The 117,761-nt window shown below is 45.7% G+C and overlaps 1 protein-coding gene and 5 long non-coding RNA genes across 17 annotated transcripts; 5 read left to right on the plus strand and 1 right to left on the minus strand.

Moving 5' to 3' along the window:
• Positions 1 to 17,132: 17,132 nt before the first annotated feature.
• LOC311112847 lies at positions 17,133 to 22,499 on the plus strand. Of its 4 annotated transcripts, XR_014610918.1 has the most exons (13): positions 17,133 to 17,211; positions 17,702 to 17,744; positions 17,950 to 18,043; positions 18,311 to 18,358; positions 18,685 to 18,734; positions 19,013 to 19,066; positions 19,429 to 19,477; positions 19,954 to 19,990; positions 20,235 to 20,293; positions 20,483 to 20,546; positions 21,153 to 21,204; positions 21,598 to 21,640; positions 22,360 to 22,499. It is a non-coding gene; the product is annotated as an uncharacterized lncRNA (long non-coding RNA). The 4 variants fall into 4 exon arrangements; XR_014610919.1 differs by lacking the exon at positions 17,133 to 17,211 and having other exon boundaries at positions 17,614 to 17,744; XR_014610920.1 differs by lacking the exons at positions 17,133 to 17,211; positions 20,483 to 20,546 and having other exon boundaries at positions 17,614 to 17,744.
• A 25,164-nt stretch (positions 22,500 to 47,663) lies between these two features.
• Positions 47,664 to 96,669, plus strand: LOC311113203. Of its 3 annotated transcripts, XR_014610977.1 has the most exons (14): positions 47,664 to 47,747; positions 48,238 to 48,280; positions 48,505 to 48,598; positions 48,867 to 48,914; positions 49,241 to 49,290; positions 49,567 to 49,620; positions 49,983 to 50,031; positions 50,505 to 50,541; positions 50,786 to 50,844; positions 51,034 to 51,097; positions 51,681 to 51,712; positions 95,333 to 95,384; positions 95,774 to 95,816; positions 96,530 to 96,669. It is a non-coding gene; the product is annotated as an uncharacterized lncRNA (long non-coding RNA). The 3 variants fall into 3 exon arrangements; XR_014610979.1 differs by lacking the exon at positions 47,664 to 47,747 and having other exon boundaries at positions 48,151 to 48,280; XR_014610978.1 differs by lacking the exons at positions 48,238 to 48,280; positions 48,505 to 48,598 and having other exon boundaries at positions 47,680 to 47,747.
• LOC311113205 lies at positions 58,706 to 64,664 on the plus strand. 3 transcript variants are annotated; one of them, XR_014610984.1, is made up of 14 exons: positions 58,706 to 58,831; positions 59,322 to 59,364; positions 59,741 to 59,834; positions 60,103 to 60,150; positions 60,476 to 60,518; positions 60,868 to 60,917; positions 61,195 to 61,248; positions 61,610 to 61,658; positions 62,134 to 62,170; positions 62,415 to 62,473; positions 62,662 to 62,725; positions 63,332 to 63,384; positions 63,770 to 63,812; positions 64,527 to 64,664. It is a non-coding gene; the product is annotated as an uncharacterized lncRNA (long non-coding RNA). The 3 variants fall into 3 exon arrangements; XR_014610985.1 differs by lacking the exon at positions 58,706 to 58,831 and having other exon boundaries at positions 58,907 to 59,364; XR_014610986.1 differs by lacking the exons at positions 58,706 to 58,831; positions 61,195 to 61,248 and having other exon boundaries at positions 58,907 to 59,364.
• On the plus strand, positions 90,936 to 93,286 carry LOC311113207. The gene is made up of 6 exons (XR_014610987.1): positions 90,936 to 91,030; positions 91,519 to 91,561; positions 92,124 to 92,217; positions 92,483 to 92,530; positions 92,856 to 92,899; positions 93,247 to 93,286. It is a non-coding gene; the product is annotated as an uncharacterized lncRNA (long non-coding RNA).
• A 5,041-nt stretch (positions 96,670 to 101,710) lies between the features above and the next one.
• Positions 101,711 to 107,216, plus strand: LOC311113204. Of its 4 annotated transcripts, XR_014610981.1 has the most exons (13): positions 101,712 to 101,774; positions 102,261 to 102,303; positions 102,509 to 102,602; positions 103,054 to 103,096; positions 103,445 to 103,494; positions 103,772 to 103,825; positions 104,186 to 104,234; positions 104,680 to 104,716; positions 104,961 to 105,019; positions 105,207 to 105,270; positions 105,877 to 105,928; positions 106,313 to 106,355; positions 107,077 to 107,216. It is a non-coding gene; the product is annotated as an uncharacterized lncRNA (long non-coding RNA). The 4 variants fall into 4 exon arrangements; XR_014610980.1 differs by lacking the exon at positions 103,772 to 103,825 and having other exon boundaries at positions 101,711 to 101,774; XR_014610983.1 differs by lacking the exon at positions 103,054 to 103,096 and having other exon boundaries at positions 101,714 to 101,774.
• A 2,559-nt stretch (positions 107,217 to 109,775) lies between these two features.
• Positions 109,776 to 112,643, minus strand: arl2 (ADP-ribosylation factor-like 2). 2 transcript variants are annotated; one of them, XM_084156223.1, is made up of 6 exons: positions 112,418 to 112,643; positions 111,856 to 111,966; positions 111,548 to 111,710; positions 110,936 to 111,016; positions 110,636 to 110,807; positions 109,902 to 110,445 (listed from the first exon to the last, which is right to left on the minus strand). In XM_084156223.1, exons 1-5 carry the CDS (start codon positions 112,480 to 112,482, stop codon positions 110,673 to 110,675), a joined length of 555 nt encoding a protein of 184 aa, XP_084012349.1. In that variant the 5' UTR covers positions 112,483 to 112,643; the 3' UTR covers positions 109,902 to 110,445; positions 110,636 to 110,672. The 2 variants fall into 2 exon arrangements, with proteins under 2 accessions (XP_084012348.1, XP_084012349.1); XM_084156222.1 differs by having other exon boundaries at positions 109,776 to 110,807.
• Positions 112,644 to 117,761: the final 5,118 nt, after the last annotated feature.

Raw genomic sequence — 117,761 nt, forward strand, 5'->3', positions numbered from 1 at the left:
AAATAAACTAGATTTAAGCCTGCGTTTACCACAGACCTTGTTCAGTGTTGATCCGAACACTCAATTTTCCCATAGGATTTGTCCATCGAACCATGGCGGAGTTTGTGCCTACAAAAAGATACCATTACTATTGCTCTCTATAGCAGCTGGGTCTAGTCCAGGGTTCTTCAATTCCGGTCCTGGAGGGCTGAAACACTTGTTTTTTATTTCTACCTGGTAGTTAATTGCACTCACTTGGTGTCCCAGGTCTGAATAAGCCCCTGATTAGAAGGAGAGGATGAAAAACAGAGGTGTCTCGGCCCTCCAGGACCGGAATTGAAGAACCCTGGTCTAGTCTACCGAGTTAATTGAATACAAAAAAAAAAACCCGGCGAGTGGTTTTCCTCTTTAAGGAATACCTGGAATAGTAAAAAAGTAATCATTCTACCCACAGAGGGGGCCCCCATTAAAAAATAAAAAATAGGTGGTTGTCCCACTGGCTATCATAAATTGAATGCACTAATTTGTAAATCGCTCTGGATAAGAGCGTCTGCTAAATGACGTAAACGTAGTCTCGCTTCCTCTTCCGTCACAAACCTCATCAGCGCGCACTTTCTACATCTATCCTCTTCTAATTGCACTTCAGTTCTGTATGCAATAGTAGGATAGAATACCTGTATGTCTCTTGTGGTGAATTGGGCTAGTGCAGCAAAACACCACAATCCTATAATCTGTAACATAGTGGTTCGGCGAAGCTTGATCAGGAATTAAGATTATTAGTGTATGGGACAATATATATATAAAAAAGGAGAAAGTCACATGTCTTGAGAACTTGTTTGCTTACAAGGTTCATGCGAGTGACTGACTGCACAAAGGAGTAAACCCCATACCCTCATAAGCAATGTGGCAGTACACCCAGAACATTGCTCTGGGAACTAGGAGTGATACAATAGCTCCGTTTCAAGGTAGGAAGCCTTGTGTGGTATAAATCAGTCATATACAGGAACCAACCATGCTTATAACTTGTTTGCGTAGCAGTATAGAAGGACTGAAAGGGAACCTCTTTAGAGTTTGTATTGAGTTTGTGAACCTCTCCACGCATTAAAGATTACTTCATTTACTTTTGAGTTTGAGTCCTTAGTGGTGAATTTACACAACAATTCCAACATTGGACTAATTAAGCAAATACCAAAATAGTTGTTGGATGGAGTTTCTTTAACTGGTTTCTAGAACTCCCTGGAAAACTGTATTTTATGGTACTATTCTGCAGTGATGAAATGAAAACCTTTTCAAGACATGAAGTCAAACAGTTACACACTAACCATGGTGGGGTGTGAATTTAATAAATAGTTATACACCAACACTAACCATGGTGGGGTGAGTGAATTGAATAACAGATACATTGAAGTGAGGCACTGGTTGGCAGACAACCAACCAACCACTGTAAACAGTTCTAACTCAGTATGATGGTACTGTCTAGTAGCATCCTAACAGATCTGAGAGGTGTACTACAAAGCAGGATCAATGAGTTAGTTAGCTAATTTTGATAAACAACCCAAAATAACGATTAGTTACCGGAGTGTAACTCCAGTTCTATGAGTGGAGCGGAGCCCCATAGGGGAGCTCTGCTCCTAGTGGTTTACCCTCTGCCCTAAGGCAGCAGCAGCCTGAAACAAATTTATGCACACACCTGCAGCCAATGGGAGCACAGGTGTCCCTATAAGAGGGGATGCCTCCCCTCAATCTGCCTCCCGAGATATTATCTTCAGCGAGACTAGAGAGGGTCGGCAGGGCCTTAAGTCCTATGGGGCTCCGCTCCACTCATAGAACTGGAGTTACACTCCGGTAACTAATCGTTCTATATCGTGGAGCTCCGCCCCATAGGGGAGCTCTGCTCCTAGTGGTTTAAGGCGGAGCGTAGCGCTCCAAAATGTACTCCCTGCCGAGCCTAACACTTCCCATTAAAAAATGAAAAGGTCAAGCCTAGCAATGGCCGCAACCAATTTCCGCAGTACTGCAACTAAAAACCCCTATGGGCGTCACAATATACCGCGTCATCGGTTAAAGACCCGCCCCACCTAGTTCAATGGCAATGCCAATGACTAGTGGGCAGATCACCAGAATAGAAGCTACACTAATCTGTACTAGCAGATAGATGTGCCTCAATATCCTGTGAAAACACCACCGACCACTAATGGAATGACACCAAGTGTCACTCTACATTATGTGCACAGTAGTCCACCTCACTCACTCAATGGAATCCCAGAGATTAGTAGGCAGGAACAAAATTTAAGTCATACTAAACTGAACAATCAGATAGATGACCTCACATTCTGTCAATTCAATACATGCCTCTACTGTACTGAACCTGTCAGTCAAGAGTCATGCCACAAGATATGCTTTCCATCCAAAGCGGACTTGATAGAAACCTGTGTCCATCGTCCTGCTTTTCTCTCTTCTAGCTCAAGATTCCCCTTCAGCTATGCTGAGTACAATCGAGCCAGAGAGATAGAAAGCCTATCTATCAAAAAACATGTTTTCCTAACCAAAGCGGACCTGATGGGAACCTGTCCATAGTCCTGCTTTATCCTCTCTTCCTGGCTCAAAATCTCCTTTCAGCTTTGCTGAGTACAGACCGAGCCAAAGAGTTAGAAAACATATCTGTCAAGAATACGTCTTCCTAACCAAAGCGGACCTGATGGACACCCATGTCCACAGTCCTGCTTTTTCTCTCGTCCTTGCTCAAGATCTCCCTTCAGCCACGCTGAGTACAGATAGAGCCAAAGAGTTAGAAGACATATCTAAGAGATAGAAACGGATAAATGGAGACGGTGTCGACCATGACGCTGCTCTACAGATATCCTCTACCCCTGTTCCTCTGAAGAGGGCAGTAGAAGCTGCTACTCCACGAGTGGAGTGAGCTCTGATACCCTGAGGCAGTTGTCGCCCCGCTGCCTCGTAAGCTGTCACCTTCACAAAGCCAATGAGACAATCGCTGTTTTGAAAGTGGTCTACCTAATGCAGCCGCACCGTGACACACAAACAGCTGAGGCGATGACCTAATCGCTGCTGTGCGCTCAACGTAACACGCCAAAGCGCGCACTGGGCACAGACAATGAAGCTTTTCCTCACTCCTCTCCCCATGAGGAGGGGGAGAAAAAGCCCACAACTCCACGGTCTGTGATCTATATGCACTGCTAATAACCTTCGGCACAAACGCCGGGTTAGGACGTAACACCGCTCTGCTCAGATCGCCATTAATGGCAAGGCAGTCGGGTCTCGTCGACAGGGCACACAAATCACTGACACGCTTAGCGGTAGTCAAGGCGAGCAACAGCGCCGTCTTGATAGACAGCATATTGAGGGGTATTTGATTCAATGGCTCGAACGGCGATTTACATAGCGCTTCGAGTACCAAAGCCAAATCCCACTGGGGCAGCGTGGCTCTAGGCATTGGCCTAAGCCGCCGCGTTCCCAATAAGAAACGTTTCACTAAAGGGTGGCTGAACACGTTCGTTCCACCAAACCCCTCATGACCAGCTGAAATTGCCGCTGCAAACACTCTAATGGTGGAGGGCGATTTCTGCTTATCAAACATAAACTGCAGAAAAGAGAGCACACCCTCAACCTGACAGTTCATGGGGTCCACACCTTGTGTGTCACACCATCGTGAAAAAACGTTCCATCTGCTGGTATACATCTTAGAAGTGGAACCGGCTCGTGCACATTGTATGGTTCTGATCACTGCATCAGACAACCCACGGCGCTTCAACCTGTCCCATTCAGGAACCAAGCCTTCAGTGGTTGGCCGATTATGGGCCACTGCCCTATCGAGCCTCCCGCCTGGGTCAACGCGTCCCGTCGATGTGGAATTGGCCAAGGTGGCGCAATCAACATCTGACTCATCTCCGCAAACCACGGAGCCCCCGGGCGATCGGGCGCTATCAGTATCACTGACAGCCCCTCTGACCTCACCCTGGCTAGCAGTGGGAGAATGCAAGACAGCGGAGGGAATGCATACAGGAGAACCTTCGGCCACGGGTAGTGCGCGAATGCGTCTCTTCCCAGTGGTGGCTCGTCCTGTTCCCTCAGAGAAAACCATAGGGGACATTGCGCGTTCACGGGTGACGCAAATAGATCCACCTCGGCTCTCCCGAACTGTTCCCAAATTTGGAGAACAATGTCTGGATGCAGACACCACTCGTCGTCTTTGAGGACCCCCTCTTGCCATGAGGTCTGCTCCTACGTTCAAGTAGCCCGGAATGTGTGCTGCTCTCAACGAGCGAAGGTGCTTGTGAGCCCACAGCCACAATTCCTCTGCCCCCGGTGGAGAACAGGAGACCTGACTCCTCCCTGGCGATTTATGTGAGCCACTGTGGTCCGGTTGTCTGACCAGACCAGCACATCGCGACCCCGAAGGGTAGGCGCGAAGTGGGTCAGAACCAGTCGAACCGTTTCCAACTCCAAGAGGTTTATGTGACGACCTGATTGAGGCCACACACCTCCTATCGCTTGAGTCTGACATGTCCCTCCCCATCCAGTCAGAGAAGCATCTGTAAATACTGGAATGTAGGATGACACCTTGCCCATCGGGACTCCGTGCGTGAGAACGCTCGGATTCCTCCAATAGTCCAGGTCTGCTCTTAGCGAGAGAGGAACCACCCCCAACCGATGACGTTGACGCACTGGGTCTAGTCTTAGTTGGGCGAACCATCGCTGTATTCTGCGCATGTGCAGGAGTCCCAGCGGAACCACAGAGTGGGCTGACGACATGAGACCCAAAAGTGACATGATCGACAGCGCCGTCACTGTGCGATTCGGACGACACTTCCTCAGGGCTAGCAACAATGCTACCCTTCGAGGGTCCGAAATTCGAGCTCTCATCATTACAGTGTCTAGCTGTAGCCCCAGGTAGACAATCTGATGACTGGGCCAGGGTGCGCTCTTTTTCCAATTCACAGCGAACCCCAGACGCGTGAGATGAATCACTGTCTGTGTTGTGTGAGTGAACGCCAGCTCTGCTGACGGGGCGAGAACCAGCAGGTCGTCTAGGTAGGCTAATAGCCTTATCCCTTGACGACGCAACGGTTCCAATGCCGCCTCCACACATTTGGAAAACGTTCGAGGTGCCAGGGCGTACCCGAATGGCATCCTCGTGAACTCGTACGCCACCCCTTGAAAGGCGAACCGCAGAAACTTCCTGTGACGCGATTGTATCGGCACATGGAAGTACGCGTCCTTTAGGTCTATGCTTGTACAAAAGTCTCCTTTCTGGACACATTCCAGTAGACGTTTTGTCGTCAGCATTCGGAAGGGTCGTTTGGTTATGCTCTCGTTGAGAGTGCGTAAATCCAAAATCGGCCTCACTCCCCCCGTCTTTTTGGGCACTAGGAAATAAGGCGAATATAGCCCTTTGTTCCTTTGCTCCCGGGGAACTACTGTGACCGCCTCCTTCGCCAAAAGTTCCGTAATCTCTGACATCAGAGCGGCCACTTTGTCTGGCGTTTTCATCACCGTCTCCACCACTCCCCTGAACGGGGGTGGGGTTGGATGGAATTGGAGGGCATAACCCTTCTGCAACGTCTGTTCTAGCCAGCGTGAGAGGGTACAGCTTCGTTGCCACTGCCAGCAATGTAGAGAAAGCGGGCGCGCACGAAGCTGTGGTGCATCCAGTAGGAAGGACCTGTATTCCTCTATGGCCCTCGCCGCCGCTATTCCCCAACACTGGGTTGGTGGAATAGCCCAAGGCGGGCCCCCTCGAAAGGGAGAGGAAACATCAGCTCGTTCTGAGAGAATCGGAGGCCTTGATACGTCAGTTACGTCTGTAACTCTAGTATTTCGGCCCTCCGTGAACGTAGCACGGGTTTGAGCTGCACTGACTGAGGTATTAACCTGAGACAGAGCGCCCTCCCCGGATAGCAATTGCGTCATCATGTCATTGTCTGACTGAGACTGCTGCTTGCCATGAGATCCGTCCACTGCAGTACTCAACAGAGTCTGGAAAGTGTGGTCTCTAACTGGTACCACAAGGTGGCGCCACAATAACTATTTTTCACTGGTCTCATGAGGTTGCTCAACTACACACTCTAGGTGTGGTAAGCTGTACTCAGAGTAGTGGGTATTGTTACGTTCTGAATTAACCGGGGGCGCCCATACATCGGTTACACCTGTAACTCTAGTATTTCGGCCCTCCGTGAACGTCGCACAGGTCTGAACTGCGCTTGCTGAGGCGTTAGCCTGAAGCAAGGCGTCATTCCCAGCTAGCGGCTGCGTCTTCATGTCATACTTAGACTGAGACAGCTGCCTGCTATGTGAGACCTTTACTACAGAGCTCCTAGGAGTCTGTAGTAAAATATATTTATTAGGTGAGCTAAGGCTACGCCTTGCTACCTTTTTCTCCTTCCTCTCCTGTGTGTGTTCAACTACGCACCTTCGGTGGGTTGAACTACACTCAGGATGGTGGGAGAGATTCATCGGACATGTAGTACTCTGCAATGTGTCATGGAAAAAGGGCTCTTTTGTGACAATGTCAGTGGGAGCCAACTCTTTATTCACATAACAACAATAAACATTTCCCTCCATGCCCTGAACAATAGGGTGGGGGGGAACAGTGGGCTCTGTCGCGTCCAGCGCCGAGCCGTCATCCGTCCTCTCCCCCTCGTCCCGTCATTGACGCCGTCGTTTCTGGCTGACCTTCTGGTGTTGCCAGGACGGTTTTGTGACGACCTCTCTCGCCGGCGGAATCGTCGCCACCACTGTCGTCGCTGGGGGGGCCGAGCCCGCTCGCCTGCTGTCGGTGGTAGGCGCCTGTCGCCTGGCCCGTCGCCTCCCTGTAGTTCTACTGGGGGCGTTAGAGGTTGACGGGTTAGTTGAGGCCCGACTAGACTTGCCTGCCAACGGCAGGTGTTTAGCCAGGTGCTTCCTCTCTTCGTCTAGCTTGCCGAAACGCTCCGTCTCCTCTTTAACGGCGACCCCAAAGAGGCCCTCGCTAGAGACGGGAGCGTTCAGCAGCGAGGCTCTGTCCGTCTCCTTCATGGCTGTCATTGACAGCCAGAGGTGACGTTCCATGACCACCGAGGTGGCCATGGACCGGCCTGCGCATATCGCTGACGCCTGTGTCAAATGAAGAATAGCGCCAGAAATCCTGGACGCCTCTTCAATCTCCTCGCTGGTCAACTCAGACCTACCCGTTGTTAGACGGGATAGGGAGGCCGCGAGGAGGGCAATGTTGTTAGCCGCTGACACAGCCTGGGCTCCCAGCGTAAAGGATTTCTCAGCCAGCTGTGCTGTGAGTCTGTCCTTTTGTGCTGGCAAGGTGGCTTTCTTGGAGGCCGCCCAGGGACTCGAACCCGGCACTAGATACGCCGCCATGGCGCTCTCGAGCCTAGGTATTCCCTTGGCAGCCCACTCACATCCAGCCACTCTCGTGAATGGGGTGTACACTCTGGCCGGCGAACGCGCCGCCAGGGGTGTATCCCACGAGCCCTCGACATATTTTCAGAGAGAAGGCATAGCAGGAGCCATCGGCTCAGCTGCCTTTCTCGGTCTAGAGTAGGGGCCGCCCTCCATCATGTCGACCTCCACAGGGGGGGGAGCAGGGGGCAGCGCTATCTCAAGTCGATTGGCGGCTCGCTCAATGAGTTCGGGAAAGTCCGAACGCAGAGAGGCCGCTGCGAAGGACAGGGCTGCTGACGTAACAGAGCCCGTGTCGTCATCGCACAAGGAGCCTTCAGATCTCACACTCCCCAAAGGGAAGGGGGTCTTGAGGGTTGGGGTCAGAGGGTCGGATTGTTCCATTGGAACATCCATCTCTGCGTCTCTCTCCTTGTCATCCCCTGAGTCAGCACTGTCCGTCGACGCCTCTGAAGCAGAGGCGAGAAGAGACAGTACATCCTCTAGGGGGATATCCTCCCTAAAGAACGCCCAACGCTGCTTCCTCACCTTCATAGGAAGGAGGGCGCAGGAGGCGCAATTAGGGGGATTGCCGGTCCCTTCCTTGGCATGCTGCGGCCCCAAACACACAAAACAGAGGTCGTGGGGGTCCGTAGATGCCATGGAGGTACATCAGCACTGAGCCCTGAAAAGGGCTTTTGGGGGTGGAAAATCTCCTGGTGTGCTCATATTAGAAGACGTCGATGGCTGGCTCATCGACGGCGATTTCTTCCTGAGTCTTCTCTTCGTCTCTTCTTGGCTTCTTCAGTCTAGTCGTCCAGTCGCTGAAGATAATGGGAGGCAGATTGAGGGGAGGCATCCCCTCTTATAGGGACACCTGTGCTCCCATTGGCTGCAGGTGTGTGCATAAATTTGTTTCAGGCTGCTGCTGCCTTAGGGCAGAGGGTAAACCACTAGGAGCACCCTATGGGGCGGAGCTCCATGATATAGAACTTGATTTGAGTTGATTCAAAACGCTGAACTTAGATGTGCGTTTTGGTTGAGTCAATTAGACCACGCCCATTTCAAGCTTACCGGTATCTTTCTAAAAATGTTCTCCTGCTTTGTAGTATCCCTCTGTTTGTGATGTCATCCCTCTGTTTGTGATGTCATCCCTCTGTTTGTGATGTCATCCCTCTGTTTGTGATGTCATCCCTCTGTTTGTTGTTTGGCATGACAAGCAGTGCAGTGGCATGATGGCACAAACTGGTACCCAGACTTGCCTACTAGTGTTTCTCAACCTTTTTCTAATTAGGGACAGGAAAGCTATGTTTTGTGCGATTGTTATTATTGTTTGAGGTGACTACCAGAACATGTGAAGCTTGGATATGTGAGGTATGCGGTGAGAGCATTTGTGTCCAAACCATTACAGTGTGGAGATTGTAAAGGATATGGTCATGTGTCAAATGTTTGCAGACGACAGAAGTATGATAATGTAGAATCTGCGAATGGAAAATGTTGCAACTGTGGTGGGGATCATACTCCGCACTTCCTTGAGTGCCCTGTTAGGGTGAAGGAGGTCGAGGGGTCAGGGCTGCGCAGCGGATCTCCTATGTGGAGGCGGTGAAGAGAGTCGAAGGGGAAAGAGGCAACAGTGTTGAAGATATGGCGGTGAATGCATTGAAACCAGTTGCTAGTGTTTTAAGTCAATCGGGTGATCTGGATACACTCATTGTGAAGAAGGTGGATTTTGTGGCATCTCTAGCCACAGGGATTAATTGTACAGCACAAGTATCCAAGAAATAGTCCGGGTAGCCATTTGATTAGCTGTTCGGGAGTCTTATGGCTTGGGGGTAGAAGCTGTTAAGAAGCCTTTTGGACCTAGACTTGGCGCTCCGGTACCGCTAGCCGTGCGGTAGCAGAGCGAACAGTCTATGACTAGGGTGGCTGGAGTCTTTGAAACATTTTAGGGCCTTCCTCTGACACCGCCTGGTATAGAGGTCCTGGATGGCAGGAAGCTTGGCCCCAGTGATGTACTGGGCCGTACGCACTACCCTCTGTAGTGCCTTGCGGTCAGAGGCTGAGCAGTTGCCATACCAGGCAGTGATGCAACCAGTCAGGATGCTCTCAATGGTGCAGCTGTATAACTTTTTGAGGATCTGAGGACCCATGCCAAATCTTTTCATTCTCCCGATGGGCAATAGGCTTTGTCGTGCCCTCTTCACGACTTTCTAGGTGTGTTTGGACCATGATAGTTTGTTGGTGATGTGGACACCAAGGAACTTGAAGCTCTCAACCTGTTCCACTACAGCCCCGTCGATGAGAATGCAAACAAGACAGTAGTTATTTGCTCTGATTCATGTGCAGTGTTAATGAGTCTCCAGTCCTTTAGCTCACGTAGCAGACAATACCTGCTTTATGAGGTGCTACAAACCCATGGCAGTATTAAACAGATGGGTATACAGATAAGATTTAGTTGGGTCCCAGCCCATGTGGGGGTGGAGGGGAACGAGGCAGTAGATGAACAGGCTAAACAAGCACTTAGTAGTGGGGATGTTGATGTTGAAGTTTCAATGAGCAAGGCAGAGGCAAAAAGACATGCAGAGATGGCAGGAGCAGTGGAATAGAGATAATAAGGGAAAGCATTTATTTCAAGTACAGAGGAAAGTCGGGGAGGGGAGGATGGCAGGAAGGGACAGAAGAGAGGAGGCTATTTTTTAAAATATTAAGGGTGGGACACAGCCAGTTGAATAAGACATTAAATGTGATAGGCAAGCATCCAACAGGAAAGTGTGATTATTGTCAGGAAACAGAGACTTTGGAGCATGTATTGCTACAGTGTGGGCAGTATCAGAGGGAAAGAGAGAGGATGAGATCTAGTATGAGGGAGAAGGGGATACAGTACATTGGTTTAAAGAGTATATTGAGTAGAACGTCATTAGATATAATCTCAAATATTTTGTTATCTTTTTAAGAGCAACGGGGCTGGCAGGTAGGATTTAGTTCTATATCGTGGAGCTCCGCCCCATAGGGGAGCTATGCTCCTAGTGGTTTACCCTCTGCCCTAAGGCAGACGCAGCCTGAAACAAAATTATGCACACACCTACAGCCAATAGGAGTACAGGTGTCCCTATATAAGGAACCCCGTTCCCTCAATCTGCCTCCCATTATCTTCAGCGACTGGACTAGAGTGAAGAAGCCACAGAGACTCAGGAAGATTTTTCGTCGTTGACATCCAGCCGTCAACGTCTTCCTATTATGAGCGCACCAAGTTTTCCACCAAAGGCCCTTTTCAGGGCCCTATGCCGCTGTACCGCCATGGCTACTACGGACCCCCACGACCTATGTTTCGTGTGTTTGGGACCGCTGCATGCCAAGGAAGGTCTCGGCAACCCTCCTAATTGCGCCTCCTGCGCTCTCCTTCCTATGAAGGAGAGAAAGCAGCGCTGGGCGTTTTTTAAGGAGGAGGTCCCTCTCGACGACGTAATGTCCGTGCTCGCCTCTGATTCAGAGGCATCAGCGGACAATGCTGAGTCAGAGGATGACAGGGAGAGCGCCGAGCCGGATGTCCCAATGGGGCAATCTGGAGCTCTGGCGCCAGCCTTTAAGACCCCCTTTCCTACGGAAAGCGTGAGGTCTGAAGGTTCCCTGTGCGGAGATGACATGAGCTCTGTTAGGTCAGAAGCTCTGTCCTTCGCGGCCGCCTCTCTGCGTTCGGACTTTCCCGGACTCATTGAGAGGGCGGCCACTCGACTGGAGATCGCGCTGCCCCCAACTCCCCCTCCAATGGAGGTGGATTTGATGGAGGGCGGCCCCTACTCCGTGCCAAGAAGGGCGGCTGAGCCAATGGCTCCAGCCTTGCCCTCTCTGGGCAAATATGTCGAGGGCTCGTGGGGGGCACCTCTGGCGGCGCGTTCGCCGGCCAGAGTGTACACCCCATTCACCAGAGTGGCTGGATACGAGTGGGCAGCTAAGGGAATCCCCAGGCTCGAAGGCGCCATGACGGCGTACCTAGTGCCGGGTTCGAGTCCCTGGGCAGCCTCCAAGAAGGCCACCCTGCCAGCACAGAGGGACAGGTTCACAGCCCAATTGGCTGAGAAATCCTTCACGCTGGGAGCCCAGAGCGTTGCAGCGGCGAACAACATCGCCCTCCTCGCGGCCTCCCTGTCCCGTCTCACAACGGGCAGGTCAGAGTTGACCGGCGAGGAAGTGGAGGAGGCCTCCAGGATTTCTGGAGCCATACTCCACCTGACGCAAGCAGTGGCGATATGTGCGGGCAGGACCATGGCCACCTCGGTGGTCACGGAGCGGCACCTCTGGCTGTCCATGACGGCCATGAAGGAGACCGACAGGGCATCCTTGCTCAACGCCCCCGTCTCCAGCGAAGGGCTATTTGGCCTCGCTGTGAAGGACGCTACCGAACGCATCGCCAAACTGGACGAGGAGAGGAGGCACCTGGCGAAACATTTGCCACTGGCAATGAAGGCCAGCAGAGCCCCAACCAACCCGCCCACCTCCAACGCCCCCAACAAGTCAGCTGGGAGGCGAAGGGCCAGGCGACAGGCGCACACCCAGAGCAGCGGGAGAGCGGGCTCGGCCCCTCCAGCAGCAACGGTGACAACGTCGGTCCCGCCGGAGAAAGAGGTCGTCCAGAGGCCAGCCTGGAAGCACCAGAAGGTGTCCCAGAAAAGGCGGCACCTCTGACGAGGCGAGGGGGAGAGAGCAGAAGACGGCCCGGCGCGTGACGCAGAGAGGCCTACTGTTCCCCCCCACCCCACTGTTCAGGGCGTGGAGGGCTGTTTTTATAACTATGTGAATAAAGAGATGATTCTCATTGACACTGTCAAAGAAGGACTTTTATTCCATAAGGTTAGAACACTTCACGTTCTATGTCTCTCCCTCACCATCTTGAGTGTAGTTCAACCCACTTAGAGTGTGTAGCTGAGCGCGCTCAAGAGAGGAAAAGGGTAAAGGTAGCAAGGCACAGCCTTAGCTCACCTAATAAAGATCTCTTACTGCAGACTCCTAGGAGCTCTGCAGTAAAGGTCTCACATAGCAGGCAAATGCCTCTGTCCCAATGTGACATGAAGGCGCTGCCGTTAGCTGGGAATGACGCCTTGCTGCAGGCCAATGCCTCAGTCAACGCAGATCAGACCTGTGCGACGTTCACGGAGAGCGGGAATACCTCCAAGGTATGGACGCCTCCAAATTATTCTGAACGTGTCAATGCCCATGGCTATGAGCGCAGCTCGCCACACATTGAGTGTGTCGCTGAGCAGCCGCCTAAGACCAGTAAAGAAGCATTGTGGCACCATCGTGTGGTGTCAGTCAGAGATCACACCTTTCAGGTTCTATTGGACTCTGTAAAGGATAGGTCTCATGTTAAGCGGCAGTCTCAGTCAGACAATGACATGATGACGCAATCGCTTTCCGGGCAGAGCGCTCTGTCTCAGGCCAGTACCTCAGACAGCGCAGTTCAGACCCGTGCTGCGTTCACGGAGGGCAAGATTACTGGAGTTACGGTCGTAACCAACGTATCAAAGCCCCCGACTCACCCAGAACGAGCTGATGTGTCCTCTCCCTTTCAAGGGGGGCCCGCCTTGGGCTATTCCACCAACCCAGTGTTGGGGAATAGCGGCGGCAAGGGCCATAGAGGAATACAGGTCCTTCCTACTGGATGCACCACAGCTTCGTGCGCACCCGCTTTCTATGCATTGCTGGCAGTGGCGTCAAAGCTGTACCCTCTCACGCTGGCTAGAACAGACGTTAGAGAAGGGTTATGCCCTCCAATTCCGCCGGACCCCACCCCCGTTCAAGGGAGTGGTGGAAACGGTGATGAAAACGCCAGACAAAGTAGCCGCTCTGAAATCAGAGATTACGGAACTTTTGGCGAAGGAGGCGGTCACAGTAGTTCCCCGGGAGCAAAGGAACAAGGGGCTTTACTCGCCCTATTTCCTAGTGCCAAAAAAGACGGGGGGAGTGAGGCCGATTTTGGATTTACGCATTCTCAACGAGAGCATAACCAAACGGCCCTTCCGAATGCTGACGACAAAACGCCTACTGGAATGTGTTCAGAAGGGAGATTTTTGTACAAGCATAGACCTAAAGGACGCGTACTTTCATGTGCCGATACAATCGCGTCACAGAAAGTTTCTGCGGTTCGCCTTTCAAGGGGTGGCGTACGAGTTCACGAGGATGCCGTTTGGGTACGCCCTGGCACCTCGGACGTTTTCCAAATGTGTGGAGGCGGCATTGGAACCGCTGCGTCGTCAAGGGATAAGGCTATTAGCCTACCTAGACGACCTGTTGATTCTCGCCCCGTCAGCAGAGCTGGCGTTCACACACACGACACAGACAGTGATTCATCTCACGCGTCTGGGGTTTGCTGTGAATTGGAAAAAGAGCGCACCTTGGCCCAGTCATCAGATTGTCTACCTGGGACTACAGCTAGACACTGTTATGATGAGGGCGCGAATTTCGGACCCTCGAAGGGCAGCATTGTTGCTAGCCCTGAGGAAGTGTCGTCCGAATCACACAGTAACGGCGCTATCGATCATGTCACTTTTGGGTCTCATGTCGGCAGCCCACTCTGTGGTCCCGCTAGGGCTTCTGCATATGCGCAAAGCACAGCGGTGGTTCGCCCAACTAAGACTAGACCCAGTGCGTCAACGTCATCGGTTGGTGGTGGTTCCTCTCTCGCTAAGAGCAGACCTGGACTATTGGCGGAACCCGTGCGTTCTCACGCACGGAGTCCCGATGGGCAAGGTGTCATCCTACATTCCAGTGTTTACAGATGCCTCTCTGACTGGATGGGGAGGGACATGTCAGTCTCAAGCGATAGGAGGTGCATGGCCTCAATCAGGTCGTCACATCAACCTCCTAGAGTTGGAAACGGTGCGACTGGTCTTGACCCACTTCGCGTCTACCCTTCGGGGTCGCGATGTGCTGGTCTGGTCAGACAACCGAACCACAGTGGCTCACATAAACCGCCAGGGAGGGGTCAGGTCTCCTGCCCTTCATCGGGCGGCAGTGGAATTGTGGCTGTGGGCTCACAAGCACCTTCGCTCGTTGAGAGCAGCACACATTCCGGGCTACTTGAACGTAGGGGCAGACATCATGTCAAGAGGGGGTCCTCGAGACGACGAGTGGTGTCTGCACCCGGACATTGTTCTACAGATTTGGGAACAATTCGGGAGAGCCGAGGTGGACCTGTTCGCGTCACGTGTGAACGCGCAGTGTCCCCTATGGTTCTCTCTGAGGAACCAGGACGAACCGCCATTGGGAAGAGACGCATTCGCGCACTACCCGTGGCCGAGAGTTCTCCTGTATGCATTCCCTCCGCTGTCTTGCATTCTCCCACTGCTAGCCAGGGTGAGGTCAGAGGAGCTGTCAGTGATACTGATAGCGCCCGATCGCCCGGGGGCTCCGTGGTTTGCAGAGATGAGTCAGATGTTGATTGCGCCACCCTGGCCAATTCCACATCGACGAGACGCGTTGATTCAGGCGGGAGGCTCGATAGGGCAATGGCCCATAATCGGCCAACCACTGAAGGCTTGGTTCCTGAATGGGACAGGTTAAAGCGCCGTGGGTTGTCTGATGCAGTGATCAGAACAATACAGGGCGCAAGAGCCGGTTCCACTTGTAAGCTGTATACCAGCAGATGGAATGTTTTCTCACGATGGTGTGATACACAGGACGTGGACCCCATGAGCTGTCAGGTAGAGAGTGTGCTCTCATTCCTACAGTCTATGTTTGATAGGCAGAAATCGCCCTCCACTATTCGAGTGTTTGCAGCGGCAATTTCAGCTGGTCATGAAGGGTTTAACGGAAAAAGTGTGTTCACTCATCCGTTAGTGAAACGTTTCCTATTGGGAACGCGACGGCTTAGGCCAAGGCCTAGAGCTACGCTGCCCAAGTGGGATTTGGCATTGGTTCTCGAAGCGCTATGTAAGTCGCCGTTCGAGCCATTGAATCAAATACCCCTCAAGATGCTGTCTATCAAGACGGCGCTGTTGCTCGCCTTGACTACTGCTAAACGAGTCAGCGATTTGTGTGCACTGTCGACGAGACCCGACTGCCTAGCCATTAATGGCGATCTGAGCAGAGCGGTGTTACGTCCTAACCCGGCATTTGTGCCAAAGGTTATTAACAGTGCATATAGATCGCAGATCGTGGAATTGTGGGCTTTTCATCCCCCTCCCCATGGGGAGAGGAGTGAGGAAAAGCTTCACTGTCTGTGCCCAGTACGCGCTTTGGCGTGTTACGTTAGGCGCACAGAGGCGGTTAGGTCATCGCCTCAGCTGTTTGTGTGTCACGGTGCGGCTGCATTGGGTAGACCACTTTCAAAACAGCGTTTGTCTCATTGGCTTTGTGAAGGCATTGAGACGGCGTACGAGGCGGCGGGGCAACAACCGCCTCAGGGTATTAGAGCGCACTCCACTCGTGGAGTAGCAGCTTCTACTGCTCTTTTTAGAGGAACAGAGGTAGAGGATATTTGTAGAGCGGCGTCATGGTCGACACCGTCTCCTTTTATCCGTTTCTATCTGTTGGATATGTCTTCTAACTCTTTGGCTCGGTCTGTACTCAGCGTGGCTGAAGGGGGATCTTGAGCAGAATAGAGAAAGAAAGCAGGATTGTGAATAGGTTCATAAGTCCGCTTTTATTAGAAGTAACATATTATGGACATGTTTTCTAACTCTTTGGTTCGATCGAATTTCAGCAGAGCTGAAAGGCGTTCTTGAGCTAGAAAAAGAGGACAGAGCAGGACCTTGGACAGGTTCCAATCAGGTCCGCTCTGGTTAGGAAGACTTATGTCAGGAATAAGCCTTTTAAACTCCAATCTCGATTGCACTCAGCATAGCTGAAGGAGAATCTTGAGGTAGAGGAGGGAGAAGCAGGATGATAGACTGATCTCTATCAGGTCCGCTTTGGATGAAGAGCATATTCTGTGGCATGTCTCCTGGCTGACAGTGTCAGCATATAGAAACATGTACTGAGTGGACAGAATGTGAGGTCATCTATCTGAGGTTCAGTTAGTATGACTGATATATTTTGCTCCATAGAATATTGAGGCACGGCTATCTGCTAGTCAGATTAGCACGGCGTCTATTCTATTGATTTGCCCAACAGCCATTGACATTGTCATTGAGCTAGATGGGGCGGGTCTATAACCGATGACGCGGTATATTGTGACGCCCTTTTGGGTTTTTAGTCGCAGTACTGCGGGAATTGGTTGCAGCCATTGCTGGGCTTGACCTTTTCATTTTTTAATGGGAAGTGTTAGGCTCGGCAGGGGGTACATTTTGGAGCGTTCGCTCCGCCTTAAACCACTAGGAGCATAGCTCCCCTATGGGGCGGAGCTCCACGATATAGAACGATTAGTTACCGGAGTGTAACTCCAGTTCTATGAGTGGAGCGGAGCCCCATAGGACTTAAGGCCCTACCGACCCTCTCTAGTCTCGCTGAAGATAATATCTCGGGAGGCAGATTGAGGGAACGGGGTTCCTTATATAGGGACACCTGTACTCCTATTGGCTGTAGGTGTGTGCATAATTTTGTTTCAGGCTGCGTCTGCCTTAGGGCAGAGGGTAAACCACTAGGAGCATAGCTCCCCTATGGGGCTCCGCTCCACTCATAGAACTGGAGTTACACTCCGGTAACTAATCGTTTCTCACTGTCTCTGGCCCACACTCCAGTACAGTAGGTGGCGATAATGCGCCATAACGTTGGATGCCAACCGCCGATAAACCCTACCGAAGAAGAAGAAAAAGAAGAAGATCGTTTTTGTGGCTTGTCCTGTGTCAACTTGTTCATTTTCTCCATTCAAGATGCCGACGTTTCGGGAGAGAATGTGCCGCTCGGGTAAGCTGCTGACATGGTACAATGACTCACTCTGCGGCAATAAAATGATGCAAGCGAACGTTAGTTTAATAACTGGCTAGCTTGGTGTTTGTCGTTAGCGACTAGCTAACCACGTGTCATGTTGGTGTTAGCTAGTAGGCTAGCTTGCCAGTTAGTAGAAGTAAGTACACCATTATTCATAGTAAACCCAACGTTAGAGGTCTGTGCTACGGTGATGATAAAATGAACTCTCTCTTACCGAATCAGCCTTTGAAGAAGACACTTCTTTACCAGATTCTGAGTAGCATTTGGCCCCTGTTTCGACCCGTTGATTCCCATACTGGTACCCTATTCTCAATAGTGCAGTACTTATTAACATGGCTCTGGTCCAAAGTAGTACACTGTATTGAAAAAAAGGTGCCATTTGCGACGCTACCAATATCGTGTTCTATATGCCTGCATGTTGCCTATTTAAAAATGGAACTCCCTAACTTTTCCCCCTGATCAACAGAAATGCAGGACAGATGCCAGGGAAGTCCAGAACACATTGACATGTGAGTGCATTGACTTTTGTCCTGCTACTCAGTCCTTCACCTTAAAGAGATACTTTGGTATCTAAATGATGATCCTCAAAGACAAGCATATGTCTGATTTTTGGTGATGCTAACTTTGATCTGATGGCCTCCTTGCTATGTGTTCCAAAGCCTCTTGTAATATACAGGCTTGTAAGTCACTAATGTAGATGTGTCCTTTGCTTAGGTCTGTGTTGTTTGCAACATGACTTTGTGACTTCAAGGCATCTGAACAGAATCTCCACTTCGAGTTCCATTCCGGAATAGGAATGCGTGTGCTGGTGAGTTCCATTTGAGTTTGTTCACTGGTGTTCATGATAGTTCCAATGGCACCAAATCTGCCATGTGGTGCACTGCTTTTGACCATAAACCGGGGTAGTAGTGCACTATATATGACTCTCTGGCCTTTAAATGATGATCCATTGACAAGCATATGTCTGATTGTTTTGTGAAGCTACTCTTTGTTCTGATCGGCTCGATTTAGGAACATTCTATCCTCTCATAGAAGCCAAACTATAACTAACATTATTTTGTGATTCCTTCTGTAGGATACCTGATTCCAGACCATGACATTGATGTGCTTTCTGAAAATTCAGGTTTGTGAAATGTTAAGTCACTGGCTACATTTGAAATGTTACCCCATCTCCCTTAATGCACCTTGAAGGGTATTAGGTGGGACTTTGGATGCAGACTCTTTCACTAGCCCCTTTTGGTTGGCTGACTATACAAGATGGCCTCTTGGAATTACTGTTTAGTTGCCATGGGTACCGGTACATGCTACAGTCCCAATGATGACAAACTTAGCTCACTTTGAACCGATGTGAAACGACATGAACTACTGAGTGACTGTAGCTAATGCAGCAGTAATGTTTTTGATTTCTTAAGCATCGCACTAATAAAATCTATGCCTTTCATTCTACAGGGTTTGCGCTCTGTGGTCAGTGGAATTGCAAAATGGACTCAAACACACTGGTAAGTTGCGGTTCTAAAACGGTCTCAAATGGCTCCCTCTATAGTACACTACTTTTGATAGAGCTTTAAGGGCCCTGGTCAAAAGTAGTGCACTAAAGGGAAGTCTTTCCCAGAATAACAATCGTTCTCTGCGACCACATGATGATAAACTTTCTTGGAATCTCGTTCGTCTGAATTCCTGTTGACGTTAATGACCTGACACCCTGCAGCGTAGTAAAGAACGCTCGCTTGACTGTCTTGTTGCAGTCTAGTTACACGTCCTCCATTTTGTTTTACAGTGGACTGTCCTGAAACAAGATGGCTGGTGTTCTGGGCTGCTCTAAGCTATGCATGTAAGGAGCCATCCAGTCTAAATGGATATTTTAATACCAGTGTCTTGTCCTAAAAGTGGTAGTTCCAATTATCAATGTGTAGTTTGATGTCCTTTTTAAATATAGTATTAGTATGTACACAACTTAACTTAGCTGAACGCAACACCTTTGTAGTTTGAGTTATCTTGTCCCTCTGCTGAACATGATGAATATTCTCTTTGGAATCTCGTTCGTCTGAACTCCTGTTGAGAAAAGGAATAGCTGACTTCAGCAGAGGACTACGTAACCCTGTAATAAGGGCTCCTTATGTTGCGGCTAACACCTTCCTTGTACCTATCTGGTCCTCAGAAAGAAATTTAACCTGACGCGTTTTGTCTTGGTAGGTTTCCTCTGTATGTGGCTGGGCAGGGAGCCGTGCTGGCAACTAGACAGGTGAGTTTTGGTTAATATGAGGACGTTCAGTGACTGACTAGAGATGCGATGTCATGGGAAATGAATCTTAACCAGAGCCTTAGCCACGAGCTATTACCACCAGCCTAGTGTTAAAACTCACTGCAAACAAGTGTTGACGTTTGGTAGTCATGGTGACTCTGGCTCCTGGTGATGACACCCGCACGCGTCTTACGCCCTGCGTCAACGACAGAACCTGCAAAGGTGGACCCACTGGCGTTGCCAGGGCAACAAGGGGACGGCTCGTTGGGGTTACCAACTGTCTGATGGGACCAGAGACAAAACACATAAGATGGCTGTTGGCTCTGCATTGTTTATCTAAAATGGCTGCCATTTTGGTTTCAGTAGATGCGGAGTAATTCACAAAACGCTAGTAGCAGCACAAATCACTGGGGTGGATGGGCTACTCGGACGTAGTCGGGTTTATTTCTCCCTAACCTGTTTCTGTTATTTTACAGTACCATCAATGCAGTTGAAGCAGGATGGAGTCTGAAGGTTAGTATTCTAACGTCCAAGTAACTCCATTCTTGACCTGATGTAGTACAGGGTCTTTGTCAGCACTTTCCCATATTTAGTCTCTCAGGGTGATAGTGCTGCTCTGGGATCAGTTCCCTTTTTATTTTAGATTATATTACCTCCCTGGTCTGATGTAACAATCAGTTTCCCCCCCTCTGATCTATCAGACAATAAAGCAGTCTTTAATGTACTGCTGGTCATGTTTATTCCTTCTCCCCTTCAGGACCTGACGGTGGTACCAGACTAGTCACTAGTAGACACTTGTTACTGCACTACCTCAAGGTGTGTATGATTTGACCTCACTTCTGTCCTTTTTTTTTATAATGTAGAAGTGATGATTTCCTATTACCGCCCCAGTCTGATGTTAAGCTGACTGATTGGTTATCGAACTGATCTATAGAGATGGGGGGGCAACTTTGATGTACTGCTGTTTTTAGCGCATTAATTTAGATTTAAAATCTCCTCTTCCAGGTCCTAACTGTGGTACCAGATTGGCCACTAGAAGGAAACTCTTTGCTGTGAAATGAAGTCAAAGGTGTGTAATTTAAGTTATTAGGTGTGGAAGTGTAGCACAACCAGCTGGCAGATGGTGCCGTTTCATTTGTCATCTGCGTCCAACTGCAATCAATGCTACTTTCTGACGTTCAGCCAATAAGGTTGCAGCGGTCTCTGGCTGAAGGCAAGGCGCAACATGAGTAGTTAGCATTAGCCAGTCTAGCGTGGTGGAAAAACGTATTAAGACTACGCATGTTTGGATGCCAGGGGACAAACTGAATAATAGATGTGAATGGAATAATGGTGCTGTCTGCCTGCTGGTTTGGGCTAGTAGAAGTGATGATTTCCTATTACCGCCCCAGTCTGATGTTAAACTGACTGATTGGTTACCGAACTGATCTACACTACAGCAGTGTTTCCTGGTCCTGGGGACCCCGAGGAGTGCACATGGCTCTTGTCCTAGTTCTACACACCTGACTCAAATAATCAGAGGTTTGAGTTGGATCAGGTGTGTAGTGCTAGGGCAGAAACTAATGTTGACCTCTTTGGGTCCCCAGGGTTAGAATTCCACTGCTGTAGACTGATCCCGTGTCTGACCACTAGTTCGTTAAATGTCACTTCATGCTCTCCTACTTTGTCCCTCTAGTGTTCTGCCCCCCCACCTGGTTGAGGTCCTAGTGTCTGCAGTCTATGGAAAGGTGGGTGACTTGTTTTGACCGTATCTTAAACCACCTTCCACATGAAGCATTCTGGAATGTCGTATGATGAAACCAATTGCAACATCCAGTCAGGTGACAATCCAGTCCAGTGCTCTTGGGCTGGATAAGGTCTCGTCTCCCATCGGCCCTCCTGTGGGTTGGGCAGGCACTGACAAGCCTGTTGATTAACTGGCGACAGGGGTAAGGTGGGCTGCCTGCCTGGAGGGAGGGTGTCTGGGTGGGGGGCTTGACCCCGGACCCTGGACCACTGGCTGGATGGCTGCAATGACTGAACAAAATAAAGCTGATCTCGTTTCAGAATGCTCTGCATGTAGTCTAGTCATCTAAGATTGGGATTATTTGGTTTTCAAACTGTTCTGTTTTTTTTTCTAGCTCGTTGGCTGTTGAAGTGATGCTGTCCTGGTGGAGTGGGAAGGTGTGTACTGGTTACGGTTCCAGTTTTATAATGCACTCAGTATAGAGAACACATTCCTAATATTGAGTTTGCCCTCAACAGCCTCAATTTGTCAGGGCATGGACTCTACAAGGTGTCGAAAGCGTTCCACAGGGATGCTGGCCCATGACACAACTGTGGGTCGGCGTTGGCTGGCTGTCCTTTGGGTGGTGGACCATTCTTGATACACGCTAGAAACTGTTGCGCTTGACAAACCTAAAAGTGTTGCAGTTGACACAAACCGGTGTGCCTGGCACCTACCGTACCCCGTTCAAATGCTCTTTTGTCTTCTCCATTCACCCTCTGAATGGCGCAAATAAACAATCCATGTCTCTTCATCTCTAATTGATGTTTAACAAGAGACATCAATGGGGAAGCTTTCGCCTGGTCAGTCTGTCATGGCAAGAGCAGGTGTTTGCTGTTTTGTACACTGTCTATGTATTATAATGGAAAGGGGCCCAACTTAATATTAGGAAGAAGTTCTTAATGTACGCTACTGTTGCATGGTCCTCTTGGACGTCCCACTGAACCATGCAATGTGTTCCACACCACATACTCTGACGTGATGAGTTCTCATTACCGCCCCAGTCTGATGTAAAGCTGACTGATTGGTTACCCCTCTGATCAAGGCATCTCATAGCTTGTTTCCTTGTCCCTACAGTGTCACCAGGATTTAATTCTCACCCTATTTTCCCCTCTAGTGCTCGTGTTGTCCACCGGCTCGCACTCCTGTTTGGGCAGCAAGGAAGTGGGGCAGTCTCGTTGGAACTGGGAAAACCAGGCCAAGTCAATTCAACCCCTGACTATGTGTTTTGCTGAATAAATAAATCTACAAATGTGATGCTTTTTTTCTTTCTTTCTTGTCAGTAGGAAATCAGACTTGGTCCATTTGGCCATTTTGAATGAGCCATTTGGTGTGCTGAATTCAATACTGAACAATTACATTTCCGGTCATCTCAAATCTTTACACATTTATTCTAAGTGGTTCTAAAGCAGATGTGACCGTTTTCACTGGCTATAGAAAGCAGACTTATTTTCCTTATTTGAAGCCATTGATTTGTTTTTGAAAGGGTGTTATTGTAGGCAGCATGTTCAGGCTCCAACCCCAGGCTGGGTCAGTGTATAGATAATATATGGCATAACGGTTAATTTATGCTGCAATCCATACTGCCAATAATGGTGGATGAGGTGTTCGCTCAGGCGCTTTTCCATGGGGGGGAAAAAGGTATGTTTCGGTATATTTAACTGGGTGGATCACATTGACATCAATGCTATAGTTTGCCAGCTTGTACAAGCTCTGAGTTCAGCTTCAAAGGCGCTGCAGTTACGGTGATGTGGCCTCTGTCGAAGTCTGGGCATTCATACTACAATCGCGGAGCCATGCAGAGTTGTCGTCAAGGAAGTGAGTTTGGGTTTATATAGAATCATATCAATGCGGCTCTGTATGAGCCCTCCGAATTGTTACACAGTTTGAGACGCTCAGTGATGCGGTGGGGAGCTCAATTTGGGCTCTGACCACTACACGTTAATTTAGCGTTTGTTCTGACTGCACTACTTCCAAGGTATACAATTTTGGTTACAGAGATGAAATGACTTGTTTTGGGCCTGTTTCCTGGACACAGATTGAGCCTAATCCTGGACTGCATTTACATTAGAATTAACATACTGTCCAGTTAATATTGTTTAGTGCTGGGTTTGGTCTGCGTTCTTAAGGCACCGATAACATTTTCGGATCAAGAATAAATTGGCTTTTAGATTACACATTTTCTGAAATGGTAAACCTGACCATTATAGCATGTGCTTTTATTACAAATACTTGAATTCAATGGTGTAAGCTGATTTTAGGAAAATAAACAAGATTTCAGCCTGCGTTTACCACAGACCTTGTTCAGTGTTGATCCGAACACTCAATTTTCCCATAGGATTTGTCCATCGAACCATGGCGGAGTTTTTGCCTACAAAAAGATACCATTACAATTGCTCTCTATATCAGCTGGGTCTAGTCTACCAAGTTAATTGAATACAAAAAAAAAAAACCCAGCGAGTGGTTTTCCTCTTTAAGGAATACCTGGAATAGTAAAAAAAGTAATCCTTCTACCCCCCTCCCCCACCCACAAAAAAATAAAAATGGGGTGGTTGTCCCACTGGCTATCATAAATTGAATGCACTAATTTGTAAATCGCTCTGGATAAGAGCGTCTGCTAAATGACGTAAACGTAGTCTCGCTTCCTCTTCCGTCACAAACCTCATCAGCGCACACTTTCTACATCTATCCTCTTCTAATTGCACTTCAGTTCTGTATGCAATAGTAGGATAGAATACCTGTATGTCTCTTGTGGTGAATTGGGCTAGTGCAGCAAAACACCACTGTCCTATAATCTGGGCCATAGTGGTTCGGCGAAACTTGATCAGGAATTAAGATTATTAGTGTATGGGACAATATATATAAAAAAGTATGATTGGTATAAAATGCCTTTTATCACTCAGATGGATGGGATTTTCTGTGGCATTACATTTACATTTTAGTCATTTAGCAGACGCTCTTATCCAGAGCGACTTACAGTTAGTGAATACATATATATATATATTTTTTTTTTTTTATACTGGCCCCCGTGGGAATCGAACCCACAACCCTGGCGTTGCAAACGCCATGCTCTGTCAACTGAGCTACATCCCTGCCGGCCATTCCCTCCCCTACCCTGGACGACGCTGGGCCAATTGTGCGCCGCCCATGAGTCTCCCGGTCGCGGCCGGCTGCGACAGAGCCTGGATTCGAACCAGGATCTCTAGTGGCACAGTTAGCACTGCGATGCAGGGCCTTAGACCACTGCGCCACTCAGGAGACATTAAAAAGGTCTCAGTCTGACTTTGGACATGCCAAATAACCTTTCACCTGACTGCTGCTGCATGCTTTCCTTAAAGGAAAGGGCCACCTAAAACCTATATTTTGGTATTGGCAAAATGCATCATATGGGGGTGATTTCTGTATTTTGAAAGTGACATGTCTTGAGAACTTGATTGCTTACAAGGTTCATGCGAGTGACTGACTGCACAAAGGAGTAAACCCCATACCCTCATAAGCAATGTGGCAGTACACCCAGAACATTGCTCTGGGAACTAGGAGTGATACAATAGCTCCGTTTCAAGGTAGGAAGCCTTGTGTGGTATAAATCAGTCATATACAGGAACCAACCATGCTTATAACTTGTTTGCGTAGCAGTATAGAAGGACTGAAAGGGAACCTCTTTAGAGTTTGTATTGAGTTTGTGAACCTCTCCACGCATTAAAGATTACTTCATTTACTTTTGAGTTTGAGTCCTTAGTGGTGAATTTACACGACAATTCCAACATTGGACTAATTAAGCAAATACCAAAATAGTTGTTGGATGGAGTTTCTTTAACTGGTTTCTAGAACTCCCTGGAAAACTGTATTTTATGGTACTATTCTGCAGTGATGAAATTAAAACCTTTTCAAGACATGAAGTCAAACAGTTACACACTAACCATGGTGGGGTGTGAATTTAATAAATAGTTACACACCAACACTAACCATGGTGGGGTGAGTGAATTGAATAACAGATACATTGAAGTGAGGCACTGGTTGGCAGACAACCAACCAACCACTGTAAACAGTTCTAACTCAGTATGATGGTACTGTCTAGTAGCATCCTAACAGATCTGAGAGGTGTACTACAAAGCAGGATCAATGAGTTAGTTAGCTAATTTTGATAAACAACCCAAAATAACTTGATTTGAGTTGATTCAAAACGCTGAACTTAGACGTGCGTTTTGGTTGAGTCAATTAGACCACGCCCATTTCAAGCTTACCGGTATCTTTCTAAAAATGTTCTCCTGCTTTGTAGGATCCCTCTGTTTGTGATGTCATCCCTCTGTTTGTGATGTCATCCCTCTGTTTGTGATGTCATCCCACTCCTTGTTGTTTGGCATGACAAGCAGTGCAGTGGCATGATGGCACAAACTGGTACCCAGACTGGCCTACTAGTGTTTCTCAACCTTTTTCTAATTAGTGTTAGAAATTGCGTAATTCAAATCTGGTATTGGAATAAGAGAAAACATAATCAAGAGATATTCAATCCAAGCTAAATTTATTATATGCAAAATGTATGTATGATAAGCAGTGGCGGCTCCTGAAAAAATTCTCAGGAGGGGCAATTTTTCTGATGATTTAGGTGACCTACACACATTTTAAAAAAGATATGTCCAGCAACAACATGAAGACAGGGGCAGCATATAAGTCAATACCAGAAGCATTTATTGACTGATCTGGGGAGATGGATTCCAGTTTCTGTGACAGATTATAAATAATCTCTGATGCCTTTGTTATATTAGCTTTTGGTTGAATGTACTGTCGTAGTAAATATATAATGTTATAGCTTGGTCTGACTAAAATCTTGTGCATGACCCATTTTGTGTTGGCCGTTTGTTTTCAATCAATGCTGTTCCTATCCTATAACAATGGACAAAAGAGTCCTATCTTGTCAGCCTTGTCAGCAGGTGGCCAAGGACAACACCCACGCCATAGGTCTCTCAGTTCTTCCAACTCACGAGTTCTTGCTCTGAGGACACACACACACACACACACACACACACACACACACATCATCACTGATAACACACACACACACACACACACATCATCACTGTTAAACACACACACACACACACACAAAAATCCCCTCTCTTTAGGCTGAACATTTGAAGACAGAGAACCCGACTCAGAGCCAATGCAACAGTGGAGGGGACCTCGCCCAACTCATCAGGACCAATCAGAAGATCAGAACTACTAGATTCAACCTACATCATTTATTGTATAAAATGTCTGCACACAATGTTTTCGGGGCTCTCTTCTCCCTAAGAGTTTGACGAACGAGTCCGTGCACGCGATTCCAGATATCTTTACCTCTGAATAAACTGCCTTTATTATACCATATCCACCCTGTCCAAAGTCTCTACTTGGTCTCAGTTCTCCAGTAAACTTGTGATTATCAACAGTACACAACGGTAACAAACAATTGGGGGAACTCACGGGGCAGATAGTAAGGTCGCAATGACACAGAAAGCAGTTCAATGTCGGGGTACAGAGTCGCTCTCTTACCAGGATCGCGGTCCGCTCTGACCAGGGTGAAGCCGGTTCCGCTGCCAGCAGCGTTTTCATTATTTAGTCCGTTCGTAGCGGGTATGTACACGATCAACAAGATCAGTCCAAAACCAACCACTGGAAATCCATGGTTGGCAGAATGTTTGTAAACTAAGTCTACAAATTAAAAACATAAAATAACACCACACTGCAGGTCGCAACAGAGACGCTGCTAGCCGCTATTGTCTTAGTTACGTTCATGGTTACGTCACGTATGACGAAAGCGCGTATGTGCAAGCCCACAGACACCCATAGAGAATGTATTGAAAGCTTTGAAATTTGAAAAAAATAGATTTTACATGACAGGCTATGAGAGACTTCTGGGCGATTTTCAACCTGACTGAAATCGCCCCAAAAACGGGCGGGGCCATTTGAAGCACGACTTTAGCCTGATTTGACATTTAGTGGCTGGCAGATCAGACGTGAACACTGATAAATACTGTTGCCGTGATATAATTGATTAGAAAAAAAATCCCTTCCTTTTCCCGTTTGGCAGTGCGTCGCCCATATCGCCCTATTGAACAGGCCGTCCCTGATGATAAGTATGATGGTTCGTATACGGGCTCACTGAAAAACCACGCAGGGCAGACAGAGAACTAAACCATTGTTTACAGGTTATTTCTCAAATACTCTGACAGAGAGTTCCCACGTCTTCTGTTGGCCAATCAGAGTAAAGGACTGAGTGTGGTTTAGACTTTACTCAGCCAATCCGTTGGCGCACGGGTTAGTCCCAACCCCTTGGCGCTCCACCGTTCCCAGGCATAAGTTGCTATCATAATAACCTGTAGAGTCAGCACCCAAAAGACACCCTTCCAATCTGTACTCTATGTACCTACGTTCAAGGACGGTTTCACAGACAACAAAGAGAGAGTGTTCGTATCTGTAAGAAATACAAGTCTTATCTGTCCTACCCCTAACGTTCCTTACATGAATCACAGCCTGTTATGTGAAACAATTTATATCAGTATAGTACAAACCTATGCTTATCATTAATGCATTCCTTCTAAGTTATTCATCACATACAGATCCAATTATGAGAAAAATAGAACCCAACATTAGGGACAGGAAAGCTATGTTTTGTGCGATTGTTATTATTGTTTGAGGTGACTACCAGAACATGTGAAGCTTGGATATGTGAGGTATGCGGTGAGAGCATTTGTGTCCAAACCATTACAGTGTGGAGATTGTAAAGGATATGGTCATGTGTCAAATGTTTGCAGACGAGAGAAGTATGATAATGTAGAATCTGCAAATGGAAAATGTTGCAACTGTGGTGGGGATCATACTCCGCACTTCCTTGAGTGCCCTGTTAGGGTGAAGGAGGTCGAGGTGTCAAGGGTCAGGGCTGCGCAGCGGATCTCCTATGTGGAGGCGGTGAAGAGAGTCGAAGGGGAAAGAGGCAACAGTGTTGAAGATATGGCGGTGAATGCATTGAAACCAGTTGCTAGTGTTTTAAGTCAATCTGGTGATCTGGATACACTCATTGTGAAGAAGGTGGATTTTGTGGCATTTCTAGCCACAGTGATTAATTGTACAGCACAAGTGTCCAAGAAATAGTCTGGGTGGCCATGATTAGCTGTTCGGGAGTCTTATGGCTTGGGGGTAGAAGCTGTTAAGAAGCCTTTTGGACCTAGACTTGGCGCTCCGGTACCGCTAGCCGTGCGGTAGCAGAGCGAACAGTCTATGACTAGGGTGGCTGGAGTCTTTGAAACATTTTTAGGGCCTTCCTCTGACACCGCCTGGTATAGAGGTCCTGGATGGCAGGAAGCTTGGCCCCAGTGATGTACTGGGCCGTACGCACTACCCTCTGTAGTGCCTTGCGGTCAGAGGCTGAGCAGTTGCCATACCCGGCAGTGATGCAACCAGTCAGGATGCTCTCAATGGTGCAGCTGTAGAACTTTTTGAGGATCTGAGGACCCATGCCAAATCTTTTCATTCTCCCGAGGGGGAATAGGCTTTGTCGTGCCCTCTTCACGACTTTCTAGGTGTGTTTGGACCATGATAGTTTGTTGGTGATGTGGACACCAAGGAACTTGAAGCTCTCAACCTGTTCCACTACAGCCCCGTCGATGAGAATGCAAACAAGACAGAGTAGTTATTTGCTCTGATTCATGTGCAGTGTTAATGAGTCTCCAGTCCTTTAGCTCACGTAGCAGACAAGACCTGCTTTATGAGGTGCTACAAACCCATGGCAGTATTAAACAGATGGGTATACAGATAAGATTTAGTTGGGTCCCAGCCCATGTGGGGGTGGAGGGGAACGAGGCAGTAGATGAACAGGCTAAACAAGCACTTAGTAGTGGGGATGTTGATGTTGAAGTTTCAATGAGCAAGGCAGAGGCAAAAAGACATGCAGAGATGGCAGGAGCAGTGGAATAGAGATAATAAGGGAAAGCATTTATTTCAAGTACAGAGGAAAGTCGGGGAGGGGAGGATGGCAGGAAGGGACAGATGGCAGGAAGGGACAGAAGAGAGGAGGCTATTTTTTACAAGACAGCCATTTTTTACAAGACAGCCAGTTGAATAAGACATTAAATGTGATAGGAAAGCATCCAACAGGAAAGTGTGATTATTGTCAGGAAACAGAGACCGTGGAGCATGTATTGCTACAGTGTGGTCAGTATCAAAGGGAAAGAGAGAGGATGAGATCTAGTATGAGGGAGAAGGGGATACAGGAAATTGGTTTAAAGAGTATATTGAGTAGAACGTCATTAGATATAATCTCAAATATTTTGTTATCTTTTTAAGAGCAACGGGGCTGGCAGGTAGGATTTAGTTTCTCCCTGTCTCTGGCCCACACTCCAGTACAGTAGGTGGCGATAATGCGCCATAACGTTGGATGCCAACCGCCGATAAACCCTACCGAAGAAGAAGAAGAAGAAGAAGAAGAGCGTTTTTGTGGCTCGTCCTGTGTAAACTTGTTCATTTTCTCCTTTCAAGATGCCGACGTCTCGGGAGAGAATGTGCCGCTCGGGTAAGCTGCTGACATGGTACAATGACTCACTCTGCGGCAATAAAATGATGCAAGCGAACGTTAGTTTAATAACTGGCTAGCTTGGTGTTTGTCGTTAGCGACTAGCTAACCACGTGTCATGTTGGTGTTAGCTAGTAGGCTAGCTTGCTAGTTAGTAGAAGTACATTTACATTTTAGTCATTTAGCAGACGCTCTTATCCAGAGCGACTTACAGTTAGTGAATACATATTTTTTTATACTGTCCCCCCGTGGGAATCGAACCCACAATCGAACCCACAACCTATCAACCTACATCCCTGCCGGCCATTCCCTCCCCTACCCGACGCTGGGCCAATAGGCCCTTTTCACGTGACGTCAGACAACTTCCGTTCTGTCGCGATGCAGGTTATGTTTACATCCGGTGTCGCTTAGGAACGCTTAGCTAGTAGCACATCATTATGGAGTTCACCCAGTCCCTTTCACATCTGCCACCAATATGACTTAACGACGTAGAACGACTTGCTGACAAGTGGTCCCTTACTTCAAGATCGAAGCTTGATAAAGGCTACAAGTTCTTCGTTGAAGGTTACCTGTTTGATTATGAACATTTACATTTTACATTTTAGTCATTTAGCAGACGCTCTTAACCAGAGCGACTTACAGGAGCAATTAGGGTTAAGTGCCTTGCTCAAGGGCACATTAACGTCATTTAGCAGACGCTCTTAGCCAGAGCGACTCACAAATTGGTGCGTTCACCCTATAGCCAGTGGGATAACCACTTTACAATTTGGGGGGGGGGGGGGTTAGAAGGAATACTTTATCCTATCCCAGGTATTCCTTAAAGAGGTGGGGTTTCAAATGTCTCCGGAAGGTGGTGAGTGACTCCGCTGTCCTGGCGTCGTGAGGGAGCTTGTTCCACCATTGGGGTGCCAGAGCAGCGAACAGTTTTGACTGGGCTGAGCGGGAGCTATGCTTCCGCAGAGGAAGGGGAGCCAGCAGGCCAGAGGTGGATGAGCGCAATGTCCTCGTTTGGGTGTAGGGACTGATCAGAGCCTGAAGGTACAGAGGTGCCGTTCCCCTCACTGCTCCATAGGCAAGCACCATGGTCTTGTAGCGGATGCGAGCTTCAACTGGAAGCCAGTGGAGTGTGCGGAGGAGGGGGGTGACGTGAGAGAACTTGGGAAGGTTGAACACCAGACGGGCTGCGGCATTCTGGATGAGTTGTAGGGGTTTAATGGCACAGGCAGGGAGCCCAGCCAACAGCGAGTTGCAGTAGTCCAGACGGGAGATGACAAGTGCCTGGACCAGGACCTGCGCCGCTTCCTGTGTAAGGCAGGGTCGCACTCTCCGAATGTTGTAGAGCATGAACCTGCAGGAGCGGGTCACCGCCTTGATGTTGGCGGAGAACGACAGGGTGTTGTCCAGGGTCACGCCTAGGCTCTTCGCACTCTGGGAGGAGGACACAGCGGAGTTGTCAACCGTGATGGCGAGATCATGGAACGGGCAGTCCTTCCCCGGGAGGAAGAGCAGCTCCGTCTTGCCAGGGTTCAGCTTGAGGTGGTGATCCGTCATCCATACTGATATGTCTGCCAGACATGCAGAGATGCGATTCGCCACCTGGTTATCAGAAGGGGGAAAGGAGAAGATTAGTTGTGTATCGTCAGCGTAGCAATGATAGGAGAGACCATGTGAGGATATGACAGAGCCAAGTGACTTGGTGTATAGGGAGAAAAGGAGAGGGCCCAGAACCGATCCCTGGGGGACACCAGTGGTGAGAGCACGTGGTGCGGAGACAGCTTCCCGCCACGCCACTTGGTAGGAGCGACCGGTCAGGTAGGACGCAATCCAGGAGTGAGCCGCGCCGGAGATGCCCATCTCGGAGAGGGTGGAGAGGAGGATCTGATGGTTCACAGTATCAAAGGCAGCAGACAGGTCTAGAAGGACAAGAGCAGAGGAGAGAGAGTTAGCTTTAGCAGTGCGGAGAGTCTCCGTGACACAGAGAAGAGCAGTCTCAGTTGAATGACCAGTCCTGAAACCTGATTGGTTTGGATCAAGAAGGTCATTCTGAGAGAGATAGCAAGAGAGTTGGCTAAAGACGGCACGCTCAATAGTTTTGGAAAGAAAAGAAAGAAGGGATACTGGTCTGTAGTTGTTGACATCAGTGGGGTCGAGTGTTGGTTTTTTGAGAAGGGGAGCAACTCTCGCTCTCTTGAAGACGGAAGGGACATGGCCAGCGGTCAAGGATGAGTTGATCAGCGAGGTGAGGTAGGGGAGAAGGTCACCGGAGATGGTCTGGAGAAGGGAGGAGGGGATGGGGTCAAGCGGGCAGGTTGTTGGGCGGCCTGCAGTCACAAGTCGCAGGATTTTATCTGGAGAGAGAGGGGAGAAAGAAGTCAAAGCATAGGGTAGGGCAGTGTGAGCAGGACCAGCAGTGTTATTAGACTTAACAAACGAGGATCGGATGTCGTCAACCTTCTTTTCAAAGTGGTTGACGAAGTCATCCACAGAGAGAGAGGAGGGGGGGGGGGGGGGGGGAGGAGGATTCAGGAGGGAGGAAAATGTGGCAAAGAGCTTCCTAGGGTTAGAGGCAGATGCTTGGAATTTAGAGTGGTAGAAGGTGGCCTTAGCAGCAGAAACAGATGAAGAAAATGTAGAGAGGAGGGAGTGAAAAGATGCCAGGTCGGCAGGGAGTTTAGTTTTCTTCCATTTCCGCTCCGCTGCCCGGAGCTCTGTTCTGTGAGCTCGCAATGAGTCATCAAGCCACGGAGCTGGAGGGGAGGACCGAGCCGGCCGGGAGGATAGGGGACACAGAGAGTCAAAGGATGCAGAAAGGGAGGAGAGGAGGGTTGAGGAGGCAGAATCAGGAGATTGGAGGGAGAAGGATTGAGCAGAGGGGAGAGATGATAGGATGGAAGAGGAGAGAGTAGTGGGAGAGAGAGAGCGAAGGTTGCGGCGGCGCATTACCATCTGTGTAGGGGCAGAGTGAGTAGTGTGGGAGGAGAGCGAGAGAGAAAAGGAAACAAAGTAGTGGTCGGAGAAATGGAGGGGAGTTGCAGTGAGATTAGTAGAGGAGCAGCATCTAGTGAAGATGAGGTCAAGCGTATTGCCTGCCTTGTGAGTAGGGGGGGACGGTGAGAGGGTGAGGTCAAAAGAGGAGAGGAGTGGAAAGAAGGAGGCAGAGAGAAATGAGTCAAATGTGGACATAGGGAGGTTGAAATCCCCCAAAACTGTGAGGGGTGAGCCATCCTCAGGGAAGGAACTTATCAAGGCGTCGAGCTCATTGATGAACTCTCCAAGGGACCTGGAGGGCGATAGATGACAAGGATATTAAGCTTAAATGGGCTAGTGACTGTGACAGCATGGAATTCAAATGAGGAGATAGACAGATGGGTTAGGGGAAAAATTGAGAATGTCCACTTGGGAGAGATGAGGATTCCTGTACCACCACCCCTCTGACCAGATGCTCTCGGGGTATGCGAGAACACATGGTCAGACGAGGAGAGAGCAGTAGGAGTAGCGGTGTTTTCAGTGGTGATCCATGTTTCCGTCAGCGCCAGGAAGTCGAGGGACTGGAGGTTGGCATAGGCTGGGATGAAGTCAGCTTTGTTGGCAGCAGAACGGCAGTTCCAGAGGCTGCCTGCGACCTGGAACTCCACGTGGGTGGTTCGTGCAGGGACCACCAGGTTGGAGAGGTAGCAGCCACGCGGTGTGGTGCGTTTGTGTAGCCTGTGCAGAGAGGAGAGAACAGGGATAGGCAGAGGCATAGTTGACAGGCTGTAGCAAATGGCTACAAAAATGCAGAGGAGATCGGAATGAAATGGACTAAGCATCTGGGAACGGAGAGAGCAGGGCCTCCCTCACCAAAAACCTCTACCTCAGAAACTAAAATTGTTTCACTGAACCACCCGAACAAAAAACTCTCCCAACTTCCGCCTTTGGAAATCAGAATTGTTGTGAACCACAGCGGTTCAACCACAGCGGTTCAATGAAGGTACGTGTTTATCTTTATTTAGCTTAAATTAGCCCTATGCTAGCGAAGGTTATGAGCTGACGAGTTTCTGTTTTGCAGCCTCTTTTTAATATTACTGCTGTTTGTATCGACCGTAAGATAAGAGTCAGTAATGTATTAATGGCTAATGCTGCGCCCTTTCTCCCAATCACTGTATTGAAACAGTCTCAAGTGTAGTTAACGGTGAGGTGACAGTGAGAGGGCGATGTTACAGGTCCATGAAGAAAAATGAGGAGGCTCATCGGCTTCAGGTTTCTCAGATAAACAGTTCTCTAACATTATGATAAGATAGGTTAAGATAGATAAGTTTTCTTTTTGTTGTGTTTTGCTGCGGTTGCAGATTTAATAAGAATGATTCCACAAAGTTCCACTGTGGATCAGTTTGTTTCTCAGTCTGAGCTCTGATTTTGTATCATTAAACTTAATACACAACGAAATTCTTACAAACCGATGTGGGTTGTTGACGGCAATAAAGACTGGGAAAGATTCTGTGATAACTCAAAATGTTCACATTTTCGATAAGTGTTGGCACTACTTGTCAAAGGTTTCAGAACAGCCAATTTTTCTTAATTAAAAAAAGAAGCTGAGGAGATTTTTTCAGTGGAGGGATGACGAGTGTTGCCCCCACTTCTGACAACATCCTCTCGATCAGGAAACCCTTGTCCGCCATTAATTCATCTCCGGGCTGAAGTAAATGCAAGATCTGACATTTCCGTGTTATTTCCATGTCGGAGATGGAGCCTGTGTAGAGCTTTGATACAAATGTGATAACACCACATGGAGCTACACCAATCAGCCCTTTAAAGGTGGTGTGATTTTTGTAGCTCGAAAAGGTTTCTGACTGTAGTGAGAGGGAGGATGGTGTTTCACAGCGGATCTCGGTGCAGTCTACTATAACTCTCACCTGAGGGCAGTAGAGCTTGAACTTATCAGGCATTGTGGCCTGCACCTGCTCTCTTGTCATCCACACCGGCAGTGAGCCAAGAACCTGGTAAAGGTAGCTAGTCCATGTTAAAATGATGCGGCTAACTGTGGACAGGCTGACCTCAAAGATGGTAGACAAGGTTTTCTCCTGAAGCCCAGCTGCAACACGACACGGAAACATAAATAGTTCATCAATAAGTGGAAGTTTTCGGTGAGGGCTAGGTGTCACATGTGCCGTTTGCTGTGCCTTAGACCAGTATACAAGCCGTGAAGCAGAGGGATAAACAGAATCCCAAAACACAGTGAAGACCTCCTTTGAGCTGAATCGTGTGTAGTAGCGATAGTCCTCATCTGTGACACAAAAATTAAAAAGGAGTGGATGCTGCTTCTTAACTGTCAGGTGCTGGATCTCAATTTCTAGGGACAACACTTGCAGCTCCAACTCTCGAATTCTTTGAGTAGCACTGTCCAGTTTACCTTAAGGGGAAGAAAAAGCATACATGTTGGTAGGTTAGTTATTACTCATCTATCCCATCCCATTTTCAATAAATAAAACTGAAGAAGCTTCTAAGATGGATGAGGTTTAAAACGCCAAGTCTTTTCACAGAGAGACCAGTTACTCCAAATCGTAGTATAAAATAGTATTTTTACTTAACTGCCATATACTTTTACTTTTTTTGCCAAACAGATACATGGTTACTCTTATTTGTAATACTAACCAGGAGAAGGACGGCAGGCATAGTCGTGATCGTTTGTCACTGCAGGCAAAGCACCCTCTGTGCTGTCAGGCATCTCATGATCAGAATCATCCAGGACAGCAACAACAAGACGCTTTCTTGCTCGCTGGTAAACTGACTCCCGAGCTTGTGAGCCGCCTCCTATATGTGTGAAATTAACCATATGCTTGTCATGATACATTTTGGTAATCACTTTTCAGTCCCTAAAATGACAAAATGTAGCAGCTATATTGCATCAGGATTAAATTATTAAACATTTTGTACAAGTAATATATTATTGGATTACAGTAGTATTACGTTTAACGCTGTCTACCTATCCTTACCCCAATCATTCCAGTGGAATCTAGACGGCACTGATCCCTGTTTAATACGGATCCGTCCACTGGCCGATGTGTATCTATCCTCAGGGGGAAAGTGCTGACTGCAAACAAAGGTGCTCCCACGAAGAATCTTAAAACTTGGTCCCTCATCTCTCCTGATCGCCCTCACCCAACGGGCACGTATTTCTCCATCAACAGGGAAATCGTGAAAACTCAGATACGGGAATTTCTGTTTGTTGTTTGAACAAAATGGTACACTGCAATAGCATCTTCTCGAAGATTGTGCCATGCTTCGGTGTTGGATGGGATACTGTTGCGATACAGACACCGGGAGAAAAGAAACAGCTAAATTAACATTCAGCTTTGACCAGGAATCAATATTTATCTAGCTATCATGCACAACAGTATTTGAATAGGTGAGTTACTATACATTCATGAATAAACTAACTGCCTAACAAAGGGTTAGATAGCTAGCTAAGTAAACTTGTTACATTACAGCCAGGCAGCAATGTAACGCTACCTTTTAACGTTATCGGTATCTGGTACTAAGTTGTTGTTAGCTAACGTTAGCCCACTTTTAAGTAACTAAGGCAGTGAACAATTATGAATTAACAATAACGTTAGCAAGTTACAAACCATTGCATATACGTAAACATTATTACTCTTAACTTTACTAATTTAACTTAAACGTACCTTTTGGAATTTCTTCAAGTAGCTAGCTTGCTAGTTAGTGGTCAACAGTTGTATTTTCGTTGAGAAGTCTCAGGTTACGGGCGAACGGAAGTGAAGTTAACCTGCTACGCGGAAAGGCGGAAGTTAGATGACGTCATCGTGAAAAGGGCCTATTCAACCCCTGACTGTGTGTTTTGCTGAATAAATAAATCTACAAATGTGATGCTTTTTTTTTTTTCTTGGCAGTAGGAAATCAGATTTGGCCATTTTGAATGAGCCATTTGGTGTGCTGAATTCAATACTGAACAATGACATTTCCTGTCATCTCAAATCTTTACACATTTATTCTAAGTGGTTCTAAAGCAGATGTGACCGTTTTCACTGGCTATAGAAAGCAGACTTATTTTAAGCCATTGACTTGTTTTTGAAAGGGTGTTATTGTAGGCAGCATGTTTAGGCTTCAACAAGGCTGGGTCAGTTTATAGATAATATATGGCATAACGGTTAATTTATGCTGCAATCCATACTGCCAATAATGGTGGATGAGGTGTTCGCTCAGGTGCTTTTCCATGGCGGGGAAAAGGTAAGTTTCGGTATATTTAACTGGGTGTATCTCATTGACATCAATGCTATAGTTTGCCAGCTTGTACAAGCTCTGAGTTCAGTTTCAAAGGCGCTGCATTTACGGTGATGTGGCCTCTGCCGAAGTCAGGGCATTCATACTACAATCGCGGAGCCATGCGGAGTTGTCGTCAAGGAAGTGAGTTTGGGTTTATATAGAATCATATCAATGCGGCTCTGTATGAACCCTCCGAATTGTTGCACAATTTGAGACGCGCAGTGATGAGGTGGGGAGCTCAATTTGGGCTCTGACCACTACAAGTTAATTTAGCGTTTGTTCTGACTGCACTACTTCCAAGGTATACCATTTTGGTTACAGAGATGAAATGACTTGTTTGGGCCTGTTTCCTGGACACAGATTGAGCCTAATCCTGGACTGCATTACACTAGAATTAAGATACTGTACAGTTAATATTGTTTAGTGCTGGGTTTGGTCTGCGTTCTTACGGCACCGATAACATTTTCGGATCAAGAATAAATTGGCTTTTAAGATTACCCATTTTCTGAAATGGTAAACCTGACCATTATAGCATGTGCTTTTATTACAAATACTTAAATTAATTGGTGTAAGCTGATTTTAGAAAAAAAACAAGATTTCAGCCTGCGTTTACCACAGACCTTGTTCAGTGTTGATCCGAACACTCAATTTTCCCATAGGATTTGTCCATCGAACCATGGCGGAGTTTGCGCCTACAAAAAGATACCATTACTATTGCTCTCTATATCAGCTGGGTCTAGTCTACCGAGTTAATTGAATACAAAAAAAAAAAAACAGCAAGTGGTTTTCCTCTTTAAGGAATACCTGGAATAGTAAAAAAAGTCATCCTTCTACCCCCCCCCCCCCCCATTAAAAAATAAAAATGGGGTGGTTGTCCCACTGGCTATCATAAATTGAATGCACTAATTTGTAAATCGCTCTGGATAAGAGCGTCTGCTAAATGACGTAAACGTAGTCTCGCTTCCTCTTCCGTCTCAAACCTCATCAGCGCGCACTTTCTACATCTATCCTCTTCTAATTGCACTTTAGTTCTGTATGCAATAGTAGGATAGAATACCTGTATGTCTCTTGTGATGAATTGGGCTAGTGCAGCAAAACACCACAGTCCTATAATCTGGGCCATAGTGGTTCGGCAAAGCTTGATCAGGAATTAAGATTATTAGTGTATGGGACAATATATATAAAAAAGTATGATTGGTATAAAATGCCTTTTATCACTCAGATGGATGGGATTTTCTGTGGCATTAAAAAGGTCTCAGTCTGACTTTGGACATGCCAAATAACCTTTCACCTGACTGCTGCTGCATGCTTTCCTTAAAGGAAAGTGCCTCCTAAAACCTATATTTTGGTATTGGCAAAATATGGGGTGATTTCTGTATTTTGAAAGTCACATGTCTTGAGAACTTGATTGCTTACAAGGTTCATGCGAGTGACTGACTGCACAAAGGAGTAAACCCCATACCCTCATAAGCAATGTGGCAGTACACCCAGAACATTGCTCTGGGAACTAGGAGTGATACAATAGCTCCGTTTCAAGGTAGGAAGCCTTGTGTGGTATAAATCAGTCATATACAGGAACCAACCATGCTTATAACTTGTTTGCGTAGCAGTATAGAAGGACTGAAAGGGAACCTCTTTGGAGTTTGTATTGAGTTTGTGAACCTCTCCACGCATTAAAGATTACTTCATTTACTTTTGAGTTTGAGTCCTTAGTGGTGAATTTACACGACAATTCCAACATTGGACTAATTAAGCAAATACCAAAATAGTTGTTGGATGGAGTTTCTTTAACTGGTTTCTAGAACTCCTTGGAAAACTGTATTTTATGGTACTATTCTGCAGTGATGAAATGAAAACCTTTTCAAGACATGAAGTCAAACAGTTACACACTAACCATGGTGGGGTGTGAATTTAATAAATAGTTACACACCAACACTAACCATGGTGGGGTGAGTGAATTGAATAACAGATACATTGAAGTGAGGCACTGGTTGGCAGACAACCAACCAACCACTGTAAACAGTTCTAACTCAGTATGATGGTACTGTCTAGTAGCATCCTAACAGATCTGAGAGGTGTACTACAAAGCAGGATCAATGAGTTAGTTAGCTAATTTTGATAAACAACCCAAAATAACTTGATTTGAGTTGATTCAAAACGCTGAACTTAGATGTGCGTTTTGGTTGAGTCAATTAGACCACGCCCATTTCAAGCTTACCGGTATCTTTCTAAAAATGTTCTCCTGCTTTGTAGTATCCCTCTGTTTGTGATGTCATCCCTCTGTTTGTGATGTCATCCCTCTGTTTGTGATGTCATCCCTCTGTTTGTGATGTCATCCCACTCCTTGTTGTTTGGCATGACAAGCAGTGCAGTGGCATGATGGCACAAACTGGTACCCAGACTGGCCTACTAGTGTTTCTCAACCTTTTTCTAATTAGGGACAGGAAAGCTATGTTTTGTGCGATTGTTATTATTGTTTGAGGTGACTACCAGAACATGTGAAGCTTGGATATGTGAGGTATGCGGTGAGAGCATTTGTGTCCAAACCATTACAGTGTGGAGATTGTAAAGGATATGGTCATGTGTCAAATGTTTGCAGACGACAGAAGTATGATAATGTAGAATCTGCGAATGGAAAATGTTGCAACTGTGGTGGGGATCATACTCCGCACTTCCTTGAGTGCCCTGTTAGGGTGGAGGAGGTCGAGGTGTCAAGGGTCAGGGCTGCGCAGCGGATCTCCTATGTGGAGGCGGTGAAGAGAGTCCAAGGGGAAAGAGGCAACAGTGTTGAAGATATGGCGGTGAATGCATTGAAACCAGTTGCTAGTGTTTTAAGTCAATCGGGTGATCTGGATACACTCATTGTGAAGAAGGTGGATTTTGTGGCATTTCTAGCCACAGTGATTAATTGTACAGCACAAGTGTCCAAGAAATAGTCCGGGTAGCCGTTTGATTAGCTGTTCGGGAGTCTTATGGCTTGGGGGTAGAAGCTGTTAAGAAGCCTTTTGGACCTAGACTTGGCGCTCCGGTACCGCTAGCCGTGCGGTAGCAGAGCGAACAGTCTATGACTAGGGTGGCTGGAGTCTTTGAAACATTTTAGGGCCTTCCTCTGACACCGCCTGGTATAGAGGTCCTGGATGGCAGGAAGCTTGGCCCCAGTGATGTACTGGGCCGTACGCACTACCCTCTGTAGTGCCTTGCGGTCAGAGGCTGAGCAGTTGCCATACCAGGCGGTGATGCAACCAGTCAGGATGCTCTCAATGGTGCAGCTGTAGAACTTTTTGAGGATCTGAGGACCCATGCCAAATCTTTTCATTCTCCCGATGGGCAATAGGCTTTGTCGTGCCCTCTTCACAACTTTCTAGGTGTGTTTGGACCATGATAGTTTGTTGGTGATGTGGACACCAAGGAACTTGAAGCTCTCAACCTGTTCCACTACAGCCCCGTCGATGAGAATGCAAACAAGACAGAGTAGTTATTTGCTCTGATTCATGTGCAGTGTTAATGAGTCTCCAGTCCTTTAGCTCACGTAGCAGACAAGACCTGCTTTATGAGGTGCTACAAACCCATGGCAGTATTAAACAGATGGGTATACAGATAAGATTTAGTTGGGTCCCAGCCCATGTGGGGGTGGAGGGGAACGAGGCAGTAGATGAACAGGCTAAACAAGCACTTAGTAGTGGGGATGTTGATGTTGAAGTTTCAATGAGCAAGGCAGAGGCAAAAAGACATGCAGAGATGGCAGGAGCAGTGGAATAGAGATAATAAGGGAAAGCATTTATTTCAAGTACAGAGGAAAGTCGGGGAGGGGAGGATGGCAGGAAGGGACAGAAGAGAGGAGGCTATTTTTTACAAGATTAAGGGTGGGAGACAGCCAGTTGAATAAGACATAAAATGTGATAGGAAAGCATCCAACAGGAAAGTGTGATTATTGTCAGGAAACAGAGACTGTGGAGCATGTATTGCTACAGTGTGGTCAGTATCAAAGGGAAAGAGAGAGGATGAGATCTAGTATGAGGGAGAAGGGGATAGAGGACATTGGTTTAAAGAGTATATTGAGTAGAACGTCATTAGATATAATCTCAAATATTTTGTTATCTTTAAGAGCAACGGGGCTGGCAGGTAGGATTTAGTTCTATATCGTGGAGCTCCGCCCCATAGGGGAGCTCTGCTCCTATTGGTTTACCCTCTGCCCTAAGGCAGCATCAGCCTGAGACAAAATTATGCACACACCTGCAGCCAATAGGAGTACAGGTGTCCCTATAAGAGGGGATGCCTCCCCTCAATCTGCCTCCCTTTATCTTCAGCGACTGGACTTGACTGAAGAAGCCAAGAAGAGACGAAGAGAAGTCTCAGGACGAAGAAAACGCCGTCGATTTTCTAGATCATCGACGTCGTCCTACAATGAGCACACCAAGCTTATCCATAGGGTAAGTATTTAACAAAAGCTCTTTTCAGAGCTCAATGTTGCTGTTCCCCTTGGCGGCTGTCACCCCCCCCGACATATGTTTCGTGGGTCGAGGGACACAGCACGCCAGGGACGGCCTCATTAATCCCCCACTATGCGCCAGCTGCGCCCTCCTTTTTTGAAGGAGTGGAAGCAGCGTTGGGCATTTTTAGGGAGGATATTCCTCTTGAGGATGTGCTATCAGTGTTAGTCTCAGCTTCTGAGGCATCATCTGAAGGCGCTGACTCAGGAGATGACAGGGCTATTGGGGAAGAAATTAATATTCTATTGGAACAATTCATTTCACTGACCCAGATGTTTAACACCCCCTTTCCTTCAGGAAATTGTGAGGTCATTACATCCCTGGATGATGACGCCACAGCCTCTCTGTGCTCTGAATTCTCAGGTCTCATTGAGTGGGCTGCTAAACAGCGGGAGATTAAGCTGCCCCCCATTCCCTCCAACCCGGAAGTGGATATGAGGAAGGGCGGCCGTTACTCTCGCTACAGCTTGGCGTCAGACGGCGGCCTCCAGCAGCAAGGGAGCGGGCCTCGCCCCCCCCCTGCAGCGCCAGAGGTGCCGGCGAGAGAGGTCATTAAAGCGTCATCCTGGCATGACCCGAAGGGCGGCCAGAAGAGACGCCGTTTATGACAGGCGAGGGGGAGAGAACGGAAGACGGCGCAGCGCCTGCTGTGACCGAGCCCACTGTCCCCCCCCCACCCTACCGTTGAGTGTATGGAGGAGAATGTTTTTTGTTGATGTGTGTAATAAAGAGTTGGCTCTACTTGACACTGTCAAAAAAGAGCCCCTTTTCCATAATACATCCGAGAGCGTTCGACCTTCCTCACTCTCGCTCTCTCTCTTACCACTATGAGTGCAGCCTAGCCCACCATGGTGCGTTGCTGAACGCACACATAAGGCAGGTATATAAAAGTTATTAAGTGTACCTTATAAAGACCTCACTTTACAGACTCCTAGGAGTGCTGTAGTGAGTGTCTCACATAGCAGGCTGCAGTCTCAGCCAGATAATGGCATGATGACGCGACCGCTATTCGGGACGGCGCTCTGTCTCAGGCTAACGCCTCAGTCAGTGCAGTTCAGACCCGTGCTGCGTTCACGGAGGGCCTGATTACTACGGTTACGGGCGTAACCAACGTATCGGCGCCCCCGTTTCTCTCAGAACGCGCTGATAATAACCACATTGGGGATGGCGCACTATCACAGACTAAGGTCTCTGTTAGTACGACCCAGACCCATGCTGCGTTCAAGAAGGGCCCGATTACCACGGTCACGAAGGTGCCCAGTGTATCGGCGCCCCCACCTTTTTCTGAACGCGCCCATGCTCATCACACTGAGTGTAGTTCAGCCCACCAGAGGTGCAGAGCTGAACGCACACAGGAGGTGAAAGGAGGAATAATACCTAGACGCCGTCTTGGTTTATCTCAAAGAGACCTCACATTACAGACTCCAAGGAGTACTGTAGTGAGTGTCTCTCATAGCAGGCTGCAGTCTCAGTCAGGAGACATGATGACGCAGCCGCTAGTTGGGGATGGCGCACTATCGCAGACTAAGGTCTCGGTTAGTGCGATTCAGACCCATGCTGCGTTCACGGAGGGCCCGATTACCACGGTCACGAAGGTGCCCAGTGTATCGGTGCCCCCACTTTCCTTTGAACGCGCTAATACTCACCACACTGAGCGTGACTCAACCCACCAGAGGTGCAGAGTTGAACACACACAGAAGGTGAAGGGTAAGACGGTATCAAGGCGCCGCCTTGTGTTACCTCATAGAGACCTCATATTACAGACTTCGAGGAGTATTGTAGTGAGTGGCTCTAATAACGGTTTGCAGTCACCTACGATGACGCAATCGCTTGCTGGGGATGGTGCCCTGTCGCAGGCTGTGGCCTCGGTCAGTGCAATTCAGACCCAAGTTGCGTTCACGGAGGACAGGAATACGACGGTTACAGGTTTAACTGACGTTTCTGCCCCCCCTTTTGGTTCAGAACGCACTAATGTTTCCTCTCCCTTTCTTGGGAGGCCCGCCTTGGGCTGTTCCACCACCTCAGTGTTTGAGAACAGCGGCGGCAAGGGCCATAGAGGAATACAGGTCCTTCCTACTGGATGCACCACAGCTTCGTGCTAAGCCGCTTTCTCTGCATTGCTGGCAGTGGCGAAGAAGCTGCACCCTCTCACGCTGGCTAGAACAGACGTTGCAGAAGGGTTATGCTCTCCAATTCCACCGGACCCCACCCCCGTTCAGGGGAGTGGTGGAGACGGTGATGAAAACGCCAGACAAAGTGGCCGCTCTGATGACAGAGATTACGGAACTTTTGGCGAAGGAGGCGGTGACAGTAGTTCCCCGGGAGCAAAGGAACAAAGGGCTATATTCGCCTTATTTCCTAGTGCCCAAAAAGACGGGGGGAGTGAGGCCGATTTTGGACTTACGCATTCTCAACGAGAGCATAACCAAACGGCCCTTCCGAATGCTAACGACAAAACGTCTGCTGGAATGTGTCCAGAGAGGGGACTTTTGTACGAGCATAGACCTAAAGGACGCGTACTTTCATGTGCCGGTTCAGCCGCGTCACAGGAAGTTTCTGCTGTTCGCCTTTCAAGGGGTGGCGTATGAATACACGAGGATGCCATTTGGGTACGCCCTGGCACCTCGCACATTTTCCAAGTGTGTGGAGGCGGCATTGGAACCGTTGCGTCGTCAGGGAATACGGCTACTAGCCTACCTGGACGACCTACTGGTTCTCGCCCCGTCAGCAGAGCTGGCGATCACTCACACAACACAGACAGTGATGCATCTCACAAGTCTGGGGTTTGCTGTGAATTGGAAAAAGAGCGCGCCCTGGCCCACTCATCAGATTGTCTACCTGGGGATACAGCTAGACACTGTGAGGATGAGGGCTCGAATTTCGGACCCCCGAAGGGTAGCCTTGTTGCTAGCCCTGAGGAAGTGTCGTCCGAATCACACGGTGACGGCGCTGTCGATCATGTCACTTTTGGGTCTCATGTCGTCAGCCCACTCTGTGGTTCCGCTGGGACTCCTGCATATGCGCAGGATGCAGCGATGGTTCGCCCAACCAAGACTAGACCCATTGCGTCAACGTCATCGGTTGGTGGTGGTTCCCCTCTCGCTCAGTGCAGATCTGAACTGTTGGAGAAACCCGCGCGTTCTCACGCACGGAGTCCCGATAGGAAAGGTGTCCTCTCACATCCCAGTATTCACGGATGCGTCCCTGACGGGATGGGGAGGGACATGTCAGACCCAAGCGATAGGAGGTGTGTGGCCTCAATCAGGTCGTCAAATCAACCTCTTGGAGTTGGAAACGGTTCGACTGGTTCTGACCCACTTCGCGTCTACCCTTCGGGGTCGCGATGTGCTGGTCTGGTCAGACAACCGGACCACAGTAGCTCACATAAATCGCCAGGGAGGAGTCAGGTCTCCTGCTCTCCATCGGGCGGCAGAGGAATTGTGGCTGTGGGCTCACGAGCACCTTCGCTCATTGAGAGCAGCACACATTCCGGGCAATTGAACGTAGGAGCAGACCTCATGTCAAGAGGGGGTCCTCGAGACGACGAGTGGTGTCTGCATCCGGACATTGTTCTCCAGATTTGGGAACAATTCGGGAGAGCCGAGGTGGACCTATTCGCGTCACGCGTGAACGCGCAATGTCCTCTGTGGTTCTCTCTGAGGGAACAGGACGAACCGCCACTGGGAAGGGACGCCTTTGCGCACCAACCGTGGCCGAGAGTTCTCCTGTATGCATTCCCTCCGCTGTCCTGCATTCTCCCACTGCTAGCCAGGGTGAGGTCAGGGGGGCTGTCAGTGATACTGATAGCGCCCGATCGCCCGGGGGCTCCTTGGTTTGCGGAGATGAGTCAGATGTTGATTGCGCCACCTTGGCCAATTCCACATCGACGGGACGCGTTGTCTCAGGCGGAAGGCACGATAGGGAAGTTGCCCATAATCGGCCAACCACTGAAGGCCTGGCTGCTGAGAGGGACAGGCTAGAGCGCCGTGGGTTATCTGATGCAGTGATCAGGACCATACAGGGTTCACGTGCCAGTTCCACTTCTAAGATGTATGCCAGTAGATGGAACGTGTTTTCACGATGGTGTGTCACACAAGGTGTAGACCCCATGAGCTGTCAGGTGGAGAGTATTCTCTCTTTTCTACAGCTCATGTTTGATAAGCAAAAATCGCCTGCCACTATTAGGGTGTTTGCAGCAGCGATTTCAGCTTGTCATGAGGGGTTTGGCAGAGACAATGTCTTTAGCCACCCTCTAGTGAAACGCTTCCTATTAGGAACGCGGCGACTTAGGTCAACACCTAGAGTCACGCTTCCTCAGTGGGATTTGGCTTTGGTACTCGAAGCGCTATGTAAGTCGCCGTTCGAGCCATTGAATCAAATACCCCTCAAGATGCTGTCTATTAAGACAGCACTGTTGCTCGCTTTGACTACAGCTAAGCGGGTCAGTGATTTGTGTGCTCTTTCGACGAGACCTGACTGCCTGGCCATCAATGGTGACCTGAGCAGAGCAGTGTTACGTCCTAACCCGGCATTTGTGCCGAAGGTTATTAAGAGTTCATATAGGTCACAGACCGTGGAGCTGTGGGCTTTTTCTCCTCCTCCTCATAGAGAGAGGAGTGAGGAAAAGCTCCATCGCCTGTGCCCGGTACCCGCTTTGGCGTGTTACGTCGAGCGCACAGCAGCGATTAGGTCATCGCCTCAGCTGTTTGTGTGTCACGGTGCGGCTGCACTAGGTAGACCACTTTCAAAACAGCGTTTGTCTCACTGGCTTTGTGAAGGCATTGAGACAGCTTATGAGGCAGCGGGGCGGCAATTGCCTCAGGGTATCAGAGCTCACTCCACTCGTGGAGTAGCGGCTTCTACTGCCCTTTTCACAGGAACAGGGGTAGAGGATATCTGTAGAGCAGCATCATGGTCGACGCCGTCTCCATTTATCCGTTTCTATCTCTTAGATATGTCTTCTAACTCTCTGGCTCGATCTGTACTCAGCGTGGCTGAAGGGAGATCTTGAGCAAGAAAGAGAAGAGAAGCAGGACTGTGGACACAGGTTTCCATCAGGTCCGCTTTGGTTAGGAAGACGTGTTTTTGACAGATGTGTTTTCTAACTCTTTGGCTCGGTCTGTACTCAGCATAGCTGAAGGGAGATCTTGAGCTAGGAAGAGAGAAAAAAGCAGGACTATGGACAAGGTTTCCATCAGGTCCGCTTTGGATAAGAAAACATATTTTGTGGCATGACTCCTGACTGACAGGTTCAGTACAGTAGAGGCATGCGTTGATTGACAGAATGTGAGGTCATCTATCTGCTTGTTCAGTTTAGTATGACCCATGTTTTGTTCCTGCCCACTAATCTTTGGGATTCCATTGAGTGAGTGAGGCGGTCTACCGCGTTCACAATGTAGAGTGACACTTTGTGTCATTCCATTAGTGGTCGGTGGTGTTTTCACAGGATATTGAGGCACATCTATCTGCTAGTACAGAGTAGTATGGCTTCTATTCTGGTGATCTTCCCACTAGTCATTGGCATTGCCATTGGACTAGGTGGGGCGGGTCTTTAACCGATGACGCGGTATATTGTGACGCCCGTATGGGTTTTTAGTTGCAGTACTGCGGGACTTGGTCGCAGCCATTGCTAGGCCTGACCTTTTCGTTTCGATGGGAAGTGTTGGGCTCGGCAGGGAGTACATTTTGTAGCTCTACGCTCCGCCTTAAACCAATAGGAGCAGAGCTCCCCTATGGGGCGGAGCTCCACGATATAGAACGATTAGTTACCGGAGTGTAACTCCAGTTCTATGAGTGGAGCGGAGCCCCATAGGACTTAAGGCCCTGCCGACCCTCTCTAGTCTCGCTGAATATAAACATCCCCTCTTATAGGGACACCTGTACTCCTATTGGCTGCAGGTGTGTGCATAATTTTGTCTCAGGCTGATGCTGCCTTAGGGCAGAGGGTAAACCACTAGGAGCAGAGCTCCCCTATGGGGCTCCGCTCCACTCATAGAACTGGAGTTACACTCCGGTAACTAATCGTTTCTCCCTGTCTCTGGCCCACACTCCAGTACAGTAGGTGGCGATAATGCGCCATAACGTTGGATGCCAACCGCCGATAAACCCTACCGAAGAAGAAGAGCGTTTTTGTGGCTCGTCCTGTGTCAACTTGTTCATTTTCTCCTTTCAAGATGCCGACGTCTCGGGAGAGAATGTGCCGCTCGGGTAAGCTGCTGACATGGTACAATGACTCACTCTGCGGCAATAAAATGATGCAAGCGAACGTTAGTTTAATAACTGGCTAGCTTGGTGTTTGTCGTTAGCGACTAGCTAACCACGTGTCATGTTGGTGTTAGCTAGTAGGCTAGCTGGCCAGTTAGTAGAAGTAAGTACACCATTATTCATAGTAAACCCAACGTTAGAGGTCTGTACTACGGTGATGATAAAATGAACTCTCTCTTACCGAATCAGCCTTTGAAGAAGACACTTCTTTACCAGATTCTGAGTAGCATTTGGCCCCTGTTTCGACCCGTTGATTCCCATACTGGTACCCTATTCTCAATAGTGCAGTACTTATTAACATGGCTCTGGTCCAAAGTAGTACACTGTATTGGAAAAAATGTGCCATTTGCGACGCTACCAATATCGTGTTCTATATGCCTGCATGTTGCCTATTTAAAAATGGAACTCCCTAACTTTTCCCCCTGATCAACAGAAATGCAGGACAGATGCCAGGGAAGTCCAGAACACATTGACATGTGAGTGCATTGACTTACCACCAGGAACATTGGCTGTGCACTGCTACTCAGCCCTTCACCTTAAAGAGAGACTTTGGTATCTAAATGATGATCCTCAAAGACAAGCATATGTCTGATTTTTGGTGATGCTAACTTTGATCTGATGGCCTCCTTGCTGTGTGTTCCAAAGCCTCTTGTAATATACAGGCTTGTAAGTCACTAATGTAGATGTGTCCTTTGCTTAGGTCTGCGTTGTTTGCAACATGACTTTGTGACTTCAAGGCATCTGAACAGAATCTCCACTTCGAGTTCCATTCCGGAATAGGAATGTGTGTGCTGGTGAGTTCCATTTTGAGTTTGTTTACTGGTGTTCATGATAGTTCCAATGGCACTAAATCTGCTATATGGTGCACTGCTTTTGACCATAAACCGGGGTAGTAGTGCACTATATATGACTCTCTCTGGCCTTTAAATGATGATCCATTGACAAGCATATGTCTGATTGTTTTGTGAAGCTACTCTTTGTTCTGATCGGCTCGTTTTAGGAACATTCTATCCTCATAGAAGCCAAACTATAACTAACATTATTTTGTGATTCCTTCTGTAGGATACCTGATTCCAGACCATGACACTGATGTGCTTTCTGAAAATTCAGGTTTGTGAAATGTTAAGTCACTGGCTACATTTGAAATGTTACCCCATCTCCCTTAATGCACCTTGAAGGGTATTGGGTGGGACTTTGGATGCAGACTCTTTCACTAGCCCCTTTTGGTTGGCCGACTATTCAAGATGGCCTCTTGGAATTACTGTTTAGTTGCCGTGGCTACCGGTACATGCTACAGTCCCAATGATGACAAACTTAGCTCACTTTGAACCGATGTGAAACGACATGAACTACTGAGTGACTGTAGCTAATGCAGCAGTAATGTTTTTGATTTCTTAAGCATCGCACTAATAAAATCTATGCCTTTCATTCTACAGGGTTTGCGCTCTGTGGTCAGTGGAATTGCAACATGGACTCAAACACACTGGTAAGTTGCGGTTCTAAAACGGACTCAAATGGCTCCCTCTATAGTACACTACTTTTGATAGAGCTTTAAGGGCCCTGGTCAAAAGTAGTGCACTAAAGGGAAGTATTTCCCAGAATAACAATCGTTCTCTGCGACCACATGATAAACTTTATTGGAATCTTGTTCGTCTGAATTCCTGTTGATGTTAAATGACCTGACACCCTGCAGCGTAGTAAAGAACGCTTGCTTGACTGTCTTGTTGCAGTCTAGTTACACGTCCTCCATTTTGTTTTACAGTGGACTGTCCTGAAACAAGATGGCTGGTGTTCTGGGCTGCTCTAAGCTATGCATGTAAGGAGCCATCCAGTCTAAATGGATATTTTAATACCAGTGTCTTAACTTGTCCTAAAAGTGGTAGTTCCAATTTTCAATGTGTAGTTTGATGTCCTTTTTTAAATATAGTATTGGTATGTACTTAACTTAGCTGAACGCAACACCTTTGTAGTTTGAGTTATCTTGTCCCTCTGCTGAACATGATGAATATTCTCTTTGGAATCTCGTTCGTCTGAACTCCTGTTGAGAAAAGGAATAGCTGACTTCAGCAGAGGACTACGTAACCCTGTCATAAGGGCTACTTATGTTACGGCTAACACCTTCCTTGTACCGATCTGGTCCTCAGAAAGACATTAACCTGACGCGTTTTGTCTTGGTAGGTTTCCTCTGTATGTGGCTGGGCAGGGAGCCGTGATGGCAGCTAGACAGGTGAGTTTTGGTTAATATGAGGACGTTCAGTGACTGACTAGAGATGCGATGTCATGGGAAATGAATCTTAACCAGAGCCTTAGCCACGAGCTATTACCACCAGCCTAGTGTTAAAACTCACTGCAAACAAGTGTTGACGTTTGGTAGTCATGGTGACTCTGGCTCCTGGTGATGACACCCGCACGCGTCTTACGCCCTGCGTCAACGACAGAACCTGCAAAGGTGGACCCACTGGCGTTGCCAGGGCAACAAGGGGACGGCTCGTTGGGGTTACCAACTGTCTGATGGGACCAGAGACTAAACACATAAAATGGCTGTTAGCTCTGCATTGTTTATCTAAAATGGCCGCCATTTTGGTTTCAGTAGATGCAGAGTAATTCACAACTCTAGTAGCAGCACAAATCACTGGGGTGGATGGGCTACTCGGACGTAGTCGGTTTATTTCTCCCTAACCTGTATCTGTTATTTTACAGTACCATCAATGCAGTTGAAGCAGGATGGAGTCTGAAGGTTAGTATTCTAACGTCCAAGTAACTCCATTCTTGACCTGATGTAGTACAGGGTCTTTGTCAGCACTTTCCCATATTTAGTCTCTCAGGGTGATAGTGCTGCTCTGGGATCAGTTCCCTTTTTATTTTAGATTATATTACCTCCCTGGTCTGATGTAACAATCAGTTTCCCCCCCTCTGATCTATCAGACAATAAAGCAGTCTTTAATGTACTGCTGGTCATGTTTATTCCTTCTCCCCTTCAGGACCTGACGGTGGTACCAGACTAGTCACTAGTAGACACTTGTTACTGCACTACCTCAAGGTGTGTATGATTTGACCTAACTTCTGTCCTTTTTTTTATAATGTAGAAGTGATGATTTCCTATTACCGCCCCAGTCTGATGTTAAGCTGACTGATTGGTTACCGAACTGATCTATAGAGATGGGGGGGGCAACTTTGATGTACTGCTGTTTTTAGTGCATTAATTTAGATTTAAAATCTCCTCTTCCAGGTCCTAACTGTTGTACTAGACTGGCCACTAGAAGGAAACTCTTTGCTGTGAAATGAAGTCAAAGGTGTGTAATTTAAGTTATTAGGTGTGGAAGTGTAGCACAACCAGCTGGCAGATGGTGTTGTTTCATTTGTCATCTGCGTCCAACTGCAATCAATGCTACTTCCTGACGTTCAGCCAATAAGGTTGCAGCAGTCTCTGGCTGAAGGCAAGGCGCAACATGAGTAGTTAGCATTAGCCAGTCTAGCGTGGTGGAAAAACGTATTAAGACTACGCATGTTTGGATGCCAGGGGACAAACTGAATAATAGATGTGAATGGAATAATGGTGCTGTCTGCCTGCTGGTTTGGGCTAGTAGAAGTGATGATTTCCTATTACCGCCCCAGTCTGATGTAAAACTGACTGATTGGTTACCGAACTGATCTACACTACAGCAGTGTTTCCTGGTCCTGGGGACCCCGAGGAGTGCACATGGCTCTTGTCCTAGTTCTACACACCTGACTCAAATAATCACAGGTTTGAGTTGGATCAGGTGTGTAGTTCTAGGGCAAAAACTAATGTTCACCGCTTTGGGTCCCCAAGGTTAGATAAAGATTACTAGTTTTCAATGTCACTCAATAATCCCTCTTAACTCCTGTCCTCCCCAGTTGACGTCCTAGTGAGTGCAGTCTTCAGGAAGGTGTGTGAATTTTTTGTTTTCTCTCAGCATTAACTTCTGTTCTATTATAATGTAGACGTGATGATTTCCTATTACCGCCCCAGTCTGATGTTAAGCTGACTGATTGGTTTCCGAACTGATCTATACGCCAGAGCAGTGTTTCACAATCCTGGTTCTGGGGACCTATATGTAAAGCTTTGTTTAGACGACAGCTCAATTCTGATCTTTCACTAATTAGTGTTGCGTATTCAGATCAGGAAGGTCTGAAAAGATTTGTGATTGGTCCTACGACCAGTGGCCGTGCCATCCCGGGATATACGGTATTACCGGAAGTTCACACAAGGCTCTATTTATGAAATGGGAAAAATAATGCTAAAGCATCACTAACGTGAACGTCTGCTGCATGGCCAAAACAAATATTAGCAACCAATGCTTGTTCCAGGAGGGAATTTCTCTGCTGTTACCAAGGGACGCTTGATTTTGGAAGAAGCTAACCACTTAGCTAGATGGTTAACGAACTACTAAGTTAGCAAACCAAATGTACAACTGCTGAACCTTTATCATTTACATAAGTTATAAGCCATCTAGCTGGCAAACATTTAATTGTGAATTCCATACTGTAATTAGTTCACCTGGCACAACAGTAAGTGACTCACAATGCTCTGGTCTCATTGTTGTACTTGTTAACAAACACCGTTGCCTACTACTATGTAAATGACATGTGACAGGTGAAATTAGGTTTTATTTATCCCAATGTATTGCTGAAGTTGACTGCAGGTATTTACTTAAGTAGCTACACATATTAAAATGAGTAACTTCAAATAATTAATTAGAACAGTATTTGAAAAACCCTCCTGTCGTTTTCAACTCCCCCAGTATACGGTATACCCACCCAAGACCAGTTCTAGGGCAGAAAAACAAATGTTGACAGTTTTTGGGTCCCCAGGGTTAGAATTCCACTGCTGTAGACTGATCCCATGTCTTACTACTAGTTCGTTAAATGTCACTTCATGCTCTCCTACTTTGTCCCTCTAGTGTTCTGCCCCCCCCACCTGGTTGAGGTCCTAGTGTCTGCAGTCTATGGAAAGGTGGGTGACTTGTTTTGACCGTATCTTAAACCACCTTCCACATGAGGCATTCTGGAATGTTGTATATGATGAAGCTCTTTGCATCATCCAGTCAGGTGACAATCCTGTCCAGTGCTCTTGGGCTGGATAAGGTCTCGTCTCCCATCGGCCCTCCTGTGGGTTGGGCAGGCACTGACAAGCCTGTTTGGCTGCAGGGGTAAGGTGGGCTGCCTGCCTGGAGGGAGGGTGTCTGGGTGGGGGGCTTGACCCCGGACCCTGGACCACTGGCTGGATGGCTGCAATGACTGAACAAAATAAAGCTGATCTCGTTTCAGAATGCTCTGCATGTAGTCTAGTTATCTAAGATTGGGATTATTTGGTTTTCAAACTGTTCTGTTTTTTTTTCCTAGCTCGTTGGCTGTTGAAGTGTTGCTGTCCTGGTGGAGTGGGAAGGTGTGTACTGGTTCCAGTTTTATAATGCACTCAGTATAGAGAACACATTCCTAATATTGAGTTTGCCCTCAACAGCCTCAATTTGTCAGGGCATGGACTCTACAAAGTGTCGAAAGCATTCCACAGGGATGCTGGCCCATGACACAACTGTGGGTCGGCGTTGGCTGGCTGTCCTTTGGGTGGTGGACCATTCTTGATACACGCTAGAAACTGTTGCGCTTGACAAACCTAAAAGTGTTGCAGTTGACACAAACCGGTGTGCCTGGCACCTACCGTACCCCGTTCAAATGCTCTTTTGTCTTCTCCATTCACCCTCTGAATGGCGCAAATAAACAATCCATGTCTCTTCATCTCTAATTGATTTTTAACAAGAGACATCAATGGGGAAGCTTTCGCCCTGTCAGTCTGTCATGGCAAGAGCAGGTGTTTGCTGTTTTGTACACTGTCTATGTATTATAATGGAAAGGGGGCCCAACTTAATATTAGGAAGAAGTTCTTAATGTACGCTACTGTTGCATGGTCCTCTTGGACGTCCCACTGAACCATGCAATGTGTTCCACACCACATACTCTGACGTGATGAGTTCTCATTACCGCCCCAGTCTGATGTAAAGCTGACTGATTGGTTACCCCTCTGATCAAGTCATCTCATAGCTTGTCTACTTGTCCCTACAGTGTCACCAGGATTTAATGCTCACCCTATTTTCCCCTCTAGTGCTCGTGTTGTTCACCGGCTCGCACTCCTGTTTGGGCAGCAAGGAAGTGGGGCAGTCTCGTTGGAACTGGGAAAACCAGGCCAAGTCAATTCAACCCCTGACTATGTGTTTTGCTGAATAAATAAATCTACAAGTGTGATGCTTTTTTCTTTCTTTCTTGGCAGTAGGAAATCAGACTTGGTAAATACGGCCATTTTGAATGAGCCATTTGGTGTGCTGAATTCAATACTGAACAATGACATTTCCAGTTATCTCAAATCTTTACACATTTATTCTAAGTGGTTCTAAAGCAGATGTGACCGTTTTCACTGGCTATAGAAAGCAGACTTATTTTCCTTATTTTAAGCCATTGATTTGTTTTTGAAAGGGTGTTATTGTAGGCAGCATGTTTAGGCTTCAACAAGGCTGGGTCAGTTTATAGATCATATATGGCATAACGGTTAATTTATGCTGCAATCCATACTGCCAATAATGGTGGATGAGGTGTTCGCTCAGGCGCTTTACCATGGGGGGGAAAAGGTATGTTTCGGTATATTTAACTGGGTGGATCACATTGACATCAATGCTATAGTTTGCCAGCTTGTACAAGCTCTGGGTTCAGTTTCAAAGGCGCTGCATTTACGGTGATGTGGCCTCTGCAGAAGTCTGGGCATTCATACTACAATCGCGGAGCCATGCAGAGTTGTCAAGGAAGTGAGTTTGGGTTTATATAGAATCAGATCAATGCGGCTCTGTATGAGCCCTCCGAATTGTTACACAATTTGAGACGCTCAGTGATGCGGTGGGGAGCTCAATTTGGGCTCTGACCACTACACGTTAATTTAGCGTTTGTTCTGACTGCACTACTTCCAATGTATACCATTTTGGTTACAGAGATGAAATGACTTGTTTTTGGGGCCTGTTTCCTGGACACAGATTGAGCCTAATCCTGGACTGCATTACATTAGAATTAACCTACTGTCCAGTTAATATTGTTTAGTGCTGGGTTTGGTCTGCATTCTTACGGCACCGATAACATTTTCGGATCAAGAATAAATTGCCTTTTAGATTACACATTTTCTGAAATGGTAAACCTGACCATTATAGCATGTGCTTTTATTACAAATACTCAAATTAAATGGTGTAAGCTGATTTTAGAAAAAAAAACAAGATTTAAGCCTGCGTTTACCACAGACCTTGTTCAGGGTTGATCCGAACACTCAATTTTCCCATAGGATTTGGCCATCGAACCATGGCGGAGTTTTTGCCTACAAAAAGATACCATTACTATTGCTCTCTATAGCAGCTGGGTCTAGTCTACCAAGTTAATTGAATACAAAAAAAAAAACCAGCGAGTGGTTTTCCTCTTTAAGGAATACCTGGAATAGTAAAAAAGTAATCCTTCTACCCCCCCTCCCCCACCCACAAAAAAATTTAAATGGGGTGGTTGTCCCACTGGCTATCATAAATTGAATGCACTAATTTGTAAATCGCTCTGGATAAGAGCGTCTGCTAAATGACGTAAACGTAGTCTCGCTTCCTCTTCCGTCTCAAACCTCATCAGCGCGCACTTTCTACATCTATCCTCTTCTAATTGCACTTCAGTTCTGTATGCAATAGTAGGATAGAATACCTGTATGTCTCTTGTGGTGAATTGGGCTAGTGCAGCAAAACACCACTGTCCTATAATCTGGGCCATAGTGGTTCGGCGAAGCTTGATCAAGAATTAAGATTATTAGTGTATGGGACAATATATATTTTTAAAAAAGTATGATTGGTATAAAATGCCTTTTATCACTCAGATGGATGGGATTTTCTGTGGCATTAAAAAGGTCTCAGTCTGACTTTGGACATGCCAAATAACCTTTCACCTGACTGCTGCTGCATGCTTTCCTTAAAGGAAAGGGCCTCCTAAAACCTATATTTTGGTATTGGCAAAATGCATCATATGGGGGTGATTTCTGTATTTTGAAAGTGACATGTCTTGAGAACTTGATTGCTTACAAGGTTCATGCGAGTGACTGACTGCACAAAGGAGTAAACCCCATACCCTCATAAGCAATGTGGCAGTACACCCAGAACATTGCTCTGGGAACTAGGAGTGATACAGTAGCTCCGTTTCAAGGTAGGAAGCCTTGTGTGGTATAAATCAGTCATATACAGGAACCAACCATGCTTATAACTTGTTTGCGTAGCAGTATAGAAGGACTGAAAGGGAACCTCTTTAGAGTTTGTATTGAGTTTGTGAACCTCTCCACGCATTAAAGATTACTACATTTACTTTTGAGTTTGAGTCCTTAGTGGTGAATTTACACGACAATTCCAACATTGGACTAATTAAGCAAATACCAAAATAGTTGTTGGATGGAGTTTCTTTAACTGGTTTCTAGAACTCCCTGGAAAACTGTATTTTATGGTACTATTCTGCAGTGATGAAATGAAAACCTTTTCAAGACATGAAGTCAAACAGTTACACACTAACCATGGTGGGGTGTGAATTTAATAAATAGTTACACACCAACACTAACCATGGTGGGGTGAGTGAATTGAATAACAGATACATTGAAGTGAGGCACTGGTTGGCAGACAACCAACCAACCACTGTAAACAGTTCTAACTCAGTATGATGGTACTGTCTAGTAGCATCCTAACAGATCTGAGAGGTGTACTACAAAGCAGGATCAATGAGTTAGTTAGCTAATTTTTTTGATAAACAACACAAAATAACTTGATTTGAGTTGATTCAAAACGCTGAACTTAGATGTGCGTTTTGGTTGAGTCAATTAGACCACGCCCATTTCAAGCTTACCGGTATCTTTCTAAAAATGTTCTCCTGCTTTGTAGTATCCCTCTGTTTGTGATGTCATCCCTCTGTTTGTGATGTCATCCCTCTGTTTGTGATGTCATCCCTCTGATTGTGATGTCATCCCACTCCTTGTTGTTTGGCATGACAAGCAGTGCAGTGGCATGATGGCACAAACTGGTACCCAGACTGGCCTACTAGTGTTTCTCAACCTTTTTCTAATTAAGGACAGGAAAGCTATGTTTTGTGCGATTGTTATTATTGTTTGAGGTGACTACCAGAACATGTGAAGCTTGGATATGTGAGGTATGCGGTAAGAGCATTTGTGTCCAAACCATTACAGTGTGGAGATTGTAACGGATATGGTCATGTGTCAAATGTTTGCAGACGAGAGAAGTATGATATTGTAGAATCTGCGAATGGAAAATGTTGCAACTGTGGTGGGGATCATACTCCGCACTTCCTTGAGTGCCCTGTTAGGGTGAAGGAGGTCGAGGTGTCAAGGGTCAGGGCTGCGCAGCGGATCTCCTGGATCTGTGGAGGCGGTGAAGAGAGTCGAAGGGAAAGAGGCAACAGTGTTGAAGATATGGCGGTGAATGCATTGAAACCAGTTGCTAGTGTTTTAAGTCAATTGGGTGATCTGGATACACTCATTGTGAAGAAGGTGGATTTTGTGGCATTTCTAGCCACAGTGATTCATTGTACAGCACAAGTGTCCAAGAAATAGTCCGGGTAGCCATTTGATTAGCTGTTCGGGAGTCTTATGGCTTGGGGGTAGAAGCTGTTAAGAAACCTTTTGGACCTAGACTTGGCGCTCCGGTACCGCTTGCCGTGCGGTAGCAGAGCGAACAGTCTATGACTAGGGTGGCTGGAGTCTTTGAAACATTTTAGGGCCTTCCTCTGACACCGCCTGGTATAGAGGTCCTGGATGGCAGGAAGCTTGGCCCCAGTGATGTACTGGGCCGTACGCACTACCCTCTGTAGTGCCTTGCGGTCAGAGGCTGAGCAGTTGCCATACCAGGCAGTGATGCAACCAGTCAGGATGCTCTCAATGGTGCAGCTGTATAACTTTTTGAGCATCTGAGGACCCATGCCAAATCTTTTCATTCTCCCGATGGGCAATAGGCTTTGTCGTGCCCTCTTCACGACTTTCTAGGTGTGTTTGGACCATGATAGTTTGTTGGTGATGTGGACACCAAGGAACTTGAAGCTCTCAACCTGTTCCACTACAGCCCCGTCGATGAGAATGCAAACAAGACAGAGTAGTTATTTGCTCTGATTCATGTGCAGTGTTAATGAGTCTCCAGTCCTTTAGCTCACGTAGCAGACAATACCTGCTTTATGAGGTGCTACAAACCCATGGCAGTATTAAACAGATGGGTATACAGATAAGATTTAGTTGGGTCCCAGCCCATGTGGGGGTGGAGGGGAACGAGGCAGTAGATGAACAGGCTAAACAAGCACTTAGTAGTGGGGATGTTGATGTTGAAGTTTCAATGAGCAAGGCAGAGGCAAAAAGACATGCAGAGATGGCAGGAGCAGTGGAATAGAGATAATAAGGGAAAGCATTTATTTCAAGTACAGAGGAAAGTCGGGGAGGGGAGGATGGCAGGAAGGGACAGAAGAGAGGAGGCTATTTTTTACAAGATTAAGGGTGGGACACAGCCAGTTGAATAAGACATAAAATGTGATAGGAACGCATCCAACAGGAAAGTGTGATTATTGTCAGGAAACAGAGACCGTGGAGCATGTATTGCTACAGTGTGGTCAGTATCAAAGGGAAAGAGAGAGGATGAGATCTAGTATGGGGAGAAGGGGATAGAGGAAATTGGTTTAAAGAGTATATTGAGTAGAACGTCATTAGATATAATCTCAAATATTTTGTTATCTTTTTAAGAGCAACGGGGCTGGCAGGTAGGATTTCGTTTCTCCCTGTCTCTGGCCCACACTCCAGTACAGTAGGTGGCGATAATGCGCCATAACGTTGGATGCCAACCGCCGATAAACCCAACCGAAGAAGAAGAAGAAGAAGAAGAAGAGCGTTTTTGTGGCTCGTCCTGTGTAAACTTGTTCATTTTCTCCTTTCAAGATGCGGACGTCTCGGGAGAGAATGTGCCGCTCGGGTAAGCTGCTGACATGGTACAATGACTCACTCTGCGGCAATAAAATGATGCAAGCGAACGTTAGTTTAATAACTGGCTAGCTTGGTGGTGTTCATTAGCGACTAGCTAACCACGTGTCATGTTGGTGTTAGCTAGTAGGCTAGCTTGCCAGTTAGTAGAAGTAAGTACACCATTATTCATAGTAAACCCAACGTTAGAGGTCTGTGCTACGGTGATGATAAAATGAACTCTCTCTTACCGAATCAGCCTTTGAAGAAGACACTTCTTTACCAGATTCTGAGTAGCATTTGGCCCCTGTTTCGACCCGTTGATTCCCATACTGGTACCCTGTTCTCAATAGTGCAGTACTTATTAACATGGCTCTGGTCCAAAGTAGTACACTGTATTGGAAATACGGTGCCATTTGCGACGCTACCAATATCGTGTTCTATATGCCTGCATGTTGCCTATTTAAAAATGGAACTCCCTAACTTTTCCCCCTGATCAACAGAAATGCAGGACAGATGCCAGGGAAGTCCAGAACACATTGACATGTGAGTGCATTGACTTACCACCGGGAACATTGGCTGTGCACTGCTACTCTGCCAAAATCTCAGTCTCTCTTTAAGGTGAAGGGCTGTGTCCTGCTACTCAGCCCTTCACCTTAAAGAGAGACTTTGAGATTTTGGCAGAGGCCTTACTCTATTTCCCAAGTCAGTGGATACAATTTGTGTCCAGTATGAGCGACTTTAAAGGTAGTTTCGTAAGCAAATGTTAACCAGCTTAAGCACAATTAAGAAGTGTATGACTATCAGCTAGAACATGTCAATAGACTGCCAGTCATTGTGTTGACATTGGCTGCTTAACTACCTTTAACCTACCTCGTACTGGACACTGTAAGTCACTAATGTAGATGTGTCCTTTGCTTAGGTCTGTGTTGCTTGAAACATGACTTTGTGACTTCAAGGCATCTGAACAGAATCTCCACTTCGAGTTCCATTCCGGAATAGGAATGCGTGTGCTGGTGAGTTCCATTTTGAGTTTGTTCACTGGTGTTCATGATAGTTCCAATGGCACTAAATCTGCTATATGGTGCACTGCTTTTGACCATAAACCGGGGTAGTAGTGCACTATATATGACTCTCTCTGCCCTTTAAATGATGATCGATTGACAAGCATATGTCTGATTGTTTTGTGAAGCTACTCTTTGTTCTGATCGGCTCGATTTAGGAACATTCTAGCCTCATAGAAGCCAAACTATAACTAACATTATTTTGTGATTCCTTCTGTAGGATACCTGATTCCAGACCATGACACTGATGTGCTTTCTGAAAATTCAGGTTTGTGAAATGTTAAGTCACTGGCTACATTTGAAATGTTACCCCATCTCCCTTAATGCACATTGAAGGGTATTGGGTGGGACTTTGGATGCAGACTCTTTCACTAGCCCCTTTTGGTTGGCCGACTATTCAAGATGGCCGCTTGGAATTACTGTTTAGTTGCCATGGCTACCGGTACATGCTACAGTCCCAATGATGACAAACTTAGCTCACTTTGAACCGATGTGAAACGACATGAACTACTGAGTGACTGTAGCTAATGCAGCAGCTTTATGTTTTTAAATTGTTTACAACCAAACAGTAACTTTATTTTCTTAATTAACAGACATGGGGGTAAAGTTCCTGAGGGATTAACACTACCTTCACTGGTGAGTTCTTAATCCAAAACTCCAACTGAATTCTCCACTATGTGTAGGATTGGTCTTCCACCAGTACAGTGGTTGAATCCCAAATGGCACCCTATTCCTTGTGCACTACTTTTGACCATGGCCATTCTGTCTCGTCAAAAGTAGTGCACTGCGTAAGGACTGGGGTGCCATTTGGGCCTAGTGTTGAACCAGTCACTTTAACACGCTGCAGTCCCAATGATGACAAACTTAGCTCACTTTGAACCGATGTGAAACGACATGAACTACTGAGTGGACTGTAGCTAATGCAGCAGTAATGTTTGATTTCTTAAGCATCGTACTAATAAAATCTATGCCTTTCATTCTACAGGGTTTGCGCTCTGTGGTCAGTGGAATTGCAACATGGACTCAAACGCACTGGTAAGTTGCGGTTCTAAAACGGTCTCAAATGGCTCCCTCTATAGTACACTACTTTTGATAGCGCTTTAAGGGCCCTGGTCAAAAGTAGTGCACTAAAGGGAAGTCTTTCCCAGAATAACAATCGTTCTCTGCGACCACATGATGATAAACCTTTTTGGAATCTCGTTCGTCTGAATTCCTGTTGATGTTAAATGACCTGACACCCTGCAGCGTAGTAAAGAACGCTTGCTTGACTGTTGTTGCAGTCTAGTTACACGTCCTCCATTTTGTTTTACAGTTGACTGTCCTGAAACAAGATGGCTGGTGTTCTGGGCTGCTCTAAGCTATGCATGTAAGGAGCCCTCCAGTCTAAATTGATATTTTAATACCAGTGTCTTAACTTGTCCTAAAGTGGTAGTTTCAATGTGTAGTTTGTCCTTTTTAAATGTAGTATTAGTATGTACACAACTTTTTTTTAACTTAGCTGAACGCAACACCTTTGTAGTTTGAGTTATCTTGTCCCTCTGCTGAACATGATGAATATTCTCTTTGGAATCTCGTTCGTCTGAACTCCTGTTGAGAAAAGGAATAGCTGACTTCAGCAGAGGACTACGTAACCCTGTCATAAGGGCTACATGTGTTACGGCTAACACCTTCCTTGTACCTATCTGGTCCTCAGAAAGACATTAACCTGACGCGTTTTGTCTTGGTAGGTTTCCTCTGTATGTGGCTGGGCAGGGAGCCATGATGCCAACTAGACAGGTGAGTTTTGGTTAATATGAGGATGTTCAGTGACTGACTAGAGATGCGATGTCATGGGAAATGAATCTTAACCAGAGCCTTAGCCACGAGCTATTACCACCAGCCTAGTGTTAAAACTCACTGCAAACAAGTGTTGACGTTTGGTAGTCATGGTGACTCTGGCTCCTGGTGATGACACCCGCACGCGTCTTACGCCCTGCGTCAACGACAGAACCTGCAAAGGTGGACCCACTGGCGTTGCCAGGGCAACAAGGGGACGGCTCGTTGGGGTTACCAACTGTCTGATGGGACCAGAGACAAAATGCATAAAATGGCTGTTAGCTCTGCATTGTTTATCTAAAATGGCCGCCATTTTGGTTTCAGTAGATGCAGAGTAATTCATGAAACGCTAGTAGCAGCACAAATCACTGGGGTGGATGGGCTAGTCGGACGTAGTGGGTTTATTTCTCCCTAACCTGTTTCTGTTATTTTACAGTACCATCAATGCAGTTGAAGCAGGATGGAGTCTGAAGGTTAGTATTCTAACGTCCAAGTAACTCCATTCTTGACCTGATGTAGTACAGGGTCTTTGTCAGCACTTTCCCATATTTAGTCTCTCAGGGTGATAGTGCTGCTCTGGGATCAGTTCCCTTTTTATTTTAGATTATATTACCTCCCTGGTCTGATGTAACAATCAGTTTCCCCCCCTCTGATCTATCAGACAATAAAGCAGTCTTTAATGTACTGCTGGTCATGTTTATTCCTTCTCCCCTTCAGGACCTGACGGTGGTACCAGGCTGGTCACTAGAAGACACTTGTTACTGCACTACCTCAAGGTGTGTATGATTTGACCTAACTTCTGTGCTTTTTTTTATAATGTAGAAGTGATGATTTCCTATTACCGCCCCAGTCTGATGTTAAGCTGACTGATTGGTTATCGAACTGATCTATAGAGATGGGGGGGCAACTTTGATGTACTGCTGTTTTTAGCGCATTAATTTAGATTTAAAATCTCCTCTTCCAGGTCCTAACTGTTGTACTAGACTGGCCACTAGAAGGAAACTCTTTGCTGTGAAATGAAGTCAAAGGTGTGTAATTTAAGTTATTAGGTGTGGAAGTGTAGCACAACCAGCTGGCAGATGGTGCCGTTTCATTTGTCATCTGCGTCCAACTGCAATCAATGCTACTTCCTGACGTTCAGCCAATAAGGTTGCAGCAGTCTCTGGCTGAAGGCAAGGCGCAACATGAGTAGTTAGCATTAGCCAGTCTAGCGTGGTGGAAAAACGTATTAAGACTACGCATGTTTGGATGCCAGGGGACAAACTGAATAATAGATGTCAATGGAATAATGGTGCTGTCTGCCTGCTGGTTTGGGCTAGTAGAAGTGATGATTTCCTATTACCGCCCCAGTCTGATGTAAAACTGACTGATTGGTTACCGAACTGATCTACACTACAGCAGTGTTTCCTGGTCCTGGGGACCCCGAGGAGTGCACATGGCTCTTGTCCTAGTTCTACACACCTGACTCAAATAACCACATGTTTGAGTTGGATCAGGTGTGTAGTGCTAGGGCAAAAACAAATGTTGACCGCTTTGGGTCCCCAGGGTTAGAATTCCACTGCTGTAGACTGATCCCATGTCTGACTACTAGTTGGTTAAATGTCACTTCATGCTCTCCTACTTTGTCCCTCTAGTGTTCTGCTCCCCCCACCTGGTTGAGGTCCTAGTGTCTGCAGTCTATGGAAAGGTGGGTGACTTGTTTTGACCGTATCTCAAACCACCTTCCACATGAAGCATTCTGGAATGTTGTATATGATGAATCCTTTTGCAGGACACAGTCAGGTGACAATCCAGTCCAGTGCTCTTGGGCTGGATAAGGTCTCGTCTCCCATCGGCCCTCCTGTGGGTTGGGCAGGCACTGACAAGCCTGTCTGGTTGCAGGGGTAAGGTGGGCTGCCTGCCTGGAGGGAGGGTGTCTGGGTGGGGGGCTTGACCCCGGACCCTGGACCACTGGCTGGATGCTGCAATGACTGAAAAAAAAAAGCTGATCTCGTTTCAGAATGCTCTGCATGTAGTCTAGTTATCTAAGATTGGGATTATTTGGTTTTCAAACTGTTCTGTTTTTTTTCTAGCTCGTTGGCTGTTGATGTGTTGCTGTCCTGGTGGAGTGGGAAGGTGTGTACTGGTTCCAGTTTTATAATGCACTCAGTATAGAGAACACATTCCTAATATTGAGTTTGCCCTCAACAGCCTCAATTTGTCAGGGCATGGACTCTACAAGGTGTCGAAAGCGTTCCACAGGGATGCTGGCCCATGACACAACTGTGGGTCGAAGTTGGCTGGATATCCTTTGGGTGGTGGACCATTCTTGATACACGCTAGAAACTGTTGAGCTTGACAAACCTAAAAGTGTTGCAGTTGACACAAACCGGTGTGCCTGGCACCTACCGTACCCCGTTCAAATGCTCTTTTGTCTTCTCCATTCACCCTCTGAATGGCGCAAATAAACAATCCATGTCTCTTCATCTCTAATTGATGTTTAACAAGAGACATCAATGGGGAAGCTTTCGCCCTGTCAGTCTGTCATGGCAAGAGCAGGTGTTTGCTGTTTTGTACACTGTCTATGTATTATAATGGAAAGGGGGCCCAACTTAATATTAGGAAGAAGTTCTTAATGTACGCTACTGTTGCATGGTCCTCTTGGACGTCCCACTGAACCATGCAATGTGTTCCACACCACATACTCTGACGTGATGAGTTCTCATTACCGCCCCAGTCTGATGTAAAGCTGACTGATTGGTTACCCCTCTGATCAAGTCATCTCATAGCTTGTTTCCTTGTCCCTACAGTGTCACCAGGATTTAATTCTCACCCTATTTTCCCCTCTAGTGCTCGTGTTGTACACCGGCTCGCACTCCTGTTTGGGCAGCAAGGAAGTGGGACAGTCTCGTTGGAACTGGGAAAACCAGGCCAAGTCAATTCAACCCCTGACTGTGTTTTGCTGAATAAATAAATCTACAAATGTGATGCTTTTTTTCTTTCTTTCTTGGCAGTAGTATATCAGATTTGGCCATTTTGAATGAGCCATTTGGTGTGCTGAATTCAATACTGAACAATGACATTTCCTGTCATCTCAAATCTTTACACATTTATTCTAAGTGGTTCTAAAGCAGATGTGACCGTTTTCACTGGCTATAGAAAGCAGACTTATTTTCCTTATTTGAAGCCATTGATGTGTTTTTGAAAGGGTGTTATTGTAGGCAGCATGTTCAGGCTCCAACGCCAGGCAGGGTCAGTGTATAGATAATATATGGCATAACGGTTAATTTATGCTGCAATCCATACTGCCAATAATGGTGGATGAGGTGTTCGCTCAGGCGCTTTTCCATGTTGGGGGAAAAAGGTATGTTACGGTATATTTAACTGGGTGGATCACATTGACATCAATGCTATAGTTTGCCAGCTTGTACAAGCTCTGAGTTCAGCTTCAAAGGCGCTGCATTTACGGTGGTGTGGCCTCTGCTGAAGTCTGGGCATTCATACTACAATCGCGGAGCCATGCAGAGTTGTTGTCAAGGAAGTGAGTTTGGGTTTATATAGAATCAGATCAATGCGGCTCTGTATGAGCCCTCCGAATTGTTACACAATTTGAGACGCACAGTGATGCGGTGGGGAGCTCAATTTGGGCTCTGACCACTACACGTTAATTTAGCGTTTGTTCTGACTGCACTACTTCCAAGGTATACAATGTTGGTTACAGAGATGAAATGACTTGTTTTTGGGGTCTGTTTCCTGGACACAGATTGAGCCTAATCCTGGACTGCATTTACATTAGAATTAACATACTGTACAGTTAATATTGTTTAGTGCTGGGTTTGGTCTGCGTTCTAACGGCACCGATAACATTTTCGGATCAAGAATAAATTACCTTTTAGATTACACATTTTCTGAAATGGTAAACCTGACCATTATAGCATGTGCTTTTATTACAAATACTTAAATTAAATGGTGTAAGCTGATTTTAGAAAAATAAACAATATTTAAGCCTGCGTTTACCACAGACCTTGTTCAGTGTTGATCTGAACACTCAATTTTCCCATAGGATTTGTCCATCGAACCATGGCGGAGTTTGTGCCTACAAAAAGATACCATTACTATTGCTCTCTATAGCAGCTGGGTCTAGTCTACCGAGTTAATTGAATACAAAAAAAAAACCCAGCGAGTTGTTTTCCTCTTTAAGGTATACCTGGAATAGTAAAAAAAAGTAATCCTTCTACCCACAGAGGGGGCCCCCATTAAAAAATAAAAATGGGGTGGTTGTCCCACTGGCTATCATAAATTGAATGCACTAATTTGTAAATCGCTCTGGATAAGAGCGTCTGCTAAATGACGTAAACGTAGTCTCGCTTCCTCTTCCGTCTCAAACCTCATCAGCGCGCACTTTCTACATCTATCCTCTTCTAATTGCACTTCAGTTCTGTATGCAATAGTAGGATAGAATACCTGTATGTCTCTTGTGGTGAATTGGGCTAGTGCAGCAAAACACCACAGTCCTATAATCTGGGCCATAGTGGTTCGGCAAAGATTGATCAGGAATTAAGATTATTAGTGTATGGGACAATATATATAAAAAAGCATGTGTCATGTGAATTTTTATCTCTAATTCAACCTAAGCTTGAATCATTACCAGAGGTTGTAAAGCTCTGGTTTTAATCATCAATGATTCAAGGTCCACAATCCACAAGTAATTATCAGTACATTTTATTTAAGGAGAGCTCTGCTCAAAAACACAAATATCCTGTTTTTTATACTCCTTGACAAACAAAGACACTATGCTCCTCCCACCTTTCTTAAACAGTTCCCGCCTTCCCCCTTGAATGGTTAGTAACGCCCCCTCTGTTAGTGGGTTGACACTACATGATAATTCATAAACATTTATACTGTGTTTGGGGTGAAATTCTTTAGTCATTATTTTTAATACACAAATTCATCTATCAATCCACCCTTTTGACTAAATGGTTTCATCTTCAGGATAAATGTATTTACAAACATGTTTAATCTCAGAGATCAGTTCTATTTATCTACATCCAATCATAGGTCTTCTTTTTAGGATTTTCCCTATGACCTTCATACATCAGAACCAATAAACGTTTCATCCAATTGCGGTCTTTCAGGGTCAAAGTCGTCGTTATCCCCCAAGCCTGGAGGATCGTATTTCCCGCTCTCCTGGTCAGAGTCCGGAGTCGGTCCATCTCTTATCATTTGGTGAGATACTGCATTCACCAACGCCTTGCTCACCAATCCTCGGACATAGGGACTGCCCCTAAGATGGTTGCTGCTATGGTTTTCCATTTACCAAACATGGTATCAAACCATCCTGTCCAAGATGTACTAATTCCTGAGTTTTCAGCCCATTCTTTACTTAGCGCAGTTAATCCTGCAAGAGCTCTGGTCTCCGTCCCCTCCGGTGCGGTGTTGTTAGGGATAAATGTGCAACAATGGCCCCCCACCATTTTACAGACTCCACCCCTTTCTGCCAGCAACATATCCAGAGCTAACCGATTTTCCCAGGTCATAAGTGAGGTGGCCGATAATTGCTCGGAGATCCCCTTTACTGCATCTCTAGTCTGGTTAATAAATCGTTGTTGGTTGTAATAGATATAATTAATCCAATCCACATTTTTGTTTATTGTCACCCACCAGAAAAATGTTGTGGTGAACCCCTCCCATATTTGATTCATAGCTTTGTATTAGTCTGGAACACCCCTGGGGATGCCTATACCATCTATCCAAATTGGGCTATTTCCTTCCTGACCTATGTTTCTCCTCCTCCTGATTATTCTTCCTGTCACTGGTCTTTGATGACTAATTCTTACAGGCTGGACCAACAACACTGGTGCACAAGTACCCACCCATCCCTCTGGTAATGTCTGCCGAATACTCCCTTTTTTAGTGCATGCCCACCACACATCAGTCAGAGGGATGGTTAGGTTCCTAATTTTTTTCCTTCCTTCCTTATCTAAATCAGTCACATTAATTATCTCCTTACAGCCATCAAAATCACCCAAGTTACGGGTGCCATTTCTATGTCTGTAACACTGGTATTCGCCAGGAGTTAAAGTGAATCTAGGTGGGCTGGCCGAGTATGTCAATTTTGCCAGCCCAATCCCTGTGCAATTGGGCTCTTTTTGATTGGACCCCAGGTCTAATACACAGGGAAACATTGCCTTTGGCATTGGGGCGGTCAACATTGTCGGTCGCCCAATGGAGCATGCATAACAATTGGTCTCCCCCAAGGCCCTAGCGGTGTATTTCATCCATTTTAACCAGAGATTCTCATCAGGGACCCCCTCCACTTCCCCATTGTTCCATTCTTGGAGGAGAAAATCTTTCATAGTGGACGGGTTAGTCGAATTGACTCCGTCATCCCTTGACTGATCTACTCGGTCTATTGTCATCAATGGATTAATGCCAGTACCTGCTCCCTCTATCTCTTTTGACTCCATTAAATATAATCTTAGACAAGTATCCCGTCCGTATACGTCCGCGCAAGCCCAGTAAGTTCTTTTCATGTCCTCTTTAGTGACCGTTACTATCGTTACTACCATCTCCGTGGGGATGTCGTTATACCTTCTTATCCTCCATCTGGACGTCCAGCCCCCCCCGTCTCATATCTCCTTCCCCCAGTATGTCTAAATACCTGAGCCCAGGAACAATCCGCTGAGGGGGCTGAACATAAATACAACGGGATCTTATAATCCCATGTTGCTTGCTTATCCGCTCTGATAAGATCCCTAATCATAATTTTGAATCTTACTCCCCACCCTTCTCTGACTCCTATTTTGTAGATCACTCGCCCTTGATGGTCAGTATGTCGGGTCGCTTTCCCTTTATTTCTTAATAATGGTAAGGCCATAGCGTAATTGGTGCGAGGTGGTGGTGGATTTTGACCTACCACGACTATTGCCGAGACTATGATGCAGCTCAGGGTCACCCATATTCCCAAAAACCCCCAACCCTCTCCTGTCTTGAGTCCTTCTGCTCGGTACCACCCCATACTCACACCCTAGTAACACACTACAGTGATGATAGGTCTGGGTAGGAGATCTTCGTTGACAGAGATGACCCCCGCACCCTGTGGCGCAGTTCCGCTCGTCAACTCTGCGTGTGCTAAGCGGTGCTTGTATGTGGTCCTACCTTCTTGCAGTGGGTAACATGGACCCAGGTTCCTCTCTCTGCTATTCTAATGGCCAAGGCGTTGACCAACATAACCTGATAGGGCCCTTCCCAACAGGCCTGCTTCCAGTTTTCCTTCTAGTGACTGGATGCTCACCAGTCACCTGGTTAGATAGTGGGTCACCTTCTCCTTTAGTTCACCTGTGGGGCACAAAACCTCTGACATACGGGTGTGGTTAATAAACTATCTTCACACATGTTCAGATTAATGTAACAATTTCTGACTGCATTCTCTTTTTAGACTATCTAAAAAATGTTTTTTTTTTTTTTAAGTATTTTGTCCTCTCCTTCGTATCTTATCTAATACAATTAGCCTCTTCCCCCCTCTTGACACATAGTTCTGCTTATGTGTCAATTTTTTCCACCTTCCTAAACATTCCCTTAGGTTATTTATCAACCAATTGCCATGCCTTTCATTTTTGAGATTCTTTTTTGCTTCTTTATTGCTCCTCCCACTTCCTTTGTCTTTATGGCGGCTAAATTCGACTTTCATTCAGTTCAGAATCAATTAGTAATCCAATCAAACAATCTCTTATCTTGTAAAAACACTTATGTTTAGTTCAACCTCTGTTCTACCCCGGCTCTCCCGGGCTTGACCTGAAGACTGATTGTTGGACATGACAAGTCCATTTTTTAGGTCACTTAAGTATTCTGCCTAGCAACAAAGAATAAAAACCTCTATGTTCGTGATTAACCCAGTTATCTCTAATAGCCTACCAAAAAAAACCCATCATCTTTAAACCACGACCAATGTCAGCCCTCTTTACTCTCTACCATTTTGGGTAACATCCCTGATATATTTATTAAAAGCTAAGACTGTTTGGGAAGAGAGCAACAACATAACCTGTTCTTCCTCCTCAGAGTTCCAAATGATTTTACCATGGGCTGCCATTGCCTTCCCATAGATAAGATCACTTAATTACCCGTATGCAGTACATAATGACGACCCAAGCTTTTTTTTCTAGTCCTTATCTACCTGACCCTATTGCTAAATCAATGATCTAGGCAATAGTTGTCTCGCCTTAGATTGTACATTCTTCTGATTACTGCAGCTTATTCCATGAATTTAGTTTCAAATATCACCCAATAAACCGTTCCATCCCACAGCATAGTAAACACCACCTATGAACTGTTGAAAATTCCCTAAATTCAACATAACAACCCTTTATAAACATCATGCTGGGTGTGTTTTTATTTTATTTGAAAAACCCAATTGAAAAATAACAATCAAAGATAGTTAGGCTCAACTTAATTTGGTAGCTCCCTCTTATGACCTAAATATGCCTAACTTCATAAAATCCCTCAAAATTCCTCGAGTATACAATGATTATTTAATTGATTACTCTAAATCTGCTACATGTGATCTCATTCAAATGATCCATTATCAATTATTTGATCCACCCCCTAGTAAAATCTCTCTCAGCCTGCTTGTTTTTCAAACCTAAACAGTTTCCTTCTCTCTTTTTCTTTTATTCTCTCCCTCTCTAACTTCCTCTGTCTCTCTAAGTCTGTCTCTGCCTCTCCTTTTTCCCGCCAACCAGAGCCACAAATCATTCTCCTTGTCCTCAACTCAACCCTCACAGCTTTATCGCTACTTCCCTCCTATCATTACTGAATCAATGATAATACATTTACATTCTAGTCACCCAGCAGACGCTCCTATCCAGAGCAACCTAGTGAATACATTTTTATTATTTTAATCTTTTTTTTTTTTTTTTTTACTGGCCTCCCCCCGTGGGAATCGAACCCATAACCCTGGCGTTGCAAACACCATGCTCTATCAACTGAGCTCCATCCTTGCCGGCCATTTTCCCCCCTACCCTGGACGACGCTGGGCCAATTGTGCGCCGCCCATGAGTCTCCCGGTCGCTGTCGGCTGCGACAGAACCTGGATCCGAACCAGGATCTCTAGTAGCACAGTTAGCCCTGCGATGCAGTGCCTTAGACCACTGCCCACTCAGGATAATAATAACTGCAATAACTATCAATAATAATTATAATAACTATTACGAATTATATTGTCCTTTTTCTGATGTTCTAATTGTAGTCTATCACCTTAGTTCAAAATATAAAGTTATTCACAACAAATCCAGAACCCACCACATGCTGGCGCCATTCCCCCAGCACAACAGCCAATGCCACCTAACCAAAATAAATTATCGTTTTAAAATCGTCCAATTATTCTGTATTTTCCCGCTAACCCACCTCAGCTCGCTATTCAATATCTTTAACAGTTTTCTCTGATTCGGCCCCAATCAACAAAACAAATGCTTGATATTGTTTATCAGCATACACTTAATGATGTTCCTACCATCTGAACTATACTGTCTCTCACCCTCCCCTTGCTCCTTCGGGGAGAGCGCATGGTAACCTTATAACATGTTTTCATAGACTTTAGAATACTACTAGTTATCTTATGCAACTTTTAATACACGTAAAAACTCTCTCTCCACCCATTCTCTATTGAATAAGTGCGTCTTCCTAGTTACCCCATAACCACGCCTCAAATCTTTTATTCAGCATTTAACCAACCAAATACTAAGTAGTATCCGGTTATCATTTATACCCGCCGTTGAATTTCCTCATACACACATTTTACCTTCTGCCATTCAAATGCCCAACACGACAGAATAGTTCCATGCAAACCTCTATTGGCTCTTCAAGTCGCTCCGGATTAGAGGGTCTGCCAACTGACCAAAAACGCAAATATTCTCCACCTTCTCACCCATTACGTACGTCTACGTTTGAGTGCAAAAGTCCAGACACATGCATAATAATATGCCATCTAGCAGACGCTTCCATCCAAAGCGACCTACAGTCATGCGTGCATACATTTTTTTATTATGGGTGGTCCCGGTGATCGAACCCACTACCTTGGCGTTACAAGCGCTGTGCTCTACTAGCTGAGCTACAGAGGACCACATCGTTGGACTTTATAGGTACCTCTCAAATAATCGCTTTGTGGTGTTTTTAGCCAATTCTTAATTGACACTAATCATTTTTTCAAACATCTTACCCGTTCAACCAAAAATATTGACTGTCATCCTCCTTTTCCCCTGTAGTCACGATGGTTAAATATTCCTTTGTCCCCGTTAAAGCATTTTCGCGCTTAAAAAAAACACACTCGCTGTCTCTAGCCCCTCCTTTCGCTGTTCTTTGAAATTAGTTCCAGTCTACATGCATCTGTTTGATCATAAATTCTAATTTTTCTACTTCGAGATGCCCAATAACTTCATACCTCTTCTCCCAAATGGATCCATAAAACATATTTCTTTCATCTCCTGTTAATTCTCGGACTTGTTTAGAAGATGTCTTTCCCATGGCGGAACAATAAGAAATCCCTCCCCCCCTTTTTGTTTTTTAAATAATTCACTCCCGAATTATTTTCGTAGGAGCTAATCTCTTAGTGCGCCTCTTGCTTTTGTAATTACCCTTTTAAAATTATTTAACCCCTAACCCAGAGTTTCTATTTAAAACTCCGGTTTCATGAAAAGAGTAAGTTACCCAATTTTTCTCACGCGACTTATTTTTTCCTCCACCCCTGAAATAATGATCACGTCTCCCGAGGGATTAAGTCTCACCACATACGACCTTATCATCTGATAAACTTGTTTGCAAAGTTCTAACAAATGCCCAGTCGCATATAGAACTCCCGACATATCCCTCTCATACGATGATAATTATTTCCCTGTTTATACTGAACATTGCAATTCGTACAATGACAATATTAACTTAGTTTACATTTGTGATTGCAATTCACTACCATGTCATTTCGGACTAGTTTTTTTTTGTAATAGCTATTTACCTCTAGGATCAATTGCGGACCCTCCCTGTCGTAATAATTATTACCTTCTTTGACTTTGGTAACTAAGTTCAACTCATTTTACCAAAATCCATGAATAAAAATTACTGACCTTTTCCTTGCAGTCTGGATTAAAATGCTTTTTCAAACTTGTTAACGTCTTTATCGTTCATAAAGAGTAATCACCGGCCTGTTTATTAACCTTAACGTGGAAGGCCAGGACTCTCTCACGGATGCGATCACCCGGCCGTGCACGGATTTCGGTGTCTCTAGAACGATAAAGATGTATTAAGCTCCGCTTCGAAGGACCAATCTGTCATGTGAATTTTTATCTCTAATTCAACCTAAGCTTGAATCTTTACCAGAGGTTGTAAAGCTCTGGTTTTAATCATCAATGATTGAAGGTCCACAATCCACAAGTAATTATCAGCAAATTTTATTTAAGGAGAGCTCTGCTCAAAAACACAAATATCCTGTTTTTTATACTCCTTGACAAACAAAGACACTATGCTCCTCCCACCTTTCTTAAACAGTTCCCGCCTTCCCCCTTGAATGGTTAGTAACGCCCCCTCTGTTAGTGGGTTGACACTACATGATAATTCTAACATTTATACTGTGTTTGGGGTGAAATTCTTTAGTCAATATTTTTAATACACAAATTCATCTATCAGTATGATTGGTATAAAATGCCTTTTATCACTCAGATGGATGGGATTTTCTGTGGCATTAAAAAGGTCTCAGTCTGACTTTGGACATGCCAAATAACCTTTCACCTGACTGCTGCTGCATGCTTTCCTTAAAGGAAAGGGCCACCTAAAACCTATATTTTGGTATTGGCAAAATGCATCATATGGGGGTGATTTCTGTATTTTGAAAGTGACATGTCTTGAGAACTTGATTGCTTACAAGGTTCATGCGAGTGACTGACTGCACAAAGGAGTAAACCCCATACCCTCATAAGCAATGTGGCAGTACACCCAGAACATTGCTCTGGGAACTAGGAGTGATACAATAGCTCCGTTTCAAGGTAGGAAGCCTTGTGTGGTATAAATCAGTCATATACAGGAACCAACTATGCTTATAACTTTTTTGCGTAGCAGTATAGAAGGACTGAAAGGGAACCTCTTTAGAGTTTGTATTGAGTTTGTGAACCTCTCCACGCATTAAATATTACTTCATTTACTTTTGAGTTTGAGTCCTTAGTGGTGAATTTACACGACAATTCCAACATTGGACTAATTAAGCAAATACCAAAATAGTTGTTGGATGGAGTTTCTTTAACTGGTTTCTAGAACTCCCTGGAAAACTGTATTTTATGGTACTATTCTGCAGTGATGAAATGAAAACCTTTTCAAGACATGAAGTCAAACAGTTACACACTAACCATGGTGGGGTGTGAATTTAATAAATCGTTACACACCAACACTAACCATGGTGGGGTGAGTGAATTGAATAACAGATACATTGAAGTGAGGCACTGGTTGGCAGACAACCAACCAACCACTGTAAACAGTTCTAACTCAGTATGATGGTACTGTCTAGTAGCATCCTAACAGATCTGAGAGGTGGACTACAAAGCAGGATCAATGAGTTAGTCAGCAAATTTTGATAAACAACCCTAAATAACTTGATTTGAGTTGATTCAAAACGCTGAACTTAGACGTGCGTTTTACTTGTAGAGTAAATTAGACCACGCCCATTTCAAGCTTACCGGTATCTTTCTAAAAATGTTCTCCTGCTTTGTAGGATCCCTCTGTTTGTGATGTCATCCCTCTGTTTGTGATGTCATCCCACTCCTTGTTGTTTGGCATGACAAGCAGTGCAGTGGCATGATGGCACAAACTGGTACCCAGACTGGCCTACTAGTGTTTCTCAACCTTTTTCTAATTAGGGACAGGAAAGCTATGTTTTGTGCGATTGTTATTATTGTTTGAGGTGACTACCAGAACATGTGAAGCTTGGATATGTGAGGTATGCGGTGAGAGCATTTGTGTCCAAACCATTACAGTGTGGAGATTGTAAAGGATATGGTCATGTGTCAAATGTTTGCAGACGAGAGAAGTTTGATATTGTAGAATCTGCGAATGGAAAATGTTGCAACTGTGGTGGGGATCATACTCCGCACTTCCTTGAGTGCCCTGTTAGGGTGAAGGAGGTCGAGGTGTCAAGGGTCAGGGCTGCGCAGCGGATCTCCTATGTGGAGGCGGTGAAGAGAGTCGAAGGGGAAAGAGGCAACAGTGTTGAAGATATGGCGGTGAATGCATTGAAACCAGTTGCTAGTGTTTTAAGTCAATCGGGTGATCTGGATACACTCATTGTGAAGAAGGTGGATTTTGTGGCATTTCTAGCCACAGTGATTAATTGTACAGCACAAGTGTCCAAGAAATAGTCCGGGTAGCCATTTGATTAGATGTTCGGGAGTCTTATGGCTTGGGGGTAGAAGCTGTTAAGAAGCCTTTTGGACCTAGACTTGGCGCTCAGGTACCGCTAGCCGTGCGGTAGAAGAGCAAACAGTCTATGACTAGGGTGGCTGGAGTCTTTGAAACATTTTAGGGCCTTCCTCTTTATTTTTTTATTTATTTTATTTCACCTTTATTTAACCAGGTAAGCCAGTTGAGAACAAGTTCTCATTTACAACTGCGACCTGGCCAAGATAAAGATAAAGATACATTCCTGGTATAGAGGTCCTGGATGGCAGGAAGCTTGGCCCCAGTGATGTACTGGGCCGTACGCACTACCCTCTGTAGTGCCTTGCGGTCAGAGGCTGAGCAGTTGCCATACCAGGCAGTGATGCAACCAGTCAGGATGCTCTCAATGGTGCAGCTGTAGAACTTTTTGAGGATCTGAGGACCCATGCCAAATCTTTTCATTCTCCCGATGGGCAATAGGCTTTGTCGTGCCCTCTTCACGACTTTCTAGGTGTGTTTGGACCATGATAGTTTGTTGGTGATGTGGACACCAAGGAACTTGAAGCTCTCAACCTGTTCCACTACAGCCCCGTCGATGAGAATGCAAACAAGACAGAGTAGTTATTTGCTCTGATTCATGTGCAGTGTTAATGAGTCTCCAGTCCTTTAGCTCACGTAGCAGACAATACCTGCTTTATGAGGTGCTACAAACCCATGGCAGTATTAAACAGATGGGTATACAGATAAGATTTAGTTGGGTCCCAGCCCATGTGGGGGTGGAGGGGAACGAGGCAGTAGATGAACAGGCTAAACAAGCACTTAGTAGTGGGGATGTTGATGTTGAAGTTTCAATGAGCAAGGCAGAGGCAAAAAGACATGCAGAGATGGCAGGAGCAGTGGAATAGAGATTATAAGGGAAAGCATTTATTTCAAGTACAGAGGAAAGTCGGGAGGGGAGGATGGCAGGAAGGGACAGAAGAGAGGAGGCAATTTTTTACAATATTAAGGGTGGGACACAGCCAGTTGGATAAGACATTAAATGTGATAGGAAAGTGTTAGAAATTGCGTAATTCAAATCTGGTATTGGAATAAGAATCAAGAGATCTTCAATCCAAGCTAAATTTATTATATGCAAAATGTATGTATGATAAATATGTAGGTTCGTATACGGGCTCACTGAAATACCACGCAGGGCAGACAGAGAACTAATCCATTGTTACAGGTTCTTCCTCAAATACTCTGACAGAGAGAGATAGTTCCCACCTCTCTGCTGGCCAATCAGAGTAGAGACTGAGCGTGGTTTAGACTTACTCAGCCAATCCGTTGGCGCACGGGCTGGTCCCAATCCCTTGGCGCTCCATTTGTTGCACACTGTTGCCAGGCATAAGTTTATCATAACAACCTGTGGAGTTAGCACTTTTTTTGCAGTACCCATGTCCTTGGACGGTTCACAGATCACAAAGAAGCAGTGTAGTCCTTATCTCATCTTACCCCCTAACGTTCCACACATGAATCACAGCCTGTTATGTGAAACAATTTATATCAGTATAGTACAAACCTATGCTTATCATTAATGCATTCCTTCTAAGCTATTCATTCACATACAAATCCAATTATTAGAAAATAGAACCCCACAATCCCCCTTTTCACACCCACTGGGTGTGAACCCAAAATAAGAAAACACAGAGAATCTGTGATCTGTGTAATGATACTGAAAAATAAAAACCCTCAGTCCTTCCATCTACACCCAACTTGCAAACGGTTGGCTACAAGCCACCCAGGAATCCTTTACCTTCACATAAGGAAAGACAAACATTCACAATGGTTAACTTGATTAATAAAGCATAAAACACAGGATTAATAGAACACAAAACATAAGATTATTAAAACATAAAACACAAACAGGGAAGTACATTTTGGCCCCCTTTAGACACCCTCTAGAGTGTCACTCCACCAAGCCTGGTAGGTCATATCCTTCATTCCTTAGGTCGGAGTCCGGGATTGGGCCGTATCTCACCATCTGTTGGGAAACCACCTTCTACATCTCCTTTTCTCACCTACCCTCAGACACAGGAAATAAGACAACATCCACAAAGAACAAGTATACCCATAGAAGCTATAACTTTACCCAGAATAGTTACAACAATGTTATGATTTAACTGGATTAGAACCCAAATGCAGACAAGTACACCAAGCCAGAGAAGATTTAACAGGTTTATTACAATGTTCAATAGTCCAGGTTTCCAATCATAGGGGAAGAGCAAGTCCAGGTTACAGGGAGGGTAACAGATCCAGGTCAGGGCAGGTGTGGTACCGTAATGTCCTAGTGTCCGTGGTGAGTCCAAAAGAGAGGTCCGGTAGTGGAGAGCAGGATGGTGGTGGCAGGAGTGAAGCGGAGGCAGGAGTCAGGTTCCAAATATCTGTGGCACAGGAGAAAAAGTAAATAGACAGGCCAAAAACACAAAGAGCGAAAACAAACAGGTTGAGTCGGCAGCGAGACTAACATGGTCGTCTTGACTATGATCTGACGATGAGTGGTAAGTTTGACCGGGTCTTAAAGGCTGAGGTGATTATGGTGAATGAGCTGCAGCTGGAACCCTGACTCCCGCACACCAGACTTCACTCCTGCAATCAAGGACAGACAGAGGGGAGGGAGAGAGCAGAGAGAGAGCTACCTAGCAGCAGTAGGCCTAACAGTACCCCCCCCTCTACGGACGCCACCTGGCGGCCGACGGGGTTTATCGGGATGTAACCTATGAAACTCTCGGACCAGAGCAGGATCCACAATGAAGCTCCTGGGCACCCAGGAACGTTCCTCAGGACCATAACCCTCCCAATCCACCAGGTACTGGAAACCACGACCCCGGCGGCGAACATCCAGAAGTCGCCGGACAGTGTAGACCGGACCCCCACCCACGATCCTGGGCGGAGGAGGGGGACGGGCGGGCACAGAGGGCTAACCGACACAGGCTTAATCTGGGAAACATGAAAGGTGGAATGAACCCGTAGGGAGGCAGGAAGCTGTAGCTTAACCGCGCAGGGGTTAACAATAGACAGTATCTTGAACGGTCCTATAAAACGAGGCGCCATCTTCTTAGACTCCACTTTCAATGGAAGGTCACGTGACTTAAGCCATACCTCTTGACCAGGAGAGTAACCGGGAGCCTGGGACCGGTGACGGTTGGCTTGCCTCTGCATGTACGCCGAAGCTCGGGACAGAGCTACCCTGGCCTTCCTCCAGACCTTGAAGCAGCGGCGCATGTGGGACTGCACCGAGGGTACTGCCAGTTCCCTCTCTTGAGAAGGGAACAGGGGAGGTTGATAACCCAGAGCACACAGAAAAGGAGACAAACCAGAGGAAGCGTTAGTCAAGGTGTTATGAGCATATTCCACCCAGGGGAGCATGGAGCTCCATGACCCAGGGTTAGACCCTGTGACACAGCGGAGAGCGGTCTCCATCTCCTGGTTCGCGCTCTCGGCTTGCCCGTTGGTCTGGGGGTGATATCCAGAGGACAGGCTGGATGTGATGCCCAAAGCTTTACAGAAAGCTTTCCACACCTGGGAGACAAACTGGGGACCCCTGTCAGAGACAATATCCGTGGGTAGACCATGAGAGCGGAACACAACATGTTCAACCAAAATATCAGCCGTCTCTCTGGCAGTGGGCAGTTTAGGTAGGGCCAAAAAATGAGCGAACTTAGAAAAACGATCAATCACCGTAAGAATGACAGTCTTTCCAGACGAGGGGGGAAGTCCAGTCACAAAATCCATAGCGATGTGCGACCAGGGCCGGCTGGGTATAGGTAGAGGTCGTAGATGACCAGCGCTGGCCTGGGTGGAGTTCTTACTTCGTGCACATACCGTACAAGCAGCAATGAAGGCTCGAGTGTCCGCCTCCATCGTGGCCCACCAGAACTTCCGTCGCACAATGTCAAGGGTCCGCGAAACTCCAGGGTGACAGGTAAGGGGAGACGAGTGAGCCCACTGAAGTACCTGGGAGCGAACAGACTCAGGGACAAACATCCTGTTAGGAGGACCCCTCCCAGGGTCAGCTTGATGATGTTGAGCCTGTCTAACAATCCCTTCGATGTCACATGTGATGGCCGCAATACTGCAGGTAGGAGGCAAAATGGGTTCAGGGTTACTACCAGTATCAACAGCCGAATGAACACGAGACAGGGCGTCAGGCTTGACGTTGCGTGACCCAGGACGGTAAGACAGAGAAAAATTGAATCTCCCAAAAAATAGTGCCCACCTGGCTTGACGGGGGTTGAGCTGCTTCGCTGACTGGAGGTAAGCCAGATTCTTATGATCCGTCCAAACGATGAAGGGTTGTTCCGCCCCCTCCAACCAATGTCGCCACTCCTCGAGAGCCAGCTTAACGGCGAGCAGTTCACGATTGCCAACATCATAATTCCTCTCTGCCTGAGAAAGTTTCCTTGAGAGAAAAGCACAGGGATGCAGTTTGTTATCTTCAGGAGAATGTTGTGACAACACCACACCTACCCCAGTGTCGGATGCATCCAACTCCACGACAAACTGGCGATCGGGGTCCGGCTGCATCAGAATGGGAGCCGAGGCGAAGCGATGTTTCAGTTCTTCGAACGCTGATTCGGCCCCTTCATTCCAAGCGAACGGTCGTGAGATGGAGGTGAGAGCGGTGAGTGGCGCCGCAATGCGGCTGTAGTCCTTGATGAACCTCCTATAGAAGTTCGCAAACCCCAGGAATCGTTGAAGTTGTTTGCGGGTGGAGGGGGCTGGCCAGTCCGTGACAGCAGAGATCTTAGCTGGGTCCATCCGCAACTCCCCCTGAGCTATGATGTAACCCAAAAAAGAGGTCTCAGACACATGAAATTCAAATTTCTCCATCTTCACAAACAGTTTGTTCTCCAACAACCTTTGCAACACCTGGCGCACATGCAGTTCATGTTCCTGGGAGGACTCTGAGAAAATCAAGATATCATCCAGATAGACAAAAACAAACCGATTCAACATGTCCCGAAGGACATCATTGACTAGTGCCTGAAAAACAGCAGGGGCATTGGATAACCCAAAAGGCATAACCAGATACTCAAAATGTCCCAAGGGTGTGTTGAAGGCAGTCTTCCATTCATCACCTTTATGAATGCGCACCAGGTGATACGCATTTTGTAGATCCAGTTTCGTAAAGATGGTAGCACCATGAAGGAGGGGAAAAGCAGAATTAATCAAAGGCAGAGAATACTTGTTCTTAATGATGATGTTGTTAAGTCCACGGTAATCAATACAGGGTCTGAGGGTCTTATCCTTCTTAGCAACAAAAAAGAATCCCGCTCCTACAGGTGACGAGGAAGGACGAATAATACCTGCCGCCAAGGAGTCCCGAATGTAGTTCTCCATAGCCTCCGTCTCCGGGCGGGAGAGATTGTACAGGCGACTGCTGGGGAGCGGGGCTCCTGGCTGGAGGTCAATGGCGCAGTCGTAAGGCCGGTGAGGAGGAAGAGAAGTAGCTCTGTGTTTGCAGAAAACGGATGCCAGGTCATGATACACGTCAGGGACAGCAGAAAGATCCATGGACTCCAGTGGAGGTTGAGGCACAGTACTGGCAGGAGTCTGAGCAGAACACAAACAATTCACATGACAAAATGTGCTCCATGAAACAATTCTACCTGTCACCCAATCAATGTGTGGATTGTGTCTTATGAGCCAGGGGATACCAAGGACCAGGGGGATCTGTGGGCAGTCGATAATATGGAATTGAATGTTCTCCTGATGATTTCCCGACACTCTAAGACAAACAGGAACAGTCTGATGGGTAATACGGGTCAACAATTGTCCATTTAGACCCTTACCCTGCAGCGGACAGTCCATAGGAACAGTCTCCAAATCCATTTGTTGAGCCAACTCTCTATCCAAAAAGCTTTCGTCGGCACCAGAGTCAACCAGCGCACTAACAGAGAAATTCTGGGACTGCCACTGGAGGGATGCCTGGAGCAGAATGCGGGGAGAAGAGGAAGAATCCGCTGCTCGGCTCACCAAAACTTCTCCCATTAATGATGAGCCGGCCCTTTTCCCGGACGAACTGGGCAGGAAGGAACGAAATGACCAGCTTCTCCACAATACAGGCAGACCCGAGCCTGAATACGTCGTGCACGCTCCTCTGAGGACAACCGTGCACGACCCACCTCCATGGCTTCGGGTTCAGTGCTCCTCGTATCGACTCGGGAAGACACGGCTTTCTCCGTAGGGAAGATGCGGGGAGGAGTTTGTTGACGACAGACAGGTTGCTTGGAACTAACACTCCTCTCCCGGCGGCGCTCCCGAATCCGATTATCCAACCTGATGGTGAGTGAAATAAGATTATCCAGCGTAGGCGATTCATCATATGACACCAATTCATCTTTTAAAGTCTCCGACAAAGCATTGATGAACACTCCTTGTAATGCCTCGTCATTCCAACCACTCACTGCCGCTAAAGTCCGAAACTCCACTGCCATCTCCGCCACACTGCGAGCCCCCTGCCGAAGAGAAAACAACCGTTTCGCAGCCTCCTTGCCTCGTACGGGGTGGTCAAAAACCTTCCTCATCTCAGTGGTGAAGGCAACGTAAGCGTTGCAAATGTCCGACTGACTCTCCCAGACCGCGGATCCCCAGGCACGAGCGGAACCGCTAGTAGAGTTGATAAGGTAGGTAATACGGGCTCTTTCTGAGTCGTAGGTGAGGGGCTGTTGTTCAAACACTAACGAGCATTGAGTCAAAAAATCGCCATAGGTTCCCATGTTCCCGTCATAGCGCTCTGGAGCAGGAACAAAAGGCTCTCTGATCTGGGCTGAAGGGGTAGTAAGGGCAGACACTTGATTGGTGAGTAATTGAACCTGATTAAGCAGCACCTGACTGTCCTCAGCAATCGTCTTAAACAGGGTATCATGTTGTCCAAGTAAAATGCCCTGATTGGCTATGGCAGTCCAAATTTGAGTGCACTCTGGGGTGGTATCCGAGCTACTGTCTGCTGGGTTCATATTGGTCAGATCATACTGTTATGATTTAACTGGATTAGAACCCAAATGCAGACAAGTACACCAAGCCAGAGAAGATTTAACAGGTTTATTACAATGTTCAATAGTCCAGGTTTCCAATCATAGGGGAAGAGCAAGTCCAGGTTACAGGGAGGATAACAGATCCAGGTCAGGGCAGGTGTGGTACCGTAATGTCCTAGTGTCCGTGGTGAGTCCAAAAGAGAGGTCCGGTAGTGGAGAGCAGGATGGTGGTGGCAGGAGTGAAGCGGAGGCAGGAGTCAGGTTCCAAATATCTGTGGCACAGGAGAAAAAGTAAATAGACAGGCCAAAAACACAAAGAGCGAAAACAAACAGGTTGAGTCGGCAGCGAGACTAACATGGTCGTCTTGACTATGATCTGACGATGAGTGGTAAGTTTGACCGGGTCTTAAAGGCTGAGGTGATTATGGTGAATGAGCTGCAGCTGGAACCCTGACTCCCGCACACCAGACTTCACTCCTGCAATCAAGGACAGACAGAGGGGAGGGAGAGAGCAGAGAGAGAGCTACCTAGCAGCAGTAGGCCTAACAAACAATAGTTTTCCATTTACCAAATATGTTATCAAACCAACCGTTTATGGAGCTATCAATACCAGAGTTCTCAGCCAGTTCGTTTGCCAGCGTCCCTCAAGCACTTTGGTCACGGACCCGTCCGGTGCTGTGTTGTTGGAGATGAAAGTACAGCACATAGATCCAAACAGAACACAAACCCCGTCCCGCTCAGCCAAAAGCATATCTAAAGCTATTCTATTCTGCCATGTCATTAAGCTAGTTGCCGCTGTCTGCTCAGCTAATCCCTTTATTGCATCACGAGTGTGGTTTATAAATCTTTGCTGGTTATAGTAAATATAATTTATCCAATCTACGTTTTTATTAATTGTTGACCACCAAAAAAGACTTGATTCAAACCCAGCTGCGATCTGATTCCTAGCTTGAAATTGTTCTGGAACCCCTCGAGGTACTCCTATCCCATCAATATATGTATCCTTTCATCAAAGGATCCCGGGAGGAGGTCCTACTTTCTACGTGACAACTCACCATTTACATTTACATTTTACATTTTAGTCATTTAGCAGACGCTCTTATCCAGAGCGACTTACAGTTAGTGAGTGCATACATGACATGTTTTTTTGTTGTTGTTATTATTATTTTTTTTATACTGGCCCCCCGTGGGAAATGAACCCACAACCCTGGCGTTGCAAATGCCATGCTCTACCAACTGAGCTACATCCCTGCCGGCCATTCCCTCCCCTACCCTGGACGACGCTGGGCCAATTGTGCGCCGCCCCATGGGTCTCCCGGTCACGGCCGGCTACGACAGAGCCTGGATTCGAACCAGGATCTCTAGTGGCACAGCTAGCACTGCGATGCAGTGCCTTAGACCACTGCGCCACCAGTCTCTGACACGTTTGATTGTTTACGTATGTAGGTGAGTTCACAATCAGTTATCACCACACAACCATCAGATGTCAGCACGGGCCTGGTTTTGGTTCCTAAAATCCTCTGGCTGCAACAAAGAGGAGAGATTAGTCATGGTCTCTTTTAGTTGTGACATTCTCTGTGTGGGAGCAGGAGCTAAGATGCCCTACCCTGTATCCTATCTTATTAGTCCTAGAAAAACAATAAGAATCCCCTGTGACTTCAAACGGAGGCAACCCAGGTCGGGATGACTTTGTTATCGGGGGAAACAGATAGTGCAAGTTACCATAAGACTCCTTCACCACATTCCCAGGTGGCTTGAACAATTTAATAATGGAGGATAAACCTGACAGAGAGTCAAAGCCTGTCAAGGGGAACGGAGTAGTTGTTAACCTTGGTTTGGCCCCGGTCTCACTACCTCCCTCAGAGAGGTTTACTCTATAGGGTGCCACAGTTGAAGAGGATATCTCACTTGTTCAGGTCTGTAACCTGTTTTAGCGTAATTCAGACTTTCAGACAGTACCTACCCTTATATGGATCGCACTGCCATTTCTGGTAATTCCCTACTTTCACAATACTACACCTGTCCCTAAACTGTGTATGGAGATTGACATATCCCCCCCCCCCCCCCCCCCCCGCTTGGTATGAGCAACTACATAGTCCCAGGATGTACATGGTGACATACATATGGTGATGTCCTTCCCTAAAGTCCCTAGTACTTCCCCTTTCCCTACATCTAGCTGTCTCCTATGCCTTTGTAGACTGTGCTCAGGTATTATTTTATCAACTTGTGTTAGGTTAACTACTACTTCTGGCTGATCAGGAGGGTTTGAGTGTGTTAGGAATATGGCCCCCACAATCAGACAGCTACCTACCATCAGGAGACCTGTGAATCCCCACCCTCGCCCTGAGAACATGTCAGACGCCAGAGGCCAACCCACTGCTTTACCTTCTATCGAACTCACACAGGGATGATCAGACAGGGTAAGGGAATCTTCGTTAAGGAGCCAACCCCCGAGCCCTAGTGGTGATCGGTTCTTTCTCCTAACTCTGTGTTTGTTCATCAGGTGTAACTGGGTTTACCTTTTTGCAGTGTGTGACATGCACCCAGGTGGATCTAATAGGACTTGATAGGGCCCTTCCCAACAGGTCTGCTTCCAGTTTTTCTTCTTTTAGGGACTGGATCCACACCCAGTCTCCTGGTTAGATAGAGTGGGTCACCTTCTCCTTTAGTTCACCTGTGGGGCACAAAACCTCTGACATACGGGTGTGGTTAATAAACTATCTTCACACATACATGTTCAGCTCTCAATTTCGAATCTTTTTTTTTTTTTTTTAAGTATTTTGTCCTCTCCTTCGTATATATTTATTATTTAATCCTACCATCTCCTACCATACCATCCATCCCCCATTTGACACATGATTTTCCCATGTGTCAATATTACCACCTACCTAAACAATCACTTAGGTAATATTGGTAATTCATTATCCAATTGCCATCCCTCCACTCTCTCTTCTGGTATTTAGTGGTTCAAATCATATATATTATTACCAAATTATAATCTTCTTCACACTTTTTCATAAATGTTAGTTATCCCAAGTGTTCATTGAGTCCTACAGTTATTATCAATTCATTCTCATAAGAAATCATATATACCCCAAACTCAGCCAAAAGCTAAAAAACTCCATAAAATTCACTGTGTGCTCCTCTAAGACCTATCACCCTTGACCTGCTGAAAACCCCCCAAAATTGAAACAACAAGGCTTTATAAACATCATACTAAGTGTGTTGTTTTTTGTTTTGAAAAACCCAATTTGAAAAACAACAACCACAAATAGCCAGGCCTCACTTAATTTGGTAGCTCACTTTTATGACCTAAATACTGCCTAACCAATCCCCAGTCTCAACCCATAAATAATTATTTTTATCAATCTAATTCCTCATAACTAATCCATAAAACCACTCAAAATTCCCAGAGTATACAATTATTATTTAATTGATTACCCTAACTCTGTTACATGTGATCTCATCTCAAATGATCCATTATCAATTATTTGTTCAACCCCCTAGGAAAATCTTTCTCCCATTCTATTGTTCCTGTCCCCCCTGTAAATGTCATACTTCAGTTTTTAGCCAATACAATCACGGTTACATCAAATGTTCCCTCAGTTAATGGTATTTTCTCCCTAATATAACTTCCCTAAATATCATCCCCTGCCTTTACTCTACTGTCCTTCTATCATTACTGGATCAATGATAATAACTGTAATAACTATCAATAATAATTGTAATAACTATTTCACATTAAATTGTGTCTTTTTTCTGATAATGTTATAATTGTAGCCTATTCCATCACTTTAGTTTAAAATATAAGTTTATGTAACAAATCCATAACCCACCACAGGCTGGCGCTATTCCCCCAGCACAACAGCCAATGTCACTTGCATCCCCGTAACCAAAATAAATTATCGTTCTAAAATGTACCAAAAATTTATATTTTCCCGCTAACCCATTTCAGTTCGCTATTCAATTTCTTTAACTGTTCTCTCTGATTAGGCCCTAATTAATAAAATAAATACTTGCTATCGTTGATAAGCATACATTTAATGATGTTCCTAACATTTGAACTCTCTCTCACCCCTCCCCTTGCTCTTTCGGGGAAATCGCACGGGGACCTTATAACATATTTTCATAGACCTTTCTAGAATACTTCTATTTAAGCTATCTAATTCAACCTTTCACATTTCTCAATCCACATAGTAATCTAGGTATATAGCCCCACTGCGAAAGCTTTGCCCACTGTCCCTACCTGTGTTCGAACCAGGGACCTTTAGATACATCGCCAGTCACTCCACACCATCTGCAATTCTCTCAAAGTAAATACTTTCATGTCGCACAACCAGTCACGTCATCACCCCCCGTCTAGCCAGCCCTTCCGTCTCAAACACCCTAGTAGCAAAAATAAAACACACTCTCTAACAGTGTTCTGCATTTACCTCTATCATCGGGTTTAAGAACTAACGTAACAACATTAACCATTCTCTATTGCTGTAGTAACGTCTTGTTTGGTTCAGTTTATTTATTACGGAGTGTCCATAATACTATAATAATACATAATCAAATTCCCCTCATACATACAGATTTCACCTTATGCCATTGAAATGCCAAATAAACCATAATAGTTCAATGGAGCCCCCTATTGGCTCTCCCCTACCTATACATTACTTCCATAACCACATTAGTTATGGTCCGATTACCCATTAAACCTTATCACATGATCAAACAACGCCACAACTTTAAACTCATATGGGGCGGCAGGTAGCCCAGTAAGCAATAGTGCCGCGCCAACAACCGAGAGGTCGCCGGTTCCAATCCCCGAGCCGACCAGGCGAAAAATCTGCCGATGTGCCCTCGAGCAAGGCACTCAACCCCAATCGCTCCTGCAAGTCGCTCTGGACAAGAGCGTCTGCCAAATTACCAAAAATGCAAATGTAATATTCTCTACTTTCTCACCCATGACTTACGTCTACGTTCAGGTGAGCAAGCCCATACGTATATATCGTTATAAATGTATAGGTACCTCTCAAACAATCACCCCGTGGTGTTCCCAGCCAACTCCCAGTCTTTCCTGGCTCCAAAAGCCACACTTTTGCTCTCTCCAGCCCCTCCCCTCGCAACTCTCTCTTCCTTCCTCTCCTCTGGGAGTAGGCTATTTTGAGGAGCTGTGTTTCGTGTTAGTGTTTCCAATATTCTGTCGTTATTTAAGGTACTTTAGTCTATTTATTTAAATCAAATCATTCCCACCTAATTAGTTAAAGTTGGTGCATGTTTATATTTCAACGATAAACCGAATTATTTCAGTCTAATTGTTTAACCAGTATTTTGCTGGGTCAAACATCATACGTTACATCAAATAATCAACCAAAAAGCCTCAACCCAAGCACCTAAAACCAGTATTATGCTATGTCAAACATCAAACGCCACAGTTCAATCATATCAGCTCAAACGCCTCAGTTCAGTCACACAATTCATCACTTTAGCTTTATGTTCCCAATTGTTTTTAACGGGTTATATGGTTTAAGCAACCACAAACCCAACAGTTATCCCCAAATTATACAGTTTGGACAGCCACAGACGTTTTAATTCCCAATTAGTTTTCTATCAAGGTATACAGGTTTATCATTCACACTCTCATGCATACAACAACACTCGCACTGTCTAACTTTTAAAGTAACTCCTATGAGTTTATCATAGCTCGCACTGTCTAACTATTTTAAAGTACCCCCTATGAGCCTCTAGTCATAGCTCGCACTGTCTAACTATTTTAAAGTACCCCCTATGAGCCTCTAGTCATAGCTCGCACTGTCTAACTATTTTAAAGTACCTCCTATGAGCCTCAGTCATAGCGTCGCACTGTCTAACTATTTTAAAGTACCTCCTATGAGCCTCAGTCATAGCGTCGCACTGTCTAACTATTTTAAAGTACCCCCTATGAGCCTCTAGTCATAGCTCGCACTGTCTAACTATTTTAAAGTACCCCCTATGAGCCTCTAGTCATAGCTCGCACTGTCTAACTATTTTAAAGTACCTCCTATGAGCCTCTAGTCATAGCTCGCACTGTCTAACTATTTTAAAGTACCCCCTATGAGCCTCTAGTCATAGCTCGCACTGTCTAACTATTTTAAAGTACCCCCTATGAGCCTCAGTCATAGCGTCGCACTGTCTAATCTATTTTAAAGTACCTCCTATGAGCCTCAGTCATAGCGTCGCACTGTCTAATCTATTTTAAAGTACCTCCTATGAGCCTCAGTCATAGCGTCGCACTGTCTAATCTATTTTAAAGTACCTCCTATGAGCCTCAGTCATAGCGTCGCACTGTCTAATCTATTTTAAAGTACCTCCTATGAGCCTCAGTCATAGCGTCGCACTGTCTAATCTATTTTAAAGTACCTCCTATGAGCCTCAGTCATAGCGTCGCACTGTCTAATCTATTTTAAAGTACCTCCTATGAGCCTCAGTCATAGCTCGCACTGTCTAACTATTTTAAAGTACCTCCTATGAGCCTCAGTCATAGCGTCGCACTGTCTAACTATTTTAAAGTACCTCCTATGAGCCTCAGTCATAGCGTCGCACTGTCTAACTATTTTAAAGTACCTCCTATGAGCCTCAGTCATAGCGTCGCACTGTCTAACTATTTTAAAGTACCCCCTATGAGCCTCTAGTCATAGCTCGCACTGTCTAACTATTTTAAAGTACCCCCTATGAGCCTCTAGTCATAGCTCGCACTATCTAATCTATTTTAAAGTACCCCCTATGAGCCTCTAGTCATAGCTCGCACTATCTAATCTATTTTAAAGTACCCCCTATGAGCCTCTAGTCATAGCTCGCACTATCTAATCTATTTTAAAGTACCTCCTATGAGCCTCAGTCATAGCTCGCACTATCTAATCTATTTTAAAGTACCCCCTATGAGCCTTAGTCATAGCGTCGCACTGTCTAATCTATTTTAAAGTACCTCCTATGAGCCTCAGTCATAGCGTCGCACTGTCTAATCTATTTTAAAGTACCCCCTATGAGCCTTAGTCATAGCGTCGCACTGTCTAATCTATTTTAAAGTACCTCCTATGAGCCTCAGTCATAGCGTCGCACTGTCTAATCTATTTTAAAGTACCCCCTATGAGCCTCTAGTCATAGCTCGCACTATCTAATCTATTTTAAAGTACCTCCTATGAGCCTCAGTCATAGCGTCGCACTGTCTAATCTATTTTAAAGTACCTCCTATGAGCCTCAGTCATAGCGTCGCACTGTCTAATCTATTTTAAAGTACCCCCTATGAGCCTCTAGTCATAGCTCGCACTATCTAATCTATTTTAAAGTACCTCCTATGAGCCTCAGTCATAGCGTCGCACTGTCTAATCTATTTTAAAGTACCTCCTATGAGCCTCAGTCATAGCGTCGCACTGTCTAATCTATTTTAAAGTACCTCCTATGAGCCTCAGTCATAGCGTCGCACTGTCTAATCTATTTTAAAGTACCTCCTATGAGCCTCAGTCATAGCGTCGCACTGTCTAATCTATTTTAAAGTACCTCCTATGAGCCTCAGTCATAGCGTCGCACTGTCTAATCTATTTTAAAGTACCTCCTATGAGCCTCAGTCATAGCGTCGCACTCCCATGGGTTTAACCATCACAATTATCAAACATTTGCATAGTATATTATGAAATCGAAGTAGTATACTGTAATCGTTATTTATAGTACAATAGGGTTCACTTACATCAAACAGGTGTTTCACAAAATTAATTTGGATGAAGCCAATATGCAGAACTTTAGTTATATAACAATAGGTGTCTGCTTACCTGTGTTTTTAGAAGCCCGGGCACTTTGTGAAACACACAGTTCGACGACAGTGATGTCCAATAGGCTGGGTGAATTCCAGCGAAGTTCCGCTACCAGATCACAGTCGGAGGTCACCAATTGTTAGAAATTGCGTAATTCAAATCTGGTATTGGAATAAGAATCAAGAGATCTTCAATCCAAGCTAAATTTATTATATGCAAAATGTATGTATGATAAGTATGAAGGTTCGTATACGGGCTCACTGAAATACCACGCAGGGCAGACAGAGAACTGATCCATTGTTACAGGTTCTTCCTCAAATACTCTGACAGAGAGAGATAGTTCCCACCTCTCTGCTGGCCAATCAGAGTAGAGACTGAGCGTGGTTTAGACTTACTCAGCCAATCCGTTGGCGCACGGGCTGGTCCCAACCCCTTGGCGCTCCACTTGTTGCACTCTGTTGCCAGGCATAAGTTTATCATAACAACCTGTGGAGTTAGCACTTTTTTTTGCAGTACCCATATCCCTGGACGGTTCACAGATCACAAAGAAGCAGTGTAGTCTAATATTTTGAGACAAGTCCTTATCTCATCTTACCCCCTAACGTTCCACACATGAATCACAGCCTGTTATGTGAAACAATTTATATCAGTATAGTACAAACCTATGCTTATCATTAATGCATTCCTTCTAAGCTATTCATTCACATACAAATCCAATTATTAGAAAATAGAACCCCACAAAAGCATCCAACAGGAAAGTGTGATTATTGTCAGGAAACAGAGACCGTGGAGCATGTATTGCTACAGTGTGGGCAGTATCAGAGAGAAAGAGAGAGGATGAGATCTAGTATGAGGGAGAAGGGGATACGGGACATTGGTTTAAAGAGTATATTGAGTAGAACGTCATTAGATATAATCTCAAATATTTTGTTATCTTTTTAAGAGCAACGGGGCTGGCAGGTAGGATTTAGTTTCTCCCTGTCTCTGGGCCACACTCCAGTACAGTAGGTGGCGATAATGCGCATAACGTTGGATGCCAACCGCCGATAAACCCTACCGAAGAAGAAGAAGAGCGTTTTTGTGGCTCGCCCTGTGTCAACTTGTTCATTTTCTCGTTTCAAGATGCCGACGTCTCGGGAGAGAATGTGCCGCTCGGGTAAGCTGCTGACATGGTACAATAACTCACTCTGCGGCAATAAAATGATGCAAGCGAACGTTAGTTTAATAACTGGCTAGCTTGGTGTTTGTCGTTAGCGACTAGCTAACCACGTGTCATGTTGGTGTTAGCTAGTAGGCTAGGTTACCAGTTAGAAGTAAGTACACCATTATTCATAGTAAACCCAACGTTAGAGGTCTGTGTTACGGTGATGATAAAATGAACTCTCTCTTACCGAATCAGCCTTTGAAGACGACACTTCTTTACCAGATTCTGAGTAGCATTTGGCCCCTGTTTCGACCCGTTGATTCCCATACTGGTACCCTGTTCTCAATAGTGCAGTACTTATTAAAATGGCTCTGGTCCAAAGTAGTACACTGTATTGGAAAAAAAGGTGCCATTTGCGACGCTACCAATATCGTATTCTATATGCCTGCATGTTGCCTATTTAAAAATGGAACTCCCTAACTTTTCCCCCTGATCAACAGAAATGCAGGACAGATGCCAGGGAAGTCCAGAACACATTGACATGTGAGTGCATTGACTTACCACCGGGAACATTGGCTGTGCACTGCTACTCAGCCCTTCACCTTAAAGAGAGACTTTGAGATTTTGGCAGAGGCCTTACTCTATTTCCCAAGTCAGTGGATACAATTTGTGTCCAGTATGAGCGACTTTAAAGGTAGTTTCGTAAGCAAATGTTAACCAGCTTAAGCACAATTAAGAAGTGTATGACTATCAGCTAGAACATGTCAATAGACTGCCAGTCATTGTGTTGACATTGGCTGCTTAACTACCTTTAACCTACCTCATACTGGACAGACCCAACAATCCCAAAGTATCTCTTTGTGTGCACTTGGCAAACTGTCATGTATTTACTACCTAAGTGGTCAAGTGCACATTGGGGTGGATAATCAGGATGTGGTGATTGACTCCTACGTGACTGGCTGTAAATGATGATCCTCAAAGACAAGCATATGTCTGATTTTTGGTGATGCTAACTTTGATCTGATAGCCTCCTTGCTATGTGTTCCAAAGCCTCTTGTAATATACAGGCTTGTAAGTCACTAATGTAGATGTGTCCTTTGCTTAGGTCTGTGTTGTTTGCAACATGACTTTGTGACTTCAAGGCATCTGAACAGAATCTCCACTTCGAGTTCCATTCCGGAATAGGAATGCGTGTGCTGGTGAGTTCCATTTGAGTTTGTTCACTGGTGTTCATGACAGTTCCAACGGCACCAAATCTGCCATGTGGTGCACTGCTTTTGACCATAAACCGGGGTAGTAGTGCACTATATATGACTCTCTGGCCTTTAAATGATGATCCATTGACAAGCATATGTCTGATTGTTTTGTGAAGCTACTCTTTGTTCTGATCGGCTCGATTTAGGAACATTCTATCCTCATAGAAGCCAAACTATAACTAACATTATTTTGTGATTCCGTCTGTAGGATACCTGATTCCAGACCATGACACTGATGTGCTTTCTGAAAATTCAGGTTTGTGAAATGTTAAGTCACTGGCTACATTTGAAATGTTACCCCATCTCCCTTAATGCACCTTGAAGGGTATTAGGTGGGACTTTGGATGCAGATTCTTTCACTAGGCCCTTTTGGTTGGCCGACTATTCAAGATGGCCTCTTGGAATTACTGTTTAGTTGCCATGGCTACCGGTACATGCTACAGTCCCAATGATGACAAACTTAGCTCACTTTGACCCGATGTGAAACGACATGAACTACTGAGTGACTGAAGCTAATGCAGCAGCTTTATGTTTTTAAATTGTTTACAACCAAACAGTAACTTTCTTTTCTTAATTAACAGACATGGGGGGTAAAGTTCCCGAGGGATTAACACTACCTTCACTGGTGAGTTCTTAATCCAAAACTCCAACTGAATTCTCCACTATGTGTAGGATTGGTCTTCCACCAGTACAGTGGTTGAATCCCAAATGGCACCCTATTCCCTGTGCACTACTTTTGACCATGGCCAGTCTCTCGTCAAAAGTAGTGCACTGCGTAAGGACTGGGGTGCCATTTGGGCCTAGTGTTGAACCAGTCACTTTAACACGCTGCAGTCCCAATGATGACAAACTTAGCTCACTTTGACCCGATGTGAAACGACATGAACTACTGAGTGGACTGTAGCTAATGCAGCAGTAATGTTTGATTTCTTAAGCATCGTACTAATAAAATCTATGCCTTTCATTCTACAGGGTTTGCGCTCTGTGGTCAGTGGAATTGCAACATGGACTCACACACACTGGTAAGTTGCGGTTCTAAAACGGTCTCAAATGGCTCCCTCTATAGTACACTATTTTTGATAAAGCTTTAAGGGCCCTGGTCAAAAGTAGTGCACTAAAGGGAAGTCTTTCCCAGAATAACAATCGTTCTCTGCTGAACATGATGAATATTCTCTTTGGAATCTCGTTCGTCTGAACTCCTGTTGAGAAAAGGAATAGCTGACTTCAGCAGAGGACTACGTAACCCTGTCATAAGGGCTACATGTGTTACGGCTAACACCTTCCTTGTACCGATCTGGTCCTCAGAAAGACATTAACCTGACGCGTTTTGTCTTGGTAGGTTTCCTCTGTATGTGGCTGGGCAGGGAGCCGTGATGGCAGCTAGACAGGTGAGTTTTGGTTAATATGAGGACGTTCAGTGACTGACTAGAGATGCGATGTCATGGGAAATGAATCTTAACCAGAGCCTTAGCCACGAGCTATTACCACCAGCCTAGTGTTAAAACTCACTGCAAACAAGTGTTGACGTTTGGTAGTCATGGTGACTCTGGCTCCTGGTGATGACACCCGCACGCGTCTTACGCCCTGCGTCAACGACAGAACCTGCAAAGGTGGACCCACTGGCGTTGCCAGGGCAACAAGGGGACGGCTCGTTGGGGTTACCAACTGTCTGATGGGACCAGAGACTAAACACATAAAATGGCTGTTGACTCTGCATTGTTTATCTAAAATGGCTGCCATTTTGGTTTCAGTAGATGCAGAGTAATTCACAACTCTAGTAGCAGCACAAATCACTGGGGTGGATGGGCTACTCGGACGTAGTCGGTTTATTTCTCCCTAACCTGTTTCTGTTATTTTACAGTACCATCAATGCAGTTGAAGCAGGATGGAGTCTGAAGGTTAGTATTCTAACGTCCAAGTAACTCCATTCTTGACCTGATGTAGTACAGGGTCTTTGTCAGCACTTTCCCATATTTAGTCTCTCAGGGTGATAGCGCTGCTCTGGGATCAGTTCCCTTTTTATTTTAGATGATATTACCTCCCTGGTCTGATGTAACAATCAGTTTCCCCCCCTCTGATCTATCAGTCAATAAAGCAGTCTTTAATGTACTGCTGGTCATGTTTATTCCTTCTCCCCTTCAGGACCTGACGGTGGTACCAGACTAGTCACTAGTAGACACTTGTTACTGCACTACCTCAAGGTGTGTATGATTTGACCTAACTTCTGTCCTTTTTTTATAACGTAGAAGTGATGATTTCCTATTACCGCCCCAGTCTGATGTTAAGCTGACTGATTGGTTATCGAACTGATCTATAGAGATGGGGGGGCAACTTTGATGTACTGCTGTTTTTAGCGCATTAATTTAGATTTAAAATCTCCTCTTCCAGGTCCTAACTGTTGTTCTAGACTGGCCACTAGAAGGAAACTCTTTGCTGTGAAATGAAGTCAAAGGTGTGTAATTTAAGTTATTAGGTGTGGAGGTGTAGCACAACCAGCTGGCAGATGGTGCCGTTTCATTTGTCATCTGCGTCCAACTGCAATCAATGCTACTTCCTGATGTTCAGCCAATAAGGTTGCAGCAGTCTCTGGCTGAAGGCAAGGCGCAACATGAGTAGTTAGCATTAGCCAGTCTAGCGTGGTGGAAAAATGTATTAAGACTAAGCATGTTTGGATGCCAGGGGACAAACTGAATAATAGATGTGAATGGAATAATGGTGCTGTCTGCCTGCTGGTTTGGGCTAGTAGAAGTGATGATTTCCTATTACCGCCCCAGTCTGATGTAAAACTGACTGATTGGTTACCGAACTGATCTACACTACAGCAGTGTTTCCTGGTCCTGGGGACCCCGAGGAGTGCACATGGCTCTTGTCCTAGTTCTACACACCTGACTCAAATAATCACAGGTTTGAGTTGGATCAGGTGTGTAGTGCTAGGGCAAAAACAAATGTTGACCTCTTTGGGTCCCCAGGGTTAGAATTCCACTGCTGTAGACTGATCCCATGTCTGGCTACTAGTTCGTTAAATGTCACTTCATGCTTTCCTACTTTGTCCCTCTAGTGTTCTGCCCCCCCACCTGGTTGAGGTCCTAGTGTCTGCAGTCTATGGAAAGGTGGGTGACTTGTTTTGACCGTATCTTAAACCACCTTCCACATGAGGCATTCTGGAATGTTGTATATGATGAATTCGTTGTATCATCCAGTCAGGTGACAATCCTGTCCAGTGCTCTTGGGCTGGATAAGGTCTCGTCTCCCATCGGCCCTCCTGTGGGTTGGGCAGGCACTGACAAGCCTGTTTGGTGGCAGGGGTAAGGTGGGCTGCCTGCCTGGAGGGAGGGTGTCTGGGTGGGGGGCTTGACCCCGGACCCTGGACCACTGGCTGGATGGCTGCAATGACTGAACAAAATAAAGCTGATCTCGTTTCAGAATGCTCTGCATGTAGTCTAGTTATCTAAGATTGGGATAATTTGGTTTTCAAACTGTTCTGTTTTTTTTTTTCTAGCTCGTTGGCTGTTGAAGTGTTGCTGTCCTGGTGGAGTGGGAAGGTGTGTACTGGTTCCAGTTTTATAATGCACTCAGTATAGAGAACACAGTCCTAATATTGAGTTTGCCCTCAACAGCCTCAATTTGTCAGGGCATGGACTCTACAAGGTGTCGAAAGCGTTCCACAGGGATGCTGGCCCATGACACAACTGTGGGTCGGCGTTGGCTGGCTGTCCTTTGGGTGGTGGACCATTCTTGATACATGCTAGAAACTGTTGCGCTTGACAAACCTAAAAGTGTTGCAGTTGACACAAACCGGTGTGCCTGTCGCCTACCGTACCCCGTTCAAATGCTCTTTTGTCTTCTCCATTCAACCTCTGAATGGCGCAAATAAACAATCCACGTCTCTTCATCTCTAATTGATGTTTAACAAGAGACATCAATGGGGAAGCTTTCGCCTGGTCAGTCTGTCATGGCAAGAGCAGGTGTTTGCTGTTTTGTACACTGTCTATGTATTATAATGGAAAGGGGCCCAACTTAATATTAGGAAGAAGTTCTTAATGTACGCTACTGTTGCATGGTCCTCTTGGACGTCCCACTGAACCATGCAATGTGTTCCACACCACATACTCTGACGTGATGAGTTCTCATTACTGCCCCAGTCTGATGTAAAGCTGACTGATTGGTTACCCCTCTGATCAAGTCATCTCATAGCTTGTTTCCTTGTCCCTACAGTGTCACCAGGATTTAATTCTCACCCTATTTTCCCCTCTAGTGCTCGTGGTGTCCACCGGCTCGCACTCCTGTTTGGGCAGCAAGGAAGTGGGGCAGTCTCGTTGGAACTGGGAAAACCAGGCCAAGTCAATTCAACCCCTGACTATGTGTTTTGCTGAATAAATAAATCTACAAATGTGATGCTTTTTTTCTTTCTTGGCAGTAGGAAATCAGACTTGGTCCATTTGGCCATTTTGAATGAGCCATTTGGTGTGCTGAATTCAATACTGAACAATGACATTTCCTGTCATCTCAAATCTTTACACATTTATTCTAAGTGGTTCTAAAGCAGATGTGACCGTTTTCACTGGCTATAGAAAGCAGACTTATTTTCCTTATTTTACGCCATTGATTTGTTTTTGAAAGGGTGTTATTGTAGGCAGCATGTTTAGGCGCCAGGCTGGGTCAGTTTATAGATAATATATGGCATAACGGTTAATTTATGCTGCAATCCATACTGCCAATAATGGTGGATGAGGTGTTCGCTCAGGCGCTTTTCCATGTTGGGGGAAAAAGGTATGTTTCGGTATATTTAACTGGGTGGATCACATTGACATCAATGCTATAGTTTGCCAGCTTGTACAAGCTCTGAGTTCAGCTTCAAAGGCGCTGCATTTACGGTGATGTGGCCTCTGCTGAAGTCAGGGCATTCATACTACAATCGCGGAGCCATGCAGAGTTGTTGTCAAGGAAGTGAGTTTGGGTTTATATAGAATCAGATCAATGCGGCTCTGTATGAGCCCTCCGAATTATTTCACAATTTGAGACGCACAGTGATGAGGTGGGGAGCTCAATTTGGCCTCTGACCACTACACGTTAATTTAGCGTTTGTTCTGACTGCACTACTTCCAAGGTATACCATTTTGGTTACAGAGATGAAATGATTTGTTTTTGGGGCCTGTTTCCTGGACACAGATTGAGCCTAATCCTGGACTGCATTACATTAGAATTAACATACTGTACAGTTAATATTGTTTAGTGCTGGGTTTGGTCTGCGTTCTAACGGCACCGATAACATTTTCGGATCAAGAATAAATTGCCTTTTTAGATTACACATTTTCTGAAATGGTAAACCTGACCATTATAGCATGTGCTTTTATTACAAATACTTAAATTAAATGGTGTAAGCTGATTTTAGAAAAATAAACTAGATTTAAGCCTGCGTTTACCACAGACCTTGTTCAGTGTTGATCCGAACACTCAATTTTCCCATAGGATTTGTCCATCGAACCATGGCGGAGTTTGTGCCTACAAAAAGATACCATTACTATTGCTCTCTATAGCAGCTGGGTCTAGTCCAGGGTTCTTCAATTCCGGTCCTGGAGGGCTGAAACACTTGTTTTTTATTTCTACCTGGTAGTTAATTGCACTCACTTGGTGTCCCAGGTCTGAATTAGCCCCTGATTAGAAGGAGAGGATGAAAAACAGAGGTGTCTCGGCCCTCCAGGACCGGAATTGAAGAACCCTGGTCTAGTCTACCGAGTTAATTGAATACAAAAAAAAAAACCCGGCGAGTGGTTTTCCTCTTTAAGGAATACCTGGAATAGTAAAAAAGTAATCATTCTACCCACAGAGGGGGCCCCCATTAAAAAATAAAAATGGGGTGGTTGTCCCACTGGCTATCATAAATTGAATGCACTAATTTGTAAATCGCTCTGGATAAGAGCGTCTATTAAATGACGTAAACGTAGTCTCGCTTCCTCTTCCGTCTCAAACCTCATCAGCGCACTCTTTCTACATCTATCCTCTTCTAATTGCACTTCAGTTCTGTATGCAATAGTAGGATAGAATACCTGTATGTCTCTTGTGGTGAATTGGGCTAGTGCAGCAAAACACCACAGTCCTATAATCTGCCATAGTGGTTCGGCGAAGTTTGATCAATAATTAAGACTATTAGTGTATGGGACAATATATATAAAAAAGTATGATTGGTATAAAATGCCTTTTATCACTCAGATGGATGGGATTTTCTGTGGCATTAAAAAGGTCTCAGTCTGACTTTGGACATGCCAAATAACCTTTCACCTGACTGCTGCTGCATGCTTTCCTTAAAGGAAAGGGCCACCTAAAACCTATATTTTGGTATTGGCAAAATATGGGGTGATTTCTGTATTTTGAAAGTGACATGTCTTATAATAATATGACATTTAGCAGACGCTTTTATCCAAAGCAACTTACAGTCATGCGTGCATACATTTTTGTGTATGGGTGGTCCCGGGGTTCGAACCCACTACCTTGGCGTTACAAGCGCCGTGCTCTACCAGCTGAGCTACAGAGGACCACAGAGAACTTGATTGCTTACAAGGTTCATGCGAGTGACTGACTGCACAAAGGAGCAAACCCCATACCCTCATAAGCAATGTGGCAGTACACCCAGAACATTGCTCTGGGAACTAGGAGTGATACAATAGCTCCGTTTCAAGGTAGGAAGCCTTGTGTGGTATAAATCAGTCATATACAGGAACCAACCATGCTTATAACTTGTTTGCGTAGCAGTATAGAAGGACTGAAAGGGAACCTCTTTTTAGAGTTTGTATTGAGTTTGTAAACCTCTCCACGCATTAAAGATTACTTCATTTACTTTTGAGTTTGAGTCCTTAGTGGTGAATTTACACGACAATTCCAACATTGGACTAATTAAGCAAATACCAAAATAGTTGTTGGATGGAGTTTCTTTAACTGGTTTCTAGAACTCCCTGGAAAACTGTATTTTATGGTACTATTCTGCAGTGATGAAATTAAAACCTTTTCAAGACATGAAGTCAAACAGTTACACACTAACCATGGTGGGGTGAGTGAATTTAATAAATAGTTACACACCAACACTAACCATGGTGGGGTGAGTGAATTGAATAACAGATACATTGAAGTGAGGCACTGGTTGGCAGACAACCAACCAACCACTGTAAACAGTTCTAACTCAGTATGATGGTACTGTCTAGTAGCATCCTAACAGATCTGAGAGGTGTACTACAAAGCAGGATCAATGAGTTAGTTAGCTAATTTTGATAAACAACCCAAAATAACTTGATTTGAGTTGATTCAAAACGCTGAGTTTAGATGTGCGTTTTGGTTGAGTCAATTAGACCACGCCCATTTCAAGCTTACCGGTATCTTTCTAAAAATGTTCTCCTGCTTTGTAGTATCCCTCTGTTTGTGATGTCATCCCTCTGTTTGTGATGTCAACCCTCTGTTTGTGATGTTATCCCTCTGTTTGTGATGTCAACCCTCTGTTTGTGATGTCATCCCTCTGTTTGTGATGTCATCCCTCTGTTTGTGATGTCATCCCACGCCTTGTTGTTTGGCATGACAAGCAGTGCAGTGGCATGATGGCACAAACTGGTACCCAGACTGGCCTACTAGTGTTTCTCAACCATTTTCTAATTAGGGACAGGAAAGCTATGTTTTGTGCGATTGTTATTATTGTTTGAGGTGACTACCAGAACATGTGAAGCTTGGATATGTGAGGTATGCGGTGAGAGCATTTGTGTCCAAACCATTACAGTGTGGAGATTGTAAAGGATATGGTCATGTGTCAAATGTTTGCAGACGAGAGAAGTATGATAATGTAGAATCTGCGAATGGAAAATGTTGCAACTGTGGTGGGGATCATACTCCGCACTTCCTTGAGTGCCCTGTTAGGGTGGAGGAGGTCGAGGTGTCAAGGATCAGGGCTGCGCAGCGGATCTCCTATGTGGTGGCGGTGAAGAGAGTCGAAGGGAAAGAGGCAACAGTGTTGAAGATAATGCGGTGAATGCATTGAAACCAGTTGCTAGTGTTTTAAGTCAATCGGGTGATCTGGATACACTCATTGTGAAGAAGGTGGATTTTGTGGCATTTCTAGCCACAGTGATTAATTGTACAGCACAAGTGTCCAAGAAATAGTCCGGGTAGCCATTTGATTAGCTGTTCGGGAGTCTTATGGCTTGGGGGTAGAAGCTGTTAAGAAGCCTTTTGTACCTAGACTTGGCGCTCCGGTACCGCTTGCCGTGCGGTAGCAGAGCGAACAGTCTATGACTAAAATTTTTAGGGCCTTCCTCTGACACCGCCTGGTATAGAGGTCCTGGATGGCAGGAAGCTTGGCCCCAGCGATGTACTGGGCCGTACGCACTACCCTCTGTAGTGCCTTGCGGTCAGAGGCTGAGCAGTTGCCATACCAGGCAGTGATGCAACCAGTCAGGATGCTCTCAATGGTGCAGCTGTAGAACTTTTTGAGGATCTGAGGACCCATGCCAAATCTTTTCATTCTCCCGATGGGCAATAGGCTTTGTCGTACGCTCTTCACGACTTTCTAGGTGTGTTTGGACCATGATAGTTTGTTGGTGATGTGGACACCAAGGAACTTGAAGCTCTCAACCTGTTCCACTACAGCCCCGTCGATGAGAATGCAAACAAGACAGAGTAGTTATTTGCTCTGATTCATGTGCAGTGTTAATGAGTCTCCAGTCCTTTAGCTCACGTAGCAGACAATACCTGCTTTATGAGGTGCTACAAACCCATGGCAGTATTAAACAGATGGGTATACAGATAAGATTTAGTTGGGTCCCAGCCCATGTGGGGGTGGATGGGAACGAGGCAGTAGATGAACAGGCTAAACAAGCACTTAGTAGTGGGGATGTTGATGTTGAAGTTTCAATGAGCAAGGCAGAGGCAAAAAGACATGCAGAGATGGCAGGAGCAGTGGAATAGAGATTATAAGGGAAAGCATTTATTTCAAGTACAGAGGAAAGTCGGGGAGGGGAGGATCGCAGGAAGGGACAGAAGAGAGGAGGCTATTTTTTACAAGATTAAGGGTGGGACACAGCCAGTTGAATAAGACATAAAATGTGATAGGAAAGCATCCAACAGGAAAGTGTGATTATTGTCAGGAAACAGAGACCGTGGAGCATGTATTGCTACAGTGTGGGCAGTATCAGAGGGAAAGAGAGAGGATGAGATCTAGTATGAGGGAGAAGGGGATACAGGAAATTGGTTTAAATAGTATATTGAGTAGAACTTCATTAGATATAATCTGAAATATTTTGTTATCTTTTTAAGAGCAACGGGGCTGGCAGGTAGGATTTAGTTTCTCCGTCTCTGGGCCACACTCCAGTACAGTAGGTGGCGATAATGCGCCATAACGTTGGATGCCAACCGCCGATAAACCCTACCGAAGAAGAAGATCGTTTTTGTGGCTCGTCCTGTGTCAACTTGTTCATGTTCTCCTTTCAAGATGCCGACGTCTCGGGAGAGAATGTGCCGCTCGGGTAAGCTGCTGACATGGTACAATGACTCACTCTGCGGCAATAAAATGATGCAAGCGAACGTTAGTTTAATAACTGGCTAGCTTGGTGTTTGTCGTTAGCGACTAGCTAACCACGTGTCATGTTGGTGTTAGCTAGTAGGCTAGCTGGCCAGTTAGTAGAAGTACACCATTATTCATAGTAAACCCAACGTTAGAGGTCTGTGCTACGGTGATGATAAAATGAACTCTCTCTTACCGAATCAGCCTTTGAAGAAGACACTTCTTTACCAGATTCTGAGTAGCATTTGGCCCCAGTTTCGACCCGTTGATTCCCATACTGGTACCCTGTTCTCAATAGTGCAGTACTTATTAACATGGCTCTGGTCCAAAGTAGTACACTGTATTGGAAATACGGTGCCATTTGCGACGCTACCAATATCGTGTTCTATATGCCTACATGTTGCCTATTTAAAAATGGAACTCCCTAACTTTTCCCCCTGATCAACAGAAATGCAGGACAGATGCCAGGGAAGTCCAGAACACATTGACATGTGAGTGCATTGACTTGTGTCCTGCTACTCAGCCCTTCACCTTAAAGAGAGACTTTGGTATCTAAATGATGATCCTCAAAGAGAAGCATATGTCTGATTTTTGGTGATGCTAACTTTGATCTGATAGCCTCCTTGCTATGTGTTCCAAAGCCTCTTGTAATATACAGGCTTGTAAGTCACTAATGTAGATGTGTCCTTTGCTTAGGTCTGTGTTGTTTGCAACATGACTTTGTGACTTCAAGGCATCTGAACAGAATCTCCACTTCGAGTTCCATTCCGGAATAGGAATGCGTGTGCTGGTGAGTTCCATTTGAGTTTGTTCATTGGTGTTCATGACAGTTCCAATGGCACCAAATCTGCTATATGGTACACTGCTTTTGACCATAAACCGGGGAAGTAGTGCACTATATATGACTCTCTCTGGCCTTTAAATGATGATCCATTGACAAGCATATTTGAAATGTTACCCCATCTCCCTTAATGCACCTTGAAGGGTATTAGGTGGGACTTTGGATGCAGACTCTTTCACTAGCCCCTTTTGGTTGGCCGACTATTCAAGATGGCCTCTTGGAATTACTGTTTAGTTGCCATGGCTACCGGTACATGCTACAGTCCCAATGATGACAAACTTAGCTCACTTTGAACCGATGTGAAACGACATGAACTACTGAGTGACTGTAGCTAATGCAGCAGCTTTATGTTTTTAAATAGTTTACAACCAAACAGTAACTTTATTTTCTTAATTAACAGACATGGGGGTAAAGTTCCTGAGGGATAAACACTACCTTCACTGGTGAGTTCTTAATCCAAAACTCAAACTGAATTCTCCACTATGTGTAGGATTGGTCTTCCACCAGTACAGTGGGTGAATCCCAAATGGCACCCTATTCCTTGTGCACTACTTTTGACCTTGGCCAGTCTGTCTCGTCAAAAGTAGTGCACTGCGTAAGGACTGGGGTGCCATTTGGGCCTAGTGTTGAACCAGTCACTTTAACACGCTGCAGTCCCAATGATGACAAACTTAGCTCACTTTGACCCGATGTGAAACGACATGAACTACTGAGTGACTGTAGCTAATGCAGCAGTAATGTTTGATTTCTTAAGCGTCGTACTAATAAAATCTATGCCTTTCATTCTACAGGGTTTGCGCTCTGTGGTCAGTGGAATTGCAACATGGACTCAAACACACTGGTAAGTTGCGGTTCTAAAACGGTCTCAAATGGCTCCCTCTATAGTACACTACTTTTGATAGAGCTTTAAGGGCCCTGGTCAAAAGTAGTGCACTAAAGGGAAGTCTTTCCCAGAATAACAATCGTTCTCTGCGACCACATGATGATAAACCTTCTTGGAATCTCGTTCGTCTGAATTCCTGTTGATGTTAAATGACCTGACACCCTGCAGCGTAGTAAAGAACGCTTGCTTGACTGTTGTTGCAGTCTAGTTACACGTCCTCCATTTTGTTTTACAGTTGACTGTCCTGAAACAAGATGGCTGGTGTTCTGGGCTGCTCTAAGCTATGCATGTAAGGAGCCATCCAGTCTAAATGGATATTTTAATACCAGTGTCTTAACTTGTCCTAAAGTGGTAGTTTCAATGTGTAGTTTGGCCTTTTTAAATGTAGTATTAGTATGTACACAACTTTTTTTAACTTAGCTGAACGCAACACCTTTGTAGTTTGAGTTATCTTGTCCCTCTGCTGAACATGATGAATATTCTCTTTGGAATCTCGTTCGTCTGAACTCCTGTTGAGAAAAGGAATAGCTGACTTCAGCAGAGGACTACGTAACCCTGTCATAAGGGCTACTTATGTTACGGCTAACACCTTCCTTGTACCCATCTGGTCCTCAGAAAGACATTAACCTGACGCGTTTTGTCTTGGTAGGTTTCCTCTGTATGTGGCTGGGCAGGGAGCCGTGATGGCAGCTAGACAGGTGAGTTTAGGTTAATATGAGGACGTTCAGTGACTGACTAGAGATGCGATGTCATGGGAAATGAATCTTAACCAGAGCCTTAGCCACGAGCTATTACCACCAGCCTAGTGTTAAAACTCACTGCAAACAAGTGTTGACGTTTGGTAGTCATGGTGACTCTGGCTCCTGGTGATGACACCCGCACGCGTCTTATGCCCTGCGTCAACGACAGAACCTGCAAAGGTGGACCCACTGGCGTTGCCAGGGCAACAAGGGGACGGCTCGTTGGGGTTACCAACTGTCTGATGGGACCAGAGACAAAACACATAAAATGGCCGCCATTTTGGTTTCAGTAGATGCAGAGTAATTCACAAAACGCTAGTAGCAGCACAAATCACTGGGGTGGATGGGCTACTCGGACGTAGTCAGGTTTATTTCTCCCTAACCTGTTTCTGTTATTTTACAGTACCATCAATGCAGTTGAAGCAGGATGGAGTCTGAAGGTTAGTATTCTAACGTCCAAGTAACTACATTCTTGACCTGATGTAGTACAGGGTCTTTGTCAGCACTTTCCCATATTTAGTCTCTCAGGGTGATAGTGCTGCTCTGGGATCAGTTCCCTTTTTATTTTAGATTATATTACCTCCCTGGTCTGATGTAACAATCAGTCCCCCCCCCTCTGATCTATCAGACAATAAAGCAGTCTTTAATGTACTGCTGGTCATGTTTATTCCTTCTCCCCTTCAGGACCTGACGGTGGTACCAGACTAGTCACTAGTAGACACTTGTTACTGCACTACCTCAAGGTGTGTATGATTTGACCTCACTTCTGTCCTTTTTTTATAATGTAGAAGTGATGATTTCCTATTACCGCCCCAGTCTGATGTTAAGCTGACTGATTGGTTATCGAACTGATCTATAGAGATGGGGGGGCAACTTTGATGTACTGATGTTTTTAGCGCATTAATTTAGATTTAAAATCTCCTCTTCCAGGTCCTAACTGTTGTACTAGACTGGCCACTAGAAGGAAACTCTTTGCTGTGAAATGAAGTCAAAGGTGTGTAATTTAAGTTATTAGGTGTGGAGGTGTAGCACAACCAGCTGGCAGATGGTGCCGTTTCATTTGTCATCTGCGTCCAACTGCAATCAATGCTACTTCCTGACGTTCAGCCAATAAGGTTGCAGCAGTCTCTGGCTGAAGGCAAGGCGCAACATGAGTAGTTAGCATTAGCCAGTCTAGCGTGGTGGAAAAACGTATTAAGACTAAGCATGTTTGGATGCCAGGGGACAAACTGAATAATAGATGTGAATGGAATAATGGTGCTGTCTGCCTGCTGGTTTGGGCTAGTAGAAGTGATGATTTCCTATTACCGCCCCAGTCTGATGTAAAACTGACTGATTGGTTACCGAACTGATCTACACTACAGCAGTGTTTCCTGGTCCTGGGGACCCCGAGGAGTGCACATGGCTCTTGTCCTAGTTCTACACACCTGACTCAAATAATCAGAGGTTTGAGTTGGATCAGGTGTGTAGTGCTAGGGCAGAAACTAATGTTGACCTCTTTGGGTCCCCAGGGTTAGAATTCCACTGCTGTAGACTGATCCCGTGTCTGACCACTAGTTGGTTAAATGTCACTTCATGCTCTCCTACTTTGTCCCTCTAGTGTTCTGCCCCCCCACCTGGTTGAGGTCCTAGTGTCTGCAGTCTATGGAAAGGTGGGTGACTTGTTTTGACCGTATCTTAAACCACCTTCCACATGAGGCATTCTGGAATGTTGTATATGATGAACTTGACTCATCCAGTCAGGTGACAATCCTGTCCAGTGCTCTTGGGCTGGATAAGGTCTCGTCTCCCATCGGCCCTCCTGTGGGTTGGGCAGGCACTGACAAGCCTGTTTGGTGGCAGGGGTAAGGTGGGCTGCCTGCCTGGAGGGAGGGTGTCTGGGTGGGGGGCTTGACCCCGGACCCTGGACCACTGGCTGGATGGCTGCAATGACTGAACAAAATAAAGCTGATCTCGTTTCAGAATGCTCTGCATGTAGTCTAGTCATCTAAGATTGGGATTATTTGGTTTTCAAACTGTTCTGTTTTTTTTTCTAGCTCGTTGGCTGTTGAAGTGTTGCTGTCCTGGTGGAGTGGGAAGGTGTGTACTGGTTACGGTTCCAGTTTTATAATGCACTCAGTATAGAGAACACATTCCTAATATTGAGTTTGCCCTCAACAGCCTCAATTTGTCAGGGCATGGACTCTACAAGGTGTCGAAAGCGTTCCACAGGGATGCTGGCCCATGACACAACTGTGGGTCGGCGTTGGCTGGCTGTCCTTTGGGTGGTGGACCATTCTTGATACACGCTAGAAACTGTTGAGCTCGACAAACCTAAAAGTGTTGCAGTTGACACAAACCGGTGTGCCTGGCACCTACCGTACCCCGTTCAAATGCTCTTTTGTCTTCTCCATTCACCCTCTGAATGGCGCAAATAAACAATCCACGTCTCTTCATCTCTAATTGATGTTTAACAAGAGACATCAATGGGGAAGCTTTCGCCTGGTCAGTCTGTCATGGCAAGAGCAGGTGTTTGCTGTTTTGTACACTGTCTATGTATTATAATGGAAAGGGGGCCCAACTTAATATTAGGAAGAAGTTCTTAATGTACGCTACTGTTGCATGGTCCTCTTGGACGTCCCACTGAACCATGCAATGTGTTCCACACCACATACTCTGACGTGATGAGTTCTCATTACCGCCCCAGTCTGATGTAAAGCTGACTGATTGGTTACCCCTCTGATCAAGTCATCTCATAGCTTGTTGACTTGTCCCTACAGTGTCACCAGGATTTAATTCTCACCCTATTTTTCCCCTCTAGTGCTCGTGTTGTTCACCGGCTCGCTCTCCTGTTTGGGCAGCAAGGAAGTGGGACAGTCTCGTTGGAACTGGGAAAACCAGGCCAAGTCAATTCAACCCCTGACTATGTGTTTTGCTGAATAAATAAATCTACAAATGTGATGCTTTTTTCTTTCTTGGCAGTAGGAAATCAGACTTGGTAAATACAGCCATTTTGAATGAGCCATTTGGTGTGCTGAATTCAATACTGAACAATGACATTTCCTGTCATCTCAAATCTTTACACATTTATTCTAAGTGGTTCTAAAGCAGATGTGACCGTTTTCACTGGCTATAGAAAGCAGACTTATTTTCCTTATTTGAAGCCATTGATGTGTTTTTGAAAGGGTGTTATTGTAGGCAGCATGTTCAGGCTCCAACCCCAGGCTGGGTCAGTGTATAGATAATATATGGCATAACGGTTAATTTATGCTGCAATCCATACTGCCAATAATGGTGGATGAGGTGTTCGCTCAGGCGCTTTTCCATGTTGGGGAAAAAGGTAAGTTACGGTATATTTAACTGGGTGGATCACATTGACATCAATGCTATAGTTTGCCAGCTTGTACAAGCTCTGAGTTCAGTTTCAAAGGCGCTGCATTTACGGTGATATGGCCTCTGCTGAAGTCTGGGCATTCATACTACAACCGCGGAGCCATGCAGAGTTGTTGTCAAGGAAGTGAGTTTGGGTTTATATAGAATCATATCAATGCGGCTCTGTATGAGCCCTCAGAATTGTTACACAATTTGAGACGCTCAGTGATGCGGTGGGGAGCTCAATTTGGGCTCTGACCACTACACGTTAATTTAGCGTTTGTTCTGACTGCACTACTTCCAAGGTATACAATTTTGGTTACAGAGATGAAATGATTTGTTTTTGGGGCCTGTTTCCTGGACACAGATTGAGCCTAATCCTGGACTGCATTACATTAGAATTAACATACTGTACAGTTAATATTGTTTAGTGCTGGGTTTGGTCTGCGTTCTTACGGCACCGATAACATTTTCGGATCAAGAATAAATTGCCTTTTAGATTACACATTTTCTGAAATGGTAAACCTGACCATTATAGCATGTGCTTTTATTACAAATACTTAAATTAAATGGTGTAAGCTGATTTTAGAAGGGAAAAAAAAGTTAAGCCTGCGTTTACCACAGACCTTGTTCAGTGTTGATCCGAACACTCAATTTTCCCATAGGATTTGTCCATCGAACCATGGCGGAGTTTGTGCCTACAAAAAGATACCATTACTATTGCTCTCTATAGCAGCTGGGTCTAGTCCAGGGTTCTTCAATTCTGGTCCTGGAGGGCCGAAACACTTGTTCTTTATTTCTACCTGGTAGTTAATTGCACTCACCTGGTGTCCCAGGTCTGAATAAGCCCCTGATTAGAAGGAGAGGATGAAAAACAGAGGTGTCTCGGCCCTCCAGGACCGGAATTGAAGAACCCTGGTCTAGTCTACCGAGTTAATTGAATACAAAAAAAAAAACCAGCGAGTGGTTTTCCTCTTTAAGGAATACCTGGAATAGTAAAAAAGTAATCCTTCTACCCCCACCCATAAAAAAAATTAAAATGGGGTGGTTGTCCCACTGGCTATCATAAATTGAATGCACTAATTTGTAAATCGCTCTGGATAAGAGCGTCTGCTAAATGACGTAAACGTAGTCTCGCTTCCTCTTCCGTCTCAAACCTCATCAGCGCGCACTTTCTACATCTATCCTCTTCTAATTGCACTTCAGTTCTGTATGCAATAGTAGGATAGAATACCTGTATGTCTCTTGTGGTGAATTGGGCTAGTGCAGCAAAACACCACTGTCCTATAATCTGGGCCATAGTGGTTCGGCGAAGCTTGATCAGGAATTAAGACTATTAGTGTATGGGACAATATATATTTTTTAAAAAGTATGATTGGTATAAAATGCCTTTTATCACTCAGATGGATGGGATTTTCTGTGGCATTAAAAAGGTCTCAGTCTGACTTTGGACATGCCAAATAACCTTTCACCTGACTGCTGCTGCATGCTTTCCTTAAAGGAAAGTGCCTCCTAAAACCTATATTTTGGTATTGGCAAAATGCATCATATGGGGGTGATTTCTGTATTTTGAAAGTGACATGTCTTGAGAACTTGATTGCTTACTAGGTTCATGCGAGTGACTGACTGCACAAAGGAGTAAACCCCATACCCTCATAAGCAATGTGGCAGTACACCCATTACATTGCTCTGGGAACTAGGAGTGATACAATAGCTCCGTTTCAAGGTAGGAAGCCTTGTGTGGTATAAATCAGTCATATACAGGAACCAACCATGCTTATAACTTGTTTGCGTAGCAGGGCGGCAGGTAGCTTAGTGGGTAAGAGCGTTGTGCCAGTAACCGAAAGGTCGCTGGTTCTAATCCCCGAGCCGACTAGGTGAAAAATCTGTCGATGTGCCCTTAAGCAAGGCACTTAACCCTAATTGCTCCTGTAAGTCGCTCTGGATAAGAGCGTCTGCTAAATGACTAAAATGTAAATGTAAATGTAAGTATAGAAGGACTGAAAGGGAACCTCTTTAGAGTTTGTATTGAGTTTGTGAACCTCTCCACGCATTAAAGATTACTTCATTTACTTTTGAGTTTGAGTCCTTAGTGGTGAATTTCCACGACAATTCCAACATTGGACTAATTAAGCAAATACCAAAATAGTTGTTGGATGGAGTTTCTTTAACTGGTTTCTAGAACTCCCTGGAAAACTGTATTTTATGGTACTATTCTGCAGTGATGAAATTAAAACCTTTTCAAGACATGAAGTCAAACAGTTACACACTAACCATGGTGAGGTATGAATTTAATAAATAGTTACACACCAACACTAACCATGGTGGGGTGAGTGAATTTAATAACAGATACATTGAAGTGAGGCACTGGTTGGCAGACAACCAACCAACCACTGTAAACAGTTCTAACTCAGTATGATGGTACTGTCTAGTAGCATCCTAACAGATCTGAGAGGTGTACTACAAAGCAGGATCAATGAGTTAGTTAGCTAATTTTGATAAACAACCCAAAATCACTTGATTTGAGTTTATTCAAAACGCTGAACTTAGATGTGCGTTTTGGTTGAGTCAATTAGACCACGCACATTTCAAGCTTACCGGTATCTTTCTAAAAATGTTCTCCTGCTTTGTAGTATCCCTCTGTTTGTGATGTCATCCCTCTGTTTGTGATGTCATCCCTCTGTTTGTGATGTCATCCCTCTGTTTGTGATGTCATCCCTCTGTTTGTGATGTCATCCCACTCCTTGTTGTTTGGCATGACAAGCAGTGCAGTGGCATGATGGCACAAACTGGTACCCAGACTTGCCTACTAGTGTTTCTCAACCTTTTTCTAATTAGGGACAGGAAAGCTAGGTTTTGTGCGATTGCACATTCAGGGGTGGTTTCCTGGAAACCAATTAACCCTAGTCCTGGACTGAAAAACATCTGTGTCTATGAAACTATCCCCTAAAACTAGCATTATATAGCAAACAACATCCCACAGACCGGAGGTTGAGAAACACTGAAGCTTCTTCAGATGCGTTTTATTAATGCAAACCCGGGGTGTTAATCTGCAGTGAAGACGCGTGCAGCGATGTCATCCAGTAGCCAGTCTACTCCTGTCAGTAGGTTCTCTCCTGTCACAGCACTGCAGCCGATGATACACCAGTGATGGGTCTTAATGTCATCCAGGCCCAGGGCCTACACACACACACACACACACAGTAAGAGATGAAGTATTTCCAACCAACTGATGATAAAAACACAGAAATTGTGAGGGAGTCAGTGTGTGTGTGTGTGTGTGTGTGTAGGGGGAACTGTGTTCTCACCTCTCGTATGGTCTCTTTACTCAGGGATCCAGGAAGGTCCTGTTTGTTGGCGAACACAAGGAGAGTAGCTCCTGATAACCTCTAGAGAAAGGGAGAGAGGAAGAAAGAGAGAGAGGGGGGGGGGGGGGGGGGGGGGGGGGTAGATAAAGGAAGGGAGAGAGGGGGGTAGATAAAGGAAGGGAGAGAGGGGGTAGATAAAGGAAGGGAGAGAGGGGGGGTAGATAAAGCATTTTGAGAGAGAGGGGGTAGATAAAGGAAGGGAGAGAGGGGGGTAGATAAAGCATTTTGAGAGAGAGGGGGTAGATAAAGGAAGGGAGAGAGAGAGGGGGGTAGATAAAGGAAGGGAGAGAGGGGGGGGTAGATAAAGCATTTTGAGAGAGAGGGGGTAGATAAAGGAAGGGAGAGAGAGAGGGGGGTAGATAAAGGAAGGGAGAGAGGGGGGGTAGATAAAGGAATGGAGAGAGAGAGAAGTTAGTCATTCATTCATATGTGTGTGTGTGTGTGTGTGTGTGTGTGTGTGTTGGGGGTATGCGCTCCACCTTTTGTGTGTGTTTGAGAGTTTGTGTGTGTTTACTCCTCTGTGTGTTTAAGTGTGTGTAACCCTCTAGGTACCTCCTCCAGCAGCAGAGAGCTGAGTTCCTGTCTGCAATCCTCCAGCCTCAGTCTGTCTGCGCTGTCTACCACCCACACCAGCCCATCGGTGCTCTCAAAGTAGTTCCTCCAGTAAGAACGAAGGGATTTCTGACCGCCCACATCCCAGATGTTCAACTTGAACCTGAGGATAGGGAGAGTGGAGGACGAGGAGAAGAGAGGAGTGAATGAACGGTTAAATAAAAGTGTGTGAAGTCTCCCGTCTGCCTAAGATAAGGGGTGCAAGATGACCCTCCTGATGATGATAACGGTAGCGTGTTTTGACTCACCCTTTATGCTCCAAGGTTTTGATATTGAACCCCAGTGTAGGAGAGATGGTGCTCACGTCCTCGCCATTGAACTTCTTCAGAATAGTGGTCTTACCAGCGTTGTCTAGACCCCTGTAGTACATGGTTAAGGACTGGAACTGGCCAGGGGGACCTCCGTACAGATTAGAAGGTGACACACACACATTATCATCATCATCATTTGCACCACTTGTATTAGGCAGGGATAGCCATATAGCTGAGTAATCGTTTAACCAGTGGGTTAACAAACGTAGCTTATAAACATCGCAAGATATGTAGCCTAGCTATGGGTGTGACGGGCAGATAGTCGCAGTAGCTAGCTAGGCCTACTTGCCGACAGGCGAAGCTAGATGACCATAGCTAACTGGCCACTTAGAAAACACAACTGTATCAGACCCAAAAGTCAGGCGACAAAACTAGTCCGATCACATAGGTAGATAAACCACTTTCATCCGCATATCTACGTTATGTAGCTATAGCTAGGTAAACATCGTCGCTGACTAACTCATCACAACTCTTCTTTCATTATCAGCAGAAAGGATACAACATAAGTAGTCGCATCTCTCTCTCCTTGTGCTTCATTTTCTTCAGTATCGTCAGCAAACCCATCGTGACGAACGTTTGATAAACTACGTAATATAAAGTGAAGTAATACACGATATATGATGTTATAATATCAACACATTATAATAGTTTTTCTCATGACTGTTGCTAGCTAACACAAGCACGCAGCTCCAAGACAAGTAGGAAGTTGATACTAAAGTAGCCCCGCCCACTCTAATCGCGGATTAGTGGATGTTTGGGACAAACGCCAGATCAAAATATGATTGGTTTACTTCAACGTCACTCAAAGGCTTTAGGCTATTTTATTCGTCAACCGCCGCCAAGGCAAGGGCGCAGCTGTGTACCACCTAATTCAGAGGGAGCGACATAGACCTTTAGAAACGTATATTTTGGTTTCCACTAGTTACCACAGCGAAAGAGTCCAAATTGGCTGCATTGTTAAAATTCATGAAAACAAAAATGTGCTTTTTGGTCTTGGTTAGGGTTGGGCATAATGTTAGCAATGGGTTTAGGGTTGGGTTTAAAATCAAATTTTAAGACGAGGAATTAGGCGGGCTATATGACTTTGTGGTTGTGGTAACTAGTTAAGACATTATATTTTGCGACAAAATAGCGCCACCTGCCGTTCATATCAGGGACGACAACTTTTGGAGTTATTGTAGGCAGCTGTGCAAGCAAGGTGAGTTCTTGGGAAAAGGTAGATTGTTCAAAATGAACATTAGAGATGATAGGTTAACTCCACACTTGACATTCTATGGAGACAATAACATCAGGCTGTAGTGTCATCGGGTTTAGAGTTTTTTTTTATCCTAATAGTAATTTACATTTACGTCATTTAGCAGACGCTCTTATCCAGAGCGACTTACAGTTAGTGAGTGCATACATTTTTCATACTGGCCCCTCGTGGGAATCGAACCCACAACCCTGGCGTTGCAAGCGCCATGCTCTACCAACTGAGCTCACGGGAAATAATGGTAATCCCATTTAATGGTAATCCCATTTCCACTACTACTATTATTATTGCTGTTGGTCCCACCATTGTTGTTATATGTATACTTTGACAATGTAAGTAATTGAACTTGCCATGTCAATAAAGTCTATTTAATTTAATTTAATTGAAATACTCTACATTATCAAAAGTATGTGGACACATGCTCGTCGAATATCTCATTCCAAAATCATGGGCATTAATTTGGAGTTGGTCCCCCCTTTGCTGCTATAACAGCCTCCACTCTTCTGGGAAGGCGTTCCACTAGATGTTGGAACATTGCTGCGGGGACTTGCTTCCATTCAGCCACAAGAGCATTAGTGAGGTCGCGCACTGACGTTGGGCGATTAGGCCTGGCTCGCAGTCTGTGTTCCAATTTATCCCAAAGGTGTTCGATTGGTTTGAGGTCAGGGCTCTGTGCAGGCCAGTCAAGTTCTTCCCCACCGATCTCGACAAACCATTTCTGTATGGATCTCGCTTTGTGCACGGGGGCACTGTCATGCTGAAACAGGAAAGGGCCTTCTCCAAACTGTTGCCACAAAGTTGGAAGCACAGAATCGTCTAGAATGTCATTGTATGCTGTAGTGTTAAGATTTCCCTTTACTGGAACCAAGGGGCCTGAACCATGAAAAACAGCCCCAGACCATTATTCCTTTTCCACCTAACTTTACAGTTGGCACTATACATTGGGGCAGGTAGCATTCTCCTGGCATCCGCCAAACCCAGATTTGTTCGTCGGACTGCCAGATGGTGAAAAGTGATTAATCACTCCAGAAAACGCATTTCCACTGCTCCAGAGTCCAATGCGGCGAGCTTTACACCACTCCAGTCAAAGCTTGCCATTGCGCATGGTGATCTTAGGCTTGTGTGCGGCTGCTCAGCCATGGAAACCCATTTCATTAATAATAATAATATGCCGTTTAGCAGGTGCTTTTATCCAAAGCAACTTACAGTCATGCGTGCACACATTTTTTTTTGTTTTTTTGTGTATGGGTGGTCCCGGGGATCCTTGGCGTTACAAGCGCCGTGCTCTACCAGCTGAGCTACAGAGAACCAGTTCTCCTGACGAGCAGTTATTGTGCTGATGTTGCTTCTAGAGGCAGTTTGGAACTCGGTAGTGAGTGTTGCAACCCGGAAAGACGATTTGTACACGCTTCAGAACTCTGCGGTCCCGTTCTGTGAGCTTGTGTGGCCTACCACTTTGTTGCTCCAAGACGTTTCCACTTCCCCATAAAAGCACTTACAGTTGACCGGGGCAGCTCTAGCAGGGCAGACATTTTATGAACTGACTTGTTGGAAAGGTGTCATCCTATGACGGTGCCACGTTGAAAGTAAGGCAATTCTACTGCCAATGTTTGTGAATGGCTGTGTGCTCGATTTTATAGACCTGTCAGCAATGGGTGTGGCTGAAATAGCCCAATCCACTAATTTGAAGGGGTGTCCACATACTTTTGTATATATAGTGTATATCCAGTTATGATCAAATAATTTAGTCAGTTATTTGACGTTTCTTATCCGATTTGTGATTAGGCTGTGATGATAAGATAAAACTCAACATGGGGTCCTTCTCCTCTCTTACACTGACTTACAAAATGCCTGCTGTTGATCTTTGTGGTGATGTGTAACAATTTGTACAATCGTATGTAGCCTACAATCTACCTGATCTTCTCAAAATATAAGTAGGCCTATGGCTCTTGGCTATCCACGATCCGTGCCCGCGAAAATTCCCGGCGTTTCTGCTTCACATTCCCGCACCGTGCCTACGCTTCCTTCAAGTTATAAAATTCCCAGCGCGTGGGGGCGAAAAAAAAAAAAGCACAGTCAAATATGGTCATGTATGCGGCGCGCCCATTGACCAACTTCCCCCCGTTTCTTTGCAACCATGCCATTTAGAATAAACTGAAACTGAAAGCATAACGCCCTAGCTCCGCTCCTCTCCCCCCATCCCCTCATCCCCTACTGTACAAAAAAAGTGGGCGTTTTCTACAAACATTATAAGAGTGAAAGCACGCTCCAGCTTCTGCAATGAAGGCGTAAAGAGAGCTCTGCAGGTAAACTGACAGCCAATACCCTGCTCATTTATCCAAGAACGCGCTGTAGGCTTTTAAAGCAAGTTGAGAAGATCACAGGAATACCGGTGATGCTGGTGACCATTTAGAAACGATCCCTTTATTTGCTGCTGCGGTTGACCGTGCACCATATGGGACCTTTACTAACAGATATGCCGCTGGTGGCATCGTTCATGGACTCGCGATCAGAAGGCAGCGGCACGTCTTTCTCCGGTGAGGACTGCCCCAGCCCATCTGAATCGGTAAGTTACACTCAAGTTTATTGAGATAATAATAGCATGTCACTGCATAGGATCAATCATTTTAATAATTAATCACTTATAGGCTAGTATAAGTATTCAGATGATGAGATTATGATGAAATTGTTTGTGATGCTGGTCCAATACTTTCTCAGTTCTGCATCTACAGTAGACTATAAAACAGCAGCCAGTGTTCATATATGATGTGCAGGGTTTTGCAGTGAATCAAGGTCTTGCTTGCACACCTTGTAGCTCTCCATGACCAAAAGTGGTATCACCTGGGTGCACAGGTGGCCAGATCACTAGTTATAGATCACCTGGGTGCACAGGTGGCCAGATCACTAGTTATAGATCACCTGGGTGCACAGGTGGCCAGATCACTAGTTATAGATCACCTGGGTGCACAGGTGGCCAGATCACTAGTTATAGATCACCTGGGTGCACAGGTGGCCAGATCACTAGTTATAGATCACCTGGGTGCACAGGTGGCCAGATCACTAGTTATAGATCACCTGGGTGTACAGGTGGCCAGATCACTAGTTATAGATCACCTGGGTGCACAGGTGGCCAGATCACTAGTTATAGATCACCTGGGTGCACAGGTGGCCAGATCACTAGTTATAGATCACCTGGGTGCACAGGTGGCCAGATCACTAGTTATAGATCACCTGGGTGCACAGGTGGCCAGATCACTAGTTATAGATCACCTGGGTGCACAGGTGGCCAGATCACTAGTTATAGATCACCTGGGTGCACAGGTGGCCAGATCACTAGTTATAGATCACCTGGGTGCACAGGTGGCCAGATCACTAGTTATAGATCACCTGGGTGTACAGGTGGCCAGATCACTAGTTATAGATCACCTGGGTGCACAGGTGGCCAGATCACTAGTTATAGATCACCTGGGTGTGCAGGTGGCCAGATCACTAGTTATAGATCACCTGGGTGCACAGGTGGCCAGATCACTAGTTATAGATCACCTGGGTGTACAGGTGGCCAGATCACTAGTTATAGATCACCTGGGTGTACAGGTGGCCAGATCACTAGTTATAGATCACCTGGGTGTACAGGTGGCCAGATCACTAGTTATAGATCACCTGGGTGCACAGGTGGCCAGATCACTAGTTATAGATCACCTTGGTGTACAGGTGGCCAGATCACTAGTTTTACCCCATATGTAACTCTGTGTTGTTGTTTTTATCGCACTGCTTTGCTTTATCTTGGCCAGGTCGCAGTTGTAACTGATAACTTGTTCTCAACTGGTTTACCTGGTTAAATAAAGGTGAAATAAAAAATAAAAAAATTAATAGATCACCTGGGTGTACAGGTGGCCAGATGAGTGGATAAATATCACTGTTTTTCCCTCCCAGCATTTCATTTGTATTAAGGTGTATTATAACCTGTATGTGACTAACTGAGTGATCCCACATTTTATTTCCAGGAGCGAGGAGGAGAGAAAGGAGTGCGTGTGGACAGGAGAGGTAAAAGAAGAGTGAAGAACAGAGATGCTGCCAGGAAGACCAGGAAGAAACAGACAGAGAGAGCAGACCATCTCCACGAGGTCAGTCTCTCCATCTCCTTTATATATATCCTCTCTTTCTCTCATGTTCTTGTTCTCTCTTAATCTCTCTCTCTCTCTCTCTCTCTCTCTCTCTCTCTCTCTCTCTCTCTCTCTCTCTCTCTCTCTCTCTCTCTCTATCTCTCTCTCTTTCTCTCACTCTATCTCTCACTCTCACTCTCTCTCTTTCTCTCTCTCATTCTCTTTCTATTTCCCACTCTCACTCTCTCACTCTCACTTTTCTCTCTCACTCTCTCACTCTCACTTTTTCTCTCTCTCTCTCTCACTCCCACTCCCACTCTCACTATCTCTCTCTCTCGCTCACTCTCACTCTCTCACTCTCACTCTCTCACTCTCTTTCTCTTTCTCTTTCACACTCTTTCTCTTTCTCTCTTTCTCTCTTTCTCTCTTTCTCTCTCTCTCTCTCTCTCTCACTCTCTCGCTGTCTCTTTCTCTCTCTCTCACACTTT

This window comes from Coregonus lavaretus (genome assembly GCF_964263955.1).
Source record: "Coregonus lavaretus genome assembly, chromosome: 39".
Classification (NCBI taxonomy): Eukaryota; Metazoa; Chordata; class Actinopteri; order Salmoniformes; family Salmonidae; genus Coregonus; species Coregonus lavaretus.

Bases quoted from the DNA above. Each gene is read 5' to 3' on its own strand.
- arl2 (XM_084156222.1), bottom strand. From the start codon at position 112,482: ATGGGTTTGCTGACGATACTGAAGAAAATGAAGCACAAGGAGAGAGAG. The intron at 111,967-112,417 runs GTATCCTTTCTG...CATGTACTACAG, and splicing joins GAGATGCGACTACTTATGTT to GGGTCTAGACAACGCTGGTA. The intron at 110,808-110,935 runs GTGAGAACACAG...GTGTGTGTGTAG, and splicing joins GTAAAGAGACCATACGAGAG to GCCCTGGGCCTGGATGACAT.